Raw genomic sequence first — 144,179 nt, 5'->3', positions numbered from 1 at the left:
TTGGAAAACATTGATGTGGAGACAGACAGGCAATGAATAGAACTATGACTGCTTTTTGAAGAACTCCGGGCTCTTTCTGTATACACAACATGAGCAGAATGCAGTAAGATCCCTTTTTTTTTTTTTTTAAATTTTTTAAGGTGGATATACCAGTATAGAGTCATTTGCCCTTCCAGAGCATTAGTATCCTTACAGGAATAAGTGTAGACTTTCCTGGTGCTGATTTTGAAGGCTGTCACTCATGAAATACTGATGAAAATATTCTCATATCTGATTTTTCTACCCTCCCCCACTACTGCCCCAAGTTTTGTTAATTTTATAGCTAGAATGTATCAAGGTGTACAGTCTAGCCAAGAGATAACAGAGGATCATGGTGGTATCAAACATAGACTTTGAATAAAAAGATCTTGATTCGAATCTAGGATCTAACACTTATCAGCTGTGGGCTCTTGGTTATGTTAGTTACCTTCTCTAGACCTCAGTTTCCTCGTCAATGAAATGGGATAACATCAGTACCTACTATAGTGTCAATCAAAATAACAAGTATGAATTGCTTAACCTTTTACCTGGCATAGAATAAACACTTAATACATATTATTTTACTAAGATATTTTCTGGAGGAATGCAACTTCAACTCCCACAAGGACTTTCGATATATACCTTCTTGAGTAGATTTCCCCCCAGTTTAAGATGCAAACTTATGCTGTGCTGCTCTAGACTATAAAAAATGTAATATCTTCCTTTTTTGGTTTTTCTTTCTTTGTATATTTAGATACATAGGCCATACACACTTGTACATATTTTAAAGTATAGGCTGTATGTATATTATGGATTTTTTGATTGCTAGAGGAAATTCTATGACTTCACACAGCTTGAATTTATGAGACTGTTAAAGGATACATAGGAACAATCCTGGGATGATGAGAAAAAAAAAAAGAAAATTGGTCAAAAATCAACTCCTCAACGGAGTACACTACTGAAATTTGTATATGAAACTTGTTATTCTGTCTTCTTCCTGGAAAGCTTTACTTTTTCACCAAGGAAAATATTCTTCCTTAGTCTCCCTTATTAATGTAGTCCCTTGTTGCACACGTAGAGGTACAATAGTTTAATAAAACAAAGAGTGACTTGATGTTGGCAGCACTTGGTTGTTTGTGTTCACCTGTGACATTTACAAGTGAAGACATACAGAACCTTCTTTTGTTTCCTGGATAATCGCTCAGGTGTTAAATAAGAAGTTGATTCAATTTTAAATGGCATGATTTTCTCAAGCCTTGGAAAAGTAATTGATGGATTTTCTTCTTTTTTCCATAGCTCAGATATACACACTGCAAAGTCATGTCTAACTGTTTAATTTTACAAGACTGAAAATATTGGATTTAAAGCTTAGGTTTTAGTTGAGGTTTATTCTTGATGTCCAGCCCTGTCTAAACTTTCACAGGCAAATCGGAAATGAAACACAATTGAAACTAAACCAACCTTTTCTGCCTGCAAAGGGGCCTTAATATTTCATTTTGTGTTTTTCAGGCAGAATCTAATGAAAACGTGATTTTATGTATTTTCCTTGTGTCAATTATTCCCTGTACCCCTTCTAAACTGATCTGTGCATTCAACATGACGCTTCATTAAGGATCAAGCCAAGTAGTCTTTAAAAAGTACAGGGTTTTGGTGATAGACAGATGGTGGCTTTCATGATGTCAGGAAGTGTCAGATATTATGGTTGGCTGCGGAATGGTGGCTACTATCCAAACAGATTGGGAAACAGACAGAAAGAGCAAGAACACCATTTGTTTTATTTAGATACATTGTGAACAGAAGGAAGCAAGACAGAGCATACTTTTACACATCTTTTTTCCACTCCCTGTGAAAACAGTTTAAGATTTGTTATGTTATATTAGCCCTTTCATTATGCAAAAACATGTGAAAGCCAGAGATGCTGGTTAGAGAATGTGTCTCATTGTTATTTTCTATGAAGATTGTTTATTTTTATTTTTATGGAATGTGCTTCTTTGACAAAAGTTCCCTCTCTTTGGGAATATCAAGTGCTTGAAATAGAGAGTTGAGATGAAGCCCTTTAAAAGTGCTCTACTGTCAGGAGAGTATGAAGAGAGAATTGACTTCCTGACTCTGATAAGGAACTCTCAGAAAATACTGTCAAAAATTTCCAGTTCCTAATCTGAAGCTGCTTCTTCATGAAGTTCTATAAGGATATAATTCAAATTGGCAGCCAGAGGGCAGTATTGGCTCCAAATATGTTGGGTCTAGTTACGAGGATTAATAAATTCAGGACAAGACACCATTAATGTATCTATCAGTGGGAGTCATCTTGATCTTAATGTAAAAGAATATGCAAATTTTCTAGCTTATTCAACAGAGCAAATCCTTTAAAGTTTCTTTCTTGCTATTATTTACTTATATTCGTTTATTAGTTTTAGGTGGTTAGAATAGGAAAAAGGAGCCCAAAATGGCAGTGGCTAAAAGAAAAAGAAAGGAAAAAGTCCACGAAAATGAAAAAAAAGAAAATCTGAGAACCAGAGTGAGAATCTCAGGTGAAAAAAAAAAAACAAAACAGCCCTCTTGGCTAGCCCAATTTACATAGGGCAGGCTAGAGGGGTAGGAGACAAATGTATAAAAGAGAAAGACAAGATGGATTGCGGCCTTTCCTTTGGGGTCAGCCCGCCCTCACACCTCAGTTCAGTTCAGTCACTCAATCCTGTCTGACTCTTTGTAACCACATGGACTGCAGCATGTCAGGCTTCCCTGTCCATTGCCAACTCCCGGAGCTTGCTCAAACTCATGTCCAGAGAGTCGGTGATGCCATCCAACCATTTCATCCTCTGTTGTCCCTTTCTCCTCCTGCCTTCAATCTTTCCTAGCATTAGGGTCTTTTCCAGTGAGTCAGTTCTTCCCATCAGGTGGCCAAAGTATTGGAGTTAGCTTCAGCATCAGTCCTTCCAATGAATATTCAGAACTGATTTCCTTTAGGATGGACTGGTTGGATCTCCTTGCAGTCCAAGGGACTATCACGAGTGTTTTCCAACACCACAGTTCAAAAGCATCAGTTCATTGGTGCTCAGCATTCTTTATAGTCCAATTCTCAAATCCATACATGACTACTGGAGAAACCATAGCTTTGACTAGATGGACCTTTGTCAGCAAAGTAATGTCTCTGCTTTTTAATATGCTGTCTAGATTGGTCATAGCTTTTCTTCCAAGGAGCAAGCATCTTTTAATTTCCTGGCTGCAGTCACCATCTGCAGTGATTTTGGAGCCCAAGAAAATAAATTCTGTCAATTTCCATCATTTCCCCATCTATTTGCCATGAAGTGATGGGACTGGATGCCATAATCTTAGTTTTTTGAATGTTAAGTTTTTTAAGCCAGATTTTTTACTCTCCTCCTTCACTTTCATCAAGAGAAAAGCTCTTTAGTTCCTCTTCACTTCCTTTTTTAATGGTGGTGCCATCTGCATATCTGAGGTTATTAATATTTCTCCCAGCAATCTTGATTCTAGCTTATGCCTCATCCAGCCTGGCATTTTGCATGATGTACTCTGCATGTAAGTTAAATAAGCAGGATGACAATATACAGCCTTGATGTACTCCTTTCCCAAAGTTGAACCAGTCCATTTTTCCATGTCTGATTCTGTTGCTTCTTGACCTTCAAGAAGGTCATCTGGTATTCCCATCTCTTGGGAATCTGGTTTTCTCATTTGGTATTCCTATCTCTTGAAGAATTTTCCACAGTTTGTAATCCACACAGTCAAAGGCTTTGGCATAATCAATAAAGCAGAAATAGATGGTATTCTTCTACTTCCAGAAGTAGAAGCAAGTACTATCCTTTGCTTGCTAAAATAAAACTGAACTGTAACAGAGCTGTAACACTGGTCTGCCATTTCAAATTTTTGCTGTGATGAGATAGAACCGAGGAAATTACACACTCCCCCAACATCTCTGGTGCCATTTCTCAGATTAATCTGGCTGAAACAACCTCAGCTCAGCCCCTGAGAGGCAGAGGCCAAGCACAGCAGAAGCCCAACTCAGCAAAAGCTCCTGCAGTGGAAGTTGGATGTGAAGAAAACCCAGTGCAGTGGAAATTTCCAGCATGCTGGAAACTGGGACAGAAAAAATAAACTTAGCAGAAATCTCATGTGGCTAAGTCCCAGATTCTAAAAGACCTCTCGTTGGGATAGGAAGTTCTCACCCCTATGGCTGGAAGGACATATGGCTAACACAATCTTAATTCCTTTACAATCCCTTGTTTCTTGTTTCCTGAAACCCCCTGCAAACAGGTTAGCAGCAGTGGGTGCAATTGAGGGACTATGGCAGGGGCCATTCCTCAGTATGTCCCGAATGCTCCACTATCTATTGTGCCCTAGTAGCTATTGCCCAAGCGGGTGAGGGTTTTTCTGTCCTTAATTTCCTTTGTGCCAAGGATCAGGCCAATGAAAACTGTGAGCACAGGTCAGGTATTTAGCAGATTTTCCGGCAGGTTATGAAGGGGATTCCTTGGCACGTTTTTCCCACTGCTTTTTCCTCCCATCCTTCAGCTCCTCTCTCCATCTATGCCATCACTTACAAAGTATTGGGCAGGCCATGATCTTTCCATTTCTAAAAGTTGTGTTTAAAACTGTTCACCTAAAATGGGGTTTTAGGACCTAATGAAGCTCAGGTTTGTGAGGTCTCTTTGCAAAAAATTCAGTGAGAGACATAGCAATAGTTAAGAGGTAGATTTGTTTGGGTTCAGAAAGAAGCACACTTCAAGAGTGCGGGCCATCACAGAGGGTGAGTGCAGAGGCCATGGAAAGTGGTGTGGTTAGTTTTTGCGAGCTGGGTGATTTCATATGCTAATGAGTGGGAGGATCATTCCAACAATTGGGGAACCACCCCCTCCTTGGTCTTTTGATAGTGTCTTGGAACTGTCATGGCACGTCTGATTGTGTCTTTAGCTTGCAGATTGAGGATCAAGATTTAGTTGAATTTGACTTGTCTGCCATCTTGGACCCATTTAATTTTAATTGGTTTATGTTATGCTGCTGCTGCTAAGTCTCATCAGTTGTGTCGACTCTGTGCAACCCCATAGACAGCAGCCCACCAGGCTCCCCTGTCCCTGGACTTCTCCAGGCAAGAACACTGGAGTGGGTTGCCATTTCCTTCTCCAATGCATGAAAGTGAAAAGTGAAAGTGAAGTCGCTCAGTCGTGTCCGACTCCTAGTGACCCCATGGACTGCAGCCTACCAGGCTTCTCCATCCATGGGATTTTCCAGGCAAGAGGGTTTGTGTTATGCCCTTGGGCTATGTCATTCTTTTAAAAGCTGTGCCCTGCCTGCTCAGCTCCTGTTTCATGCTTTTTTCTTGAGCCTGGTTCGGGCCCGCAATGTTGCCTTTAGAATCTTCTGACGGTACAACCAAAAAATAGCTGGCCCTTGGGAGGGAGATACTGTATAATATTAAATCCCTCTAGATATTCAGGCCTTCATCTTCCATGTTTTCCACAACATGTGCAACAACAGCATCTCTCAGTGACCCAGCCAGCATGTGTGACAGGCACACAATGCCTGCTAGAAGTCCACCTGTTGGTGGCATCCCTTCAAGGGCAATTGGGTTTCCAGGGATAATGTTTGCCACTTTGGGAGTTAGTCCTGCAGGCCGTTGGGCCCAAACCCTTACCACCCTTCCCTTAAAGTTACAGACATACACCTGAATCAAATCTCCACTCCACTTTCATGAAACATCTGATCTGTTGCCTCTTATCAATTTGTTCTCAAGCTACTTACTAACTCCTACAACCAGGACCCTGCCCTCTTGTAGACAACATCATTCCACGCCACTTATTATTGAAACACTCTTAATGCCCCTAACAGGACCAGATAAGCCACTCCTTTGTCATTACTTCCGTTATTACCTAGAGTGGGTCTGTGACTATGAAATGTTTACCATTGGAAACACCCTAAACTGCTCTTAAGGAGGACGAGAGGAGGAATGGATGATTTACATTCCCTCAGAGCAATAAGAGGATAAGGCTTATGATGGTTTCATGAGCCTTATGACAGGTTCCCAGTCTCAGGGCACAGACTTGGATTGCTTTACATCATGATATCTATTCTTTTTGTCCATCTATATCTATCTGTCCACCCGCAGTGGACAAACTGGCAACGAGTTAAGATTACAACCCCTTCATCCTTGCCAGCACTAGTCATTCTGGAGACCTTGGGATGCCCAACTCCAGTTTGGGGATTTTAGGAGGTTGTCCTGCCTCGATCTGCCTAGGGATCCAGTCCCAAGGTAATTGTCATGCCTCAGCCTGCTCAGGGATCCACCAGCCTGGGGTCCAAGGAGGTCAACCTGCCTCGACCTGCCTAGGTATCCGGTCCCCGCAAGGTTGTCATGCCTCAACCTGCTCGGGGATCTGCCAGTCCAGGGGTCCCAGGAGATCGACATGCCTCGACCTTCCCAGGGACCCAATTCTTGGGAGGCTAACATGTCTCAACCTGCCAGGGAATTAGATCTCCAGGAAGTTGTCATGCCTCAACCTGCCAGGGGATCTGCACCCTGACCCGGGGACACCTGGCTCTCAGGTTGCAACAGTACTGGGTAGGATAAGCTTCAGAAAGAGTCACCTCTAAAGAAGTCCACCCATGGAAATAGAAGGCAGCCTATTAATTGTGGGACTGTGCCCAGTCTCAGCAGTTAACTCAAGAGCCCGATGAGAACCCCATTGCCTTTCTGGAAAGGCTAAAAGAGGCCCTCCAAAAGTTTACTAATCTGGACTTTAGACTCTTTCAAGGGACAGGTGATTTTAAAGGGCAAATTCCTGTCCCAATGTGCATCAGACATCAGGATAAAGTTGCAACAGCAGCAGGACCCTGCTGCCTCTTTAGATGAGATGGTCCAGACAGCCACCGATACATTTCATAACAGAGAACAGGAGAGGGAAGTCAAGGCCCAGCAAAGGGAGAAAAGGAAAGAGACAGGACATGCCCAGATGCTGGCCACCCTCTAGGGAACCCTTATGGCAAACTCTGAATCCTTAAAGGACAAGGCACAAGGCAAATGCCTAATCTGTAGACAGGCAGGACTTTGGGCCACAGAGTGTCCAAAGTGTGACAAGTCCCCTACAATGGCTTGCTACAAATGCCATCAGCTGGGACATCGGGCAACACTCTGCCCTCAGGATCCAAGAGGCTCAGGGTCAAGTGCCAAGCCTTCTCTAATGATGGTTCAACAGGACTGAAGCGACCTGCTTCAGCCAGCCCACCTGTCACAGATAACCATCATGGGGCTGGAGCCAAGGGTGCAACCAGATGTGGCAGGCAGGTCCAAGAATTTATTGGTTGACACAGGGGCTACCTACTCTGTCCTGACCTCCTATTCTGGAGCGTTCTCCTCCCACACCTGTACCATTTTGGGTGCTACAAGAGAAACAACTACAAAAAGATTCACCTGAGCACTTTGTTGCTGGGATGGACAGATACCTTCCCACCAGTTTCTGGTGGTCCCTGAGTGTCCTACTCCCTTATTGGGAAGAGGTCTTACCCTGCCTTTAAAATCTTGTAGCTATTGCAGTCCTGATAGAAGATGCTTTAAAACTCTCTTTTGAGGGCAAACTAGCTATTTTTACCACCCACCAAGTGGAACAACTCCTGAATGGGAAAGGCCTTTTATGGATGTCTGACCAAAGGATCCTCAGATATCAAGTCGTGCTGATGGAATATCCAGGCATGACTATATTCCCTTGTGAGGTTCCTAGCCCAGCTACCCTCCTGCTTACCCCCAAGGGCTCTCTCCCTGTTCACTCTTGCCTAGAAACAATCCCCAAGAGGGATTGTCAGAAGATCCTCTGACCAGTCCTGAGGCAATCTGGCACACTGATGGAAACAGCTTTGTCTTGGATGGAAAAAGAAGAGCTGGATATGCAGTAGTCTCCAATTTCAAGGTCATAGAGGCTAAATCTTTGCCACCAGGTACTTCAGTCCATTTGGCTGAGCTCATAGCCCTGACTCGAGCTTTAGAGCTGGGAAAAGGAAAAAGAGTAGCCATTTACACTGACTCCAAGTATGCCTTTCTGCTGCTACATGCACATGCTGCTATTTGAAAAGAAAGGGGCCACTTGACCACCCGAGGGTCCCCAATCAAATATGGTGATCAGATTCTTAGACTCTTGGAGGCAGTCCATCTGCCCACTGAGGTTTCAGTCTCCCACTGTAAAGGACACCAAAAAGGGAGCATGAAAGTGGCATGAGGGAACCAAGCAGCTGATCAGGCAGCTAGGAGAGCAGCATCATAGAACAATGACCTAATAGGGGTTGCCACCTTAGTTCCACAGACTAATTTGCCAGAAACTCCATATATTGAAGGTGAGATTCTTAAAGCTGAGAGTGAAGGCTTTCAAGAGGATCATATGGGTTGATTCCAAAAGGAGGGACTCCTTTTTCTCCCTGAGAACCTCCAGCGGAAGTTGGTTAACTCCTTACATGCCACCACTCATTTAGGGGAGAAGGCCCTCCAAAGATTACTAGAAAGGTCCTTTAGAGGAACAGGCTTCCAAATGATTACAAGGCAGGTGGTCTCCTCTCATCCCACTTGCCAATTAAACAACCCCCAAGGAACTCAAAGACCTCAGCTGGCCCAGCCCATCCAATGACATGGGACCTACTCAGGAGAGGACTGGCAGATGAACTTCACCCAGATGCCAGTTTCTCAAGGGTATCAATACTTATTAATTATGATAGATACATTCACAGGATGGATTGGAGGCTTTCCCACCCAGACTGAGAAGGCTGAGGAGGTGGTAAAAAAAAAAAAAAAACAAACAAAAAACTGCTCCATGAAATCATTCTGAGATTTGGTCTGCTCTGGTCATTACAAAGTGACAATGGGGCATCATTTACTTCTTTGGTCACCCAAGGGGTCTCAAAAGCATTGGGCATTACTTATTATCTCCATTGTGCCTGGAGGCCTCAGTCTTCAGGGAAAGTAGAAAGAGCCAACCAATTCTTAAAACCAGTGATAAAAAAGATAACCCAGGAGACCTCCCTGGGATGGAAGGACGCTTTACCAATAGCTCTCCTCCACACTCACATTGCCTCTAAGGAACAGGCTGGTCTTGGTCCTTATGAGATGCTACATGGGACACCTTTTGTTTATCTCAGTGACCTCTTCCTAGATCCAGAGGCTTAGACCCTCCAGTCTTATACCATGGCCATTGAACAATTCCAACAGGATAAACGCTTGTGGGCTATCAATCAGGACCCAAAAGATTCTAAGGAGTCACCACTATATGTGCCAGGGATTCAAGTCCTAATTAACATGTGGAAAGATGGGTCCCCAAAGGCTCAACTCCAGCCTGCATGGAAGGGCCCCTACACTGTAATACTTTCTCCCCCCACAGCAGTCAAGGTACCAGGATATGACTTCTGGATTCACTACTCACAAGTCAAGCCACAGAAGAAAACAGAAAAGGACATTCAATACACTTGTGAGCCCCTGGAGATCTCAGATACCTATTCAGGACTACAAATGAGTGCCATTCTAACGAACACCCCCAAAATCAAGTTTCTGGGGGTAAGATTTCTTAGGATACCTCTAAAGAACTGACACAGCTTGGCAGGAGTTGTACTCCAAAATAGGCAGGAGATAGATCTCCTGATCCCCGAGCAAGGAGGAACTTGAGCCATCTTAAATGAGGCATGTTGTTTCTGGGTAAATACCTCCTGCTAAGTTAAAAAAAAAAAAAAAAAGTCTCACAGTCCTCAAGAAGAACATTCAGATCCTACCAGATTTCAAAGAATGAGCTGGAGAGTTCTCAGGGTGGCTACAGTCTCTCTTTGGGGGTTCCTTCTCCTGGGCAGGGGAGATTTGGAGTTGGCTTATGCCCCTACTAATCCCTGTTATCACCATACTGATGCTGCTTAGGATTGCTCCATATTATCAATTGCCTAAAGCATTTTGTCTCTGCCCAGGTCAACAAGCTACAACATGCAGCGACAGTTCAATAAAGATATATAAAACTTCACCAGACCATGAAAAATATCACTCACCCTTAGATAGACACCACTATAAGGACTCTGAGGCTTGAGACTAGCAAGAGGAGGAGGCCCAATACCCCTCACCATCCCAGTTCAGCAGGAAGTAGCCAGAGAGACCTGGGCCACCCCTATTCCCAAAGAATTGGGCCTCTGATCTCTTGAGGGGGAAATGTTAAGTAGTTAGAATAGGAAAAAGGAGTCCAAAATGGTGGTGGCTAAAAGACAAATAAAGGGAAAAGCCCACAAAAATGGAACAAACGAAAATCTGAGGACCAGAGTGAGAACCTCAGGTGAAACAAACAGCCCTCGTATCTAGCCCAATTTACATAAGGCAAGCTGGGGGGCTGGGGGGATGTGGGGGGAGGAAACTAACATATAAAAGGAGGAAGCCAAGATGGATTGAAGCCTCTCCTTTGGTGTCAGCCCACCCTCCTGCCTTGAGGGTAGTGCTATCCTTTTGCTTGCCAAATAAAACTGAGCTATAACACCGAGATACAATACTGGCCCATCCGTTACTTCAAATAATTGCTATGGCCAGAGAGAACCAAGGAAATTACAAACTCCCCCAACATTAGCATAGTAGTTTTATCTCCCATCCCTTGGGAAATAACCCAAATCTCAGCATTCTTGACAGATGAGAGAACCAGTGTCACTGCTCCACAGCTGTGTCCCCAAATCATGGTAGATGTATTGGACACTTGGTCCCTAATGTAACCACTCACAGTTGAATATGAAGAGCCATATTGAAATCCTAAATAAGGAAGGATATATGTTACCCAAAGAAACTGACTATCTCAGGTTATGTTGAATCCAAGGATTTGGGACCTGGAAGGACTCTGAAAAACTATCCTATGCTAATGGTTTTCACTCTGTGCTTCATGTAGCCCTGAAGTTTCACAGAGGTGCTTTAGAGACTCCTGTAGAAGGTAAATGAGAGGTCAGGCCTCCAGCCTCCTATCTCTGCTTAATCTAAACGGCTGGGTAAATGAGGAGCCTTTCCAGCCTAGGGACAAACAGGCTGGAACCTTGGCTTAAGAGACAAACATTCCTTTAATAGAAAGTGTAAAGCATTTAACTCAGGCTGAGAGTTGGGCCTTTTAATTGATCCCTAAGTTCGAACAGGAGTCAAATTCTGGAAAGAGTTATGGGATAGCTATCATAAGGTTAAAGGAACTCATGGGCATCCCCCTTTTTTTTCACTCCCCTCACCCCCACCATGATTTGAGTCCTGATGTGACCAAAACACCCCGAGGATTTAAAGAGGTAGGAGGCCCTAAAAATAAGAAATCTGAACCATTTCCCCCAGGATCCCTCATTCCTATCTCCTCCCCACCCCCACCCCCCTGAAAAAAATCATTGCACATATACTTCAGCCAACAATGTCTAAAGCAGTGGAGGCATATCTTTTGGAAATGAACTAATCCACAGCAGTATAAGACATACTGTGATTTATTTTTAATTGGGAAGTTTTGAAATCACAATATACATACTGAATAATATTAATAGTTAATGGTTGTAGGTTATCTTTTCATAAAAAAGCAAAGCAAAACTCCCAAATGCGTTCTTTTATCTGTTGAAGCTAGCACAAATATCACACTAAAGAGAGGAAATATTAAAATACCTGGTGAGTGGAAAGGCCATCCATAGGTTGTAGGTGAGGACTGGAGCAGACAGAGGAGTTTATATAGACCCTTATGATGAAGGCATCTCTGACTCTAGAGTAAGAGAGTGAATCTCATATAATTTCTATGAAGTTTTGGTTGATGCCATAAATTTTATTGCCTTAAATGAAATTAATCCTTGTTCTACCTTGGCAAGTATCTGAGCCACTTGACAGGTTTAAATTATGTTTCTCCAGAGCGTCATTTTAATATCAGCCACGGTTAGGACTTATCGACTGTTGAAAGAACTCTTGTAAGGAGAAATGTAACATTAGAATATTTGCTGAAGCCATTAATTTATATCATGGAATTAAAATATCTGGGAGTCATCTTAAATCTCACTTGGACTTTCAGAGGTAGCACACATTGAATCTATATTAAAGTGTGGCCTATCAGAAGAGAAAGCATTTGATATATTATTTATTGCTCAAATGTTATTTTGTTATTAAGTTCAAGAGAACTATATGAGAGCTGTGTGTAAATTAAGATGCCACTTCTTAGTGTATAATTTCTTACTTGTAAAGAAACTGGGGTTTTCTACATGTAATTTTTAAATGAATTTAAAAATTATTTTTATAGAAGGTTATTTGCTAACTAATACCCACCCCCCCGCACCCCCCAACCAGAATATATTGAGTGCTTTAAACAGACTGAGCTCATTTTAAGTTGATTTTGACAAGAGGGAAAATTCATTACTTTGCGAAAGTGGACAAAATTACTTGCCCATGTTGGTTGGTGTTAGATTGCTGGTTAAACCCAGAGGTGCAAACTCCTGCCCCAGGATGATTTTGTCAAGATTATATGGTTAATTCTGTATGTTAACATTCAGACTTCAATAAATATAATCAAACTTACTAGTTTAAAACAACATTTTAAAACATGTGCTCTGGAATTATATATAACCTTTGTCAGTTCAGTTCAGTCACTCAGTCGTGTCTGACCCTTTGCAACCCCCAGGGATTGCAACATGCCAGGCCTCCCTGTCTATCACCAACTCCTGGAATTTACTCAAACTCATATCCATGGAGTCAGTGATGCCATCCAACCATCTCATCCTCTGTCATCCGTTTTTCCTTCCTCCTTCAAACTTTCTGAGCATCAAGGTCTTTTCAGATGAGTAAGTTCTTTGCATCATTGGCCAAAGTATTGGAGTTTCAGCTTCAGCATCAGTCCTTCCATTAAATATTCAGGCCTGATTTCCTTTGGGATGGACTGGTTGGATCTCCTTGCTGTGCAAGGGACTCAAGAGTCTTCTTCAACATCATAGTTCAAAAGCATCAATTCTTCAGCGTTCAGCTTTCCTTATAGTCCAACTCTCACATCCATACATGACTACTGGAAAAATCATAGCTTTGACTAGATGGACGTTTGTTGGCAAAGTATGTCTCTGCTTTTTAATAAGCAATCTAGGTTGGTCATAATTTTTCTTCCAAGGAGCAAGTGTCTTTTAATTTCCTGGCCACAGTCACCATCTGCAGTGATTTTGGAGTCCCCCAAAATAAAGTCTCTCACTGTTTCCACTGTTTCCCCATCTATTTGCCATGAAGTGATGGGACTGAATGCCATGATCTTAGTCTTCTGAATGTGGAGTTTTAAGCCAGATTTTTCACTTTCCTCTTTCACTTTCATCAAGAGGCTCTTTAATTCTTCTTCACTTTCTGCCATAAGGATAGTGTCATCTGTGTATCTAAGGTTACTGATATCTCTCCCAGCAATCTTGATTCCAGCTTTATCCAGCTCAGCGTTTCTCATGATGTACTCTGCATAGAAGTTAAATAAGCAGGGTGACAATATACAGCCTTGACATACTCCTTTCCTGATTTGGAACCAGTCTGTTGTCCCATGTCCAGTTCTAACTGTTGCTTCCTGACCTGCATATAGGTTTCTCAAGAGGCAGGTCAGGTGGTCTGGTATTCCCATCTCTTTCAGAATTTTCCACAGTTTCTTGTGATCCACACAGTCAAAGGTTTTAGCATAGTCAATAAAGAAGAAATAAATGTTTTTCTGAAACTCTCTTGCTTTTTTGATGATCCAGCAGATGTTGGTAATTTGATATCTGGTTCCTCTGCCTTACTAAATCCAGATTGAACATCTGGCAGTTCATGTTTATGCGCTGTTGAAGCCTGGCTTGGAGAATTTTGAGCATTACTTTGCTAGCATGTGAGATGATCACAATTGTGCAGTAGTTCGAGCATTCTTTGGCATTGCCTTTCTTTGGGATTAGAGTGACCCAAAATGGGATTAGAATGACCCAAAATGTTACTGATCATTTCCAGTCCTGTGGCCACTGCTGAGTTTTTCAAATTTGCTAGGATATTGAGTGTAGCACTTTCACAGCATCATATTTTAGGATTTGAAATAGCTCAACTGGAATTCCATCATTTCCACTAACTTTGTTTGTAGTGATGCTTCATAAGGCCCACTTGACTTGACATTCCAGGATGTCTGGTTCTAGGTGAGTGATCACACCATTGTGATTATCTGGCTCATGAAGATCTTTTTTGTACAGTTCTGTGTATTCTTGCCACCTCTTCTTAATATCTTCTGCTTCTGTTAGATCCATACTATTTCTCTCTTTTTTTTGTGCCTATCTTTGCATGAAATATTCCCTTGGTATCTCTAATTTCGTGAAGTGATCTCTAGTCTTTCCCATTCTATTATTTTCCTCTATTTCTTTGCACTGATCACCGAGGAAGGCTTTCTTATCTCTCCTTGCTATTCTTTGGAACTCTGCATTCAGATATCTTTCATTTTCTCCTTTGCTTTTCACTTCTCTTCTTTTCATAGCTCTTTGTAAGGCCTCCTTAGACAACCATTTTGCTTTTTTGCATTTCTTTTTCTTAGGAGTGGTCTTGCTCTCTGTCTCATGTGCAATGTCTTGAACCTCCGTCCATAGTTCAGAGATTCTGTCAATCAGTCTAGTCCCTTAAATCTATTTCTCACTTCCACTGTGTAATCATGAGGGGTTTGATTTCAGTTCAGTTCAGTTCAGTCACTCAGTTGAGTCTGACTCTTTGCAACCCCATGAATCGCAGCAAGCCAGGCCTCCCTGTCCATCACCAACTCCCAGAGTTCACTTAGACTCACGTCCATCGAGTCAGTGATGCCATCCAGCCATCTCATCCTCTGTCGTCCCCTTATCCTCCTGCCCTCAAACCCTCCCAGCATCAGAGTCTTTTCCAATGAGTCAACTCTTTGCATGAGGTGGCCAAAGTACTGGAGTTTCAGCTTTAGTATCATTCCCTCCAAAGAAATCCGAGGGCTGATCTCCTTCAGAATGGACTGGTTGGATCTCCTTGCAGTCCAAGGGACTCTCAAGAGTCTTCTCCAACACCACACTTCAAAAGCATCAATTCTTCGGTGCTCAGCTTTCTTCACAGTCCAATTCTCACATCCATACACGACCACTGGAAAAAACCATAGCCTTGACTAGACAGACCTTTGTTGGAAAGTAATGTCTCTGCTTTTCAATATGTTCTCTAGGTTGGCCATAACTTTTCTTCCAAGGAGTAAGTGTCTTTTAATTTCATGGCTGCAATCACCATCTGCAGGGATTTTGGAGCCCCTCAAAATAAAGTCTGACACTGTTTCCCCATCTATTTCCCATGAAGTGATGGGACTGGATGCCATGACCTTCGTTTTCTGAATGTTGAGCTTTAAGCCAACCTTTTCACTCTCCTCTTTCACTTTCATCAAGAAGATTTTTGGTTCCTCTTCACTTTCTGCCATAAAGGTGGTGTCATCTGCATATCTGAGGTTATTGATATTTCTCCCAGCAATTTTGATTCCAGCTTGTGCTTCATCTAGCCCAGCGTTTCTCATGATGTACTCTGCATATAAGTTAAATAACCAGAGTGACAATATTCAGCCTTGATGGACTCCTTTTCCAATTTGGCACCAGTCTGTTGTTCCATGTCCAGTTCTAACTGTTGCTTCCTGACCTGCATATAGTTTTCTCAAGAGGCAGGTCAGGTGGTCTGGTATTCCCATCTCTTTCAGAATTTTCCACACTTTAATGTCATTCACACAGTCAAAGGCTTTGGCATAGTCAATAAAGTAGAAATAGATGTTTTTCTGGAACTCTCTTGCTTTTTCCATGATCCAGCGTGGTTTAGTGGTTTCCCCCACTTTCTTCAATTTAAGTCTGAATTTGGCAATCATGAGTTCATGATCTGAGCCACAGTCAGCTCCTGGTCTTGTTTCTGCTGACTGTATAGAGCTTCTCTATCTTTGGCTGCAAAGAATATAATCAATCTATTTTGGTATTGACTGGTGATGTCCATGTGTAGAGTCTCCTCTTGTGTTGTTGTACGAGGTTGTTTGCTATGACCAGTGCATTTTCTTGGCAAAACTCTATTAGTCTTTGTCCTGCTTCATTCTTTACTCCAAGGCCAAATTTGCCTGTTACTCCAGGTGTTTCTTGACTTCCAACTTTTGCATTCCAGTCCCCTATAATGAAAAGAACAATTTTTTTGAGTGTTAGTTCTAAAAGGTATTGTAGATATTCATAGAACTGTTCAACTTCAGCTTCTTCAGCATTACTGGTCGGGGCATAGACTTGGATTACCATGATATTGAATGGTTTGCCTTGTAAGCAAGCAAAGATCATACTGTCGTTTTTGAGATTGTATCCAAGCCCTACATTTTTGACTCTTTTGTTGACTATGATGGCTACTCCATTTCTTCTAAGGGATTCCCACCCACAGTAGTAGATGTAATGGTCATCTGAGTTCTATATAGTGTTCTTGTTTTATTTTTATGACACCAACTTCTTCTTGAAGTGCTTGTAATCAATTATAGAATTTTTACCTAGTCAGGGAGAAAGGGAGAATTATAAATGTTGAGGGTCTCAATTCTGGATCCCCTAGTTCATGGTAGGGAGAGCTGAACCACTGTCAGTTGGGAAGAAGGGGGAAAAAAATCTGTGAAGGTCCTTTACATAAAGATAGTGTACAGAGATGGCATATTAATTCTCAGAGGGAGAAGAAAAAATTCTTCATTCTTGCCTATTCAAAATAGCCTGAATTGATATTTTAACACATTTCCTTATAGTCTGTTTCTTTTTTTTTGACAGATTTTCTTTAATTATATCATATACAATCTCTATGTTGAAATTTAAACAGTTGATATCCTTGAGTAGTGTGATTAGTGCTAATTTTTTATGATCTTCATTGTAATTTCTCCATTTCTCCATATGCACTTTTCTCATGACTTTAAATTTCTTTTATAATCAGAAGAAACTGCTTTAATGGCTGAGTAATACTCCATTGTGTATATGTACCACAGCTTCCTTATCCATTCGTCTGCTGATGGACATATAGGCTGCTTCCATATCCTGGCTATTATAAACAGTGCTGTGATGAACATTGAGGTACACGTGTCTCTTTCAATTTTGGTTTCCTCGGTGTGTATGCCCAGCAGTGGGATTGCTGGGTCATAAGGCAGTTCTATTTGCAGTTTTTTAAGGAATCTCCACACTGTTCTCCATAGTGGCTGTACTAGTTTGCATTCCCACCAACAGTGTAAGAGGATTCCCTTTTCTCCACACCCTCTCCAGCATTTATTGCTTGTAGACTTTTGGATCGCAGCTATTTTGACTGGTGTGAAATGCTACCTCATTGTGGTCTTGATTTGCATTTCTCTGATAATGAGAGAAACTGCTTTAAAAAACAAAAATAAGAAAGTTAACATGGCAGAAGTTTCTAGGTAATTTTGAGTACCAGAAAGGAGAAAACATGGGACTATTTGGGATATAGAGACTCTTGGTAGGAAGATGGGGAAGATGAAGTACAAACTGTAACCTGCTTCTGATTAAGAGCTCCTGTGATGTTAGTAGGATCCATCTTCCTTGCCTATCTTTGGGTTGGCTCCCTTTCAGACTCTATGGAGAAAAGTTATAGATTCAACTTCATAGAATCACAATACACATTCCACAGAAGAATCTTTTCCCCAAGTAACTCAGAATGCAATCATGACATCTGTTGACACTGACTGACTTGATTAGAGGTGTGTGCCCTGCCCTTTCCATGAAACAATCATTGTAGACAGGAAAGGATTAAATAGGCAAACTGGTTTTGTTTATTTTGTGTATTCACCTCCTGGATCCTAGGATCCATGTTCTTTCATCTGAAGAACATGGTTGAGATGGAATGAAGAGTTGACCCAAATCAAAGTTAAGGTAGCCTTCCCATAAGAAGAGGGAATGGATGCTGGAAATAAAAATACACAATTGCTACTAGAGCCTTTGTGACAACACGCTCATATATGTTTTCCCATCTTATCTGCATACTATGTTGTGCCTTCACATACCTTCTGTCACTTCTCATCATTCATAAAGTTTCAAATACTTAGCTGACTTCTTGGTTCATCTCTCCTATCTCTTCTCTTTTCACTATACCTCTTAGGGAATTTGATCCCCTTGGAGTACTTTAATGAACATATGTGTTCAGATATTTACTAAGACTTTATTTCTATCCCAGCCTTTTCTCCTCAGCATGAGGCCTTTGCACCCACATATCTAACAAACATTTCTACTTGGATGTCCCCTAAAACTTCACTCTCTCCAAAGGGAAAGGTTTATTTACTTCTTTGAAGTTTTCCTTTTCACCTTCTCTTAGGGAATGTCATCTCCTACTTCCATTATTTTGTAATAATCTTAATGCTTCCCCTTTCCCCCTGCCACTGTCATCTCTTGACTGCATTGGAAGACTGGTTTTCAGACAACAGTGCTGAGACTGAGCACCACCATGATCCATCATTCCCTCTGGTCACATTTAATTTTCTAAAATCTGACCATGTCAGCTCTACACTTTAAACTCAGATGACCCCGCCATTTCCTTTAGGATAAGCCCTCCTGATGTTTACATTGGATGATTAAGCTCTTTGTTTTTATTCACTCTTTGCAACCTCATGGACTACAGCATGCCAGGCTTTCCTGCGCTTCACTTCATTATCTCCAGTTGATTTAAAGTCATGTCCGTTAGGTTGATAATGCCATCCAGCCATCTCATCCACTGTCGTCCCCTTCTCCTCCTGCCCTGAATCTTTCCTAGCATCAGGGTTTTTTCCAGTAATTCAACTCTTCACATCAGGTGCCCAAAGTATTGGAGCTTCAGTATAAGTCCTTCCAATGAATATTCAAGGTTGTTTTCCTTTAGGATTGACTGGTTCCTTCTTGTTATCCAAGGGATGTTCAGAGTCTTCTCTAGCACCAGAGTCCAAAAGCATCAATTTTTGGTGCTCAGCCTTCTTTATGGTCCAAATTTCACATCCATGCATAACTACTGGAAAAGCCATAGATTTGACTATACAGACCTTTGTTGGCAAAGTAATGTCTTTGCTTTTAACATGCTGTCTAGGTTTGTCATCGCTTTTCTTCCAAGGAGCAAGCATCTTTTAATTTAGTGGCTGCCATCACCATCTTCAGTGATTTTGGAGCCCAAGAAAATGAAGTCTGTCACTGTTTCCACTTTTCCCCATCTCAGTTCAGTTCAGTTCAGTACAGTTGCTCAGTTGTGTCTGACTCTGCGACCCCATGAATCGCAGCATGCCAGGCCTCCCTGTCCATCACCAACTCCTGCAGTTCACTCAGACTCACATACATTGAGTCGGTGATGCCATCCAGCCACCTCATCCTCTGTTGTCCCCTTCTCCTCTTGCCCCCAACCCCTCCCAGCATCAGAGTCTTTTCCAATGAGTCAACTCTTCGCATGAGGTGGCCAAAGTACTGGAGTTTCAGCTTTAGCATCATTCCTTCTAAAGAACACCCAGGACTGATCTCCTTCAGGATGGTCTGGTTGGATGTCCTTGCAGTCCAAGGGACTCTCAAGAGTCTTCTCCAACACCACACTTCAAAAGCATCAATTCTTCAGCACTCAGCTTTCTTCACAGTCCAACTGTCACATCCATACATGACCTCTGGAAAAACCATAGCCTTGACTAGACGGACCTTTGTTGGCAAAGTAATGTCTCTGCTTTTGGATATGCTATCTAGGTTGGTCATAACTTTCCTTCCAAGGAGTAAGCACCTTTTAATTTCATGGCTGCAATCACCATCTGCAGTGATTTTGGAGCCCCCAAAAATAAAGTCTGACACTGTTTCCCCATCTGTTTGCCATGAAGTGATGGGACTGGGTGCCATGACCTTCGTTTTCTGAATGTTGAGCTTTAAGCCAACTTTTTCACTCTCCTCTTTCACTTTCATCCAGAGGCATTTAATTCCTCTTCACTTTCTGCCATAAGAGTGGCGTCATCTGCATATCTGAGGTGATTGATATTTCTCCCAGCAATCTTGGTTCCAGCTTGTACTTCCCATGAAATGATGGGACCAGATGCCATGGTTTTCATTTTTGAATGCTGAGTTTATAGGCAGGGTTTTATCCTCTTTCACCTTCATCAACAGGCTCTACTTCACTTTCTGCCATCAAATTCGTATCATTTGCCTATTTGAGGTTGCTGATATTTCTCCTGGCAATCTTGATTCTAGCTTGTGCTTCTTCTAGTCCTAGTCTGGCATTTCGTATGATGTACTCTGCATATGTTAAATAAGCAGGTGACAATATACAGCCTTGATATACTTCTTTCCTGATTTTGAATCAGTTTGTTGTTCCATGTTCAGTTCTAATGATTGCTTCTTGTCCTGTGTACACGTTTCTCAAGAAGCCAGTAAGGTGGTCTGGTATTCCCATCTCTTTAAGAATATTCCGTAGTTTGTTGTGATCCACACAGTCAAAGGCTTAATTGTAGTCAATGAAGCAGAAGTAGATTTTTTTTAATTCCCTTGCTCTTTCTATGATCTAGTATATGTTGGCAGTTTGATCTCTTATTCCTCTGCCTTTTCTAAATTCAGCTTTACATCTGGAAGTTCTCAGTTCACATACTGCTGAAGCCTAGCTTGAAGGATTTTGAGCATAATCTTGCTAGCATGTGAAATGAGTGCAATTGTACAGTAATTTGAACATTCTTTGGCATTGTATTTCTTTGAGATTGAAATGAAAACTGACCTTTTCCAGTCTTGTGTCCACTGCTGAGATTTCAAACTTTGCTGACATATTGAGTGAACACTTAACAGCATCTTCTGTTATGATTTGAAAGGGCTTAGCTGGAATTCCATCACCTCCACTAGCTTTGTTTGTAGTGATGCTTCCTAAGGCCCACTTGACTTCATCTTCCAGGATGTCTGGCTCTAGGTGAGTGATGACACCATCATGGTTATCACCTCCTCCTGTGCAATGTTATGAACTTCCATCCACAGGTCTTCAGGCACTCTTTCTATCAGATCTAATCCTTTGAATCCTTTTGTCACTTCCACTGCATAATCTTAAGGAATTTGATTTAGGTCATACCTGAATGGTCTAGTGGTTTTCCCTACTTTCTTCAACTTGAGTCTGAATTTGGCAATAAGGAGCTGATGGTCTGAGCCACAGTCGGCTGCAGGTCTTTCTTTTCACTGACTGTGCAGAGCTTCTCCTTCTTCACTTCCAAAGAATGTAATCAATCTGATTTTGGTATTGGCCATGTTGTGATGTCCATATATAGAGTCATTACTTATGTTTTTGGAAGAGGGTGTTTGCTATGACCAGTGTGTTCTCTCGGCAAAACACTGTTAGCCTTTGCCCTGCTTCAATTGGCCTCCGGGGCCAAACTTGCCTGTTACTCCAGGTATCTCTTGACTTCCTACTTTTGCATTCTGGTCCCCTATGATGAAAACGGCATCTTGTTTTGGTGTTAGTTCTAGGAGGTCTTGTAGCTCTTCACAGAATCATTCAACTTCATCTTCTCTGTCATTAGCGATTGGAGCATAGTCTTGGATTATTTAGATATGGTTTGCCTTGGATACACACAGAGATCATTTGGTCATTTTTGAGACTGCAACCAAGTACTGCATTTTTGACCCTTTTGTTGGCTATGAGGGCTACTCCATTCCTTTTAAGTGATTCTTACCCACAATAGATATAACGGTCATCTGAATTAAATTCACCCATTCCCGAACACTTTAGTTCACTGATTTCTAAAATGCTGACGTTCGCTCTTGCCATCTCCTGTTAGACCACTTCCAATTTACCTTGATTCATGGACCTAACATTCCAGGTTCCTATGCAATATTATTTTTTATATCATCGGATTTTACTTTCATCACCAGATACAACCACACCTGGACATTGTTTCCACTTCAGCTCAGCCTCTTCATTCTTTCTGTAACTATTTCTCAACTTTTCCTCAGTAGTATATTGGGCACCTACCAACATGGGGGCTCATCTTTCAGTGTCATATCTTTTTTTGCTTTTTCATATTGTTCATGGGTTTCTCAAGACAAGAATGCTGAAGTGGTTTGCCATTCCCTTTTCCAGTGGACCACATTTTGTCAGCCCTTAACTAGCAGGGACATGCCCTTCAGCTGCTCCATGTGGCTGGATGACATTCTTGGAGCCCTAATGGTCCCACTGCTGGTTCTTGTTGAGTGTGTTAACCATCACAGGCCATAGGATGTCAGTCAACATGCGGCCTGGGGTTGAGGCAAAGGCCCTGCTGAAGTGGCTGGGAAGGGGGTCTGAGGAAGGCTGGAACCAATGTTGTAGGATGCCCAGGAGTGAAAGGCAGCCTGACTCCCTGCTGGTTCTGGTCGCCTTGGGGCCATTCCACTGCCATTGCCAAACTTTGGCCCCAGCCTTTCCTCTCCTCTGACTCTGCGCTGGGAATTGGGGGTGCTGGTCACTACACTGCTCCTGCCTCCATCTTCACTGTGATCTCTGCAAGGCTGCTTCCCAGGCCACCAATGCCTCTTCAGGTTGCTGCTGCCATATTATTTTCTTGGAGCCCAAGAAAATAAGCTGTTAGCTACTCTTAATTCTCTAGCCACATCTCTCATCACCCAGGCCCTGAATTATTGGGTCAAACTGTGACAGCTTACAGTGGCTTGAATGTGTTGCTTTTTCCTTTAATCGTCTCCAGGTATTTGCATATTTTATAACCACTACTTGCAGATCCACTTTTTAGCCCAATTTTGTTGTTTGAAGGTCATTTTATATGGATAAACTTTTCTAATCCCCACCTATTGTTGTTGTTGTTCAGTCGCTCAGTCGTGACCGACTCTTTGTGACCCCATGGGCTGCAGGCTTCCCTGTCCTTCATCATCTCCCAGAACTTGCTCAAACTCATGTCCATTGAGTCATTAATGCAATACAACCATCTTATCCTCTGTTGTCCCCTTCTCCTCCTGCTTACAATCTTTCCCAGCATCAGGGTCTTTCCATGAGTTGGCTCTTTGTACCAGGTGGCTAAAGTATTGCAGCTTCAGCCCCAGCATCAGTTCCTCCAATGAATATTCAGTGTTAATTTCCTTTAGAATTGACTGGTTTGATCTCCTTGCTGTTCAAGGGACTCTCAAGAGTCTTCTCCAACACCACAGTTCAAAAGCATCAATTTTTCAGCACTCAGACTTCTTTATGGTCCAGCTCTCACCTCTATACATACCTACTGGAGAAACCATAGCTTTGACTAGGTGGACTTTTGTTGACAAAGTAATATCTCTGTTTTTTAATATGCTGTCTACGTTGGTCATAGCTTTTCTTCCAAGGAGCAAGGATCTTTTAATTTCATGGCTGCAGTCAACATCTGCAGTGATTTTGGAGCCCCCAAAATAAAGTCTGCCACTGTTTCAATTGTTTCCCCATCAATTTGCCATGAAGTGAGGAGCCACCCCGTGCCTGAGGCCAGGGGCAGCGGCCTGGAGGAGCAACCCACGTCCAAGGAGTGGTGGCTGTGCTGGCGCAGGAGGGCCTGAGGATCTGTCCCACGTTGAAGGTCAGGAAGGGTGGCGGTGAGGAGATACACTTTGTCCAAGGTAAGGAGCAGCGGCTGCGCTTTGCTGGAGCAGCCGTGAAGAGATACCTCACGCCCAAGGTAAGAGAAACTCAAGTAAGATGGTAAGTGTTGCAAGAGGGCATCAGAGGGCAGACACACTGAAACCATACTCACAGAAAACTAGTCAATCTAATCACACTAGGACCACAGCCTTGTCTAACTCAGTGAAACCAAGCCATGCCTTCAGGGCAACCCAAAACGGGTGGGTCATGGTGGAGAGGTCTGACAGAGTGTGGTCCACTGGAGAAGGGAATGGCAAACTACTTCAGTATTCTTGCCTTGAGAACCCCATGAACAGTATGAAAAGGCAAGATAATAGGATACTGAACAAGGAACTCCTCAGGTCAGTAGGTGCCCAATATGCTACTGGAGATCAGTGGAGAAATAACTCCAGAAAGAATGAAGGGATGGAGCCAAAGCAAAAACAATACCCAGCTGTGGATGTGAATGGCGATAGAAACAAGGTCTGATGCTGTAAAGAGCAATATTGCACAGGAACCTGGAATGTCAGGTCCATGAATCAAGGCAAATTGGAAGTGGTCAAACAAGGGATGGCAAGAGTGAATGATGACATTCTAGGAATCAGTGAACTAAAATGGCCTGGAATGGGGGAATTTAACTCAGATGACCATTATATTTACTACTGAGGGCAGGAATCCCTCAGAAGAAATGGAGTAGCCATCCGAAATGCAGTACTTGGATGCAATCTCAAAAATGACAGAATGATCTCTGTTCGTTTCCAAGGCAAACCATTCAATATCACAGTAATCCAAGTCTATGCCCCAACCAGTAATGCTGACGAAGCTGAAGTTGAAAGGTTCTATGAAGACCTACAAGACCTTTTAGAACTAACACCCAAAAAAGATGTCCTTTTCATTATAGGGGGCTGGAATGCAAAAGTAGGAAGCCAAGAAACACCTGGAGTAACAGGCGAATTTGACCTTGGAATGCGGAATGAAGCAGGGCAAAGACTAATAGAGTTTTGCCAAGAAAATGCACTGGTCATAGCAAACACCCTCTTCCAACAACACAAGAGAAGACTCTACACATGGACATCACCAGATGGTCAACACCAAAATCAGATTGATTATATTCTTTGCAGCCAGAGATGGAGAAGCTCTATATAGTCTACAAAAACAAGACTGGGAGCTGACTGTGGCTCATATCATGGACTCCTTATTGCCAAATTCAGATTTAAATTGAAGAAAGTAGGGAAAACTGCTAGACCATTCAGGTATGACCTAAATAAAATCCTTTATACAGTGGAAGTGAGAAATAGATTTAAAGGCCTAGATCTGGTAGATGGAGTGCCTGATGAACTATGGAATGAGGTTCATGACATTGTACAGGAGACAGGGATCAAGACCATCCCCATGGAAAATAAATGCAAAAAAGCAAAGTGGCTGTCTGGGGAGGGTTTACAAATAGCTGTGAAAAGAAGAGAAGTGAAAAACAAATGAGAAAAGGAAAGATATAAGCATCTTAAAGCAGAGTTCCAAAGAAAAGCAAGGAGAGATAAGAAAGCCTTCCTCAGCAAACAATGCAAAGAAATAGAGGAAAATAACAGAATGGGAAAGACTAGAGATCTCTTCAAGAAAATTAGAGATACCAAGGGAATATTTCATGCAAAGATGGGCTCAATAAAGGACAGAAATGGTATGGACCTAACAGAAGAAGAAGATATTAGGAAGAGGTGGTGAGAATACACAGAAGAACTGTACAGAAAGGATCTTCATGACCCAGATAATCACGATGGTGTGATCACTCATCTAGAGCCAGACATCCTGGAATGTGAAGTCAACTGGGCCTTAGAAAGCATCACTACGAACAAAGCTAGTGGAGGTGATGGAATTCCAGTGGAGCTATTTCAAATCCTGAAAGATGATGCTGTGAAAGTCCTGCACTCAATATGCCAACAAATTTGGAAAACTCAGCAGTGGCCACAGGACTGGAAAAGGTCAGTTTTCATTCCAATTCCAGAGACAGGCAATGCCAAAGAATGCTCAAACTACCGCACAATTGCACTCATCTCACACACTAGTAAAGTAATGCTCAAAATTCTCCAAGCCAGGCTTTAACAATATGTGAACCATGAACTTTCGGATGTTCAAGCTGGTTTTAGAAAAGGCAGAGGAACCAGAGATCAAATTGCCAACATCCGCTGGATCATGGAAAAAGCAAGAGAGTTCCAGAGAAACATCTATTTCTGCTTTATTGACTATGCCACAGCCTTTGACTGTGTGGATCACAAGAAACTGTGGAAAATTCTGAAAGAGATGGGAATACCAGACCACCTGACCTGCCTCTTGAGAAATCTGTATGTAAGTCAGGAAGCAACAGTTAGAACTGGACATGGAACAACAGACTGGTTCCAAATAGGAAAAGGAGTACATCAAGGCTGTATATTGTCACCCTGCTTATTTAACTTATATGCAGAGTACATCATGAGAAAGGCTGGGCTGGATGAAGCACAAGCTAGAATCAAGACTGCCAGGAGAAATATCAGTAACCTCAGATATTCAGTTGACACCACCCTTATGGCAGAAAGTGAAGAGGAACTAAAAAGCCTCTTGATGAAAGTGAAAGAGGAGAGTGAAAAAGTTGGCTTAAAGCTCAACATTCAGAAAACGAAGATCATGGCATCCGGTCCCATCACTTCATGGGAAATAGATGGGGAAACAGTGTCAGACTTTATTTTTTGGGGCTCCCAAATCCCTGCAGATGGTGACTGCAGCCATGAAATTAAAAGACGCTTACTCCTTGGATGAAAAGTTATGACCAACCTAGATAGCATGTTGAAAAGCAGAGACATTACTTTGCCGACTAAGGTCCATGTAGTCAAGACTATGGTTTTTCCAGTGGTCATGTATGGATGTGAGAGTTGGACTGTGAAGAAGGCTGAGCACCGAAGAATTGATGCTTTTGAAGTGTGGTGTTGGAGAAGACTCTTGAGAGTCCCTTGGACTGCAAGGAGATCCAATGAGTCCATTCTGAAGGAGATCAGCCCTGGGATTTCTTTGGAGGGAATGATGCTAAAGCTGAAACTCCAGTACTTGGCCACCTCATGCGAAGTGTTGACTCATTGTAAAAGACTGATAGTGGGAGGGATTGGGGGCAGGAGGAGCAGGGGATGACAGAGGATGAGATAGCTGGATGGCATCACTGACTCGATGGGCATGAGTCTGAGTGAACTCCGGGAGTTGGTGTTGGACAGGGAGGCTTGGCGTGCTGCAATTCATGGTGTCATAAAGAATCATACATGACTGAGCGACTGAACTTAACTGAACTGATGAGACCAAATGGCACGGTCTTCATTTTTTGCTTTTTTATCCTCTTTCACCTTCAAGAGGCTTCTCCTGTCAATCCCCTCTTATGGAGGACTGCATTACATATTTCTATCACTGGATACCAGCCGTAGTAGAGTTTTGCAGTTTGTTTTGAGATTCCTTTATCACTTGACTATTTTTCCCAGCAGACTAAAAATCTCTTAAGGGTAGGAGCTGTATATGCCTTATTAGTCATATATTTCTAGCCCCTTGACAGTGACTGCTACTTATTGTCTCCCCAAATAAAGTTTATTTAGTGAGTGAAAGCTGTTGTTACCCATGTTACAAATGACTCTCATAGCTACAGAGAAGTTGTGGCTTCGAGTTCAATCAGTGACTTACTATGAATGTGGCTATAGGCAAGTATTGTATTATATTATATTATATATATTATTTATTTTTGGTTTAACATCCTTTGTGTGGTAAGTCGCTTTAGTCAAGTCTGACTCTCTGTGACTCTATGAACCCTGGCCACAAGGGTCCTCTGTCCATGGGATTCTCCAGGCAAGAATACTGGAGTGGGTTGCTATGCCCTACCCCAGGGGATTTTCCCAACCCAGGGATTGAACCGCAGTCTCTTACATCTTCTTCATTGGCAGGTGGGTTCTTTACCACTAGCACCACCTGAGAAGCTCTAAAAGCCTTAAAGGCTTTTAATTGTACTTTGCATAACTCAGTTCTTTCTTTTTAAGAAAACCACTTGTTAACATTTAATGAATTTTCCACCATATGGCTTCAGTCTACCAGGACTCAAGCCCTTCCCACGCACTCAATCTTCTCCTCAGCTCTTCTGCTGAAGAAGTTGGCCTTCAGGATGACAGGCTGCTTTGGAATCTTGAATACTGGAGTGGGTTGCCATTTCCTACTCCACCTTTCCCCAGAAATTTGTATTAACCCAATCCACTACATCTTGGAGCCAGGGAAGGCATGTTTGACCTGGGTGCTTCTGGGGGCTGATCGCCCTCGCCAGTGCAAGACGAGCAGATTCTTTGTGGGGTCTAGCACACCAGGACAAGAGCTGTCAGGATGTGACTCTAGCGTTGGGTGTGTGCATGCGTGCTCTGTCACTTCCGTCATGTCTGACGTTTTGCAACCCCATGAACTGCAGCCCAGCATGCTTCTCTGTCCATGGGATTCTCCAGGCAGGAATACTGGAGTGGGTTGCCATGCCCTCCTCCAGGGGATCTTCCTGACCCAGGGATCAAATCCATGTCTCTTGTGTCTCCTGCATTGGCAAGCAGGTTCTTGATCACTAGCTTGGGAAGTCCTAGTCTTGGGTAGGAAAGTTAGCTTTCTAGTCAGACTATTAAATTTCTCTGCATATTTTTGGAACAAAATCAATCAGAATGGTCCTGCTAAAGAGGGCTGTGTTCCTTTATCTTCAGGAGTTTCTTGGCATCAAATGAGATAAGTTTTAAAAAATTTTTTCAAGTACCTATATAACATCAGCTCAATAATGACAGATTGATTAGGTTTCATCTCTGAAGGGAGTTGATGGCCTAACACGAGGGCAGGAATTATTACCTTCAGGTGGTCATTAATCCCCATGAAATATCCATCCCTACAGTAATTGCTCTTATAAATTGAAAAGTGGAAATATATTTATGCAAGGCTGAAGATTTCTGTTTTCTGCCATTTCAGTTGTATGTTTAAGACATTTCTAGAGACTTAATGTTCTGCACTTAGGCTTCTCAGATTGCTTAATATAGGTTTCCACACTCAGCTTATGTGGTGGATAAGATTTCCTACTTCATCATTTCTAACCCTATGATCAAAGCAACAATCAAAATCCATTTCATGTGAATGCTATTCTGAGGGACATTTGTACATTTTCTGGGAACCAATCTTCCTTATTATAGCATGGTTCACTTTAAATTTCTGGTTGCCTGTTTGTAAATCATGGTTTGTTTGTTTGCTTGTTTTTTAAGATTTTTTTTTTCTTCAGAAGACAAAGCTATATACTGAGAGCAAAGAATACTCATATTCCAAACTGAGCATCTACTTGCAAGTTTGAAGAGTGGTTTGTTTTAAAATTACTACTTTTATTTGCTATGAAGGTGAATGTGATTTATTTATATAAGTATATATTTCTATATATGGAAATGAACAGGTACATGTTTGATGACTTAAATTATCAGAGTTTCTATAGAGTTGTTATCAGGTTTGCTTTCTCATGTAATGGGAGATAACCGAAGATTGTGTTTTAACTTATTTTTTAGCCAATTAGATTCTTGTGTCTGACCCCACTTGTGATCAGTAGCAAACTTTGGTGACATAGCTGGCCATGTGATGTGGTGTATAAGAGAAAACTCACTCTACGGCTGAGTGATTGGATAATTAGCTTGGTCACATTTAAGGTAAGTTCTAAGCAACTCAGCCAACATTCTTTGATCATGGAATGTGAGGAATGTGATGACCCGTGGAAAAGACAGTCTGTCTTTGGAAGTGGCCTCCATTTGACAGGAAAGCACATTTCCTACAGGTATCTTTCTCAGCCTTTATGCTGAGTAGAAGTGTGAATAGAGTTAGTGAATCTGGTATGCAGTTGATCATTGTCTCTTAGGAAATGAACATAAACCAAGTTGATCCACTTTTATTTCATATCTAATAGGCTTTTTAAAATTGGAGTATAGTTTTACAATGTGGGGTTATATATTATATATATTCCCGCCCTCTTGAATCTCCATCCCACCCATCTAGGTCGCCACAGAGCACCAAACAGCTCCCTATATTATATAGCAGTTTCCCATTAGTTATCCTTTTTACACATGGAGGTATATACATGGCAATCTGAATCTCCCAATTCATCCCACCCTCCCCTTCCCCCATTACGTCCACTCTATGTCTGCGTCTCTATTTCTGCTTTGCAAATAAGTTCACCTATAGCTTTTTTCTAGATTCCACATATATGTGTTGATATATGATACTTGTTTTTCTTTTTCTGACTTCACTCTGTACGTCCATCTCTAGGTCCACAATTCCATTCCCTTTTATGGCTGAATAATATTCTATTGCGTATATGTTCCACATCTTCTTTATCCATTCATCTGTCGATGGACATTTAGGTTGCTTCCATATCCTGGCTGTTGCAAATTGTGCTGCAATGAACATTGGAGTACATGTGTCTTTCTGAAGTATGGTTTTCTCAGAATATGTGCCTGGTAGTGGATTCCTGGGTCATATGGTAGCTCTATTTTTAGTTTTGTAAGGCACTTCCCTACTGTTCTCCATAGTGATTATATCCATTTACATTCCAACCAACAGTGCAAGAAGGTTCCCGTGTCACCACACCCTCTCCAGCTCTCCAGTAATTATTGTTTGCAGATTTTTTTGATGGCCATTTTGACTGGCGCAAAGTGATGCATAATTGTCTTGATTTTCCTTTATCTAATAATTAGCCACATTGAACACCTTTTCATGTTCCTCTTGGCCATCTAAATGTCTTCTTTGGAGGAATGTCTATTTAAGACTTGAGAAAAATATGCAGATTTCTAGATTTTCCTGACTGCAGCCATGAAATTAAAAGATGCTGACTCCTTGGAAGAAAAATTATGACCAACCTAGATAGCATATTGAAAAGCAGAGACATTACTTTGCCAACAAAGGTCCGTCTAGTCAAGGCTATGGTTTTTCCAGTGGTCATGTATGGATGTGAGAGTTGGACTGTGAAGAAGGCTGAGCACCGAAAAATTGATGCTTTTGAACTGTGGTGCTAGAGAAGACTCTTGAGAGTCCCTTGGACTGCAAGGAGATCCAACCAGTCCATTCTGAAGGAGATCAGCCCTGGGATTTCTTTGGAGGGAATGATGCTGAAGCTGAAACTCCAGTACTTTGGCCACCTCATGTGAAGAGTTGACTCATTGGAACAGACTCTGATGCTGGGAGGGATTGGGGGCAGGAGGAGAAGGGGATGACAGGGGATGAGATGGCTGGATGGCATCACTGACTCGATGGATGTGAGTCTGAGTGAACTGCAGGAGTTGGTGATGGACAGGGAGGCCTGGCGTGCTGCAATTCATGGGGTCGCAAAGAGTTGGACGTGACTGAGCAACTGAACTGAACTGAAAATATGTATTTTAATTACACAGCCTTGCCTTTGCCCATGCTATTATCACTAAGGCAACTCAATTGACTTATGAACAGGATGAATTATTGCCCCTTTGCCATCAAGCCAGCCATGATGACATGGGACACAATCATTCATTATTTCTTACTGTGCATCAAAATCACTTATATGAAAACCATTCTCCTTTATATTTTGTTTTTGTACAGGTTTCAATTTGTATAGTGAATGTACTGAAAGTGTTTTAGGTTTCAGCTTTCAAAGTCTATTATATAGTTTTTTTATATTCTTAAAAGCTACTAGGGAAACTATATACATGTTTTAAAATATCAGTGATAATGGTAAGAAGAAAATTTAGAATAGTTCTAGGTATGGAGTCAGTCAGCTTGTGTTTGAATTTTGACTTTGCCAGAGTTCAGTTACTTGATCTACTTGATTTCATATAGATCACATATTTTTCTAGGATTCAGGTTCTCAGAAATAACAATAGTCTCAGAGGTTATCAATGAGTATGAACTCTTTGTAAAAGTCCTTAGCATAGTGTTTGGCTTCTGGTAGGTGGGCAAGAAACAAATCTTTTAAAATTAATAAAATAAAAATAATAATTCACAAATTAAATAGATGTTATTTGAAAAGACCAAAGCAAGAAAACACATATATTGAAGATTGATCTACAGATGAAGTTACTGTTAGTTAATCAGAAATAATGGAGTTCTAAAGAGTCTAATTTCAAATTAAGATCAGCTACACTGAATTCCAGAGATTTTTATCCCATCCTTCTTCCTAAGTTAGTGATTGCCTTAAAATACGTTTTTGTATCACAGTAAGGATAGGATTAGAACTTTAAATACCCTTGATGAGTTGGAAAAAATAAACTGCCTGATGACAAGCTGAATTTTTTGACAACAGACTTCTTTGTACAGCAGACACTCTATAGGGAAGATACAAGCTTTATAAATAGCAAAGCGTATGGTATTCTTTCTATTAGTTGACATAATGGTTTTGAAATGTTATGAAGGGCATTGCAGAATGATACAAAGTAAATAAAGAACTGATAAGAATTTGTAATTCTAAATCATCAGTTCTTGTATCACTTCTATGTATTAATTCATTTAACAAATATTGAGAACATACAGAATGTCAGACAAATAGCTAGGTTCAGTTCAGTTCAGTCGCTCAGTCATGTCTGACTCTGTGACTCCACGGACCACAGCACGCCAGGCCTCCCTGTCCAGTACCAACCCCCGGAGTTCACCCAAACTCATCTCCATTGAGTCAGTGATGCCATCCAACCATCTCCTCCTCTGTCGTCCCCTTCTCCTCCCGCCTTCAATCTTTCGAAGCATCAGGGTCTTTTCAAATGAGTCAGCTCTTCACATCAGGTGGCCAAAGTATTGGAGTTTCAGCTTCAACATCAGTCCTTCCAATGAACACTCAGGACTAATCTTTAGGATGGACTGGTTGGATCTCCTTGCAGTTCAAGGGACTCTCAAGAGTCTTCTCCAACACCACAGTTCAATGGGAATGCAAAAGCCTAGACAGCAATCAGTTTCCTGCCTTTACAGAGCCATGATCCAATGAAAAATATAGCTATTAAATACATTTTACATATGTAGTCAGTTTTATGGAAGGAAAATCGAAAGAACTAACAGAAAGAAGCCAAGGACTTCGGAGTATAGTGCGACATCTAAAGAAAGAGGAATTAACAATGTTAGTGATGTGCATATGTGTACACGAATGTGCATGTGTATTTGTGTGGGGGGAGGGGATTTAGAGAGAGAGAGGGACAGAGGGTGAGAGAAGGGTGACATAGAGAGGGTAAACATAACTGGAGGTCTGGCAATGAGCGCATGTGTCTGTGGTCTGCTTGGAGGGGAAGAGAATGGGGACTAGAGAGGAGATGAAGCTAAGAAGTAATCACAGGCCAATCTCGGGGCATATTTTAAGCCTTCGAAAGCATTAAAAATATGTATTTCATATTTTCAGAGAAGTCGTTGAAGCATTTGAAACAGGAAAGTAATGTGATCAGATTGCTTGCTGTTCAACTCAGTTTTGACAACTCTGTGGCTTCTTAAAGTAGTATCTTCTTTGCATCCACATAAATAACAACTGGAATGTGGCACCCAGAGAAGATTAAACAATGAAGTAGTACAAGTTATTTAATAAGTTAAAATACTTGCCTTTGTTCTTTTAGCTTTCTAAGAAACTGGAAGGAGGAAAGATCATAATATTCTAGGAGAGTGCTTCTCAAGCTATCTGTGGTTTGAGAAGTTTCTAGTTCTCAAACTAACTAGTTTCTTTTCCCAATTTGATGAAATGCAATAAAGATGCATTACTATAAAATAAACAATATGTATACAATGCAAGCCTGAATTGTATTTATTTATTTTTATTTGAAGGGTAATTTGCTTTACAGAATTTTGTTGTTTTCTGCCAAGTATAATCAGAACAGACATAACAGAGAGAGACAACAAAGAGTCACAGACTGCTATACACTGCTCTTTGAAAGTGTCTATAAGAGTGATTAAAATTTCTGTACTTATCTCACACAGATTAATCTAAAAGCAACACAGAAGCCACAGTTTGGGAGAATTCTGCTTCAGAAATACTCTATGTACTGATACAGAGGTCAAAAATTTGTTCTCCAAATTTTTTAGGGGTAAGAAAAATGGAACAAAATTGAGTTCAGCAAGAAGGATATGGATACCATATAGAGAGATATGGAACTAAAAAACGAAACAAAAAAACTAAACTCTTTGCCTTTGTAGATTTCTTATTATCAAGGAATATTAAATTCCTTTCTATGGATACAAAACGACTTTGGTGTCATTTTGCCTGTCACACAACCCACCCAACCCAGGAGCATTACATTGATATTTTTGCAGACGGCAAGAACCAGTAAGTTTGACTTTTATAATTTTCAGAACCTTATGTTATAGTGATCAGGTTGGAAAGTCTAGTATTACTCAGTGTATGCCTGTGTTCTGCATCCTGAGAAACATAGCATGAAAAACGTGTGATTGACTTGTTCAATTTATTAATATGTTTTCTTTTAATGTTATATAATAGATAAAGTAGGGAGGAGCTTTTCAAACATGCAGCTAAATAGATATATGGATGCCAGTAGGCTTTTATAAAGTTAATTAAATGGACATATGGATACCAATGGATGCTGTGCTGTGCTTAGTCGCTCAGTTGTATCTGACTCTTTGCGACCCCATGGATTGTAGCCCCCTAGGCTCCTCTGTCCATGAGGTTTCCCAGGCAAGATTACTGGAGTGGGTTGCCTTACCCTCCTCCAGGGGATCTTCTAACTGTATTTTAGAAATTAATACAGTTTCCCAAATTCATATCAGTTCCATCAAGGCAGTATTCTTAAACTGGCCTTCCCAGGTTTGCTTTATTTCTTCTTTCGTTGAAACTGTTCGCTATCATTAGAATTGAATGATAATCAACTGGTTGTAATCAACTAGTATTAATTATAATAATAACATTAATGAAAATAATTGTGATTTATTATCTATTATGGGCTGGTCACTTTACAATTTTTATTTAATTAATTCAGCAACTGAGAGGTATGCCCATTTTTCAGATGATAAAATGAAGGTAACTTCCCTAAAATTATGTAGCATTTATGTGTCAGTGTAAGAACTCAAGCCCAGACACTTCTGCTGCAGTATTCTCTAATAACAGTATTCTCTAGTATTCTCGAATATTCTCTAGTATTAGTATTAGGCAGAAAGACTTCTGCCTTTCTTAGACTTCTGCCTTGATGCCCAAATCTTATATTGGTGCCTACCTGTATTTCAACCCTTTATCTTTAAAGAACAGAAAAATGCATAACTTCTCCTCCAGGTCTTTATTTCTCTGTGTTGTGCTTTCCACAAAGAATCAGTCTATTACACTATGTTATAGAACTGATGAACTAGGCTTCTTTAAATCTGAGAGTGTATTTTTTAAGGTTGTAGCCCAATTCAGATCTATTTTTGAGAGAAGGTGAGATAAATCTTAAGTATATCAATTTTATTTTATCATTGAAAGAATACATTATAAGTAAAATTGATGTGTTCTGGTTTTTCTATAGCGGAGTATTAGAGACAAGTACTTTAAAAAACTGTTGGTTAAATCCTATTTTCCTTAATATCATAAATTTGCATGAATACTTGCATTCTCTACCTTGTATTTGGTGAGCTTTGGCCATTTTAAATTAATGAATTTCTCAACCACTTAGAGAGGAGATTTAAAACCAAGTTTACTCTCAAGATGTAACTTGAGACTGAGTTATACCACTGTTTTATTATTCTTAATGGCACTGAGTCAATCCACAGATATTTCATCCTGCAATTTTCTAGTGTTATGAAAATGCATAATGTTAATCATTGTAGTACTTTATAATCTGACCATAAACCAATGTTTATAGTCAGTTAATCATTGTATTACTTTGCTTTAGGTAATTTAGTACATTACCATAATGTAGCAGTCTACTTAATATAAATTTTAAAGTGAAGACAATAAAGTTGTATAGGATTAATATATTATGCATCCTAACCTGAAATTCTAAAATGCAGCTGAAGTTTGGACAGAGTTCACAGATGTTCTGTGACTTTGGTTTCTTCCACTTTGGCTGGGGAAAGGGTGAAAACTTAATGAAAAGCACACAAGTAAATGATTTTCTACCTCCAATTATTTATGCCACCCTTTCACAGCCTTCTTCATTTGGCAAGAATAGGTTTGGATATACTCAGGCCAGGAATCAACAACTACTCATTTTGAAAAAGTGAATTCCAATGAAGGGAAACCTATCCCATGCTTAAAAAGAAAATCAGTAAGTTTGGGAGTAGTTGGTATTAACTTCATTGAAGTGAGACCATGCTTGTCTTATAAATGACCTTAAAGAATATTTTCTGAGCACTTTAAATTAACTCAATCATTTTTGGAATTGGATACTACCTTTGTTTTGAAAACAAACATTTATTGAGTGGCTCCTATATCCCAGGTACAATGTTCAGTGCTTTCTTTTACATCATCATTGGCCTGATGGAGAGACTGCATTCTTGGGACACAAAACTTGGAAATTTTATATTAATGCCAAATTGTTGTGTTAGATGGGATTTTGTTGTTGTTATTGGAGTATAGTTGCTTTACAATGTTGTGTGAATTTCTGCTAAACAGAAAATTGAATCAGCAATATTTATACATAAACACCTTCCGTTTTGGATTTCCTTCTAACTTAGGTCACCACAGAGCATTGAATAGAGTTCTCTGCGCTGTACAGTAAGTTCTCATTAGTTCAGTTCAGTTCAGTCACTCAGTCATGTCCGACTCGTTGCGACCCCATCAACTGCAGGACCCCAGGCCGCCCTGTCCATCACCAACTCCTGGAGCTTGTTCAAACTCATGCCTATCGAGTTGATGAAGCCATCCAACCATCTCATCCTCTGTTGTTACCTTCTCTTCCTGCCTTCAATCTTTCCCAGAATCAGGGTCTTTTCCAGTGAATCATTTCTTCACATCAGGTGGCCAAAATGTTGGAGTTTCTTCTTCAGGATCAGTCCTTTCAATGAATATTCAGGACTGATTTCCTTTAGGATGGACTGGTTTCATCCCCTTGCTGTCCAAGGAACTTTCAAGTGTCTTCTCCAACAGTAGGTTCTCATTAGTTATCTATTTTATGCATAGTTGTGTATATATGTCACTGCCAATCACCCAATCCCTACTTCCCCCATGCCCTAATGGTATCCATTTGTTCTCTGTATCTGTGTCTCTATTCCTGCTTCACAAATAAGTTCATCTATAGCATTTTCCTAGATTCCATATATGTATTTTAATATACAAATCTGTTTTTCTCTTTCTGACTTCACTCTGTATGATAGTCTCTAGGTCATTCACATCTCTTTAAATGTCAGAATTTCAATTCTTTTTATGACTGAGCAGTATTCCACTGTGTATATGTACCATATCTTTTTTATTCATTCCTCTACTGATATACATTTAGGTTGCTTCTATGTTCTGAAGCAGTGAGCATAGCGCTGCAGTGAACATTTTTTAATTATGGTTTTCTCTAGTCAAATACCCAGGAGTGGGATTACTGGATCATATGGTAGTTCTATTTTTAGTTTATAAGGCACCTCAATACTATTCTACTTTTTCAATGAGTTCCAGAAAACATCTATTTCTGTTTTATTGTCTATGCCAAAGACTTTGATTATGTGAATCACAATAAACAGTGGAAAATTCTGAAAGAGATGGGAATACCAGACCACCTAACCTGCCTCTTGAGAAACCTGTATGAAGGCCAAGAAGTAATAGTTAGAACTGGCCATGGAACAACAGACTGGTTCCAAATAGGAAAAGGAGTACGTCAAGGCTGTATATTGTCACCCTGCTTATTTAACTTATCTGCAGAGTACATCATGAGAAATGCTGGACTGGAAGAAACATAAGCTGGAATCAAGATTGCCAGGAGAAATATCAACAACCTCAGATATGCAGATGACACCACTCTTACGCAGAAAGTGAAGAGGAACTAAAAAGCCTCTTGATGAAAGTGAAAGAGGAAAGTGAAAAAGTTGGCTTAAAGCTCAACATTCAGAAAACTAAGACCATGGCATCCGGTCCCATCACTTCACGGGAAATAGATGGGGAAACAGTGGAAACAGTGTCAGACTTTATTTTTTTGGGCTCCCAAATCACTGCAGATGGTGACTGCAGCCATGAAATTAAGAGAAGCTTACTCCTTGGAAGGAAAGTTACGACCAACCTAAACTGCTTATTAAAAAGCAGAGACATTACTTTGTCAACAAGGGTCTGTCTAGTCAAAGCTATGGTTTTTCCAGTAGCTATCTATGGATGTGAGAGTTGGACTATAAAGAAAGCTGAGTGCTGAAGAATTGATGCTTTTAAACTGTGGTGTTGGAAAGACTCTTGAGAGTCTCTTGGACTGCAAGGAGATCCAACCAGTCTATCCTAAAGGAGATCAGTGCTGGGTGTTCATTGGAAGGACTGATGCTGAAGCAGAAACTCCAATACTTTGGCCACTTGATGTGAAGAGCTGACTCATTTGAAAAAATCCTGATACTGGGAAAGATTGAGGGCAGGAGGAGAAGGGGATGACGGAGGATGAGATGGTTGGATGGCATCACCAACTCAATGGACGTGAGTTTGGGTAAACTCTGGAAGTTAGTGGTGGACAGGGAGGCCTGGCGTGCTGTGGTTCATGGGGTTACAAAGATTCAGACACGACTGAGTGACTGAACTGAACTGAACTGAACTGATACTATTCTACTTAGTAGTTATATTAATTTACATTCCCACCAGCAGTGTAAGTGGAGAAGGAAATGGCAACCCACTCCAGTATTCTTGCCTGGAGAATCCCAGAGACAGAGGAGCCTAGTGGGCTGCCGTCCATGGGATTGCACAGAGTCGGACACGACTGAAGCGACTTAGCAGCAGCAGCAGTAGCAGCAGTGTAAGAGGGTTCCCTTTTCTCCACGCCTGCTCCAGTGTTTATTGTTTGTAGATTTTATGATGATGGCCATTCTGATCAGTGTGAGATGATGACTAATTGTAATTTTCATTCCTCTAATAATTAGTGATGCTGAGTATCTTTTCATGTGTTTGTTGACCATCTGTTTGTCTTCTTTGGAGAAATGTCTCTTTAGGGCTACTGCCCATTTTAATTTTTTAATTTTTTTTTTATATTGAGCTGTATGAGCTGTTTGTATATTTCAGAGATTAATCCTTTGTCAGTTGCTTTATTAGCAAATATTTTCTCCTATTCTGAGGGTTGTTTTTTTCACTTTGTCTGTGGTTTCCTTTATTGTGCAAAAGCTTTTTAAGTTTAGTTAATTCCCATTCTCACTAATCTAGGAGGTGGGTCAAAAATGATCTTGTGATTTATGTCAAAGAGTATGCTGCTTGTGTTCCCCTCTAAGAGTTTTATCGTGTCTGACCTTACTTTTTGGTCTTTAATCCACTTTAAATTTATTTTTGTGTATGGTGTTAGTGAGTGTTCTAAATTCATTCTTTTATATGTAGCTGTCTAGTTGTCCCAGCACCACTTACTGAAGAGACTGTCATTTCTCCTCTTTTAGATTGGATGCCCATATGTGTATGGGTTTATTGGGTTTATCTCTGGGTTTTTAAAATCCTATTCCATCGATCTGTATTTCTGTATTTGTGCTAGCACAACACTGTCTTGATTACTGTAGCCCTGTAGTATAGTCTGAAGTCAAGGAGCCCAATTTCTCTAGTTCTGATTTTTTTTTTTTTTGCTCAAAACTGCTTTGCTGTTTCAGGTCTTTTGTGTTTCCATACAAACAGTAAACGTTTTTGTTCTAGTTCTGTGAAAAATGCTATTTGTAATTTAATAGGAATTGCATTGAATCTGTAGATTGCTTTGGGTAGTATAGTCATTTTTATAATATTGATTTTCCAAATCCAAATACATTGTATATCTCTCCATCTGTTTATGTTGTCTTTCATTTCTTTCATCAGTATATTATAGTTTTCCAATTACAGGTGTTTTGCCTCCTTAGGTAGGTTTATTCCTATTTTATTTTATTTTATTTTATTTTGTTACAGTGGTAAATGGGATAGTTTCCTTAATCCTTTTTTTGATATTTCATTGTTAGTATATAGAAATGCAAGAGATTTCTGTGTGTTAATTTTGTATCCTGTTACTAAATTCATTGATTAGCTTTCTGGTGGTATTTTTAGGATTTTCTATGTATAGTATCATGTCATCTATAAACAGTGACAAAGTTTTATTTTTCCTTTGCCAGTTTGGATTCCTTTTGTTTCTTTTTTCTTCCCTGATTGCTTTGGCTAGGACTTTCAAAAGTACTTTGAGTAATAGTAGTGAGAGTGGGCAACTGTGTCTTAATCCTGATTTTAGAGTAAATTCTTTCAAATTTTCACCTTTGAGAATAATGTGTTGTAGATTTTATATATATGACCTTCATTATGTTGATGCAGGTTCCCTCTTTGCCCACTTTATAGACAGCTTTTATCATAAATGGGTGTTGGATTTTGTCAGAAGCTTTTTCTATATCTATTGAGATGATCATATGGTTTTTATTCTTCACTTTCTTAATAGAGTATATCACATCAATTGCTTTCCATATATTGGAGAATACTTGCATCCCTAGGATCAATTCCACTTGGTCAGGGTATATGATCCCTTTACTGTGTTGTTGGATTCAGTTTGCTAGTATTATTATGTTGAGGATTTTTGCATCTGTGTTCATCAGTGATATTGGCCTGTACTTTTTGTATTGTGTGTATTATATTTCAGCTGGTTTTGGTATAAAGGTGGTGGTAGCCTCATAGTATGAATTTGTGAGTGCTCCTTCTGTGATTTTTCTAAGAATTTGAAAAAGGTAGGTGTTAGCTTTTCTTTTGGAGAAGGCAATGGCACCCCCACTCCAATACTCTTGCCTGGAAAATCCCATGGATGGAGGAGGCTGGTGGGCTACAGTCCATGGGGTTGCTAAGAGTAGGACACGACTGAACGACTTCACTTTCACTTTTCACTTTCATGCATTAGAGAAGGAAATGGCAACCCACTCCAGTGTTCTTGCCTGGAGAATCCCAGGGACAGGGGTGCCTGGTGGGCTGCCGTCTATGGGGTCGCAAAGAGTCGGACACGACTGAAACAACTTAGCAACAGCAACAGCAGCAGATCTTCTTTAAATGTTTGATAGAATTTGCCTGTGAAGCCATTTGGTCCTGGACTTCTGTTTGTTGGAAGATTTTGAATCACAGTTTCAATTTCATTACTTCTTATTTGTCTGTTCATATTGTCTATTTCTTCCTGACTCAGTCTTGGAAGGTTGTTCCTTTCTAAGTAGTTGTCCATTTCTTCCAGGTTGTTCGTTTTATTGGCCTGTAGTTGCTTACAGTAGTCTACTGCCCTGGTGGCTCAGATGGTAAAGAATCTGCCTGCAGTGCAAGAGACCCAGGTTCAATCTCTGGGTTGGGAAGATCCCCCATAGAAGGAAATGGCAACCCACTCCAGTATTTTTGCCTGGAGAATAGCGTGGACAGAGGAGCTGGATGGGCTACAGTCCATGGTGTCACAGAGTCTTGCATGACTGACTGACACTTTCACTTTCATGATTCTTTGAATTTCTGTGGTGTCAGTTATAAATTATTTTTCATTTCTAATTTTATTGATTTGAGTCCTGTTCTTTTATTTTCTTGAGTCTGGCTAACGATTTATCAATTTTTTTAAATCTTCTCATATAACCAAAAAGCTTCTAGATATCAGACTTAATTTTAACAAAAAAGGTGTATAAGGAAAACTAAGGCTTCCCTGGTGGCTCTTCCCAGTGGTAAAGAATCTGCCTGCCAATGCAGAGGTCACAGATTCCATCCCTGGGTGGGAAGATCTGCTGGAAAAGGAAATGGCAACCCACTTCAGTATTCTTGCCTTGGAAATCCCATGGACAGCGAAGCCTGGTGGGCTGTAGTCCACAGGGTCACATAGACAACAACATGAAGAGGATTATCTGGGAATTCCTCTATGATGACTGGCATTAAGTACTTCACTTGGATTTTTTAAAAAATGTTTTTCACTGTCTTTAAGTGATTGATTCCCTTCAGGATTATTATTCTTGAAGAGACATTTAGAATCTTAATAATTTATGTGTATTTGTTTTATTATGTGAACTATATTGTAACCATTTTATGAAAGAATTTGTATCTTGTATCTTTTTCCTTACTCTTTAGTCCCTACCAGGGTATATGGACTATTGGAGATTGAAACATTAATTTAAAAATCTAGTTTTTAAGAGGTTTTTTTTTCCTATGAATGTTCTTATAATGAATGGTTGGACTTAGAGGAAAATAAATGAAACAAAAACTTTTTAAGCAATGATGGGAATAGCATGGAAGCTAATCCAGTGTTTCCTAAATTTACTGCATATCAGAATCACTGTGTGATTTTTACATATTGCAAAGCCAAGACCACGCCCCAGACAATTAAATGATGCGTCTAGCAGGTGGATGCGGAGTGAAACTCAGTACTTTTTCAAATTTCCCAGGGATTGCAAAGAGCAAAAAGGTTTGGGAACCAACTGAGCTCTTTTATCATATATAATGGATGTCACTTTAAAGCTTGGCTTTACTCTGCTTAAAATAAATCCTTCTCAGTTTAAATATTTTCATATAATAATTTTGTACAAGTATATACCTAACAACTATTGAGCAGATGTTATATATGTACTTTGTGTCTTATGAGTGACTGTAATGGGGCTGGCTTATAAGACACAAATAGCTCTCACTGTACTTTAGAAAACAAAAGACAAATAAAAGCAGTATTAGGAAAAAGATGAAAAGAATCTCTGAAAAGAATCACAATATTTAATGTTTGCAGTAATGACATACTTCACCATTACATTTTCAACTATTAGTTTTGATTGCTAGTGCCTTTAGAAGAAGCTTATTGTGAATATTCAGAAAAGTAAAATTAGTAAAGAAGTTTAGCTTTTTTCTTTGTCGTATTTTTTTTTATAGTGTTTTAGTTAACAGAAGTATATGCAGACTTAATAACAGTTTTATTAATTAAAAGCTATAATGACAGCAACACCTGTCACATAACTGAGCAATTGTTTTATTTTCATAGATTATCCCCATTCTTGGAATTGACTATGGTATTCCTATCTTGTATTGAAAAGGAAATGAGCATTCAGGGAGACTAAGCAATTTATATAAGTGATAAGTGCAAAGCTGGGACAACTAGAAAGCATATGTTATTGGACTTATTTCATTCTGTTTCTTATCACAATAACTAAGTTTGTGAGGACTTCCTCCAAATTTACACTATTTTTTCCAATATGTCTGCCATTTATCAGCAGAGTAAGATGATGGAATTCAAAGAGGAATTATTTCCTGGCCTGAATGTAGTCATGTTAAAGGCAGGTAAGTGTGTGTGTATTTGTGTGCTTCCTTGAGTGTGCAAATTTTGTCCAGTTTTACACATATAAGGGTGAGATAAAAACAAAAATTGCTTGCTGGTGGGGATTAAAGCTGCTGAGCTTTTGTAAATTGGCTCATTCCTGTGTTTGCTGCAACCAGTCTGGTGCTTTGTGTCACACTTCCCTGCCATATGCAGGCACATTGGCTCTTTTCCTAGGGAAATTGTTTATTTTAAAACACACTCAGAAGACACTATTGGCTAAACAGTGGTTGTCCCCGTTTTTTTTTTTTTTTCCCCATAAGGAACTTAATATTTTGTTTAATTGTTGTACAGGTCTAATGGCTTCTTGTGTTCAAGAGACAAAAATCCAACTCACACTAGCTCAAGCCAAAATAGCAACAGGAAAAACAAAACTCAACAGCCAGTACAGGTTTCTTAGAAGGTTGCTGAAGTACCTCAGACAATGAAGGAAAGCCTGTAAGAATGGCACTGCATTGGGGATTTTAGGAATAGATAAGCAGTCTGCATCTACTCTTGGATTTCTGCTTTTTAGGTATGTTTCTCTGTGTGTTCACCTCATTCTTTTCTATTCCTTCAAGTACAGAAGTATGTGTATTCACCATTTTTTTCCCCCGATCCAAATGGAAAAATATGCCAGGGAATGTCTCTGCTTGTCATAGGGAACCCAAGTTCCCTGCTCTCTCCAGAATGTGTCACTGTGGCCAACCCTCAGTTGCTTGTCTAATTTCCAGAGTTCTAGCATTGGTACCCTCCGCTCGACTCCACAGATGGAGCAGAAAGAGAGCTGAGCCTGAATGGAAAGGGAGGAGTTTGTTCTAGACCAGGAAGAAGAAAAAAAAGTGCCTGGTGGACTAAAGCAACAGGTGACAATTACACAGGTATTCTTTGATTCCTTGGTTTTAACTTACTTTCTGCATTACTTGGTAGATAAGTAATAGATTTAGTTAAAGGTGGATGCCTTACCTACTAGTTGAAAGCTGATTGAATTCATAGTTATATTATTAAAAACATAGTAAAACTGCAAGTAATTAGGGTGTCTACCTGTCATTTTGGTTTTGAGTGATAGATAAAAGTATAATATTTTGAATTAGAATTGAGGTTAAGATAAAGCCACTCACTGTTATTGAAACTAATTCTCTGAGTGTCATATGTCTCACTAGTTAAATGGGAGAATATAGTATCTATGAGGTAGCGTTTTACATGGATTCAATAAGACAGTTTATAAAAGCTTTTAGTCAAGAATTGCCACACAGTAAATACTTAATGAATGTTAATAGAGAAGACAGCTAACCAAGTATAATGATAACAACAAAAAGAACTCTGTAGTTAATCATAAGTTGACGATCAGAGTGAAATCATGTATTAACATACTCACATCAAGCCTCATTTTATAATATATATGTGTGCATATATATTTATATAATATATGTGTATATGTTTGTATATATATTCAGTATACCCGTTTCAAAGATGAACAGATTATTTTAATTCTGTATGAACAAGGCATGTAGAATTTCATTATTATTAATGTCAGCTCTGTTTTGATGTTTTCCATGTCACTGGCAAGAACTTGAACCTTTATAGTTTTTATGTTTTAATCTTGCCATTAAAATTCTATTCCACATCTGTACATATTCATGGAAATCCCAAACCTATGTTCCTAAACTAGCCCTTCATAAAGAATATTCTGTAAAAATATGTATGGCAAAAACCCCTACAATATTGTAAAGTAATTAGCCTCCAATTAAAATAAATAAATTAATTTTAAAAATAAAAAATAGTTTTGTTTTAAAAAAACTATAAAAACCTAAATATTATAAAACTTTTAACAATATATTTATATTTTCTCAGATTCTTGCATAATTTAAAGCACTTTTGTAAATGCATGAAATATATGGAAAATAGTATGGAAATATATGGAAAAGTAAAAAATGGCCTGTCCAGTGAAAAAGGAGTATTTGAAGAATTAGTTTCACTGTTCAGAATCCATTCAACGAGGTGTATCAGAGTGAAGAATTAGTGCCTTTGTTAAAATGTTCCTACTTAAGAGAACAAAAGCTTACATATTTTAAAAGAGAATGACACCTTATTTTGCAATACACAAAATTGTTTTTATTTTTAAGAAAAATAATATAATTGTTGACCACCAGATGGCTCCCATATTTTTAAAAATTCAGCAGAAAGTGTGGAAATTCTATTCAAAATATAGAAACATAGATTTAAAAGGAAAGAAGCTAAAGATAGTGAGATAACCTGTGAACATCATAAGCATACAAAAATAATTGATGTTCCATAACTTTTGGAAATTTCTTTCTCCCTTAAAAAAAAAGTATGATCTATATGTGAACAGCATGATACAATGTATTCCTACCTTTCAGGTGTTTACTCCACTTTTGGAAAATAACCATGCTCTTAGTATTTTAAGATGGAAGAATAAATATTGTGTAGGATAAAAATTTCTCAAAATGTCAGTGCTAGAATGGCTTTAGTATTTTCCTATTATGTTTTAAGGAACACAAACGGTATGTCTCACAGTTAATATAGGGACAAATCCTAATGCTTTTGTGCTCACAGATTTTTGTCCTGAGACTATATATTATTGACAGGGCATCTTTAATGACACCTTCTCTTTATATAAGTATCATTCTACAGGACATTTAACACTAATGTCACATTACAAATCATTCTCCATAAAAGCGAAATTATTTTGACCCATGTCAAAAATGGAGCCAATAGGTGATGAGAGATGTATTACGCATCACAGCTCAACTGAGGACATTGCTGTTCCCACAGTGTTTTATACTAGTCTTAATATGTAAGCTATTAAGATAAAAGACTGTGTACTTGTCACTCTGACAGCTTTTATAAAGGCTAAGCTGTCCAATCTGTCTTTCATTAAAAGCTTTGTGTAGTTTTGTGATTTGCAGTCACTGAGCCGTTGTGCTTTCAGAGCATACAATTCTATTTTGAGAGAATTTTTTTTTTATCAATAAAATAGGCATATGCTTCAGTGAGTCATCCTCACAGAGCAGGCTCTCAAGGAGTTGACCTGCACTTCTGCCCCACTCCTGAATTTTCCCTACCTTGTCTTGTTAACACAAAGCTTGCCCCTGTGCTGCTCACCGCGGAAAAACCAGAAATGTAGCTACAAGGTCTCCTTAGCCCATATGGTTTTATTTGTGTTCTGCTGGCACAGTTATAGTCATACAGTAACCAACATAAATTTTTAGTTTTATTATCACCTCTAAAAAGAGACAGAAATGTGAAAATTGAAGCCAGAAGGTTTGTATCACAGGATTAATTAGGCAGGGCCAACTGGAGTCTCACTCCTCCTGGCAGTGAGTGCCTCAAAAAGGTGCCTGCCTTCAATTACAGAGCGCACAAAGCAATTAAAAACCCTGTTTCTTTTTCCTGAGGTGTTACTTGTTACTTGATAAATCTCTTTTTTAAAATTCTCTGGGGAGTTGAACTGGCTTGAGGTGCAATCTACCAGGGTAGATATTCATGAAAAATTGATTTAGCTCTAGCCTAACTGCAATAGGTTTAAAATAAACCTGAAAGGAATGAACAGTGTGTTTCTTGGCTGACATTTTATTGGCCATTTTTTTTTTAAATGCACAAAAGACTAGATAATTAAGAATTGAGACGTTATGGATCTCTACCAGCAGATATGAATCGAATTGGTCAGCCATCCCAGGCATTTTCTCCTAAGTCACGCTATACATTGGATGAACCTTTTTTCACAGGGTGATTTGTACAGTTCTGTGGGCCAAAATGCGGTGTGCATAAGTCAGAATTAAGTGCCTGCCTCCCAGAACCCACATCCCCTTTCTAATAGAGAATCAGCTCTGTATGAAATTATATCTTTCTACCTGACTTATGCCTCAGTCCACTGGGACTGGAAACTTGAGTCTGATGTTCTCTTCTTCCAAAAGGAACTTGTCTTGCATTTTCAATGTTAGGTGCAGAATTAGGATAATAATGTAATTCTCAAAAATAGCCATAAATATTCAGAAGTAAGCTTCAGTTGTCTTCTGTACAGCTCATTTTGTGGACTGGGATTTTACCACTGGTACATAAATCACCTAGCTAACCCTTTCGTCTGAAATATAAATAATTTAAAATATGCAATAAGTACAGGGTATAACTGGTTGAGAGAACATTGCTCTATCAAGACATATGGGCTTAAGCTTTATCAGTGATCTCATACTTCCTGTTGAAAGAGAAGAAAAATATTTTTTAAATCAATAGGCTAAAAATCATGATTGTAAATACAGGCATAAGACTCTACTTTCACTTAAAAAGCATGTTATGTATAATTTAATAAAACAACAAAGACAGACTTCAGTTTATGTTATTTTTATACTTTGTGTTTCTAAATTAAAAATGTGATTTATTTGAGAATGATAATGATAAAAATATTTTATCTTCTCACTTTTTCTGGCATTTTCTTTCTTCCTCTTATGTTTGAATATAATGTAAAGTTTAGGTAAATCTTTAAAAAGGCTTATTTAATGCCAAGATAGTAAAAATATGTTATAAGTGATTATAATCAGAAAGAAATTTTCATTTTTTTAGTGAAGATAAACTGACAAAATGACTTTTGAAATCTAGATTCCAGTCACTAGAAATTAATTCTGACAAATTCTATTGAGCTTATATCATAGCTTATCTATCCATTGATCTGTCTTTCCATTTCTTATGAAAACCTTGGTAATTTTTTTCATTACCTGCCAGATTTGATACAGTATGTTTTTCCTACTTTGTCTTCTGACTTAATGGGTCTATATATTTATTAGGGTTTCCCAGGTGATACATCTATAAAGAATCTGCCTGCCAATGCAGGAGACACAGGAGATGTGGGTTCCATCCCTGGGTTGGGAAGATTCCCTGGAGTAGGAAATGGCAACCCACTCCAGTATTGTTGCCTGGGAACTCCCAAGGACAGAGGAGTGAGTGAGCTATAGTCCATGGGATCACAAACAGTCAGACACAATGGAGTGACTCAATATGCACACATGTAAATGTTTATTCGAAGAAAATGCCAGAAAATTTTAGAAAATTTGAAAACATTTGAAAAAAATATAAAATTTCAAATTTTAAAAAGTTTGAAAAGGTGCTGGAAAACATTTGCTATTTCCTTGTATTTTTATTTTAGGACTGGCTTAAAACTTTCTGCAATAGATACCTAATAGAAACATGATCTGTTTTGCTATTTGTCTTAGGAAAACTACTTTGTCTTTTAAGTGAGGCAGTCTGAAGAATGCAGTCTGTGACATGGTAATAATGTTTCTATTGGAACATTGGCCATGTGTATGCCTTTGGTAAATTGGCTAATTGTGGGTCTAAGATTCTCTTACAACCTTTGTCTTCTCCTTTGGCTATCTACTGTTTACTGCTTTTCTTAAAGTTTCCCAGTGTAGTAGGCTGGATTCTCAAATAGGTCCATGATTCCTGTCTTCTGGAATCCAAGTGGTTGTGGAACCCACTCTTGAATGTAGGTGGGACCTCTTAGTGTGATGAACTTCACTCCCATGATTAGACTATGCATTAAGGCAAAAGTGAAGGGATTTTGTGATACAATTAAGGTTCACAAACAATTGATTTAAATTCATCAAAAGGGAGATGATCCTGGACTGGCCTGATTTAATCAGGTGAATACTTTAAAGGGGGAACTAGAGGCCAGAGACTTGAAGCACCACAGACTCTCCCCTTTTGCCACCCTGAAGATGCAAGGTACTATGAATCCATTCAGTTCAGTTCAGTTCAGTTCAGTCACTCAGTCGTGTCCAACTCTTTGCGACCCCATGAATCACAGCTCGCCGGGCCTCCCTGTCCATCACCATCTCCCGGAGTTCACAGACTCACGTCCATCAAGTCCGTGATGCCATCCAGCCATCTCATCTTCGGTCGTCTCCTTCTCCTCCTGCCCTCAATCCCTCCTAGCATCAGGGTCTTTTCCAATGAGTCAACTTTTTGCATGAGGTGGCCAAAGCACTGGAGTTTCAGCTTTAGCATCATTCCTTCCAAAGAAATCCCAGGGTTAATCTCCTTCAGAATGGACTGCTTGGATCTCCTTGCAGTCCAAGGGACTCTCAAGAGTCTTCTCCAACACCACAGTTCAAAAGCATCAATTCTTCAGTGCTCACCCTTCTTCACAGTCCAACTCTAAAATCCATACATGACCGCAGGAAAAACAATAGCCTTGACTAGACGGACCTTAGTCAGCAAAGTAATGTCTCTGCTTTTGAATATACTATCTAGGTTGGTCATAATTTTTCATCCAAGGAGTGAGCGTCTTTTAATTTCATGGCTGCAGTCACCATCTGCAGTGATTTGGGAGCTCCAAAAAATAAAGTCTGACACTGTTTCCACTGTTTCCCCATTTATTTCCCATGAAGTGATGAGACCAGATGCCATGATCTTCGTTTTCTGAATGTTAAGCTTTAAGCCAGCGTTTTCGCTCTCCTCTTTCACTTTCATCAAGAGGCTTTTCAGCTCCTCTTCACTTTCTGCCATAAGGGTGGTGTCATCTGCGTATCTGAGGTTATTGATATTTCTCTTGGCAATCTTGATTCCAGCTTGTGTTTCATCCAGTCCAGCATTTCTCATGATGTACTCTGCCTATAACTTAAATAAGCAGGGTGACAATATATAGCCTTGACGTACTCCTTTTCCTATTTGGAACCAGTCTATTGTTCCATGTCCAGTTCTAACTGTTGCTTCCTGACCTACATACAGATTTCTCAAGAGGCAGGTTAGGTGGTCTGGTATTCCCATCTCTTGAAGAATTTTCCACAGTTTCTTGTGATCCACACAGTCAAAGGCTTTGGCATAGTCAATAAAGCAGAAAGAGATGTTTTTCAGGAACTCTCTTGCTTTTTCCATGATCCAGGAGATGTTGGCAATTTGATCTCTGGTTCCTCTGCCTTTTCTAAATCCAGCTTGAACATCAGGGAGTTCACGGTTCACGTATTGCTGAACCCTGGCTTGGAGAATTTTGACCATTACTTTACTAGCATGTGAGATGAGTGCAATTGTGTGGTAGTTTGAGCATTCTTTGGCATTGCCTTTCTTTGGGATTGGAATGAAAACTGACCTTTTCCAGTCCTGTGGCCACTGCTGAGTTTTCCAAATGTGCTGGCATATTGAGTGCAGCACTTTCACAGCATCATCTTTCAGGATTTGAAACAGCTCAACTGGAATTCTATCACCTCCACTAGCTTTGTTCGTAGTGATGCTTTCCAAGGCCCACTTGACTTCACATTCCAAGATGTCTGGCTCTAGATGAGTGATCACATCATCATGATTATCTGGGTTGTGAAGATCTTTTTTGTACAGTTCTTCCATGTATTCTTGCCACCTCTTCTTAATATCTTCTGCTTCTGTTAGGTCCATACCATTTCTGTTCTTTATCAAGCCCATCTCTGCATGAAATGTTCCCTTGGTATCTCTAATTTTCTTGAAGAGATCTCTACTCTTTCCCATTCTGTTCTTTTCCTCTATTTCTTTGCATTGATCACTGAAGAAGGCTTTCTTATCTCTTCTTGCTATTCTTTGGGACTCTGCATTCAGATGCTTATATCTTTCTTTTTCTCCTTGGCTTTTCACTTCTCTTCTTTTCACAGCTATTTGTAAGGCCTCCCCAGACAGCCATTTTGCTTTTTGGCATTTAGTTTCCAAGGGGATGGTCTTGATCCCTGTCTCCTGTACAATGTCACGAACCTCATTCCATAGTTCATCAGGCACTCTATCTATCAGATCTAGGCCTTTAAAGCTATTTCTCACTTCCACTGTATAATCATAAGGGGTTTGATTGAGGTCATACCTGAATGGTCTAGCAGTTTTCCCTACTTTCTCCAATTTGAGTCTGAATTTGGTAATAAGGAGTTCATGATCTGAGCCACAGTCAGCTCCTGGTCTTGTTTTTGTTGACTGTATAGAGCTTCTCTATCTTTGGCTGCAGAGAATATAATCAGTCTGATTTCGGTGTTGACCATCTGGTGATGTCCATGTGTAGAGTCTTCTCTTTTGTTGTTGGAAGAGGGTGTTTGCTATGACCAGTGCATTTTCTTGGCAAAACTCTATTAGTCTTTGCCCTGCTTCATTCCACATTCCAAGGCCAAATTTGCCTGTTACTCCAGGTGTTTCTTGACTTCCTACTTTTGCATTCCAGTCCCCTATAATGAAAAGGACATCTTTTTGGGATGTTAGTTCTAAAGGGTCTTGTAGGTCTTCATAGAACCATTCAACTTCAGTTTCTTCAGCATTGCTAGTTGGGGCATAGATTTGGGTTACTGTGATATTGAATGTTTTGCCTTGGAGATGAACAGAGATCATTCTGTCGTTTTTGAGACTGCATCCAAGCACTGCATTTCGGACTCTTTTGTTGACCATGATGGCTACTCCATTTCTTCTGAGGAATTCCTGCCAGCATTAGTAGCTATAATGGTCATCTGAGTTAAATTCACCCATTCCAATCCTTTTAGTTCTCTGATTCCTAGAATGTCGACATTCACCCTTGACATCTCTTGTTTGACCACTTCCTATTTGCCTTGATCATGGACCTGACATTCCAGGTTCCCATGCAATATTGCTCTTTACAGCATCGGATCTTGCTTCTATCACCGGTCACATCCACAACTGGGTATTGTTTTTGCTTTGGCTCCATCCCTTCATTCTTTCTGGAGTTATTTCTCCACTGATCTCCAGTAGCATATTGGGCACCTCCTGACCTGGAGAGTTCCTCTTTCAGTGTCCTATCATTTTGCCTTTTCATACTGTTCATGTTCTGACAGAATGTGGTCCACTGGAGAAGGGAATGGCAGGCCACTTCAGTGTTCTTGCCTTGAGAACCCCATGAACAGTATGAATCCATTAGCTACAAGGAAATGAATTATGTCAACTACCATTTAAACTTCAAAGAGGCTGTTAAGCTTTAGATATGATTCAGGCCATGTGAATGTTCTCACATTCACATGTGAAAACATGTCTACTCTTGTTTTCAGTCTTATGAAACCCTGAACAATTTACGCAGTTAAATTGTTCCTTGACCCGTTCCCCCCTTGACCCCTAGTGGAAACTAGGATAAAATAAATTTCATTACATAGAATCGATAGCTAATACACTCAACATCCAACATTTACAATTCATGTCTTAGATACCTATTTCCTAAATTTTACTCAGAAAATTAACTCCTTAACACCTTGATTGGTGTTAACACCACACTGAGTAACTGAACAAAAAAACCGATAGTTTGTAACTGGCTAGAAACAGTTAACTAGGTTTCTCAAAGGCTCTTCTAATACCGACTTCTCAAAGGCTTCTTTAATCTCAAAGAAGAATTAATATAAGTATGTTCCAAACCTCCAAGTTATCATAATTTTCCATGTGGCAACTTAAGAAAATAATGTTCTAAGGATTCCTCTTTAGAAAAGAAATTCTGGGTTAATTCATCATCCTAGTTTACAAATCATTACCCTTTTCTTTTCTAAATTAGAAATCTGTTACTAGCACCTACTGAATAAATTAATTCATTATTGTTTTAATGGTTATTGGAAGTATACAGCATTGAAAACAATAATGTTTTGACCAGAAGAAATGCATTTCTCTCAATGGAGATTTTAATGTATTTCAAAACAATGAGTCCATCTACTCAAGTTGTTAAAATTAAAAAATATAATGATAATTGAAATTTTGTATTCTGGTTACACTCTTGCTAAAGCTAAATACAGATGAACCCTTGACCTGTCATTTGGATTCCTAAAGTAGGTGTCCACATATGGTGAAATATATAGGTTATAGACTTTGTTCCCCAAATTTTAATCATGGCATTTCTTTTAAATAAAATGTTTAGAAAGGAAAAGTAAATGTTGCCAGGGAAGATTTTTCTTCTTTTCAGCACAGGGCTATTTTTTAAGCCTGTCTGCCTCTTGCCTAATAAAGTTCCCAGAGACTCAATTTGCTGTTCCCACTGGGCCATTTGACATCACTGCCCCAGAATATATGTGAATACTTTCTACATCCTTTTCTTCTTTTTTACTGCTTCATTTTATTTCTTCATTTTTACTGAAAACTAGCATATAAGCCTGACTGGTTGGAAAAATAAAATGAGTGAAAGTGGGCACTGATTAATGATGTTTAACTGAATTAATTTAAATAGTATGCCTTTAATTAAATCTTGTTAATTTTCTTCATAACTTTAAGTAACCATTGTAGTGTTATAGAGTCATTTATAGAAATCTAAGGCCACTTTGCTTCTCAGTACCTTCCTTGTTGTATGGCATTTGTATGAGAAAAATAAATGCTTAAAACCTTCTAGAAAGTTTCTTGTAAACTCAAAATACTTGAGAGTTTATTTATATTTTAAAGCATTGCTGAACTTTATCTAAAAGATAAAGTTGTACAACAATTCCAGTCTGCTGGATACTCTTTTCCCTTAGATTCTTAATGATCTGCTATTGTGTTCAGATACAGCAACAGTCATTTCCCTCTGCATTCCCTGAAAGCCATAATGAATTGAAACCTATATTTCTTCTTACATGCCTATGTTATGATTTTATTGTCATAGAGCAGAGGGGACTTCTTAAATAAAGAAAGTGAAATTGAACTTTGTGATAACTCTAATTCAGGATTTCTCAAATCTGTCACCAACTTGCCAGTTGAGAATTATGGCTCTAATTATATAACTTCTACAATTTGGAAGTTGGACGGCTTCGGTTTAAAAATGTTTTTTGTTCTATAGTTGACCTACCATACTGTATTAGTTTCAGATATACAGCAAAGTGAATCAGTTATACATACACATACACACTTTTTTAGATTCTTTTTCCATATAGGCCATTACAAAGTATTGACCTATAAAGTGGATCTTTATTAGTTATTTATTTTATATATAGTAGTGATACAGATCAATCCCAAACTCCCAAATATCCCCCCAGTTCTCATACTGGAAACCATAGTTTTGTTTTCTACATATGTAACTCTATTTCTGTTTTGTAAATAAGTTCATTTGTACCGTTTTTCTTAGATTCCACTTAGTATAAGTGGTATCTTGTGATACTTGGTTTCTCTGTCTGACTCACTTCACTGAATATAACAATCTCTAGGTCCATCCATATTGCTACGAATGGCCTTATTTCATTCCTTTTTATGGCAGAGTAATGTTCCATTGTATATATGTACCACATCTTCTTTTTCTGATCTAATGGACATTTAATGGTTGCACCCATGTCTTGGCTGTTGTAAATAATGCCACAGTGAACATTGGGTTGCAAGTATTTTTCCAAATTATGGTTTTCTCCAGATACATGCCCAACAGTGGGATTGCTGGATCACATGGTAGTTCTATATTTGGGAACCTTTAAGGAGATTTCCTTAAGGAACCTTCATATTGTTCTCCATAATGGTTGTACCAATTTACAGTCCACCGGCAGTGTAGGAGGGTTTCCTTTATAACACGACCTCTCTAGCAGTTACTGTTTGTAGCTTTCTGCTGATGGCCATTCTGATCTGTATAAGGTGATACCTCATTGTAGTTTTGATTTGCACTTCTCTAATAATTAGTGATGTTTGAGCCTCTTTTCACGTTGTTGGTACCATTTTAATTTGAAGGCGGATAATATTTTAAAATTTCTGCTCATTATTGGTGATTTGGTGCTCAGTTCAGTTCAGTCGCTCAGTCGTGTCCGACTCTTTGTGACCCCATGATCGCAGCATGCCAGGCCTCCCTGTCCATCACCAACTCTTGGAGTTCACACAGACTCACATCCATCGAGTCAGTGATGCCACCCAGCCATCTCATCCTCAGTCATCCCCTTCTCCTCCTGCCCCCAATCCCTCCCAGCATCAGAGTCTTTTCCAATGAGTCAACTCTTCACATGAGGTGGCCAAAGTACTGGAGTTTCAGCTTTAGCATCATTCCTTCCAAAGAAATCCCAGGGCTGATCTCCTTCAGAATGGACTGCTTGGATCTCCTTGCAGTCCAAGGGACTCTCAAGAGTCTTCTCCAACACCACAGTTCAAAAGCATCAATTCTTCGGCACTCAGCCTTCTTCACAGGCCAACTCTCACATCCATAGATGACCACAGGAAAAACCATAGCCTTGAGTAGACGGGCCTTAGTCAGCAAAGTAATGTCTCTGCTTTTGAATGTACTATCTAGGTTGGTCATAACTTTTCTTCCAAGGAGTAAGCGTCTTTTAATTTCATGGCTGAAGTCACCATCTGCAGTTATTTGGGAGCCTAAAAAAATAAAGTCTGACACTGTTTTCACTGTTTCCTCATCTATTTCCCATGAAGTGATGGGACTGGATGCCATGATCTCTGTTTTCTGAATGTTGAGCTTTAGGCCAACTCTTTCACTCTCCTCTTTCACTTTCATCAAGAGGCTTTTTAGCTCCTCTTCACTTTCTGTCATAATGGTGGTGTCATCTGCATATCTGAGGTTATTGATATTTCTCCTGGCAATCTTGATTCCAGCTTGTGTTTCTTTCAGTCCAGCGTTTCTCATGATGTACTCTGCATATAAGTTAAATAAGCAGGGTGACAATATACAGCCTTGACATACTCCATTTCCTATTTGGAAGTAAACCAAATGGTGTTTTTAGTATTCCAATTGTGCTTATTTGCTTTTAATTGCTTTTATTGCTTTTAATCGATCCATGTTAACAATTAGGACACAAAACTGGAATCTTCTAGTACTTAGTGAAAGGTGTTCAACTATTGTGACTCAGTTCAATTCAGTTCAGTCACTCAGTCGTATCTGACTCTTTGCGACCCCATGGACTATTGCATACCAGGCCTTCTTGTCCATCACCAATTGCCAGAGTTTACTCAAACTAATGCCCATTGAGTCTGTGATGCCATCCAACTATCTCATCCTCTGGCAAGGATACACAGAAGAAGTGTACAAAAAAGATCTTCATGACTCAGATCATCATGATGGTGTGATCACTCACGTAGAACCAGACATCCTGGAATGTGAAGTCAAGTGGGCCTTAGGAAGCATCACTACAAACAAAGCTAGTGGAGGTGATGGAATTCCAGTTGAGCTATTTCAAATCCTAAAAGATGATGCTGTGAAAGTGCTGCTCTCAATATGCCAGCAAATTTGGAAAACTCAGCTGTGGCCACAAGACTGGAAAAGGTCAGTTGCATGATAGCATTATGGCACATAATTTTTGATGCATGTAGTTTTATAGCTTTGAAAACATCTACAATTATTATCAAAATATTGAGAATGCTTAGAAAGAGTGATGTTTGGCTGGACTTGAGCCAGCACAGAGGCATATTCTGGAAACTCATTGAGCTTATGGAAACTTCCTGTTTAGGGGAACTAGAAATCAATGAAAGGATATTTGATTGTTTGAAAGAATTCCGTTGCCCATGTTCCTTTTGCTTACTTTTCTTCACTGAAGCAGGTGGAATGAGTAGTTGATGCTTTGTTGTTGCTCAGTCCCTAAGCCATGTCCAACACTTTGCTACCCCATGGACTCTAGCATGCAAGGCTTCCCTGTCCATCACCGTCTCCCGAAGCTTGCTGAACACATACCCATTGAGTAAGTGATGCCATCCAACCGTCTCATCCCCTGTCATCCTCTTCTCCTGCCTTCAATCTTTCTCAGCATCAGGGTCTTTTTCAGTGAGCTAGTTCTTCACATCAGGTGATCAAAGTATTGGAGTTTCAGCTTCAAGATCAGTCCTTTCAGTAAATATACAAGGTTGATTTCCTTCAGGATTGACTGATTTGATCTCCATGCAGTCCAAGGGAATCTCAAGAGTCTTCTCCAACACCACAGTTCAATAGGCTCAATTTTTTGGCCCTCAGCCTTCATTATGGTCCAGCTTTCACATTCATACATGGCTACTGGAAAACCATAGCTTTGACTAGAGGGAAATTTGTTGGCAAAGTAACATTTTTGCTTTTTAATATGCTGTCTGGGTTTGTCATAGCTTTTCTTCCAAGGAGCAAGCGTCTTTTAATTTCATGACTGCAGTCACCATCTGCAGCGATTTTAGAACCCAAGAAAATAAAAGTCTGTCACTATTTCCATTGTTTCCCCATATATTTGCCATGAAGTGATGGGACTGGATGTGATGATCATTTTTTGAATGTTGAGTTTTAAGCCAGCTTTTTTCATTCTTCTCTTTCACCTTCATCAAGAGACTCCTTGCTTTCTTCCATAAGAGTGGTGTTATCTGCTTATCTAAAGTTATTGATATGTCTCGTGGCAACCTTGATTCCATCTTGTGCTTCATCCTGCCCTGAATTTCACATGTGGTACTTTATATATATGTAAAATAAGCAGGGTGACAATATACAGCCTTGATGTACTCCTTTCCCAATTTGGAACCAGTCTGTTCTTCCATGTCCAGTTCTAACTATTGCTTCTTACCTGCTATGGCCTGCATACAGGTTGCTCAGGAGGCAGGTAAGGTGGTCTAGTACTCCCATCTCTTTAAGAATCTTCCATAGTTTGTTCTGATATACACAGTCAAAGGCATTAGCATAGTCAATGAAACAGAAGTAGATATTTTTCTGGAATTCTCTTGCTTTTTCTATGATCCAGTGGATGTTGGCTATTTGGTCTCTGTTTCCTCTGCCTTTTCTAAATCCAGCTTGACATCTGGGAGTTCTCAGTTCGTGTACTGTCTAGCTTGGAGGATTTTGAGCATAACCTTGCTAGCATGTGAAATGAGTGCAATTATATAGTAGTTTGAATATGAAAACTGACCTTTTCCAGTCCTGTGGACACTGCTGAGTTTTCCAAATTTGCTGGCATATTGAGTGCAGCACTTTCATAGCGTCATCTTCCAGGATTTGAAATAGCTCAACTGGAATTCCATCGCCTCCACTAGCTTTGTTTGTAGTGATGCTTCCTAAGGCCTGCTTGACTTCGCACTCCAGAATGTCTGTCTCTATGTGATTGATCACACCATTGTGGTTATCTGGGTCATTGAGATCTTTTTTGTATAGTTCTTCTGTGTATTCCTGCCACCTCTTCTTAATATCTTCTGTTTCTGTTAGGTCCATACCATTTCTGTCCATATTTGAGCCCATCTATACATGAAATATTCCCTTGATAACTCTAACTTTCTTGAAGAGATCACTAGCCTTTCCCATTCTATTATTTTCCTCTATTTCTTTGCATTGTTCACTTAGGAAGGCTTTCTTATCTCTCCTTGCTATTCTTTGGAACTCTGCATTCAGATGGGTATATCCTTTCTTTTCTCCTTTTCCTTTCATTCTCTTTTTTTCTCAGCTATTTGTAATGATTCCTCAGACAATTATTTTACCTTTTTCCATTTCTTTTTCTTGGATAAGTTTTTGATCACTGTCTTTTGTACAATGTTACAAACCTCTGTCCACAGTTCTTCAGGCACTCTGCATACGTAATGTGTAAGTTGTTGCTTGCATATTATGCAAAAATTCTGCTCTGGTTTGTGCTTTTGTCTCATAAGATTATCTTAGAAACAAATAACCCTATATGGTCTTGCTAACGGATCTTAGAGTTTTACTTATGCCACGGTTCATGGTGTCCTGAAAATGGCAAGTTCCAAGTTCTGGAAAAGGGAAGAGAACAGGAGGAAAATTCCCTGTTTGGCTAATTTCCTGTATGGCTAATTTCCTGAGAAAATGAGTCGGTAAAGAAAATTCAGTTTAAGGGAAGAAGTGTAAATTAGGCAGTCAGAAAAAGGGTGTGTGTGCATGCTTAGCTGCTCATTCGTGTCTGGCTCTTTTGCAACCCCACAGACAATAGCCTTACTGTCCATGGGAAGTGGCTGCCATTTTCTCCTTGAGGGGATCTTCCTGACCCAGGGATCAAACCTACATCTCCTACATTGCAGGCTATTCTTTACCACTGAGCCACCGGGGAAACCCATAGAATAAAGGTGGAATGTAGAAGAAAAAAAGCTGGATCAGTGGCCTTACTCACCCAGCTTTCCAAGTTCAAGCATTCAGATTTCCTCAGACTACAAGGATTGGGGAAGAATGGATGCTTAGCTCCAGGAAAATTTCTCCAGGAAAACTGCCTTCACCCTGAAGAATGACTTTCTGATTTTTAGTATAATATTATCTTTTACCTCACATCCTCAAAGTACTTTCCCCAAGATCCCTGCCCCTGGTAGTGAACCTGGATCAAGATAGCTTCTGGAATCAAGCCACGTGCTCTTCTCAGGAAATTCTATTCCAGCGTTGATCCCAAGTCACTGGTCTAGAATCTTCCCTTTCTTGTACCCTTTTTCAGTGTCATTGTTCTTTGCTATTCTTTAATATTGAGTATAGCAACTCATTCTATCAGACAGGTTTTCACATCTTTGAAACACCTAGAGGAAGAACCAAAGTACAAGCCATTCTATTCTCAGGAGTCTCTTCTTCTTCTATGTAAGTTTACAGATGAACAGACATACTTTGGGGAAGGGCATTATCTAACTCTAAGCACAATCTTATGTACCCACACTCTTGCTATGAAGGCTGTTAAGCAACAAATTTTTTATATTCTTTTTCATACCAGTAAGTAGACATTTTTCATATTTTGAATATTACTCCAGTAATTATTCCCCTCCAAAAGTATGGCCTACTCAAAAGGTAAATTTCACTGCTCGTCTTAGAGGAATGAACTTGCCTAAAATTTAAAAAGATAGTCTTTTGAGTTATACAATCTTAAGGTTAAATCTCCACTCTGGATTTCATTACATGATTTTTCACAAGGTCATTTGGATATGTCAGTGAATAATTTCATTTGGATCCGTGATACAACTAAGTTATTACAAATTCTACTTTGTAGCAAATGTTCTTTTTAGGATACTGTATGTTTGGACAGTGGACATAGATAGTGCCCAAATGGATGTTCTGTGATTTGAGGATCCTTTCTGGAAAGAGTAACATATTACTCACCTATATTTTTTTTCTTACCATGACATGTATTCTCTTTTGTTTTCTCATCAGCATTTTAAAGGTAATTTCAATCTTTATATGTTTTCTGTCTATGCATTTGCTGTTCATTCCACACCTAACTCTACCTCTAATAATCTGGCTTCTTCCCTGTCAGCTTGCAAAGATAGATTTTTAAAAATTTAATTTCTTTATATTTTAATGGAAGGACAATTGCTTTACAGAATTTTGTTGTTTTCTGTCAAACCTCAACATGAATCAGCCATAAGTATACATATACCCCCTCCCTTTTGAACCTCCCTCCCATTCCGTCCCCATCCCACCCGCTCTAGGTTGATACAGAGCCCTTGTTTGAGTTTCCTGAGCCATACGGCAAATTCCCATTGGCTATCTATTTTACATATGGAATGTAAGTTTCCATGTCACTCTTCCCATACATTCATCCTCTCCTCCCCTCTACCCATGTCCATAAGTCTATTCTCTCTGTCTGTTTCTCCATTGCTGCCCTGTGAATAAATTTTTCAGTACCATGTTTCTAGATTCTGTATATATGTGTTAGAATACAGTGTTTATCTTTCTCTTTCTGATTTACTTCATGCTGTATAATTGGCTCCAGTTTTATCCACCTCATTAGAACTGACTCAAATGTGTTCCTTTTTATGGCTGAGTAGTATTCCATTGTGTGCCACAGCTTATTTACTCATTCATCTGTTGATGGACATCTAGGTTGCTTTCATGTTCTAGCTGTTGTAAACAGTGCTGCAGTGAACAATGGGATACACGTGTCTTTTTCAATTTTGGTTTCCTTGGGGTGTATTGCAAAGCTATTTTTGCTAAGGTCACCTTTGACTTCCATGTCATTAAATGTAACAAGCAATTTTCAGTTGTGTCTTATTTGATCTCTCATTAGCACTGACCTCTTCCACTGGCTTACAGGTCATGGAAAGTCTCCTCTGCTCCCTTCTACCTTTATGAACATATTTCACAGGCTTTGTTACTGTCTTCTATTTTTCTGTCTGGAAATTTTGAAGTTTCCAGGATTCTATTCTAAACCTCCTTTCTTTCATGTGACGTACTTGTGTATTAAGCCACATCCACTGGCTATGCATTCCAGTATTCTAGCCTGGGGAATTCCATGGACTGTATAGTCCATGGGGTCGCAAAGAGTGGGGCAGGATTGAGCAACTTTCAGTTTCACTCTAGTGGCTTCATTACTTCTCACACAGCAAAGACTCCTATTTCAGTTACCTATTGTTGTATAATAAACCACTCCAAAATTTAATGGCTTACATCAACAATTTCATTTTTTCTCACTAGCCTTGGTGTTGACTGAGCTAATCTGCATGACTTTCTCACTTAATAGCATTGGCTTTGGCTATGTCATGTGTGGGCTCAATTGTGATCAGGACCCAAGATGGCTGGTATACATGGTTGGCATTTGCTGTTGACTGGAGTTCATCTGAGACTTTCAGAAATTGAACATCAGTAGGCTTCCCATACAGGTAGCTCGGGCTTTTGCACAGCATGGTGGCTGAATTCCAATTTGAAGAGTCAAAAATCCTAGAGGGAGGAAGTAGATGCTGTAATTCTCTTTATAAAGTATATCTGTGATTGGCACACTGTCATTTCCACTATAGTCTGTTTGTTAATCCATCACAGGACCAACTCAGATTCAAGTAGGAAGGGAATAAACTCCACATATTCATGGGGAGAATAATAAGAAGTGTTTGGCTCTCTTTATTCCAGACTCATATTACATAAATTCATTCTATGTGCAAAATACCCTCACCAATCCCAAAATCATCAAAGTCTCATCTCATCATGGCATCAGGCTCATAGTTCAGCATTTTATTATCTAAATCAGATCCTGGTAGAGATGAGGCTCTTCAGGCTCCTCTGGATATGAAGATCTGTAAACATCTGAGAGATGTTACCTGATTCCCACAAACTCAATGTGCGATGCTGAGACAAAGACTGTAGAATGGACATTTGGTTCAAAAAGCAGGGAAGCAAATAGCAGTCACGGGTCCATAGAAATCTTGAAATTTTAGCTGAGCATATGTTAGTTCCTTAAAGGGCTCCTTCTGGCTTTCTTGAATTGATTCTCCATGCCTCTTGGTTTTACTCTCTGGGCTCCCGTATCCTAAATCGGTCATCCTTGTCTGTAATAGTAGTCCTGTGTGTAGCTGACTGGCTTTTTCAGGCTGTGTCCTACTCACAAAAGGTTGGGGGTCTCAAAGGCCTGTTTTAATTTTGAATGATCATTTTTCCATTTAGTACAAGCTGGTATAATCTCTTAGAAACTTTGTGGACTTCCTGAGTATAAAAATAGAGTCCATTCTACTAGCCAATGGAGATGGAAATTTCTTTGAAAAAGGCCCCTTTCTACCTTGGACTGATAATTAGAACGCTTGGAGATCAGCCCTGGGATTTCTTTGGAAGGAATGATGCTAAAGCTGAAACTGCAGTACTTTGGCCACCTCATGCGAAGAGTTGACTCATTGGAAAAGACTCTGATGCTGGGAGGGATTGGGGGCAGGAGAAGGGGACGACCGAGGATGAGATGGCTGGATGGCGTCGCTGACTCGATTGACGTGAGTCTGAGTGAACTGCGGGAGTTGGTGATGGACAGGGAGGCTTGGCCTGCTGCGATTCATGGGGTCGCAGAGTCGGACAGGACTGAGTGACTGAACTGAACTGTCTAAAAGAAAGTTTCAATGAGGCACACTCTTAAATCTTTCTCAGTTTTTAACAAAGCATTTTATACTCACACACTTGAGATCTTAATTCTGATTGCATTTTTATTGGGTGTGTCTTGTGGATCAGACTAATTTTGAAGATAATTTTAATAATAATTACTGCCCAATTATTTATAATTTTTATTTTTTTGGCAAACATGAAAAGGGTTTGATGCAGACAACCAGTCCTAGTCCACAGTGACCTAGTGGCAACAGTTCTCTTGCTTAGAAAAAAACAAAATGAATTATAGGATTAAAATAGTCTATTTCTATAGGTGGATTTCTTTAAGAATATAGTTAAGCATTTTATTTATTTAGAGGATATTATTTAGAGATACACTCCCCTAGTCCTTCAGTCTTTAGTAACAAATCAATGGATGAAGTTTAAAGTATCTTATAATTGCCTAAAGTATGAAGCAGCATTTTTGAAATTTCTTCACATCTGCTGGTTTGGGAGGATATAATCAAATGAAATGATCTTCTATTTCTCCAACTGCTTGATCAGTTATTAATTTAAGCTAGAGCTATATTTTTATGACAATTACCATAGACTAACATTTGTAAACAAGATAATATTATCTATAACTTGATCAAAATTCAGTGTGCAAAGTGTTGACAAAATAACCTTAAGAAATATGACATTACTAATTATATTTGATAGCATTAGATTCTAAATGCTTTTAATCAACTCAGTAACATCAAAGTAAAAGTAAGCAGGTTAAATGGAAATTAGAATATATTTAATTGAAAGAACTTTTGAAGCTATAAATAAGATGAGCCCATGAGAAGGGGAAAATAAGTATATTGAGAGCTACTGAGATACTTTAGTTTTAGAGATTGCCTTCTAGAGTCATCTATTTTCCTTTCTGTTTAAGACAAGCTCTATAAGAAGTATTATATAATTGATTCAAGTGTCTAATATGTCTAATATGCTTTCTAATGCAATAGTTGATCTCAAGCTTTTATTCCTTAAAAACTTTGTTTTTCTTCTTTGGGTTTAGAAAGCACTTTGCATTTTTAAATTTATTTTAAATTAATTAAAAAAGATTATTGTGTATTGGGAGTGTAGTTGATTTATAATGCTGTGTTAGTTTCAAGTATACAACGCTGCTGCTGCTGCTAAGTCAGTACAGTGATTTAATTACACATATATATATTCCTTTTTAGAATTTTTCCATATTATTTTTAAATATTAAAAAATATTTTTAATTGGAAAATAATTCCTTTACAATGTTGTGTTGGCTTGCATTGTTTCCTCATCTATTTGCCATGAAGTGATGGGACCAGATGCCATGATCTGAGTTTTCTGAATGTTGAATTTTAAGCCAGCTTTTTTACTCTCCTCTTTTACTTTTATCAAGAGGCTCTTTAGTTCTTCTTCGCTTTCTGCCATAAGGATACTTTCATCTGCATATCTGAAGTTATTGATATTTCTCCTGGCAATCTTGATTCCAGCTTGTGCTTCATCCAGCATGCCATTTTGCATGATATACTCTGCATTTAGGTTAAATAAGCAGGGTGACAATAGCCTTGACATACTCCTTTCCCAATTTGGAACCAGTCCTTGATCCATGTCATTTCTAACTGTTGCTTCTTGACCTGCATACAGGTTTCTCAGGAGGCATATAAAGTGGTCTGGTGTTTCCATCTCTTGAAGAATTTTCCAGTTTGTTGTGATCCACACAGTCGAAGAATTTAGTGTAGTTAGTGAAGCACAAGTAGATATTTTTCTGGAATTCTTTTGCTTTTACTATGACCCAGTATATGTTGGCAATTTGGTCTCTGATTCCTCTGCTTTTTCAAAATCCAGCTTGTACATCTGGAAGTTCTCAGTTCATGTACTATTGAAGCCTGGCTTGGGGAATTTTGAGCATTACTTTACTAGCATGTGAGATGAGTGCAATTGTGTGGTAGTTTGAGCATTCTTTGGCATTGCCTTTCTTTGAGACTGGAATTAAAACTGACCTTTTCCAGTCCTGTGACCACTGCTGAGTTTTCCAAATTTTCTGGCACATTGAGTGCATCACTTTAACAGCATCATCTTTTCAGATTTGAGATAGCTCAGCTGCATCACCTCTGCTAGCTTTGCTCATAGTGATGCTTTCTAAGGCCCACTTGACTTCACATTCCAGGATGTCTGGCTCTAGGTGAGTGATCACACCATCGTGGTTATCTGCATCATTAAGGTCTTTTTTGTATTGTTCTTCTGTGTATTCTTTCCCCCTCTTCTTAATAGCTTCTGCTTCTGTTAGGTCCATACAATTTGTCTTTTTTTGTGCCCATCTTTGTATGAAATATTTCCTTAGTATCTCTAATTTTCTTCAAGAGATCTCTAGTTTCCTCTATTTTTTTTTGCATTGATCATTTAGGAAGGCTTTCTTATCTCTCCTTGTAGGAGAGATAAGGTTGTGTGGTTCTAAGAATTTATCTATTTCTTCTAGGTTATCCAATATGTGCATGTGTGCTAAGTCGCTTCACTCGTGTCTGAGTTTTTGTGACCTGTGGACTGAAGCCCGCCAGGCTCCTCTGTCCATGAGATTCTCCAGGCAAGGATACTGGAGTGACTTGCCATGCCCTCCTCCAGGACATATTCCTGATCCAAGGGTCCAACCCACATCTCTTATGTCCCCTGCATTGGCAGACGCGTTCTTTACCACTAGCACCACCTGGGAAGCCCAGGTTATCCAGTATATTGGCATATAATTGTTAAAAGTAACCCCTTATGATCTTTTGTATTTTTACAGTATCAGTTGTAATGTCTCCTCTTTTCATTTTTGTTGTTATATATCGAGTCTTTTTTTTTTTTTTTTTTTTTCCTGGTTAGTCTTGCTAGAGTATTGTGAATTTTGTTTTACAGGTAGTTTTTCAAATACTTAGGTTTTTTTTCCTATTTTTTTTCTCATTTATTTTATTTTTTCCACTCTAATTTTTGTTATTTCCTTCTCTCTGCTCACTTTGGACTAAGTTTGATCTTTATCTAGTTGCTTGAAATATAATTTTAGGTTGCTTCTTTGAGTTCTGTTTTCTTAATATTTGCATTTATCACTGTAAACTTCCCTCTAAAAACCAAATTTTCAGCAGTACAAAAATTTTGGTATGGTATGCATTCATATCATTAATTTTGAGATTTTTAAAATAACTTTTGATTTCTCCTTTGACTCATTGGTTATTTAAGAGTATATTATTTAATTTCTATATATTTGTACATTTCCCAACATTTTGCTTATTGTTCATATCTAGTTTCATACCGTTGTGGTTAGGAAATATCCTTGGTATGCCTTGTGTTCTTAAATTTATGAAGGCCTGGTTTCTGTCCTATCATATGTGTATTTCAGAAGATTGCATATTCTCCTTCTTTTGGATGGAATTGTCTATAAATGTATGTTGTACTAGGTACATGGACAACATTTCCTTGTTGATTTTCTGCCTTGTTGATTTATTTATTGCCAAAAGTGGGGTATCAAAATCCTCTTCTAGTATTGCTGTCTATTTTTCCTTTCAAATCTGTTTGCATTCCCTTAACATATTTATGTACTCCAATGTTGATCCTTGTGTTTTTAGGATTATATATCTTCTTGATGAATTGAGTTTCTTTATCATTTTCTATTGACTTATTTGTAGGTTAAAGTCTACTTTGTCTGATAAGTGTAGCTGTTCCCCATTTGGTTTGCACTTTCATGAAATATCTTTTTCCATCACTCTTTTTTTTTTTTTAATGCCAAAGTGTGTTTATTTTTTTCCTTTTTTTTAAATTTTATTTTTTTTACTTTACAATACTGTATTGGTTTTGCCATACATTGACATGAATCCACCACAGGTGTACATGAGTTCCCAACCCTGAACCTCCCTCCCACCACCCTCCCAATATCATCTCTCTGGGTCATCCCAGTGCACCAGCCCCAAGCATCCTGTATCCTGTATCAAACCTAGACTAGCGATTCGTTTCTGCCCACTTTCACCGCTACTGTTCAGCATAGTTCTAGAAGTTTTGGCCACAGCAATCAGAGCAAAAAAAGAAATAAAAGGAATCCAAATTGGAAAAGAAGAAGTAAAACTCTCACTGTTTGCAGATGACATGATCCTCTGCATAGAAAACCCTAAAGACTACTCCATCACTCTTAAGTGTCCTGAAAGTTGAAGTGAGCCTCTTGTAGACATGAGATAAGTGGGTCTTGGTTTTTTATCCATTTAAACATTCTGTGCCTTTTGATATGAATTCATCTATTAATATTTACATTTAGTGTTGTTATTGCTATGTATGGACTTACTGTTTTCTGTTTATTTTTATTTAAACTGTTTTTCTCTGTTTCTACCTACATTTGTAAATTGATGATTTTCCTTGCAGCTGTGCTTTCTTTCCCTTTCTTTCATCTCCTTTATTTTACTTTATTTTTTTTTGTGTATGTATCTACTCTAGATTTTTGCTTTACCATTAACTTGAGGCTTACATAAGATACTGAATAGGTCAAATGGTTCATTTTAGGCTGATAACAATTGTAACCATCTACAAAATTTCACCATTTTATTTCTGATCTTTTATATTTTTAATATTATTATTTACCTCTTTCCATATTTGTATACTTGTTAAAAAATACTATTATTGTTGTTCAGTTGCTAAGTTGTGACTGACTTTTTCTGACCCCATGAACTGCAACATGCCAGGCTTCCCTATCCTTCACCATCTCCCAGAGTTTGTCCAAATTCATGTCCATTGAATCAGTGATGCCATCCAACTATCTCATCCTCTACCTCCCCCTTCTCCTCTTGCCCTCAATTTTTCCTAGCATCAGGGTCTTTCCCAGTGATTCACCTCTTTATATCAGGTGGCCAAAGTACTGGAGCTTCAGCTTCAGCATCAGTCCTTTCAATGAATATTCAGGGTTGATTTCCTTTAGGACTGACTGCTTTGTTCTCTTTGCTGCCCAAGGGATTCTCAAGAGTTTTCCCCAGCTTCACAGCTCAAAAGCATGAATTTTTGGTGCTTAGCCTTCATTATGGTCCAACTCTCACAACCATACATGACTACTAGAAAAACTATAGCTTTGACTGTATGAACCTTTGTCAGCAAAGTGATGTCTCTACTTTTTAATATGCTGTCTAGGTTTGTTATAGCTTTCCTTCTAAGGAGAAAGAGTCTTTTTTTAAATACAAATTTATTTATTTTAATTGGAGGCTAATTACTTTACAATATTGTACTGGTTTTCCCATACATCAACATGAATCCTCTACAGGTATACACGTGTTCTGCATCCTGAAGCCCCCTCCCCCCTCCCTCCCCGTACCATCCCTCTGGGTCGCGTGGCTGCAGTCACTGTCTACAGTGATTTTGGAGCCTAAGAAAATAAAATCTGTCACCATTTCCACTTTTTCCCTATCTATTTGCCATAAAGGGATGGGACCAGATGCCATGATCCTCATTATCATACTATAAATAATTGTAGTATCTTATCTATAATTGTTTTTAATACTCTTTTTCTTTGACTATTGTACTACCGTTAGTGATTAACGTACCATCATCTAACAGAATTAGCTTTCTAAGTCTTGTGCTAAGTTGCTTTAGTCATGTCCAATTCTTTGCAACCCTATGGAGTGTAGCCCACCAGGCTCCTCTGTTTATGGGCTTCTCCAGGGAAGAATACTTGAGTGGGTTGCCATCTCCTTTTCCAGGGATCTTCCTAATTCTTAAGCTAAGGTTAAACACCACTAATCAGCGACACGAAATGTGGAAAAATATCCAACACTGTGGTAAATTCAATATATAGTAGTAAGACTCAGAAGGGCTTTCCAGGTGGCGATAGTGCTAAAGAACCTGATTGCCAATGCAGGAGAAGTAAGTCACAGGTTTGTTTGATCCTTGGGTCACTTTTATGTTTGATGACAGTGTCATTACAATGTGTCTTAGAGAAGGTCTTTTTACTTGAAGATAATGGGTGATCTTTTGTTTTTCAGTTGCTAAGCTCTGTCCAGCTCGTGCAACCCCACGGACTGCAGCATGTCAGACTTCTCTGGGTGATCTATTAGCTTTGTAAACTTAGATGTCCAGCTTTAAGCCACACTGGGGATGTTCTCAGCTATTATTTATTTAGATAAACTTTCTGCTCCTTTCCCCCTCTCTTCTCTTTCTAGAACTTCAGTTATCCAAATATTTGTGCATTTGATGATATCTTACAGATCATGTAGGCTGTCTTAACTCCTTTTCACTCTTTTTTTCTTTATTCTTCTCTGGCTCACTTCAAAGTTTGTATCCTCTGGTCAGTGATTCTGTCTTCTGTTTATTCTCTTCTATCATAAAAGAAAGAAAGGAAAATCACTCAGTCGTGTCTGATTCTTGGTGACCCTATGGACTGTAGCCTACCAGGTTCCTCTGTCCATGGGATTTTTCCAGGCAAAAATACTGGAGTGGGTTGCCATTTCCTTCTCTCGGAGATCTTCCTGACCCAGGGATTGAACCCAGGTCTCTTCTATCATAGATGTTCTATTGCATTTTTCATTTTTTAATGAATTCTTCACCTACAGGTTTTTTTGCTTCTTTTTTTGTAATTTCTATGTCTGTTAAATTTCTCATTTTGTTCATGAATTCTTTTCCTAATTTTGTTTACTTTCTATGTTTTCCTGAAGCATGTTTTCTTAAAAGAAGCTATTTTTGAATTATTTATCAGCTAAGTTGCCAAACTGCATGATTTTGAGTTTGGTTACTGGAGGGTTGTTATCATTTAGTGATAACAGATTTCCATGATTTTTCATGTTCCTTGGAGCTTTGCATTGCTGTTTTCACATTTGAAGCTGTGGACTCCTCACATCTTTAGTTCTTGTCTTCTTGTGGGAGATAGTCTTCATTTGTCCTGTTTCTACATGGTACTTGTATGGATACACCTTCTCCATAAATTTTGTGGCAGAATTTTTAAGCTTGTTTGTCCTCTCTGGTTCTCCCCAGTCTGGCTACTGTAAACCTTTCATTTTTGTTTCCTGGAAGGTGGTAATACAACTCAAGTTTATAGTTTCTCCTTTGCCCAAAGACCCTGGCCTGTTTTCTAAGCTAACTCCCTGTCTGCCAGAATTTGTTTCCACAGTGTCACTTGAAAGTATCCCCCAGGAGCTGGCCACAGAGTGGTGAGAGGTGTGGGTTTAGCGCTTGTGGCCCTGGGGTGTTTGCCATCCCAGTAGGGAGATCCCTAGTTAGGGATCTGCCAGAATCTCATGGGTGTAGTTCCTGTTTAATGCAGTAAACAGGAGCTATGTCCCTTTAATGGCCTTTGAAACTCTTTCCTGCTTATTTCTAGCTTTAACCCCTCCATCCAATACTGAGTGTCCCACCTCAGTACTTCAGTGCTTCTGAAGAGAAATGGATTTCTCCAGATGCATCTGGTACCACTGCATAGCCAGGCACTCATTCATGGCTGTTCTTTTCCCTTATGAGAGAGGTTATCACCCTGCATAGACACTCCATGCAATGTTGCTTTGGTGATGGCAGAGCAGGGAGGGTTGCTGGTAGAATTTTTATGATCTTCACTATGTCAAAATTTGTGGGGTTTTACCCTCCAATGGGGAGAAGGCAATGGCATCCCACTCCAGGACTCCTGGAAAATCCCATGGATGGAGGAGCGTGGTGGGCTGCTGTCCATGGGGTCGCTAAGAGTCTCACACGACTGAGCGACCTCACTTTCACTTTTTACTTTCATGCATTGGAGAAGGAAATGGAAACTCACTCCAGTGTTCTTGCCTGGAGAATTCCAGGGATGGGGGAGCCTGGTGGGCTGTTGTCTATGGGGTCGCACAGAGTCGGACACAACTGAAGCGACTTAGCAGCAGCAGCAGCATCCTGCTCCAATGGTGCGCTTGAATTTCCCTTTGGGAAGCTGAACTTCTGTTTCTTTCTTGTTTAGTTTTCTGTGCAGGCCACGTGGGATTGAGCAGTTGTGTTGGTCTGCTTTTTCAACAGCAGATATCAAGATCTGTCTGCCTATTGCCATTCGTACACCTGGGCAAGACTCTTTCTGAGTCCCTTGGCATGTGTTTCACACAGACATTTTAGTTTGTGGATGGATGTCTAATTCTTTATTGAATAGGGGGACAAATGGACAACTGTCTTATGCCACCTGATGCTGATACTGTGTTCCAAATATTGCTGATCTTAGTTACCAACAGTCACAAGTTTTCAGGCAAGGGATATGCATCATTCAGAATTCTAAATATAAAACCATTGATGGAAGTTCAAATGAGTGGATAATTATATGTAAAACTCAAAATATATACATAATATTAAAGCTCTTTGTCTAGAACTATCAGACATTCATGTAATTTATGATAAAATAATTATTAAAACATTTTGGGAAAATTAAAGAAATGTAGGCCATCTAGGTCCTTGTTGATTATTTTATATATAGTAAGTGTATATCTATTAATCAACCACAAGTTTGTTTTCTAACGTACCACTTTTTTATTTTTTAGAGGCAAAATGAGGATTTTTTTTTTCATTTATTTATTTGATGGCACTGTGTCTTAGTTGTGGAATGCTGGATCTTTAATTGCAGCATGCTGAATCTTCAGTTCCGGCATGTTGGATCTAGTTCCCTGAGGAGGGATTGAACCTGGGCCCCCTGCATTGGAAGTGCAGAGTCTTAGCCACTGGACCACTTTTTCTTAATCTAACAGCAAGAACACTTAGAGGAGAGTTTCAAAATACCAATCAGCAAGCCATGCTTTATCCCTTCCTAACCAGAAATATCAGCATGGGTTCTTTCACCCTCCTCACTCTTGTGCAGAAATTGACAAAAATGCACCATACTCATGGGGCTAAGAATGGCCACTCATGGAGTAGAAAAGGGTCAGATACACATTAGACTCCTAACTCTATCAAGAATTATTTTAAAAAGCATTGCTTCCTGTAGAATGTTTCCTATCATCAGTGATATGGGATATCAATCCCAGACAAACCCATATTGTGTACACACCCAAAAGTCTGTTGGAGTCAACAGACACAAGAATGCATGTGTATAAATTCCAAAGGATACACATACCCTTGACAATCAATCAATCAATGTCCTTGCCAGTGATATATAAATTATTTGGCATAAGAAAATGTTTTCTTTTTTGCAACATGTAACCTTAGCGTTAGATATTTTTATAAATTTTCTACACTGTACTCTCAACCCCATTCTTTATGCAGTCTAACATTTTAAAGAAATTGGATGAAGCTGCTGCTGCTGCTAAGTCACTTCAGCTGTGTCCGACTCTGTGCGACCCCATAGACGGCAGCCCACCAGGCTCCCTCGTCCCTGGGATGTTCCAGGCAAGAACACTGGAGTGGGTTGCCATTTCCTTCTCCAATGCATGAAAGTGAAAAGTGAAAGTGAAGCCTCTCAGTCACGTCTGACTCCTAGCGACCCCGTGGACCGCAGCCTACCAGGCTTCTCCGTCCATGGGACTTTCCAGGCAAGAGTACTGGAGTGGGTTGCCATTGCCTTCTCTGTGGATGAAGCTAGAATTCCCCAAATAACATATATTAACATCAATAACATCAGTGGAAAGTAAAACATATCCAAAGATTTGAAGAAACTAAGTCTATATTCAGCAATTTAAGACTGTGAGTCAGGCTTAAATCACAATTTTAGCCCACAAAACTTCAAAAACACTCATCAGTGCACCAGAACAAAGGAAAAGAGAAGTATGAAGATATTTTAAACCCAATTAATTTGGCCTCTGAACACTGTATACTGTTGTATGAGTGAGGTAAGGGACTGTGTCTTACTGCTTTTGTATTCCCAGCACCCAACACAATGCCTGGCAGACCGATGCACTCAGAACATTTGATGAATGGATGTATTAGGAGGCATAGGTCTTTCTTGCCCAAGGTTCCTTTTTGGAGGTTATTTAAAGAGAAAGAAACTAGTTTTTTTCTAGACCTCAAAGTTTATTATGAGCAAATTAGTTAATGGCTTTCCAAAGCTACTTTAGAAATATAGGATAATATTTCATGGAAGATTAATGTTTAAACTCTTTGGGAATAAGAATTATAGACATGGATAGTAAAAAGAAAAAGAAAAAATATCTGACCTGCAATAACTGAATACTTTGAGGTTTGGCTGACACAGTAACATTATTCTATTCCTTCTCAACCGGTTCAACCCTCTCTGCTCCTCTAGGTTGCTGGAGCAAATGCATCCTTGACCCAAAATGAAATGTTTCATCTACTAGTTTAAAGGCTGTTTAAAAAATAACGACTTTGCTTTTAGCAGTGCTCTCCTCTGAAATACTCTGCTGATTCACAAAGCTGTCTGAGAAATTCATGATGTCGCTGCAATATCAGCCTGAATGAGGATAAAGTACCCATTTGGAGATCAGAAAATTTACTTTATTGGCTAAAGGGCTACTCCCCTTTGGTATAAAGAGAGGCATTAGAAAATCTATTAAGGCTGAGTTATATTCTGCAGCCGCCATCTTTTTTTGTTGCAATTAGTATTTCATCTTAATTGTGCTGCTATATAATTTCTTATGAAAAGATACTCAGTGTGAACTCAGAACAAGGTTTTTTTTTTTTTTTTTTCCACTCTAATAGACTATTTGTCCATGGAACATTTTCCTACAATTCTCTGGGTTAAAAAGAAAGGTACGGGGACTTTTACTTTACATGGCCAAGGAACTTAGGGAATATCTGAAGTGTTTTCCTCTTATACCCTCTTCTCTTGCTACTCTGCTGCTCAAACAGGAAAATGGATATGTGTATCTTTTGGAATCAAGCTGTATTTTGGAATGCCTAGTGAATTGCAATCTGGTTGTCTCATTTTTGAGACCACCCTGTATAGATGATCACTGGAAGCATGTTTGTAGCTTATTTTATAAAATGAAGATATTTTCTTCTCTTAGAGAAAAAGCTCCAACTTTTTAAGGATATCTTCTATGTTTTTACCTTTCTTTACCTATCAGACACTTCTAAGGACTACTGTAGATAGCCTCTTCAATTTCTTCAATCACTGAGCAATTATTCAATGCTTACTATATGACAAGTTTTTGTTTGTTTGCTTTAGTTTTAAAGCTATGCTGGCTATAAGTAAAACATTCTTTGCCCTAAGAAACTCAGTAATCTGGGGAAGACAGTCATGTAAATAATTAACTTATTTGTTAGATTTGTTCTTTAATTGAAGTACAGTTAATTTACAATCTTGTGGCAATCTTTGCCATATAGCAGGGTGACTCAGTTATACACATTTATACATTCGTTTTCTATATTCTTTTCCATTATGATTTATCCCAGGAAATTGGGTATAGTTCCCTATGCTATACAGTAGGACCTTGTTGATTCATCCTAAATGCAGTTGTTTGCATCTACTAACTCCAGCTTCCCAAGCCCATCCTTCTCCTTCCACTCACTTACTCCCCCCTCAACCAACCTTGGCAACCACAAGTCTGATCTTTATATCTGGGAGTCTAAGATCAAGGAAGGCTTCACTGAAGCCCTAGAACTTAGAAGTGGGCCTTGAGCCTTGAGGGAAAAGACATTCCAGGCTGAAGGAGCAGTGTTAGCATAGGTGTAACATCATCAAAAGTCCAAGTAGCAATGTCTAGCCCTCTGTGGCTGAAGTGTAGAGTGACTGGTGACACAGAATACATGTTGGAACCAGGTTATTGAGGAATGAAAGTGTTAGTTACTCAGTCGGCTCTTTGTGACTCTGAACTATAGCCCTCCAGGTTCCTCTGTCAATGGAATTTTCCAGGCAAGAATACTGGCGTGTTGCCATTCCCTTCTCCAGGGCATCTTTCCAGCACAGGAATCATACCCAGGTCTCCTGGGCTGCAGGTGCATTCTTTACTATCTGAGCCACCAGGGAAGCCCCATTGAGAAATGAATGAATAATTAAAATGTTAAATGTTATTCATTAAGCAGTGAGGAATCATTGAAGATTTTTGGAGAGGAATAAAAAGATCTGACTGAAAAGTTTAGGAATGTAACCATACCTATGCAGAGGATAGATTGGAAAGTCCAAGACAGAAAACATGGGAGAAATGCTAGTTAGACATTTTAGTGGGAGAAAAGTATTTATCTTATTTTGAATTGCTTCCTTCACAGAGAAATAGTTTTGTTAATTCCAATATTTTATGACCAACATCCTAAATATTGGATGAGAGCAAGTTTTATTAATCAGTGGTCATGTATACCCTTGATATACTCCTGGGTCTGATCCCTGGAGTGGGATTCCCCTCCTCCAGCACATCTTCCTGACCCAGGGACTGAACCTGGGTCTCCTGCACTTCAGGCAGATTCTTTACCATCTGAGCCACCAGGGAAACCCTATGATATACTCAAGTCTTGTTATTGACTGAATTGCATCCCCCTCAAAATTCATATGTTGAACCCCTAAACCCCATGTGTCCTTAAGAGACGTAATTAGGGTTAAAACAAGATTTAAGAGTGGGGCCCTAATCCAATAGGACTGGTGTCCTTGTAAGAAGAGGAGACAGCAGAGATCTTTCTCTTTTGGAGGAACTGAGAAGAAGGTGACTGTCTACAAGGTAGGAAGAAAGGTCTCATCAGAAACCAACTCTGATGGCACCTTGACCTTGGATTCAGCCCTCCAGAACCGTGAGGAAACACATTTCTGTTAAGATACCCAAGCTGTGGTATTTTTCACGGGAGCCAGAGCAGATTAATAACAGACCTAGAAGTAAAGTCATCTTGTCCTCAAGTTCCACACTGCCTCTTTCTCTTTCGAGTTGATTGAATTTAGAGATAAAGGAGAGCAACTTTTTAAAAACAACACATTTTATTCCATCTTAAGTTCTTAAACTTTCTTCATGGTTATTCTGCTGAAAAACCACCTCTTGAATATAAAGGAGCACCAACAGACCTGTCAAGGAGGCCGTGGGTTTCCATCATGACCTCACTTAGGCCTGATGACTCTGGCTTCGACTACTGCACTATTCTGCTTTTCCTTTACACCTTGGATGCTCCTCCCTTGTCATCGGATTTTCGTCTTTCTTCTACCATATAAATGTTGTTTATATATTCTAAGATTCTGTCTTTAGCTTCTGCCCTATTTCCCCTACCTTTTAGCTAGGATAGTTCAATTGCTCCTAAGATGTCTCACAAAATTGTTTGTCTGGTTTTTTTACAACTGAAATTTTTTAAATCTATACACCTGCGTATCTTCAGGTTCCATGTCCGTGAATGGTCTCTGGATATTTCTAGTTAAGTGTCTTAATAGCAATGTGTTTCATTTGTGTAACTCTGTGTAATTGACAAAGCACCTTGATGTGTATTACGTGTATACTTGTTTTCAATCATATCAATACTTTTAAGGCATATGATATCAATTCTATTTTATGTTTAGGATGCTTACGCTCAAAGTGGTGAATTTTACAGGTCATCAGATGAATCAAATAAGCAAAAATCACTCAGATATCAAGCATCAAGATATTTAAATATGTATAAAACTTGTCTAAGCAAACCTAAAACTGCTCAAAAACACTTTTTACATCGAACTTCAAGTGTTAACCAACATTAGTTGCAAATGGTCTCCCCTTCTCAAATTTCTTAGTTATCAGTACTATCCTTTTCTTAATCAGCCTGTCATCAAGCCTAATACCTGAAACTCAGTATCTGTTGAAAGTATAGTGAAATGACTAAACAAATGGCTCTTAAAGTTGATTCTCAATTTAATGCCTCTGTGAAATCATATACAAAGTCATTTATCATTCTACATCCTTCATTCCTACTGCAATCACCCAGGATATTGGAAAGAACCCACAGAAGGATGAGCATAAAGAAACATGGACTTTTGAATCCATATTCAACTGGGAATTTCTTATTTTTGTTAAAACCAGTGAGAAATTATAAGGAATATTTAAAGATAAATGCATCTTCAAAATTATATAATAAAAATACGTCCTTGATATTTAGTTTTATACTGTTTTCTACTTACAAACCACATACTTATCATCCAGAATAGCAATAAGACTGGAAATGTGGTCTCTCAATATTATTACTGGTCTTTCTACCAATTATAGGTTTAAAATACAATGGCATAAAATATTATAAGTTAATACATTGCGTGATGTAGTTTTAGAGATTTAGGAAGTAATATTGGTGACTAGTGACAATATAAGGAAGATTAAACATTTCTTAATCAAAATAAATGTTTATTCTGGTCTGGAGACCATTTCTTATTTGATCATCCTTGGAAAATATAAAATGTCAGAGTCATTATTTTTTATTAACTGGATCTGGCATGAGCATAAATAGTAAATTGAACTATCTCTTTTTGGTGGTGGGCATTAAGAGAAAATCGGGCTGAAAAAAATTCAGACTTAAAATATATCCCATGTAGGTACTTGTAGATGGCTAAAATAAATTTTCAATAGAACTTCTATTTTATAAATGAATATATCATGTAATTTTGGTAAAATACAAATAACCTGTCTTGTCATACAAGGGGTAGTTTGTATGTCTGGCTCATCACAATTTTAATTGTAAATCTCAGGAAATGTAGAATATGACAATTAAGTTAGGAAGTGCTCAATGGATTGCAGAGTAGTAAATTTTATTAAATTTCTTCATAAAATAACATTGACAAATAATCTAATACAGAGCTGTTTGTGCATTACTAGATATTGCTGAAGGAACAAACGAGCAGCTCCAAATTCACCCAGAAGATGAGTTCTACTAGGTTGTTCTCAGTAATTTACAAATTGTTCTAAGATAGAATTTTAAAACTTATTTGTTTCTCTCTCCAAGCATGCACACTTTAAACTAAATAACATACCTAATAGTAAAAAACTACTATTTTATTATAGGAAATCAAATGTAAATCTGTCTTTAGAGACCATTAGCTTAGTAGTTTAATATGAATTAGAAAAGATATTTAAACGAAAGAAACCGAGAATGACTTGATGTAAGACACAAGCTGGAAGGCTTGGGGAGAAATAAATAAATTTCTTGGGATTTATCTTATTTTTCTTTAACTGGCATGATTTTTGGTGCTGTCAAAAAGCTCCAAACTATCTGTTTTATATGACTTTATATGCTCAATGATAATGATGGGACATGTAGTTTTATTCTTGCAACAGTCAACAAAGTTCCAGGTGAGCAGTGTCCAACTGCATCCTCACTAATATGAAGTATAGTATGTTCCATTCAATAATTCAGTCAATAATGAGTGTTCTGTGCTATGCATTTCTACACTTACATCATAACACTGTACAAAAAATGAACTAGACCAAAAGAGGTTTTGAGCACTCTGTTCAAAATCATCTCATATTAAATATCCATAAAGTAGAAAAAAAATCATTTTTAGATGATACTCTAATACTATTGATACAGTCATAATAATGCATTGACATTTATAAGACTCTGGGGTATGGATCACAGCTTTTAGAATGCTGTGGTGCTTACTTGTTACACAAATCTAGAAGCTGGAAAGAGTAAGTGCAAGTCCAGAATGCAACTGCACATCCACCATTCACATCAGACTCATTTTTTTATTATCATTTAAATGAGCACAGACATGATAATATGCGTTCCCACAGGAAGTATTTAAGCTATGACTCAAAAATGTGGATCACCACCCCAAAGGCCCCGACTAAACATACACTGAAATTTTTTCATTTTTCTTGAATTCACCTTAAAAGGATAAATTTTTGAAAGTCAGGAGAATTACAAGTGACGTTGCCTCTTCAGGATTTCTGCAGTAGTTCCTGACTCCAGTAGTCACTTGGGGCACTCAGTTACTAGAATCACTGTCGTTTATGTTTCAGTGTGCTATGCATCGTCTCAAATAGATGATAAGAGTTATCATGGACTAAATATTCGATTCTTTCCAAATTTCGTGTTTTGAAGCTACCCCCCAGTGTGATGATATTTAGAGCCGGGGCTCAAGGGCAGCAGAACATTATACCGCACATATGCCATGTTGGTATATTGGTGATTTCCATCTGTAGGCACTTGGAAAACAGCAAGCACAAGGAGAGGCTTTTCCTGAACTCCACATAACTGCCTAAAGATGGATCATCCAAAAGGAATTGTGCTGTGTGCTCGTGCTCAGTTGCTTCCGTCTTTTTGACTCTTTGTGACCCTATAGACTATAGCCCACCAGGTTCCTTTGTCCAGGGGAATTCTCCAGGCAAGAATAGTCTTGTGGGTTGCCATTTCCTCCTCCAGGGGATCTTTCAACCCAAGGATCAAACCCACATCTCTTATGTCTCATGCACTGGCAGGCAGATTCTTTATCACTGTTCCACCTGGCAAGTCCCATCTCTCCCCAGACCATCAACCAGAAGGCTGAATGTCCACACCACATGCTGACAAATTTTGCAACAAACTATCACACCTCCATCCATTCTTGCAAGGGCCTAGTCATCTTTCCTAATAACCATTCAAACCCACCTAAGACGGCTATACCTCCACTTCCCTATTGTCGTTCAGTCACTATGTTGTGTCCGACTCTATGTGACCCCATGGACTGCAGCATGTCAGGCTTCCCTGTCCTCCACTACCTCCTGGAGTTTGCTCAAACTCTGTCCAATTAATTCTGAATCCTAGGCCACCTTGGGGAGTAACTCATTTTTCTCCCATGTATACATGGGGCATACATGTTAATACACTTCTGTTTTTCTCTTGTTAACCTGTGTTTTCTCACAAGGGCCTCATCTAACAACTCAGAAGGATAGGGGAAAGATGGTTTCCCTCCCTTTGGTAAATGGGAGTTGGGCCTTTGGTAGGTGATGAGGTTTAGAGGAGGTAACAAGGGTGGGGCTCATGTGCCCTGAGGGGATCATTGCGCTAATAGAAGAGATGTCAGAAGACTTCATCCCTCCATCTCCACCCTCTGAGGGCACGTGAGAAGCTGGCTGCCTACAGGCAGGAAGAGGGCCTTCATCTGGGAACGGAATTGGCCAGCCCCTGACCTGGGACTTCTTGGCTTCCAGAAAGAACTGTGAGCAGTTCCTGTGCTTCTTGTTTTGGCAGCCGCAGGCTGACTTAAGACAAACATGATGTTTACTAATGAGCTTAATTATGGGTTTTGTGCTTTCCTTTCACCTGGGTCAGTGGTCCACTCTGTACCACAGTCTCCCCATGACAGACCCTCCTTCTAGCAGCAGGGCCTTTCCTCAGAGTACCTCATGTTGTTTAAAACTTTCAATGGGGATACAAGGAGCAATCATTTTAGAAGAAATCTCAGTCACCCAGACAAAATCGACTTAAACTAATCCCTCTGAATATATTAAATAATATTTCCTGTTGTTGTGTCATGTATTACAATCATGGAATGATGACTTGAAGAAGAGATGGAGGAGAATGAGTAGGGAAGGATGGCAGTGACATCAGAATTGGTCCTGTATGTTTTCAGTTCCTTTATAAGGTTAGTTTAAAATTTTCATTTAAGTTCACTGTTTAAAATTTGGATACTGTTACCCCTGAAAGTTGGGGTTTCCCAGTGGGTGATAGTGATAAAGAACCTGCCCGCAATGCAGGAGACACAGGTTAGATCCCTGGGTCAGGAAGAGCCCTTGGAGGGGAGGACATGGCAACCCACTCCAGTATTCTTGCCTGGAGAATCCCATGGACAGAGGAGCCTGGCGAGCCACAGTCCATGGGGTCACAAAGAGTCGGACACAACTGAAGCGACTTAACACGCGTGCACCCGTGAAAGTACTGATAAGAGTCTGAGACAACAGTTAAAAGCTATTCAGGTTAGGCTGTGGCCTCCCTTGGCAGTGATGAAATCAGATTTGGTGGGAGAAAGGGCTCCGAAATGAATTCTTTCAGGATTCCAGGGAAGGGATGCAGGGAGGTGGGAGGGTTGGGCTCTGACTGGGTTGGAGATAGGATGTTTGTTACTAGGTAGACATGGTGAATCTAAAGAAACCACATCTAAGAGCAGACCATTGTTGTCAAGTACAGGATTTATTAACTGGAGATTAGTCTCTGTTTACTGGCGAACTAGCATTTTTGCAGTGTAAAAAAACAAAGGACTTTGGAGGCAGATGGATTTGGGTTTAAATCTAAAATTGTCTTTTACTAACTTTCTGGTCACTAGCAAGCAAATCCTTGAAACTTTTAAATAAAGTTTCAGCTGTCTTGTCACCCAATGTGGGTAAATACCACATTTGCCAAATCATTGCTATAGGTGGATCATGTTTGTAAAACACCTGATGTCTGTCTGGTATCTATTAGGAAATCTTTACTGTATTATATTATATATTATGTATTTATATGCATGTTTCCGACATGGTGCTAGTGGTAAAGAATCCACCTGCCAATGCAGGAGATATATGAGATATGGATTTGATCCCAGAGTCAGGAAGATCCCCTGGAGGAGGAGAGCATGGCAACTCACTCCAGTATTCTTCCCTGAAGAATCCCATGGACAGAGGAGCCAGGCAGGCCACAGTCCAGATTATCTCAAAGAGTCAGACACAACTGAAGCGACTTAGCATACACGTGTATTTATATTACTGCTCTCACACAATTTTTTGAAAAAATTGGACATATCTTATGTGCATTGAATAAAATTTAGTTTAATAGTTTCTCTATATAGATAGTAGTTTTAACACTAAAAAAATAAATTTATTAAAAAAACTCATTAGCCTCCCACTCATGTTCATGATGACCTGATGGCCCAGCAATGGCCTCAGATCCTGCTACTCGGGAAGAAGATGCAGGATGAGCCATGGAGGGCCCAGGCATCCCAGGGAAGCCCAGTCCACCCTGATAACTTGAGGAAAACAGGGGGCATACTGGTAAGTGACTATAGGAATGGCGTGTGCATGGAATTTCGGTGAATGCCTCTGAGGGAAGCCAGCATTGAATTCCATCTTAAATGGATGAGGCTGCCATATCATTGAAGTGATTCTCTGGACATTCCTGGCCCAGAGTGCTGTGCTAACAGCCAGAGAGCTTCTGCAACCCAGAGGGAGAAAACCTGCAGGAGACTCACAAACGTTTTACTTTCTTAATGAGGCCGCGTGGCTCAGAAGAAAACATGGCATATTCTTGCATTTCTGCCTGACGACCACTGGTAATCACGAACATGCCTACACCAGACTGGATGACTGTAAATTGATACTGAAGCAACTTGGAGGAATCTTTCCCCAGACTAATCTCAGGGCAGAGTGAGGACAGAGATGAGTCTAATCATTCCTCACAGGAGCATTCCCTCTGGTGGATATTTCCACTGATGAGTTGCTTTTGATCAGCTGGCTAGAACAGGACAGTCATCAGAAGCCATGTGGTCAACACCATGTGATCATATTACTGTCACATAGTTACAGGCTGTAACCCAGCCCCAGCCAACTATTTTAAAAATGAGAGTTCTATGGGTATAAATTGAATGTGTAGAAGCCTATATCAAAACAGAAAAAAAAAAAAAGCCACCAACTTTATGGTCAGTCAAAAGTGTGTGGTTGGAGCTCAGCTCTGTGCTCTGTGACGATCTGTAGAAGTTGGATGGGGAGCGAGGTGGGATGCGGGTGAGGTGGGAGGAGACTCAAGAAGGAGGGGATATATGTATAGTTATGCTGATTCACTTTGTTGTATGGCAGAAATTGATGCAACATTGTAAATCAATTATCCTCTGATTAAAAATAAATTTTTAAAAAGAGACCTGTTTATAAAGGAAAGTGTTATACATTGTTTTTCCCAATAGTTGAAGATAGCCTCTTTCTTTCTTTCCTTCAATTCCAGACTGGCAGGATTCTTACCTAAATCTTATTCTAGTGGTAGATTATTATTATTATTATTATTATTATTATTATTTTGCAGAGGCGTGTGCGATCTTAGTTTCCTGACCAGGAATCGAACCTGCACCCCCCACAGTGAGAGTGCAGAGTCTTAGCCACTGGACCTCCAGGGAAGTCCCTCTAGCGGTAGATTTAAAAATAATACTGTTCCAGTGGTAGCGTTGGCTGGGAGGCAACAGAGACCATCTAGGATAGAGACCATCAAGATAAGAACTAACCAGAGATGGCAGGATGAGAGAGAAAAGACACACCAGGGAGATAGTTAGCATGTGAACTGCCAGACACTGGCATCCAGGAGCTTCAGTGGCATCACCTGTTGCATGGAGACGAGCTTGGACTGACTATACCATAATCATGGATGTCAACACAGACTCCCTGATAACCAAAAGTCCTAATTTGTGTTGCTTGCTAATTTCAAAGGGCTTAACAGTCAGCTGACAAAATTCCTGATGTTTTTAATGTTGCTCGTGTGACCTAGAACAAGAGAGCTCTAGAACATCACTGACCTGAATTCACTGTAAAGCAATCCAGTTTTCAGTTCACTTAAATTTTGTTCCTTTTATCCTCCCTTCTTTGAACCTATTAACAATCTGGTTTTTGCCATTTCTTGTAAGAATGACTCGAAAGGTCATTCATAGGATTTTATGGACATGGAGAAGAGTCACAGAGACGTTGGATGTACACTGCACTGTACACTGGACATACACTGGACTGTGTACTGGACACAAACTGGAGTATATATTTCACTATGCATTGGATGTACACTGGACATACACTGCGCTATACACTATACACTGGACTGTGTACTGATCATACAATGGCATGTACATTGCACTATACACTGGAGTGTACAGTGCACTGTACACTAGGCTGCATACTAGGTGTACACTGGTGTACACTGGGCTGTACAGTGTTCTGTACACTGTACATTGACCTGTGTAGGGAACAAACACTGGGATGTACACTGGACTGTGCTCTTGGACTGTACACTAGGTGTGTACTTGACTGTACACCAGATGCGCCCACATGTGTCCCAGATGTGCACTAGACCTGCATACCAGATTGTCCAGATTGCACTTGAACTGGACAGCAGATGTGCACTGGAGTGTATACTGGACTGTACACTATACATTGGACTGTACACTAGCATGTACACTAAACTGTGCACAATGTACACTGGATGTACACTACTGTAGACTGGGCTGTATATAATATCCATATACATTGGGTGTGCATTGGACTGTACACTGGACTGTACACAAAGTAAATTGGACTGTACACTGGATCTACAATAGACTGTACACAATGTACATTAGGTGTACACTACTGTATACTGGACTGTATACAATGCACATGTGTTTCATATGTGCTCCAGATGTGTACTGGAGTACATGCTGTACTGTGCAAAAACTGAAACAAGCACCAGCATTTCTTCTGTTTTTCCCTTGAGGTCTAGGTAAATACAATTAGTCAATTTTCAATTTCAAGATGCAAAAAAATTTAAAGATCAACTTGATTTCATTTTATAACAAGCAAAGTGTCACTGATTCTAAATTATATAATGTATAGCTCAAAGAGATGTGAATACCAGACCATCTACCTGTCTCCTGAGAAATCTGTATGTGGATCAAGAAGCAATAGGTAGAACCTTATATGGAACAATTGGTTCAAAATTGAGAAAAGAGTACAACAAGACTGCTTATTATCACCCTGTTTATTTAACTTATACACAGAGCACATCATGGAAAATGCCAAGCTGGATGATTTACAAGCTGGACTCAAGACTGGTGGGAGAAATATCAACAACCTCAGATATGCAGATGATATTAATCTAATGGTAGAAAGCAAAGAAAAACCAAAGAGCCCCTTGATGAAGGTGAAAGAGGAGTGTAAAAAACGGCTTAAAACTCAATATTAAAAAAAAAATGAAGATTATGTGTTCCGGCCCCATCAATTCATGGCAAATAGAAGGGGAAAATGTGGTAGCAGTGACAGATTTCCTCTTCGTGGGCTCTAAAATCATTGCAGATGGTGACTACAGCCATGAAATTAAAACATTCTTGCTCCTTGGAAGAAAAGCCTAAACAGCATAAACTTGGCATATTAACAATCAAAAAAATCACTGTGCCAACAAAGGTCCATATAGTCAAGGTCATGGTCTTCCCAGTAGTCACATACAGATGTTGAGAGTTGGACCATAAGGAAGGAAGAACACTAAAGAATTGATGCCTTGGACAGCAAGGAGATCAAACAGGTCAATCCTAAAGGAAATCAACTCTGAATATTCATTGGAAGGACTGATGCTGAAGCTGGAGCTACAATACTTTGGCCACCTGATGTGAAGAGCTGACTCATTGGAAAAGACCCGCATGTTGGGAAAGATCGAAGGCAGAAAGAGAAGAGAGTGACTGAGAAGGAGATGGTTGGGTGTCATCACTGATTCAATGGACACAAACTTGGGCAAACTCCAGAAGATGGTGAAGGACAGGGAGGCCTGGCATGCTACAGTCTATGGGATCACAAAGAGTTAGACATGACTTGGCAACAACAACTACAGAACACAACCAAAAGCCCCTCAACTGGACTTGGTATAAATATATGTGTTTCTAATCATAAAAATATATTTTCAAGGGGAAAATTTGGGGATAAACATTTGTAAAGAAGTTCTCATAATAGAGTTCAGATAAGTTCAGTCAATTCAGTTGCTCAGTCATGTCCTACTCTTTGTGACCTCATGAATAGCAGCATGCCAGGCCTCCCTGTCCATCACCAACTCCCGGAGTTTACACCAACTCATGTCCATCGAGTCAGTGATGCCATCCAGCTATCTCATCCTCTGTCGTCCCCTTCTCCTCCTGCCCCCAATCCCTCCCAGCATCAGAGTCTTTTCCAGTGTGTCAACTCTTCGCATCAGGTGGCTAAAGTATTGGAGTTTCAGCTTTAGCATCAGTCCTTCCAAAGAACACCCAGGACTGATCTCCTTTAGAATGGACTGGTTGGATCTCCTTGCAGTCCAAGGGACTCTCAAGAGTCTTCTCCAACACCACAGTTCAAAAGCATCAGTTCTTCTACATTCAGCTTTCTTCATAGTCCAACTTTCACATCCATACAGGACCACTGGAAAAACCATAGCCTTGACTAGATGGACCTTTGTTGGCAAAGTAATGTCTCTGCTTTTGAATATGCTGTCTAGGTTGGTCATAACTTTCCTTCCAAGGAGTAAGCATCTTTTAATTTCATGGCTACAATCACGATCTGCAGCGATTTTGGACCCCCCCAAAAATAAAGTCTGACACTGTTTCTACTGTTTCTCCATCTATTTCCCATGAAGTGATGGGGCCGGATGCCATGATCTTCATTTTCTGAATGTTGAGCTTTAAGCCAACTTTTTCACTCTTCTCTTTCACTTTCATCAAGAGGCTTTTCAGTTCCTCTTCACTTTCTTCCATAAGGGTGGTGTCATCTGCATGTCTGAGGTTATTGATATTTCTTCTGGCAATCTTGATTCCAGCTTGTGCTTCTTCCAGCCCAGAGTTTCTCATGATGTACTCTGCATATAAGTTAAATAAGCAGGGTGACAATATACAGCCTTGACGTACTCCTTTTTCTATTTGGAACCAGTGTGTTGTTCCATGTTCAGTTCTAACTGTTGCCTCCTGACCTGCATATAGGTTTCTCAAGAGGCAGGTCAGGTGGTCTGGTATTCCCATCACTTTCAGAATTTTCCAGTTCATTGTGATCCACACATTCAAAAGCTTTGGCATAGTCAATAAAGCACAAATAGATGTGTTTTGTTTTGTTTTTCTGGAACTCTCTTGCTTTTTCCATGATCCAATGGATGTTGGCAATTTGATCTCTGGTTACTCTGCCTTTTCTAAAACCAGCTTGAACATCTGGAAGTTCACAGTTCACGCATTGCTGAAGCCTGGCTTGGAGAATTTTGAGCATTACTTTACTAGCATGTGAGAGGAGTGCAATTGTGTGGTAGTTTGAGCATTCTTTGGCATTGCGTTTCTTTGGGATTGGAATGAAAACTGACCTTTTCCAGTCCTGTGGCCACTGCTGAGTTTTCCAAATTTGCTGGCATATTGAGTGCAGGACTTTCACAGCATCATCTTTCAGGATTTGAAATAGCTCAACTGGAATTCCATCACCTCCACTAGCTTTGTTCGTAGTGATCCTTTCCAAGGCCCACTTGAGTTCACATTCCAGGATGTCTGGCTCTGGGTGAGTGAACTCACCATCATGATTATCTGGGTCATGAAGATCTTTTTTGTACAGTTCTTCTTTGTATTCTTGCCACGTCTTCTTTGATGAAGGCAATGGCAACCCACTCCAGTACTCTTGCCTGAAAAATCCCATGGACGGAGGAGCTTGGTGGGCTGCAGTCCATGGGGTCACTAACAGTCGGACATGACTGAGTGACTTCACTTTCACTTTTCACTTTGATGCATTGGAGAAGGAAATGGCAACCCACTCCTGTGTTCTTGCCTTGAGAATCCCAGGGATGGGGTAGCCTGGTAGGCTGCCGTCTATGGGGTCGCACAGAGTTGGATACATCTGAAGCAACTTAGCAGCAGCAGCAGCAGCAGCACGTCTTCTTAATATATTCTGCAGATCCATACCGTTTCTGTCCTTTATCGAGCCCATCTTTGCATGAAATGTTCCCTTGGTATCTCTAATGTTCTTGAAGATCTCTTGTCTTTCCCATTCTTTTGTTTTCCTCTATTTCTTTGCATTGATCGCTGAGGAAGGCTTTCTTATCTCTCCTTGCTATTCTTTGGAGCTCTGCTTTCAGATATCTTTCCTTTTCTCTTTTGCTTTTTCCTTCTCTTCTTTTCACAGCTATTTGTAAGGCTTCCCCAGACAGCCATTTTGCTTTTATGCATACCCCATGTCCAAGGTAACAGATGCCCAAGTGAGATAGTAGGTGTTGTGAGAGGGCATCAGAGGGCAGACACACTGAAACCACAATCACAGAAAACTAGTTAATCTGATCACACAGACCACAGCCATGTCTAACTCAATGAAACTAAACCATGCCATGTGGGGCCACCCATGACGGGTGGGTCATTGTGGAGAAGTCTGACAGAATGTGGTCCACCAGAGAAGGGAATGGCAAACCACTTCAGTATCTTGCCTTGAGAACCCTGTGAACAGGATGAAAAGGCAAAATGATAGGATACTAAAAGATGAACTCCCCCAGGTCGGTAGGTGCCCAATATGCTACTGGAGATCAGTGGAGAAATAACTCCAGAAAGAATGAAGGGATGAAGCCAAAGCAAAAACAATACCCAGCTATGGATGTGACTGGTGATAGAAGCAAAGTCCAATGCTGTAAAGAGCAATATTGCATAGGAACCTGGAATGTCAGGTCCATGAATCAAGGCAAATTGGAAGTGGTCAAACAGGAGATGGCAAGAGTGAATGTCGACATTCTAGGAATCAGCAAACTAAAATGTACTGGAATGGGTGAATTTAACTCAGATGACCATTATATCTACTACTGCAGGCAGGAATCCTTTAGAAGAAATGGAGTAGCCATCATGGTCGACAAAAGAGTCCAAAATGCAGTACTTGGATGCAATCTCAAAAACAACAGAATGATCTCTGTTTGTTTCCAAGGCAAACCATTCAATATCACAGTAATCCAAGCCTATGCCCCAACCAGTAACACTGAAGAAGCTGAAGTTGAACGGTTGTATGAAGACCTACAAGACCTTTTAGAACTAACACCCAAAAAAGATGTCCTTTTCATTATAGGGGACTGGAATGCAAAAGTAGGAAGTCAAGAAACACCTGGGGGTAACAGGCAAATTTGGCCTTGGAATGTGGAATGAAGCAGGGCAAAGGCTAACAAAGTTTTGCCAAGAGAACGCACTGGTCATAGCAAACACTCTCTTCCAATAACACAAGAGAAGACTCTACACGTGGACATCACCAGATGGTCAACACTGAAATCTGATTATATTCTTTACAGCCAAAGATGGAGAAGCTCTATACAGTCAGCAAAAACAAGACTGGGAGCTGAATGTGACTCAGATCATGAACTCCTTTTGCCAAATTCAAACTTATATTGAAAAAGTAGGGAAAACCACTAGACCATTCAGGTATGACCTAAATCAAATCCCTTATGATTATACAGTGGAAGTGAGAGATAGATTTAAGGGACTTGATCTGATAGACAGAGTGCCTCATGAACTATGGACAGAGGTTTGTGACATTGTATAGGAGACAGGGATCAAGATCATCCCTATAATAGAGTTCAGGGAACATTTAAAAAAAAATACAAAACGTTTTTCTATTCTCTTTACTCATTTATGACGTATTTTAAAAAAGTTTTTCTTGGGCCTAATCAAAAGAGTAAATTCCATTAAAAAAATCATTCCACTTACCTTTTTATGGGGTTGAGGAATAGTCATCTAGATTTCAAAGTATGATCTTCAGAACCAAACTTTCATTACTTTTACCTCATAGAGATAAAAGAGCCCTAAACCCAGACTGTGGGATTTATCATGATTTTCCTGATGGCCAATTCTTAACCACTCTGAACTCAGTTTCCCTAACTCTGAAAGGGTATTTACCACCCTTTTAGGCAGGACATAAAGATTAATTAGTTAAGATTGTGAAGTGCTTTAAGCATGAAATGTTGTATGAGATAATAGGATAAATATTAATAATATCCTGTTAGAAGTACACAGGCAGTCATGGTAAGGTAACCAGGAAAAAATAAATTGCAGTGCTTGGTATTAGATTGGAAATCACTAATGGAATGAAAGTTGTTCATACTGGGAGCAGTGTTGCGTCATGTATAATGTAATATCAGGTCATTTTCAATTGTTTTAATTGCCATGAGCAACTGATCTTTAGAGCTTTTTCCTGACAAGCTCTTGCATGAGCTTAATGATCATAAAATGGTGCCAAAGACCAGCATTATCCCCTATTGAACATTAAATGGTATCGACCCCCTTTACTGCGTCCGTCACTCAGCAGACTCCTTAAAGTAATTCACAGCACAATTAACATTAATTAACTTACAGAAACCCCTCCAAACTCTGCTATTTTCAGATCCCAGACACTGAAGAAAGTAAAGAGGCAACTAACAAAAAGTTATGAATCTTCTTGTGAAAGTCATCAATTAGTGTAAGTAAAAGATTCCTAAATTTTTATAACTCTCATTTATCACTTGCTACTCCTGGTAAGTTTATCCTGTGTAAAGGTATCTTTAAAATCGTTCAGGACTAAAAGAATCATCCATCTCTCTAGTCACATTCACTTTATATCTGAGAGTAGCAGCTTCCAAATTTATGTCAGAGTAAATCAGAATCACAAGTGACTACTACTGCATGTGAGAGAAATGCAAAACAAGTACCTCTCAGGTGTGCAAGGAAAGAACCTGCCCTTTTCTTCTAATCTCCATTTCTAGAGAATTTTCCTGAAGGAATTGTGTTTCTGCTTTAAGTTTCTGGGACTAATACAGGGTTTCTCTAGAATGTCTGAAAAAACAAGAAGCTATTGCTAATTAGATACATGACTTTTTATACATATAATCCATTTATCTGTCCTTATAAATCTATAAAAATAAATATTCTGATAATCTTTAACTTGGTACCAATATATTTGCTTTTCCCAGCCACCTGAAAGTAACTACACAATAGTGTTAGAACTGGTGCTCCAGTCCAGTTCAAATACTTTTAAACCTGAAACTAATATACCCTTGGGTAGCTGTGCGGGCGCAGAAGGGCCAAGAGGAGCTACTCCATGTTCAACATCAGGAGGGGTGGCAGTGAGGAGATACCCCTTGTCCAAGGTCAGAAGCAGCGGCTGTGCTTTGCTGGAGCAGAGTGAAGAGATACCCCACGTCCAGGGTAAGAGAAACCCAAGTAAGACAGTAGGTGTTGCAAGAGAGTATCAGAGGGCAGACACATCGAAACCATAATCACAGAAAACTAGTCAATCTGATCACACAGACCACAGCCTGGTCTAACTCAGTGAAACCAAGCCATGCCCTGTGGCACCACACAAGAGGGGCGGGTCATGGTGGAGAGGTCTGACAGAATGTGGTCTACCGGAAAGGGAGTGGCAAACCACTTCAGTATTCTTGCCTTGAGAAACCCATGAACAGTATGAAAAGGCAAAATAATAGTATACTGAAAGAGGAACTTCTCAGGTCGGTAGGTGCCCAATATGCTACTGGAGATCAGTGGAGAAATAACTCCAGAAAGAATGAAGGGATGGAGTCAAAGCAAAAACAATACCCAGTTGTGGATGCAACATTGATAGAAGCAAGGTCCAATGCTGTAAAGAGCAATATTGCATAGGAACCTGGAATGTCAGGTCCATGAATCAAGGCAAATTGAAAGTGGTCAAACAGGAGACGGCAAGAGTGAATGTCGACATTCTAGAAATCAGTGAACTAAAATGGCCTGGTACGGGGGAATTTAACTCAGATGACCATTATATCTACTACTGTGGGCAGGAATCCCTTAGAAGAAATGGAGTAGCAATCATGGTCAACGAAAGAGTTTGAAATGCAGTACTTGGATGCAATCTCAAAAACGACAGATGATCTCTGTTTGTTTCCAAGGCAAACCATTCAATATCACAGTAATCCAAGCCTATGCCCCAACCAGTAAGGCTGAAAAAGCTGAAGTTGAACGGTTTTATGAAGACCTACAAGACCTTTTAGAACTAACACCCAAAAAAGTTGTCCTCATTATCAGAGTCTGGAATGCAAAAGTAGGAAGTCAAGAAACACCTGGAGTAACAAGCATTTTTGGCCTTGGAATATGAAATGAAGCAGGGCGAAGGCTAATAAAGTTTTGCCAAGAGAACACACTGATCATAGCAAACACCCTCTTCCAACAATACAAGAGAAGACTCTACACATGGACATCACCAGATGGTCAACACCGAAATCAGATTGATTATACTCTTTCCAGCCAAAGATGGAGAAGCTCTACACAGTCAGCAAAAACAAGACCAGGAGCTGACTGTAGCTCAGATCATGAGCTCCTTATTGCCAAATTCAGACTTAAATTGAAGAAAGTAGGGAAAACCACTAGACCATTCAGGTATGACCTAAATCAAATCCCTTATGATTATACAGTGGAAGTGAGAAATAGATGTAAGGGGCTAGATCTGATAGATTGAGGGCCTGATGAACTATGGACAGAGGTTCATAACGTTGTACAGGAGATAGGGATCAAGACCATCCCCATTGAAAAGAAATGCAAAAAAGCAAAATGGCTGTCTGAGGAGGCCTTACAAATAGCTGTGAAAAGAAGAGAAGCGAAAAACAAAGGAGAAAAGGAAAGATATAAGCATCTGAAAGCAGAGTTCCAAAGAATAGCAAGGAGAGATAAGAAAGCCTTCCTCAGCAAACAATGCAAAGAAATAGAGGAAAACAACAGAATGGGAAAGACTAGAGATCTCTTCAAGAAAATTAGAGATACCAAGGGAATATTTCATGCAAAGATGGGCTTGATAAAGGACAGAAATGGTATGGACCTAACAGAAGCAGAAGATATTAAGAAGAGGTGGCAAGAATACACAGAAGAACTGTAAAAAAAAAGATCTTCAAGCCCAGATAATCACGATGGTTTGATCACTCACCAAGAGCCAGACATCCTGGAATGTGAAGTCAAGTGGGCCTTAGAAAGCATCACTACGAACAAAGCTAGTGGAGGTGATGGAATTCCAGTTGAGCTGTTTCAAATCCTGAAAGATGATGCTGTGAAAGTGTTGCACTCAATATGCCAGCACATTTGGAAAACTCAGCGGTGGCCACAGGACTGGAATAGGTCAGTTTTCATTCCAATCCCAAAGAAAGGCAATGCCAAAGAATGCTCAAACTACCACACAATTACACTCATCTCACATGCTAGTAAAGTAATGCTCAAAATTCTCCAAGCCAGGCTTCAGCAATACGTGAACTGTGAACTTCTAGATGTTCAAGTTGGTTTTAGAAAAGACAGAGGAACCAGAGATCAAATTGCCAACATCCTCTGGATCATGGAAAAAGCAAGAGAGTTCCAGAAAAACATCTATTTCTGCTTTATTGACTATGCCAAAGCCTTTGACTGTGTGGATCACAAGAAACTGTGGAAAATCCTGAGAGAGATGCGAATACCAGACCACCTGACCTGCCTCTTGAGAAACGTATATGCAGATCAGGAAGCAACAGTTAGAAGTGGACATGGAACAACAGACTGGTTCCAAAGAGGAAAAGAAGTATGTCAAGGCTGTATATTGTCACCCTGCCTATTTAACTACTATGCAGAGTACATCATGAGAAACGCTGGGCTGGAAGAAGCACAAGCTGGAGTCAAGATTGCCAGGAGAAATATCAATAACCTCAGATATGCAGATGACACCACCCTTATGGCAGAAAGTGAAGAGGAACTAAAAAGCCTGTTGATGAAAGTGAAAGAGGAGAGTGAAAAAGTTGGCTTAAAGCTCAACATTCAGAAAACAAAGATCATGGCATCTTGTCCCATCACTTCATGGGAAATAGATGGGGAAACATTGGAAACAGTGTAAGACTTTATTTTTGGGGGGTCCAAAATCACTGCAGATGGTGACTGCAGCCATGAAATTAAAAGACGCTTACTCCTTGGAAGAAAAGTTATGACCAACCTAGACAGTATATTGAAAAGCAGAAACATTACTTTGCCAACAAAGGTCCGTCTAGTCAAGGCTATGGTTTTTCCTGTGGTTCTGTATGGATGTGAGAGTTGGACTGTGAAGAAAGCTGATTGCTAAAGAATTAATGCTTTTGAAGTGTGGTGTTGTATAAGACTCTTGAGAGTCCCTTGGACTGCAAAAAGATCCAACCAGTCCATTCTATAGGAGATCAGTCCTGGGTGTTCTTTGGAAGGAGTGATGCTAAAGCTGAAACTCCTGTACTTTGGCCATCTGATGCGAAGAGTTGACTCATTGGAAAGACTCTGATGCTTGGAGGGATTAGGGGCAGAAGGAGAAGGGGACGACAGAAGATGAGATGTCTGGATGGCATCACTGACTCGATGGATGTGAGTTTGGGTGAACTCCGGGAGTTGGTGATGGACAGGGAGGCCTGGTGTGCTGCAATTCATGGGGTCGCAAAGAGTTGGACACAACTGAGCGACTGAACTGAACTGAACTGAACCTAATATACCCTTTTCTTTATGAAGGTAGAAAAGCTGAATTTTCACTGTACCCAAAGCATGAGATTAACTACATCTGGAAGGAGGATGCAAAATAGATCACAGTGCACTAACCTTTAAAGGGAAAGCAAGCTTTGTTTTTTATTTTCACTTTTTGCTAGGTAAGAGCCTGAGGGGAAAAGAACTGTAAACAACAGGTATATCTAAGTTTACTGCCAACCTCATCAGCTGGCTAAAACCATCCACTCAAAGGTCTTGTTCCTCTAAGATTTGAAAGATTGAAAGAAAGTAGCTCCTTATTCTGTAGGAGAAGGGGAAACAGAGGATGAGATAGTTAGAGAGCATCACTTGGGGGCTTCTCACATGGCACTAGCAGTAAAGAACCTGCCTGCCAATAGGAGATGTGAGACTTGGATTTGATCCCTGGGTTAGAGAAGATCCCCCTGTGGAGGGCATGGCAATCCAGTATTCTTGCCTGGAGAATCCCATAGACAGAGGAGCCTGGTGGGCTACAGTCCATAGGGTTACAAAGAGTCAGGCATGAGTGGTGACTGAACAACAACATTCTATATATTACAGTCATAAGCTACCAGGAAATTTAGAATGATGCAAACTTCTTTTCATAGAATTCACATGGCATTTCCATGGTATTTCTCTCATACCCCTTAGACCTGTAGGTTCTAAATACCTTTCAACAGGATCATATAAAAATAAACTTCCTTTATTATTTTATGGGATCTGCCTGAAAGCAACAGTGTCAAATCCATGGCCATTTTCTTCTTTCAAGGATACTTGAGATTTAAAAATAGATATTTCTAGTCTATCTCACTCACAGAAACTGCTTATTTATTTTAGGATACTTGTTCTCCCTCAAATAATTTAGACTACCCCTCTTCTTTTTTAATTTCATAGACACAGAAATGTCTTTTAGAAAAAATTTCCTTGAAAGACTGTGGCTGCAGACTGGCAGGCCAGCATGAAGTCTGCTGCACTGGAAATTTGGTAATAGTAAAATCTACATTGTAAATTTCTAAGAAGCATTAAGACTTCCGGTTTCTAGTTCCACACGTAAGGAGTGGGGAGGTCAATGCTTTGTCCTACCAGTAAGATAAAAGATGACCAGAGTGAAAAAATTCAACTCTTTTTTTGGATCCATAAGAGAGAGTAGGACACAGGGCAAACTGCTGCCATCAAGATTGAAGGATCAGGTGAATACTGTATTTGAGGCTCACAGAACAGATACTAACAAGTGGAAAACTCCCTGGGAACCAGTGCCAGTGAAGGAAAACCTGAACGGCAACTGATAACATGCTGGAGGGACACCTAGTCATAGATGGCTCTGCAAAGTATTATGAGATTGACCTCCAGGAGTTTAACCGGATTCTCTTAATACATATCAGAGAGAAAGCATTCATGCTTCCAGCAGGTGAAAGGAAACAAGAACTATTTGAAATTTTCCAGAACAAGGCCTACCCTCCAGAGAAGTTAATGAGTTAACCAGAGCTTGACCTCCTTGGTTATTTTCAGACTAATGGACCAGGGAGAAAGAGAATACCCAACTCTGTCCTTCCACTTAAGAGAAGACAGGTACCTAATTCCAGCCTACACTATCACATTGAAATGGGTAGGAGAAAAACCTGAGAAATCCTTGTGAGGTTTACAGTTCAGAATACAGGGTCACTACAGGAGTTCTCAGAAATCACAGGGCAATAGACTGCTGCCCCTCTCCTCACCCTCACACTTTACCATTACTTTACTGAAGCTGTGTTTGTGCTATCAGTTCCTTTAACCCAGTACAGCATATGCAAACCAAACCTCCAGGAGATAACACCTCATATCATTTAGAAAGTCTACGATTCTTTTTAAAGAAATTCTTATAGCCCTTAAAGAAAACAGCTGGAAGTTTCTTTAAAAAAAAAAAAAATCAACAATTGAATTACCATATAATCGAGCAATTCCACTTCAGGTTATTTATCCCAAGAAAACAAAAATTCTACTTTGATAAGATATATATATATATATGTATATATATATATATATATATTCATCACAGTGTTATTTACATATTCATCACAGTGTTATTTACAATAGTCAAGACATGGGAACAACTTAAATGTGTATTGATAGATGAATGGTTAAAGAAGCTGTGGTGTATATATGTTATAGTATTATTCAGCTATAAAAATAGAATGAAATCTTGCCATTTCAGACAACATAGATGGACCTTGAGGGCATTAGCTAAGTGAAATAAGTCAGAAAATGAAATACCTTATGATCTCACTTATATATGAAATGTAGCAAAGAAACAAACAAAACCCCAAACTTAGAGCTCATAGATATAAAGAGCAGAAGTGGTGGGTGGGAGAAATGGGTGAAAAGAAGTCAAAAGGTACACATTTCTTGTTATAAAATAAGTTATAGGGGTTTAATGTACAGCATGGTGACTATGATTAATAATACTGTATTGCATAATTGAAAGTACTTAAGAGTCAATTTTGGAAGTTCTCGTCTTAAGGAGAAAAAGCATTATGTGATTTATATTAACTTGACTAATTGTGGTGATAATTTTGCAATATATAAAAATAGTAAATTATTGTGTTGTACACCTGAAACGAAGATACTGTTATGTCAATTATCCCTTGATTAAGAAAAAAAAGAAACTAAAGAACTACGTTTTCAGCGATCCTGAAAATGTTATTGAAATAGAGTGTATACTTTAGTTTTCCCATTTTTTATCACCTAATGATGTTTGACCACTGCTGTAAGCAATTATGAAGGTCATATTTCTCTTCTTAGAGAAGAATCCTCTGTTGGCTCATCAGTGTATATCTAAGCAGAATAAATCATTGATTCCACTGATTTACAAATGTACCCAACCTCAAGTTTTCAAATGTGAAAGAAAGAAAAATTTGCTGTTCTTGCTGTTATTGAAATGTGCTCCATTATAAATAATTTCTCGTCCTAAATTCTAGCTATCATAAGACACTGACAGCATTTGTCTGGAAAATACAGAGGACTAAATACCTAAGGCAGATGAGTTGAAATGAAAATAAACAACTCACAAAAAATGTGCATAAGCATTTTTCTGAATTCAGATAGAAAATGTTAATAAGGCAAAAAATTATATAATGTGTAAAGACTTTCTATGAGTAATATGTCTTCTGTAGAGTTTAGTTTTATTAGTATCACTAATTCATATGAATTTCCTTTATGCAAGTTCTTACATTCTCATCTTGGATTCTAGTCCAGTTTCCATATGAAGTTCAAATATTGCAACAGTCTCAATTCTCCTCTGATGTTTTGTGTGTATCATTTACAAAATGTCATTGGGCATAGGGGTTTATTTATTAGTCTACATTCTTCCTAAATTTTCCTATCCTGACTGCAGGGTTTCTTCAAAAGCAAATACTGTATTTCTTTAATACAAATACTGAAATTATTGCTTTCTCCTGCTATGCCCTTTGATTTCTCATATATAAGTTTGCCTGTCTTTCCTCAAAATAGCTAAACCTCATGAAAACAACAGTTATGGCACTCATATTCATTATTTTGTCTCCGAGGCCACCAAAAAGGAAATAATTCAAAAATATTTTGAACAAAAAAATAAATTAATAAAATATACTATGTGGACATTTATGAAAAGAAAACCAGAGTAGCTATATTATTATAACTACAGACAGGGCAGACTTGAAAGCAAAGAAATTTATTATGGATAAACAAGAGCATCACATAATGATAAAGGGTCAGTTCTTCAAGACATAATAATCCTTAATGTATATGTTTCTAACAAGAGAGCATCAAAATACATGAGGCAAAAAAATGAGAAACAGATGTTTCCACTACCTAGTTTGAGGTTTCAATATCTCTGTGTCAGAAAGGACTGATCCAGCAGGCAGAAAACCAGTATGGATATAGTTGAATTCAACAACAGTAATAATCACTTGGATATTAGCTACTTCTATCTCATAACAGAATATACACTCTCCTCAAGCACACATAAAACACTCACCAAGACAAATCACAAAACATTTTAACAAATTTAAAATAGTAGAAATTATATGATTTTTTTTTTTGAGACTAGAATGGAATTAAACTAGAAGTCAGTAACAGAGATAACTGGGAAATTCCCAAATATGTGATGTTCTCCATAACACAAGACTCAAAGAGAAAATCTCAGGGAAACAAAAAAATATTCTAAAGGAAAATACAACTTATAAAAATTCATAGAGTGATGTGAAAGCAGAGATTAGAGGGGAATTTATAGCATTAACTGCTTATACCAAAGAAGAAGAAAGATCTGCAATCAAAAGTGTCTAACTTTGGAAACTAGAAAAGAGCAAATTAAATACAAAATAAGTAGAAGAAAAGAAATAAGATTTAAAGCAGAAATCAACAAAATTGAAACCAGGAAATCAATAGAGAAAGTGAACAAAGCCTAAAGCTTGTTCTTTGAAAAGGATGATAAAATTTATAAGCTTCTACCCAGGTTAAGTGTGAAAAAAGAAGAGAGGACACAAATTACTCATACAGAATTGAAAGAAGACGTCACTACAGACCCCAAAGACAGTAAGTGGATAATACAGGAGTACAATGCACAACTCTTTGCCTACAAAGTTGCCAGAAATGGACCAGTTCCTTGAAAAATATGATATGTCAAAATGTCTGCAAGATGAAATAAACAACCTGAATAGGCCTACATCTATTAAAGAGACTGTATCAGTAATTAATAATTAATAACCTTCCACAGCATAGAGCACCAGATACATTCACTGGTGAACTCTACTAAATATTTAAGAAATTATACCAATTCTCTTTTCGAGGACAGAAGCAGAAGGAATAGCTCAAAACTCATTCTATGAAGCCAGAATTACAGTAATGCCAAAACCAGGATAAGACAATACAAGAAAAAAAATTACAGGTCAGTATCTCTCATTAACATGGATGTGCTGCTGCTGCTGCTAAGTCGCTTCAGTCGTGTCCAACTCTGTGTAACCCCATAGACAGCAGCCCACCAGGCTCCTCCTTTCCTGGGATTCTCCAGGCAAGAGCACTGGAGTGGGTTGCCATTTCCTTCTCCAATGCATAAAAGTGAAAAGTGAAAGTAAAGTCGCTCAGTCATGTTTGACTACTAGCGACCCCATGGACTGCAGCCTACCAGGCTCCTCCGTCCATGGGATTTTCCAGGCAAGAGTACTGGAGCGGGTTGCCATTGCCTTCTCCAAACATAGATGTAGGCACCCTCAAGAAACATTAGCTAATCAAATCTAATAATATACAAAAAGAATGATATACCATGACCAAATAGGGTTTGTTCCAGGCCTGCAAGGCTGGGTTCAGCATTCAAAAATCAGTTAATGTAATCCATCAACATTAACAGACCAAACAGAAAAACCATATGATCGTCCGAATAGATGCAGGAAAAGAATTTGACAAAATCCACCGGCTATTATGATAACAAAACAAACAACCTCTCAACAAGATAGGGATAAAAGGGAACTTCCTCAACTTGGTAAGAAATCTGCAAAAAATTTATAGCTAACTTTATTTTTAATAGTGAGAAACTCAATGCTTTTCCACTAAGATCAGATACAGGAAATGATGTCCCTCTTGTTCCTTTTCAGTATCATACTGGAAGTCCTAGCTAATGTAATAAAATAAGAAAGGAAGTAAAAGGCATACAAATTGGTAATAAAAAGTAAAACTTTGTTTACAGATGACATGATCATTCATGTAGAAAATCTAAAAGAATCAACAACACTGACAAAATCCTAGAACTAATAAGCAATTATAACAAAGTTGCAGGATAGATTAATGTGGAAAAGTCAATCCCTTTCTATGTACCAGCAATGGATAAGTGAAATTTGAAATTAAAAACAATACCATTTTCACTAGGATGCCCATGAAATTTTTAGTTATAAATCTAACAAAATATAATCAAGATCAGTATGAAGAAAACTATAAAACTCAGATGAAAGAAAAATCACATCAATAAATATTCCATATTCATGAGTAGGAAGATGCAAAATTGTCAACATGTCAGTACTTCCCAACTTGATCTATAGATCTGAGGAAATCTCATTCAAAATCCTAATAACAATGTGGTATTGGTGAAAGAATAGACAAATAGATCAATGGAACAACAGAGATCCATGAAATAGGCTCATATAAATATAAGCACCAACTCTTTGATACAGGGTAAGATAGTCTTTTTAACAAAAAACTGTTGGAACAACTGGACACCTGCATGTAAAAAAAGGAATCTACACATGAACCTTACACCCTTCACAAAAATTAACTCGAAATGTATCATAGGCCTAAATATAAAATACAAATTAAACAACTCCTAGAAGAAATAATGGAGAAAATCTAAATAACTGTGTTTGGTGATGACTTTTCAGATACAGCACCAAGGATACAATACATGAAAGAAATGCTTGATATACTGTGCTTTATCAAAATTTAAAAACTCCTGTTTTAAAACAGATGCTATCAAATGAATAAGAAAAGTGAGAGACAAAGACAGCATTTATAAAATGTACAATTGATAAAGGACTGTTATTGAAAATACACATATAACTCAGCAATAAAAAATAAAAAATGAGCCAAAGACCTTAATGGACACCTTACTAAAGAAGATATATGAATGATGTGCATAGGAAAAGATGTTCTGTATCATATGCCATCTAGAAAATCCACATAAAAGCAGCAGTGAGATATCTCTCCTCTTCTAGGAGAATGACCAAAACCCAGAACACTGATAACATTGAATGGTGGCAAGGATGTAGAACAACTGAAACTCTTATTAATTGCTAGCCGGAATGCAAAATGGTATAGCACTTTAGAAGATAGTTTGATAGCTTTTTATAGAACAAAACATATCAATGCTTTTACCATATGATCTGTCAATCATGCTTCATGGTGTTGACACAAAGGAATTGAAAGCGTATGTTTGCACAAAACAGATGGATATTTAAAGTGACTTATCCATCATTGCCAAAACCTGGAAGCAACCAAAATATCTTTCAGTAGGTGAATGGATACACAAATTGTGGAACAGGCTGACAATGAAATAAAATTTAATGTTAAATAAAAATAGATTATCAAATAAGTCATGAAACAGCATGGAGGAAATGTAGATACATATTATTAAGTAAAAAAAAAAAAAACAATGTGAAAAGGCTACATACTATATGATTCCAAGTGTGTGATATTCTTGATATTCTCTCTACCTTTGGAGAGAATAAAAAGATCAAGGTTTGCCAGGAATTGAATAGGTAGAGCACAAAGGAATTTTAGGGTAGTGAAAATCCTCTCTTCGATACTAGAATAGTGGGAACATGTCATTATACACTTGTATAAAGCCATAGAATGTATAAAACCAAGAGTGAACCCAACTTAAAATATGGACTTTGTGATTATGATGCATCAGTGTACAAGTTGAAGATGTATCTTTATTTAGCAAAGAACAATTAATATAACTGGGCAAATGTGCCAAGTAAAATAGTAATATGCAGGTCAGGAAGCAACAGTTAGAACTGGACATGGAACAACAGACTGGTTCCAAATAGGAAAAGGAATACTTCAAGGCTGTATATTGTCACCCTGCTTATTTAATTTATATGCAGAGTACATCATGAGAAACGCTGGGCTGGAAGAAGCACAAGCTGGAATCAAGATTGCTGGGAGAAATATCAATAACCTCAGATATGCAGATGACACCACCCTTATGGCAGAAAGTGAAGAGGAACTAAAAAGCCTCTTAATGAAAGTGGAAGAGGAGAGAGAAAAAGTTGGCTTAAAGCTCAACATTCAGAAAACAAAGATCATGGCATCTGGTCCCATCACTTCATGGGAAATAGATGGGGAAACAGTGGAAACAGTGTCAGACTTTATTTTGGGGGTCCAAAATCACTGCAGATGGTGACTGCAGCCATGAAATTAAAAGATGCTTACTCCTTGGAAGGAAAGTTATGACCAATCTAGATAGCATATTGAAAAGCAGAGACATTACTCTGTCAACAAATGTCCGTCTAGTCAAGGCCATGGTTTTTCCAGTGGTCATGTATGGATGTGAAAGTTGGACTGTGAAGAAAGCTGAGCGTTGAAGAATTGATGCTTTTGAACTGTTGTATTGGAGAAGACTCTTGAGAGTCCCTTGGGCTGCAAGGAGATCCAATGAGTCCATTCTGAAGGAGATCGGCCATGGGTGTTCTTTGGAAGGACTGATGCTAAAGCTGAAATTCCAGTACTTTGGCCACCTGATACGAAGAGTTGACTCATTGGAAAAGACCCTGATGCTGGGAGGGATTGAGGGCAGGAGGAGAAGGGGATGACAGAGGATGAGATGGCTAGATGGCATCACTGACTCGACGTACATGAGTTTGAGTGAACTGCGGGAGTTGGTGAAGGACAGGGAGGCCTGGCGTGCTGCAATTCATGGGGTCGTAAAGAATCGGTCACGACTGAGCAACTGAACTGAACTGAACTGAAAATAGTAATAATGCTAGAAAATAAGGGAAAGTTAATGGAAATTTACAGATTCATGTGGAACAAACAAGTTACAAGGTAAACTTAATAGAATACATTCCTGGATAGGGATACTCAGAATGGTAAGAATTTGACTTAGGTATATTTTGTTTTATAAACTCAATACAATATAAGTGGGTATTTTTGATACCACCTCACAGTCTGGGTAAATTTATTTAAAAGTTAAAATGTATACTGACCACCAACATATTTTTGAAAAAGATTAATTTATAAATTAATTTTTTAGCCTGATGAAACTTCATTAGATATAAAAACATTCTAAACATGTAGTAATTAAAGCAGTACATTTTGGAAAATAAAGAAGCAAAAGATCAATAACCAAAAAATGCATGACCCAGAAATATTCTCTTATAGGTGGGATTTCATTTATGCTGATGGTGCTATTTTAAGTCAGGGTAGATAGGATGGGGTATTCAGTTAATGCCTTGGGGATGACTAGAAATTTTATTACCGAGCACAGGATAAAGTAGGCAACACTGTGGTAGAAAATTAACCCAAATATCTTAGAGATTGTAATAAACTCTGTTGAGACTGAGCATAGATCTGCTTTACTAATGTTGCACTCATTCCCCAGCTGTTGTTAGTATTGGCCTCTATCAGCTCTCTACTGAAGATGAAGTGCACCTTGAGTGGTAAACCCTTTGGTATCATTAATGGATCAGCTAACTGCACTTTGCTCTGTTTTACCTCTTTCTCCTGCCCTTCTCTTCCTTTATGCCCTTTCAGGCTTTATAACAGAGCATTCACTTAATAATCACTTGTAAAAGAATCCCCATTATAGGCTCTGAGTCTCAAGAACCTGACTTACCTAAGATGACCTAATAAAGCAAAAAATTATTTCTCATTTACATAAAGTACCATGTTATTTGTTAGAGGTTCGGTTCTACTTGTTGCCTCTGGGATTCAGGCTTCCACCATCTTGAATGATACTATTAAATATCTCAGCATATGACTTAAAAGTTCCTGTATAGAGGAAAATAAAATACACAGGGAAATTATACCTAGTCTTCAGTAACAGGGGCCAGAAATGACACATGTCCCTTCTGATCATAGTCTCTTAGTCAAAGTTAATTTGTGGAGAATGGAAAGTATAGGAGAGCACAGGAAATAGTTAATGACTATAGATTAGAAAATTGGATTTCATGAAACTGTTTATATAAAATATAATCAGAAATGAAAAGTTATCCTATGTTCATGGATTGGAATAATTAAGATTGTTACAATATCCATACTATTTAAAGCTATAATGTTTACAGACTCAAAGCAATCTCTATCAAGATTCAAATGGCACTTTTTACAGAAACATGAAAAACAATACTCAAATTTATATGTAATCACAAAAGAACCTGAATAGGCAAATCAATCTTGAGAAAGAAGTATAAAGCTGAAGAAATCACACTTCATGATTTCAAGCTGTAGTATAAAGCTATAGCAATCAGATAGTGTGGTGTTTGTTCCTAATATTCCTGCACTGCATCTAACTTCTCACTGTTGAGAATGATGTTAGCTATGGGGTTTGTCATATATGACCTTCATTATGTTAAGGTAAGTTCCCACTATTCCCACCTTCCGAAGAGTTCATAAAGTGAGTTCTTTACCATAAATTGGAGCTGAATTTTGTCAAAAGCTTTTTCTGCATCTTTTTTATGATCATGTGATTTTTATTCTTCAATTTATTAATGTGGTATATCACACAGATTCACTTGTAGATACTGAACTATTCTTTAATCACTGGGATAAATCTACATGATCATAGTGTATGATCTTTTTAATACATTATTTAATTTGGTTTGCCAATATTTTGTTGAAGGTTTTTGCATTTATGTTTATCAGTGATATTGGCTTATAATTTCCCCTTTTTTGGGTAATATTTTTGTCTGATTTTGATATCAGAGTGCCCAATCTCACCAATTTTATTCAAAATGATATTACAAGCCTTGTCACAGCAGGCAGATAAGAAAAGGAATCAGAATTGGAAAAGTAAAACTGTCACTGTTGGCAGATGCTGTGATACTATACGTCAAAAATCCTAAAGATAGCACCTACTAGAGTGCTTCCGTGAATTCAGAGATATTACAGAATACAAAATTAACATACAGAAGTATGTTACATTTCTATACACTAAAAATGAACTATCAGAAAGAGAAATCAATATGGAAAGATCTCTCATGTTCTTGGATAAAAAGGCAATATAGTTAAAATGGCCATATTACACAAGACAATCTACATTTTAATGTTATCCCTATCAAATTATACATATTTTTCATCGAACTAGCAGAAATAATCCTAAAATTTATATCAAATGACAAAAGGCTCAGAATTGCCAAAGCAATTTGAAGGGAAAAGAACAAAACATAACCCTGCCAGACTTAAGACCATGCTACAAAACTAAAGATTTCAAAACAGCATGGTACTGGCACAAAAACAGACTTATAGATCAATGAATAGGATAGAGAGCTCAGAAATAAACCCACATATCTGTAGTCAATTAATCTTCAGCAAAGGAGGGAAGAATATACAATGGAGTCAGTCTTTTCAGCAAATGGTGGTGAGAAAGCTGAATAGTAACATGTAAATCAAAAAAGTTAGAACACTCCCTCATACCATAGACAAAACTAAACTCAAAATAGCTTAAAGACTTAAATATAATACATGACACCATAAAATTCCTAGATGAGAACATAGGCAAAACACTTTCGGACATAAATCATAGCAATATTTAGTCTCCCGAGGCAAAAGAAATGCAAAAAGGAACAAATAGGACCTACTCACACTTATCAGGAATGTGCAAGTCAAAACCACAATGAAATATTGCACTTGACAGAACAACTAGTATCCAAAAGATCACCAGTAACAGGTGTTGACAAGAATGTGGAGAGATGGGAACTCTGTGCATTGCTGGTGGGAATGTAAATTGGTGCAACCAATACGGAAAATAGTATTGAGATTCCTAAAAAATAAAAATAGTGCTACCCTGTGATACATCAGTGCTACTCCTAGTTATTTTTCTGGGATGCCGGGGGGTGGGGGGGACTGATTAGAAAGACACATGCACTCCCAGATGCCGCAAGTGGTAAAGGAAACATGCTTGCCAATACAAGAGATGTAAGAGACATGGGCTCTATCCCTGGGTTGGGAAGAGTTCCTGGAGGAGGGCATGCAACCCACTCCTGAATTCTTGCCTGGACAATCCACATGGACAGAGGAGCCTGGGGGTCTAGAGTCCATAGGGTCACACAAAGTCGGACATGACTGAAGCGACTTAGCATGTATTCATGCACATGTTCATTTTGGGCATGGGTGACTTAGTGGTAAAGAATCGGCCTGCCAATGCAGAAGAAGTGGGCTCAATCCCTGGGTCAGGAAGATCCACTGGAGAAGGAAATGGCAACCCTCTCCAGTGTTCTGGCGTGGAAAATCCCATGGACAGGGGAGCCTGTTGGGCTACAGTCCATGGGGTCACAAGAGCCAGACATAATTTAGTGAACAAACAACAAAGTGTTGACTTTAGCATTATTTGTAATAACCAAAATACAGAAACATTCTAAGTGCTCACTGATGAATAAATGGATAAAGAAGATGTTATATATATATATAAATATATATATTCAATATAATATTACTCAGCCATAAAAAAATGAAGTTATGCCATTTGCCACAACATGGGTAGACCAGATGGTATTATGCTAAGTGAAATGTCAGGCAAAAAAAAAAAAAAAAAAAAAAAAAACTCACACAGTATGATTTCACTCATATATGTAATCTAAGTAAACAAAACACATGGACAAACATTACAAAATATAAACAGAGTTATAGATAGAACAAATGGGCATTTGCCAAAGGGAAAAGGGATAAAAGGAGGAAAGAAATAGGTGAGGGAGATTAAGATGTACAAATTTCTGGTGGAAAAAAAAAATGTCACTAATGTTAAAGAACTAAATGTCATTAATACTTAGTACATCCTTAATTGGGTTAAAGATTTAATAAGCATGGCCCCACCCACCAGAGCAAGGTTCAGTTTTCCCCACAGTTAGTCCCTTTCATCAGGAAGCCTCCATAAGCCTCTTATCCTCATTCATCAGAGGGCAGGAAGAACACCACAATCACAGAAAAATAACCAAACATGGATCACAGTCTTGTCTAACTCAATGACACTATGAGGCATGCTTTGTAGGGCCAACAAAGATGGACCAGTCATGGTGGAGAGTTCAACAAGATGTAGTCCACTGGAGAAGGGAATGGCAAATCGGTTCAGCATTCTTGCCTTGAGAATCCCATGAACAGAATGAAAAGGCAAAAAGATAGGACACTGAAAGACGAACTTCCCAGGTCAGTAGGTGCCCAATATGCTACTGGAGAAGAGCAGAGAAATAACTCCAGAAGGAATGAAGAGGTTGAGCCGAAGTGGAAACAATGCCCAGTTGTGGATGAGTCTCATGGTGAAAGTAAAGTCTGATGCTGTAAAGAACAATATTGCATAGGAACTTGGATAATTAGATCCATGAACCAAGGTAAATTGGAAGTGGTCAAACAGGAGATGGCAAGAGTTAACATTGACATTCTAGGAATCAGTGAACTAAAATGGACCAGAGTGGGCTAATTTAATTCAGATGACCAATACATCTACTACTTTGAGCAAGAATCCCTTAGAATAAATGGAGTAGCCCTCACAGTCAACAAAAGAGTCTGAAATGCAATACTTGAGGGCAGTCTCAAAAATGACAGAATGATCTCTGTTCATTTCCAAGGCAAACTATTCAATATCACAGTAATCCAAGTCTGTGCCCCAACCACTAATGCTGAAGAAACTGAAGGTTCTATGAAGACCTACAAGACCTTCTAGAACTAACACCAAAAAAAAAGATGTCCTTCTCATCATAGGAGACTGGAATGCAAAAATGGGAATTCAAGAGATACCTGGAATAGCAGGCAAGTTGGTCCTTGGAGCACAAAATGAAGCAGGGCAGAGGCTAACAGAGGTTTGCCAAGAGAACACACTGGTCATAGGAAACACTCTCTTCCAACAACACAAGAGACAACTCTACATATGGACATCACCAGATGGTCAACACAGAAATCAGATTGATTATAGTCTTTGCAGCTGAAGATGGAGAAGCTCTATACAGTCAGCAAAAACAACAGCAGAAGCTTACTGTGATTCAGATCATGAACTCCTTACTGCAAAACTCAGACTTAAAATGAAGAAAGTTGGGAAAACCACTAGGCCATTCAAGTACAGGATAAATCAAATCCCTTAAATTTGTACAGTGGAAGTGGCAAGTATGTTCAAGGAATTAGATCTGACAGAGTGCCTAAAGAACTATGGACGGAGGTTTGTAACACTGTGTGGGAAGTCATGATCAAAACCGTCCCCAAGAAAAAGAAATGCAAAATGGCAAAATGATTGCCTGAGGAGGGCTTATAAACACCTGAGATAAGAAGAGACGTGAAACACAAAGGAGAAAAGATAAATTAATCTGAATGCAGAGTTCCAAAGAATAGCAAGGAGAGATAAGAAAGACTTCCTAAGTGATCAATGCAAAGAAATAAAGGAAAACAATAAAATGGGAAATACTAGTGATCTCTTCAAGAAAATTAGAGATATCAAAGGAACATTTCATGCATAGATGGGCACAATAAAGGAAAGAAATGGTATGGACCTAACAGAAGCAGAAGATATTAAGAAGAGATGGCAAGAATACATAGAACTATACCAAGAGATCTTAATGACCCAGATAACCACGATGGTGTGATCACTCACCTAGAGCCAGACATCCTGGAATGTGAAGTCAAGTGGGACTTAGAAAGCATGATTATGAACAAAGCTAGTTCAGGTGATGCAATCCAGCTGAGCTATCTCAAATCCTGAAAGATGATGCTGTGAAAGTGCTGCACTCAATATGCCAGCAAATTTGGAAAGCTCAGCAGTGGTCACAGGACTGGAAAAAGTCAGTTTTCATTCCAATCCCAAAGAAAAGCAATGCCAAAGAATGTTAAAACTACTGCAAAATTGCACTCATCTCACATGCTAGCAAAATAATGTTCAAAATTCTCCAAGCCAGGCTTCAACAGTATGTGAACTGAGAACTTGCAGATACTCAAGTAGGATTTAGAAAAGGCAGAGGAACCAGAGATTATATTGCCAACAACCGGTGGATCCATTGAATCACAGAAAAAGCATGAAAATTCCAGAAAAACAACTACTTCTGCTTCATTGACTATGCTAAAGCCTTTGACTGTGTGGAGCACAACAAACTGGAAAATTCTTCAAAAGGTAGGAATACCAGACCATCTTACCTGCCTCCTGAGAAACCTGTATACAGGTCAAGAAGCAATAGTTAGAACCGGACATGGAACAATGGACACTGATTCTAAATTGGGAAAGTAGTGCAACAGCACTGTATATTGTCACTCTGCTTGTTTAATTTATGTGCAGACTGCATCATGCAAAATGCCGGGCTGGATGAAGCACAGGCTGGAATCAAGATTGCCAGGAGAAATATCAATAACCTCAGATATGCAGATGACACCACCCTAATGGCAGAAAGCAAAGAGGAACTAAAGAGCCTGTTGATGAAGGTGAAAGAGGAGAGTGAAAAAAAAAAAAAAAAAACAAAAACCAAACTGGCTTAAAACTCAACATTCAAAAAGTGAAGATCATGGCATCCAGTCCCATCACTTCATGGCAAATAGATGGGGAAGCAATGGAAACAGTGACAGCCTTTATTTTCTTGGACTTCAAAATCACTGCAGATGGTGGCTGCAGTCATGATATTAAAAGACGTTTGCTTCTTGGAAGGAAAGCTATGACAAACCTAGACAGCATATTAAAAAACAGAGACATTAGTTTGCAAACAAAGGTCTGATTAGTCAAAGCTATGGTTTTTCCCACTCGTCATGTATGGATGTGAGAGTAGGACTATTAAGAAGGCTGAGCACCAAAGAATTGATGCTTTTGAACTGTGGTGTTGGAGAAGAATCCTGCGAGTCTTGGACTGCAAGGAGATAAAACCAGTCAATCCTAAAGGAAATCAATCCTGAATATTCATTGGAAGGGCTGATACTAAAGCTGAAACTCCAATACTTTAGCCCCCTGATGCGAAGAGCCAATCATTAGAAAAGACCCTGATGCTGGAAAAGATTGAAGGCAAGAGGAGAAGGGGATGACAAAAGAGGAGTTGGTTGGATGGCATCAATGTAATGAATGTGAATTTGAGCAAGCTCCAGGAGATGTTGAAGGACATGGAATCCTGTTGTGTTGCAGTCCATGGGGTCGCACAGAGATGGACACGACTGAGGGACTGAACAAGAACAATGAATTGTGCAGTATAGGGAATGTAATTAGTAACTATACAGTATCTTTGTATGATGACATATCTTAACTAGACTTATGGTGATCTGTTAGAAATATATAGCAATATTGATTCCCTACAAAGTGTAATGGAAACTAATAGTGTTTTAAGTAATTTATACTTAAAAAGCAAACAAACATACTCACAGACAAAGAGATCATATTTGTACTTACTAGAGGTGAGAAGGCTGTGAATAGGGGAGGGGAAAACTGAATAAAAGTTGTCAACAGATATAAACTTTTAGTTACGTTTAAGTATTAGGGATATAATGTACAATATCAAAAGTATAATTATCACTGCTATCTGGTATATTTGAAAATTGCTTAGAGGGAAAATCCTAGAAGTTCCCACCATAAGCAAAATAGTCATGTTTTGTGAGTATTAATATATAAGATGGTGGATGTTAACTAGACTTAGTGTGGTAATCACCTTATGATGTATGCAAATAAAATCATTATGTTTAAACTTATGAAGTGCTGTATGTCAATTATATCTCAATAAAACAGGAAGAAACAACCCAGTAGGATGGTGGCATGAAAACAAACACATAAACCAATGTAATAGAATCAAGAGCTGTGAAATAATTGCATGCAATATATTGTTGTTCAGTTGTGTCTGACTTTTTGCGACCCCCACCATGGGCTGCAGCACACCAGGCTTCTCTGTTGCCCTCCATCTCCCAGAGCTTGCTCAAACTAATGTACACTGAGTCAGTGATGCCATCCAAACACCTCCTCTTCTGTCATCCTCTTTTCCTACTGCCTTCAATCTTTCCCAGCATCAGGATCTTTTCTAATGAGTTGGCTCTTTGCATCAGGTGGCCAGAGTATTGGAGCTTCATCTTCAGCATCAGTCCTTCCAATGAATATTCAGGACTGATTTCCTTTAGAACTGACTAGTTTGATCTCTTTAAAGTCCAAGGGACTCTCAAGAGTCTCCAACACCACAGTTCAAAAGCATCAATTTATTGCCCAGCTCTCACCTTCATACATGACTACTGGAAAAACCATAGCTTTGACTAGACAGACCTTTGTCAGCAATGACAGGTTTGTCATAGCTTTTCTTCCAAGGAGCAAGTGCCTTTTAATTTCATGGCTTCAGTCACCATCCACAGAGATTATGGAGCCCAAGAATATAAAGTCTGTCACTGTTTCCATTGTTTCCCCAGCTATTTGCCATGAATGGGACCAGATGCCATGATCTTAGTTTTTTGAATGTTGAGTTTTAAGCCAGTTTTTTCATTCTCCTCTTTCATCTTCATCAACGGGCTGTTTAATTCCTCTTTGCTTTCTGTCATTAGCATGGTGTAATCTGGTCAACTAATATTTGATCAGGGAGCCAAAATAAGTCAACGGTGATAAGATAATCTCTTTAATAAATGATGGTGGGAAAAACTGGATATTCACATGAAAAATAATGCAGCTAGAACTCTATATTATACCACTAAAAAAAGCTAACTCAGAATAGATTAAAGATATAAATATAAGATATGAACCCATAACAATTCTTGAAGAAAACTTCAGGGAATAATTCTTTGATGTGCACATTGGCAATGAGTTTTTTGGATATGGCATCTAAACCACATTCAACAACAACAAAAAATTAACAAAAGGGACCACATCAAACTAAACAGTCTTCTGCACAACAAAAGACATGATCAAAGTGAAAAGATGACCTATGCAATAGTAAAAATATTTGCAAATCACATCTGATAAGGGAATAACATCTGAAACATATAAATACCTAACAAACTCAATAGTAAAAACAAAACAATGCAATAAAAATTTTGGCAAAGGACTTGAATAGACATTTTACAAAGATGACATACAGATGGCCAATAGTTAAATTCAAAGGTACTCAACCTCACTAATCATTCAGTTCAGTTCAGTTCAGTCATTCAGTCGTGTCCAACTCTTTGTGACCCCATGAATTGCAGCACACCAGGCCTCCCTGTCCATCACCAGCTCCCGCAGTTCACTCAGATTTACATCCATCGAGTCAGTGATGCCATCCAGCCATCTCATCCTTGGTCATCCCCTTCTCCTCCTGCCCTCAATCCCTCCCAGCATCAAAGATTTTTTCCAATGAGTCAACTCTTCGCATGAGGTGGCCAAAGTACTGGAGTTTCAGCTTTAACATCATTCCTTCCAAAGAAATCCCAGGGCTGATCTCCTTTAGAATGGACTGGTTGGATCTCCTTGCAGTCCAAGGGACTTTCAAGAGTCTTCTCCAACACCACAGTTCAAAAGCATCAATTCTTTGGCGCTCAGCCTTCTTCACAGTCCAACTCTCACATCCATACATGACCACAGGAAAAACCATAGCCTTGACTAGATGGACCTTAATTGGCAAAGTAATATCTCTGCTTTTGAATATGCTATCTAGGTTGGTCATAACTTTTTTTCCAAGGAGTAAGTGTCTTTTAATTTCATGGCTGCAGTCACCATCTGCAGTGATTTTGGAGCCCTAAAAAATAAAGTCTGACAGATGCAAATTAAAATGACAGGATACCACCATATGCCTGTTAGAATGGCTACCATCATAAAGACAGTTCATAAAATCTGGAGCTGCTGCTGCTAAGTCACTTCAGTCGTGTCCGACTCTGTGTGACCACATGGACTGCAGCCCACCAGGCTCCCCCATCCCTGGGATTCTCCAGGCAAGAGTACTGGAGAGGATGTGGAAAAAAAAAGAGATCTCTTGTGCATTGTTGATGGGACCTTGAAATAGTAAAGCCACTGCGGAAAACAGTATGGAGGTTTCTCCAAAAATCAAAAATATGACTACTATATGATCCAACAATTCCTCTTCTCAGTACATATCCAAAAGAAAACCAGTATGTAGAAGGATCTATGTAGCTGTGTCTGGAGGTTGCTAGCAATCCTTGGCATTCTTTGGTCTGTAGCTGCATCATTCTAATTGGTTTGTAATTTCTGTCACATGGCCTTCTTCCCTTTGTGTGTATCTGAAAAGTATTTCTTTTTTCAGGAGAGATTATAATCAGTCCATCTAGGGTTCACTGTAATATGGTACGACCTCATTCTATATTGAGTACATCTACAAAGACCGTATTTCCAAAGACAGTCATAGTCACAGGTGCCAAAACCTATTTTGGCAGGGGGATAGAATTCTGCCATGTAAAGATGCATTTGGGTAGTCCTTGAGCCAAAGTCTCCAGTTTGAAGTCCTGGGTCTCCTGAGCACAGATCTGCCTGAGTGTCCCTATTGTGTCTAGCCTTTGGCACTAAGGTGCCCATGGTAAACCTGACCTCTGTGCCAACCTGATGACGAGTTTCAGATGACAGCAATTGGGCTTTTGGTCACTTACATACCCAGCAAATGTAACATTTTCATGACCACCACATATACCTTTCTGTAAAATTGTTTGCTTTCAAATATCTGCAAATTATTGTAAAAAATGTCAGAAACTTTATTTTCAACAAGTTTCTTTAAAGGTATCTGCAAACTTAATTGGTGCATCAATTGGCAGGTGCAAGTTAATTATATGGGTACTTAATTGCTAATTTCTTATGCAAATCAATATTTGAACTTTTAATTCTCAATTGAACATGCATCAAAATGGGATTTTAACTGCTCAAAGTAACTGCAAAATTTGTAAGTGTATTTTTGTGCCTCCATATAAGTTTGCTCTGATACTGTCAATATGGTCTCTGATTTTGAAGCATAACACTTGGAACACCATTTGATAGGTTAAATATATTAACAAAACTTTCCCTTAATTCTAGAAATATAAACATCTAGACAGGGTGCAAAAATATGTTTACTTCTTTAAAAATTATAATACTCTCCATTACGTTAAAACTCTCAAGCTAATAGCTAGCAGGTGAACATTAAAACCACATTTAAAAATACATTATATGTATGTATATATTATATGTATATGAAAATATATAAATTATATATGATATGAAATATTGCTAATCTAGCTAATATATTTTTGCCAAAAGTATACATATATGTGAAAATTTATATGTATTCTGTCATTTACAGATAAGTACGAGTCATAATACATTCTATTTTGGAACTGTGGTAGTTATCTAGGATAGTGCTCAAGATTTTTGCCAGTGGTAGACATACATCTCAGGTGTTAAACACTAGTGTATCCACTGCTATGAAGGGATTTTGCAGATGTAATTAATGTCCCAAATCAATTGAACTTAAGATAGGGAGTTTATCTTAATCCTTTGGGATTTAAATCTGAACCTAGAGATCAGAGGTGGGAGAAGTCAGAAATTCAAAGGATGAGAATGATTTGACACAATATTGTTGTCTAGCAATTGCAGGAGCTGATTTCTGGAAGCCAACAGTGTCCCCTACTCCTCAGCTGACAGACAAGGAAGCAAGGACTCAGTACTGTTGTCATAGGAATTGTAATCAACAAAAATGAGCCTTGGAAGTTATTTCCCCAACTCCTCCAAGGAAGGCTATGATAGCTGACTTACGAAAACCTTAAGCAGAAAATCTAGTACTGAAAAGACAGACTTTTGACCTACAGAATCATGAGCTAATAAATGGACATTGTTTTAAGCTGCTTACTTTGTGCCATTTGTTACATAGCAATAGAAAACTTAAATAGCATCTTATTTTTTAACACAATAATAAAGCATTTGTGTTTTTTACTTCAGGTCATATACTTTATACATATATTATGTTAGTAGTTTTATAACATCTTTCACAAGTTTCAATGAGGTTTTTTCTTATCGCGTTTTTTAAGTGAAATTGCTGAATAGAGGTATTTGTATAAAAATTTAAGTTTTTCTATGGAATTTCCAAAATTGATCCAAGAAATTTTTTGACACTTTATCAGAAGAATTGAACATGTTCATTTCTGTTTTCTACTTGTCAACAGTTTGACACATAATGTTTTCTGTCTGATAGCTGAAAATGGTGTTCCTTTTCCTTGGTTTATATTTCTTTGATTAAATATAGTTTATGCATATGCAAGCTATGTAATTTCTTATTTTGTGTCTTACTAATTTATTTCAGCTGTTCATTTTCTACTCATGTGATTAATTTTTAAAATGTGTTTGTAAAGCTGTTTATCCCTTAGGAGTGATATTTTCTTTTTCTCTGTCACACATGCTGGAAATATTTGAGTTTGTAATTTTGCTTTGACATTTATTCTGGTATTTTTTGTTTTTATCATGAGAACATTTAAACCAATTTCTAGTGAATAAACTATATCAGTCTTTCCTATAAGACTTTAGCCTTTGGAACTCTTCCTTTTCATAATTTAGCTTAAAAATGTTTTATACCAGATTTCTTGCAAAAAAAATTTTTTTTTACAAGATTTCTAGCTTATATTATGCCTCAATATACTTAGTTTCACCAACTGCAGATGAAAATACATGTATGTCCAAGAGTTAAAATAACTGTTATGGTCTTAGAAGATAATTTTTTAAAAACTGATAAGAATTTTCATCTTTACAATCTGTTATGCTTGCAAGAGTAACTTTGTGGTTGGTAAAAGTCTTTTTTGTTGTTGTTCTTTTAAGACATTTTTTTTTTTTAAATCACAGAAGCAAACCAGTTGATGGGTAGGACTTTCTTACAGACAGAATACAGAAAAAAATTTTAAATATGCATTTTGTGTTAAATCAGCTCATTATAAAAAATCAGAGCTTGCCAATTACTCTCATGTTACCCTCCTCCAAAATAACTATTTGAATCCAGTAATACATAAAATGAGTAATATATAACAAGTCTAGTCTATTTCAGAAATGTAAGGTTGGTTTAATATTTGAAAATAAATCAATGTGATCCACTACACTTACAGAATAAAGGAGAAAACTCATAAACAGAAAATCACTTGATAAATTTTAACTGACCTTTAAGATAAAAATTCTTAAGCAAACTAGAAAAAAAAGGAAATACTTTTAACCCAAAAATGTAGCTACAAAATTCTATAGAAAACACCATACTTAAAAGTAAATTTTGAAAAAGTTTCCCCTGATTCTGGGAACAATAAAATTATACCCTTTCTCCACTTCTATTCAGCATTGTATTAGTGTCATTGCTAGTACTATGAAAGAAAAATGTTTAAAAAATGTAAGGGCTGAAAAGGAACAAAGCAATCATCATTATTCAGAGATAAATTGATTGTATAGTAGAAAGTACAAAAGAAGCTATACACAAAATCTTAAAACTGATCAATAGAAATCATTTCATATTTATATCCAAGCTACAAACAGGTAGAAAATTTAAAAAGTAAAGTAACAGCAGAAATATTAAACCTTCAAAAAATTTAGTAGGAGATTCACAAGAACTCTATAAAATATGTTGAGAAAAATTAAAGATTATACAAATTAACGTCAGAATATACAATTTTCATGGATTGTCAGCTCAGTATTGAAAAGATGTCAACATATAAACCAATCCTTAGCTTCAATGTGATCCTGATAAAAAATTTAGAAGGCTTTATTTTGGGGATTAGCAAGGTGTTTTAAATTTTATATAGAGATGAAAAGCATAAATAAAATCATGAAGAAGAAAAAGAAAGGCGGAGAATATATAATGTCAGCTATCAAAGTTCACTATGAAGCTATAAGGATAGAGGAAATGCAGGACAGCACAAGATTAGACAAACAGATCAATGAAAAAGATGTAGAGTCACACTTAAATCATCTGTTATTTGAGAAAAAAGTGAGAGAAAAACTGGTCTGTTTAGTAATTGCTTCTCTATCAGTAGGCATAAACAAACTAATTACTACCTCAAACCATGAACAAAAATCAATTTTAGATGGAAATGTAAAGTTGAAAGATAAAAACAATGAAGTGTTTAGAAGAAAACATAAGATATTGAACGTTGAATTTGGAAGCATCTTTTCAAAACAAAAACCAATAGCTAGATCCATAAAGAAAAAAACTGACAAGTGGGACTGTATTAAAATATAAACTTTTGTTTATCATGGCTTTACTAAAAGAGTAAAAAAACATGCTTCAGAGTTGAGGGGCAGTATTGCTAAACGTATAGTTGAAAACTCACACATGGAAAATGTACAGAATTTTATAAAATAATAAAAAAAGAAAATTCATTAGAGTTGGCCTGTTCAAATCCAAGATACTTGAGCTGGCATTCCATAAAAGGAAGTACTCAAAAAACCAATAAACAAGGAAAGGTGTTCAACTTTGTCATCAAGATAATGCATACTAAAATCACAATTGGAGTACACATCTGAAAAATAAGTTTTTCCTTGTTTTTAAATAGTTCTATTGCTGTTGATTCAATAGGCAGAACTTCTGCTTCTAGAACTAGCTGCAGTGCTTTCTAAGGAAATTTTCTAAATCTTCAAGGTTGGTTTATATAAGTTTCTAAATTCATAGTAATAACTGTTTTGTAAGGTGTTTTAAAGATGGTAGGTGTTGCAAGAGGGCATCAGAGGGCAGACACAGTGAAACCATACTCACAGAAAACTAGTCAATCTAATCACACTAGGACCACAGCTTTGTCTAACTCAATGAAACTAAGCCATGCCCTCAGGGCAACCCAAGATGGGCAAGTCATGGTGGAGAGGTCTGACAGAATGTGGTCCACTGGAGAAGGGAATGGCAAACCACTTCAATATTCTTGCCTTGAGAACCCCATGACCAATATGAAAAGGCAAAATGATAGGACACTGAAAGAGGAACTCCCCAGGTCAGTAGGTGCCCAATATGCTACTGAAGATCAGTGGAGAATAACTCCAGAAAGAATGAAGGGATGGAGCCAAAGCAAAAACAATATGAGATGGCTTGGTAGCATCACTGACTCGATGGACGTGAATCTGAGTGAGCTCTGCGATTTATGGGTCGCAAAGAGTTGAACACAACTGAGCGACTGAACTGACTGAACGACTGAACTGACGGTGTTTTAAGAAAAGATCTAATTTGGGGTATGAGTAATAAATAATCTTGGTTTCTTGCCTATTTTCCCTGTTTGAATAACTTACATAGGTACCCTATTTAGAACACTTTTTTTCAGCATTTGCATGTAATTTCATGTTCTTGTTTTTGTAGGACATACAAACATTGCTTCAATGTGTTGTATTCCATTGTTTGGAATGAATAAAATGTAGTGCTCCATGAAAACAACAAAAATAAACCCACTTCTTCTATTCCAATTTAGATTACTTTTCTTTCTTTTCCTAGTCTGGTTATTGTGACTAGAACTTCCAGTAGTGTGTTGAATAAAAGTGGCAAGAGTGGGCATCCTTGTCTTGTTTCTGATCTTAGAAGAAATGTTTTCAGCTTTTCACTATTCAGTATAACGTTAGCTGTGTGTTTGTCATGTGTAATCTTTATTATATTAAGGCATAGTCTCTCTATGTTCACCTTATGGACTGTTGGGTTTTTTTTAATCATAAATGGATGTTGAATTTGTCAAAAGATTATCTAGTGAGATAATCATGTGGTTTCTGTTCTTCAATTATTAATGTGGTGTATCAGACTAACTGATTTGCAGATAAGATGTTCAGACTACTTGAGGCAATCTACTGAATCAAGGAAATCTCTACCAAAATAGCAATGGATTTTTCACATAAGTAGAACAAATAATTTTAAAATGTGTCTGAAAGCACAAAAGATCCTAAATAGCTAAAACAATCTTCAGAAAGAAGACCTGAATTGGAAGAATCTCACTCCTTGACTTCATACTGTACTATAAAGCTATAGTCATCTAAACAGTGTGATACCAGGACAAATACAAACACATAGCGCAATGTTACATAATAGAGAGTCCAGAAACAAATCCAGGTACTTGTAGTCAATTAATCTATGACAAAGGAGGCAAAGATATACAAGGGAGAAAATTAATCTCATCAATAAATCATGCTGGATTAATTGGACAGCTACATGTATCAATGAAAGAATGAAAGTAGAACATTCTGTGGTCTCATATACAAAAATAAACCCAAAGTGAGTTAAAGACCTTAATATAAGACCAGAAACCACAAAATTCTTAGTGGAAAACATAGGCAGAACATTCTTAGCAATATTTATTTGAATCTGTCTCCTAAAGCAAAGAAAATAAAAGCAAAATAAACCAACGGGACTTAATTAAACTGAAAAGTATTTACAAAACAAAGGAAACTACTGACAAAATGAAAAGAAAACCAACTGAATGGGAGAAAATGTGAATGACATATCTGACAAGTGATTAATACTCAAAATATAGAAATAGCTCATACAACACAAAATCCAGAAAACAAGTCATGTGATCTAAAAATGGGCAGAAGACCTGGGTAGATATTTTTCCAAAGAGGACATGCAAATGGCCAATGGGCAAATGAAAAGATGTTCAACATTACTAATCATTAGGGAAATATACATCAAAACCACAATGAGGTATCACCTCAGATCTGTCAGAATGGCTGTCATCAAAAAGAACACAAATAAAAGATGTTGGCAAAGATGTGGGAAAAAAGGGAATCTGTATACTGTTAGTGGGAATGTAAGCTGGTGCAGCCACTATGGAAAACAAGATGGTTTTCTCAAAAAATTAAAAGTAGAATTACCATATGACCCAGCAATTCCACTTTGGAATATATATCTTAAAAAAAAAAAAAAAAAGCCCACTAGTTAAAAAAATGTCTTACTCTTGAATGTTCATCAGTTCAGTTCAGTTCAGTCACTCAGTTGTGTCCGACTCTTTGCGCCCCATGAATCACAGCACGCCAAGCCTCCCTGTCCATCACCAACTCCTGGAGTTCACTCAGACTCACATCCATCGAGTCAGTGATGGCATCCAGCCATCTCATCCTCTGTCGTCCCCTTCTCCTCCTGTCTCCAATCCCTCCCAACATCAGAGTCTTTTCCAATGAGTCAACTCTTTGCATGAGGTGGCCAAGGTACTGGAGTTTCAGCTTTAGCATCATTCCTTCCAAAGAACACCCAGGGCTGATCTCCTTTAGAATGGACTGGTTGGATCTCCTTGCAGTCCAAGGGGCTCTCAAGAGTCTTCTCTAACACCACAGTTCAAAAGCATCAATTCTTCAGTACTCAGCTTTCTTTATAGGCCAACTCTCACATCCATACATGACTGTTCTGTGGGTGTGGAGAGGGAAGGGGGAGGGGTACTCTAGGGGAAAGGGACTAAGAGGTACAAATTATTATGTATAATATATATTGTATGACTCAGGGAATATAGCCAATATTTTATAATAACTACAAATAGAATATAACCTTTAAAACTGTAAGTCACTATTTGTACATCTGTAACTGGGAGAAGACTCTTGAGAGTCCCCTGGACTGCAAGGAGATCCAACCAGTCCATGCTAAAGGAATTCAGTCCTGGGTGTTCATTGGAAGGACTGATGCTAAAGCTGAAACTCCAGTACTCTGGCCATGTCATGTGAAGAGTTGACTCATTGGAAAAGACCCTGATGCTGGGAGGGATTGGGGGCAGGAGGAGAAGGGGAGGACGGGATGAGATGGCTGGATGGCATCACTGACTCGATGCACATGAGTTTGGGTAAACTCCAGGAGCTGGTGATGGACAGGGAGACCTGGATGCTGTGATTCATGGGGTCGCAAAGAGTTGGACACAACTGAACTGAACTGAACTTATACATTCACTATACTTCAAGAAAAAAAAAAAAGATTCAGCTATAAAAGTACCAGAATGTATAAAATTAAGAAACCAGCTATAGGAGAAAATAATCCAAAATAAGGGGATATATGTATAACTGATTCTTTTTGCTGCTGTACACTTGAAACTAACAGCATTATAAATCAACAATACTCCAATAAAAAATGAAAAAGAAAAGCTAGGAAGATACCAATTATAGACTCTTATGCATTGGTAAGTTTAAACTGGTGTGGCCACTTAAAAACGGACAGTGTTTGCAAAACCAAGCATACACAAACCCTCTGACCTTGGTTTTTTCCTAGATATAGTATTACTTGTTATAATGTAAGCTGAAACACTTAACATATCAACAATAGAAATGAATAAATTGTGGCATATGTATCTGATGGAATATATAGTATATTTACACCAAATAGGACTCAACAAGGTAATGTTTAGTGAAAAAAGCCAGAGACAAAAGAGTGCCTTTTATATAAACCTATTTATGTGAAGTTAAAAAAATAGACTAATGAGGTTAAAAGTCAAGGTACTATAATACTATCATTTCTGAGGTGGTGATACTTGGGAGAGGATGTGAGTCTTTTTGAGTGCTGGTAATTTTACATTTCTTGATACAGCTTCTGTGTTTTCAGATGTGTTTGCCTGGTGAAAATTCACTGAGATAAGTACTTATAATATGTGTGATGTTCTGTATGTCTGTAATCAATAGAAAATACTTTACATTTTCTTGTTCTTAGGTAAATTCATCCAAGAAAGGTATCATTATAGTATCTGTATGCTTCAGGTATGAATATTAATGTAAACATAAGAAAAGGAACTTTCAGCATTTATTCAAGCAGAAATTCTAAGTCTACTGAGAGTAACACAAGGTGAGGGAGTACTTAGAGTATGTTCGTGTGTGTGTTGGGGAGGTGGCCATATAGCACAGTGGTCTTCATGCTGTGAAGGGGCTATATGTGACACCTCAGGGAACCCTAAAAACATTTGAGGTTTTAGAGCAAGTGAAATTCTTCTATTGTACACTTTGAAGCATGATCTATTTAGGATGCTTGGTCTACATAAGCCTAAATAATCTGAGTTATATTTGATTATATGTCAATCAAGTAGATATGTTTGTTTTTGAATAACTAACCTAATTGAAAGAGTGAAACAGTGCCATTTACAGCAAAGTAGATGGACCTAGAATTTATCATATTAAGTGAAGTAAGTCAGAGAATGACAACTATCATATGACACTGCTTATATGGGGAATCTAAGGAAAAAACAATATAATGAACTTATTTACAACACAGAAATAAACTCACAGATGTAGAAAACAAATTTATGGTTACCAAAGGGGATAGTGGGGAGAGAAGAGGAGAGATAAATTAGGAGTTTGGGATTAACATCTCTCAAACTCTACTACTATAGATATTACTATATACACTCTACTACTATATACACTATTTATGCACACTATATAAAACAGGTAAGCAAAAAGGACCTAATGCATAGCACAAGTGACTAACTCAATATCTTGTAATAATCTGTAATGGAAAATAATCTTTTTCGTTACATATATAACTGAATCACTTTGCTGTGCAACTGAAACTAACACAACATTGTAAGTTAACTACATTTCAATAAAAAAGGATAGAGATGAACATACTGTCTATGTTTTACACATTTATATTTGGATAGAATGTAAAAATAGAAGGAAATATGGTTTATTGGGGGATTTCCCATGTGGCACTAGTGGTAAAGAATCTGCCTGCCAATGCAGGAGAGGTAAGAGATGTGAGTTCAGTCCTTGGGTTGGGAAGATCCCTTGGAGTAGGAAATGGCAACCTAGTCCAGTATTCTTTCCTGGAAAATCCCAGGGACAGAGGAGCCTGGTGGGCTATATAGTCCACAGTGTTGCAAAGAGTAGGGCACAACTGAAGCAACTTAGCATGCATAGTTCATTGGAACAGCATGGGATTATAAGAATTGGCTCCTAGCTCTAGTTCTGTTAGAGGTGAGTGCAGCTTGTCTATATGTCAAAAGACTAATTTTCAATAAGATAATCTGTGGGTCCATTTCAGAGCTCCTGTGCTGACTGAGATATACAGAGACCCACCCTTTAACAAGGGTAATAAGTTTAAACACAGGTTTACATTTAAGCATTCACTGTGGGAGATAATACTAAAATAATTAATACTCATTTGACTGATTATAATGCGATAATTACATAGGAAAAACTCTTTAGCTGACATATGATATTATTTTCAGGTAAATTAATTGATTCACAATTCTAATATGATTGATTGTTTTAAAGCTAAGCTAAAGATAATATAATAGAACTGTTCTCTAAATTTAGATGCAATCTATTTCTAGTTACATTACCTTAAAATAGAATACCATTGGGTGAAATTCTAACTTTGCAGGCACACTTAAAAATATTCAGAAGAGGCAAAACCTTTGAAAGAGTAAGGAATCATATCAGAAAGTTAAGCATTATCTAGGCTGTTTGTTTAATCTTGCTTTATTCAAAAATATTTTAAGGTTTTTATTAGGAAAAGGTAAATATGGTAAATGGACAAAATGTAAATTGGGAAAAGTTTATCTTTTGTATCACATATATTTTTATTGAAAATTTATACATTTCAAATTAGAAGTTCTTTTTTTTTTAAATAAATACTTGATTAACAAATTATCAGAAGGCCTAAGAGCATGATGTCAATAAACATTAGTCAGCATATTTGAGGGCAAACACTTTTACTCAGGCAGAACACTGGGTTGAATAGAATTTTTTCCTTTTTGATTTATAATTGCTTATGTTCTTCAACTTCTTTTGTCTTTTGATAGTGTAAACATACTAAATAGAAAAATGAATGTGATGACACTGCAAATTAAATGCGAGGCTTCCAGGGTAGGGGAGGTTGGGCTGGTGGAGGCCTTCTTGTTTGTGCACCGCCCTCATGGTATTTCCGCTCAGTCTCTGAAATAAATTTTAGTTTGTTTTAACTAGGAGAGCATTTCCTGAGCTTCTATGTTCTTAATCATTACTTTATGTAAAACACTTGAAATATACGATGTACCAGTCTTAACCCATGCATTTCTGATGAGAATGCCTCTCCCTGGCATGTGGCCAAGGCCTCTGCCAGGGGACCTGACAACACTGTCCCAGCCCCAAGAGATCAAGGCTAGAGGCAAGGTCAAGGCTAGATCAAGCCTGGATCATAGCTAATCCTAGGACTTTAGAGTGTCACCAAAGAAGCATTTTCTTTCACGGTGGAGTTGGATCTGGGAATCTGTGAGGGCCTGTTGCAGGCATTAGAGACCATGAAAAAGCAAGAAAAGGGAGAATAACTTCTAAAAATATTTTCCCTCATATTTTATTTCTAAAGTCTTTCCCCAAACAATTTCTAGATTTCTTACAGCCATGTTTTTCTGATAATTCTGCTTATGGCCTTCTAGGAAGGTCACCAGGGATAAGCCAGCTTCAGCTTTGTTAGAGAAGTTCATGGAGAGATATCTCTGTCTTCATGGAGATCATATATTGCAGTTTTCTACCTGGTACATCTGTTGGACCTACTGAAAAGGGCACCTAGATCATGACCTCGAAGCACCTTGCCTCCAGCCTTAATGCTTTTCTGTTGCATTGTGATGCCCAAGTCGCGAAATCTCCCAATGACCACCAGGGAGCCGATATCCGATGCAAAAGCAAGAGAGTTTTTATTACCAAGCTCGAGCTGGGGCTCCCACCCTTACCAACGCAGCAGCTAAGGAGAGGAGCCCTGAACTCTGGGTTACATTGCTTATATAGGGTATTCTTGCATGAAAAATTCTAAAAACAGGAGTTTCCGGGTTGGGAGACGTCTAATTCGTTACCTTCTGTGGAAGGGTTAGGTGTTGGGTTCTGATTGGTTTTCATTTCCCGGGGTGGCCACGGGTTCTGATTGGTTCCCATTTCCCGGGCTTAATTTGAATTTCCCAGGCAGGTCATAAGTCCTGAATGTAAAGTCAGGAGATCCTAATCTGGGATCTGATTGGCTCGCAGGTGGTGGGGAGAGGTCAGGGGATTTCCAAAGACTCTTTCCTCAGAACTCTAAAACGGAGTCTTTTTTTTAAATTTTTTTTATTTTTTGGCAATATGGAGTGGCTTAGGCTCTTCAGCATCAACCTTCAGGCTTCACGTAGGTGAGTAATGTTATTGACTCAGGGCCACATGCTGCATCTTTATGACTCATGGTAAAGAAAATGACACCTCACCTCACACTGGCCAGAATAGCCATCAGTAAAAAGTCTACAAACACAAATGCTGGAGACACAGTTGCTAGAAATGTAAGTTGGTACAGCCACTATGGGAAATAGTGTGGAGGTTCCTCAGAAAACTAAAAATAAAATTACTATATGATCCAGCATTCCCACTCTTGGGCATATATGCAGACAAAACTATAATTCAAAAACATACATGCACCCCTATGTTCATACCAGCACTGTTCACAATAGCCAAGGCATGGAAATAACCTAAATGTCCTTCAACAGATGAATGGATAAAGATATACAATGTAATACTACTTAGCTATCAAAAGGAATGAAATAATGCCATTTGAAGCAGCATGGATGCAACTAGAGATTATCATACTAAGAGAAGTAAGTCAGACAGAAAAAGAGAAATATCATATGATATCGCTTGTATGTGAAATGTAAAATATGGCACAAATAAACCTATCTACAAAACAGAAACAAACTCTCAGACATAGAGATCAGACTCATGGTTGCCAAGAGGGTAGAGGGAGAGAAAGAAGGATGAACTGGGAATTTGGGCTTGGTAGATGCAAACTATTACATTTAGATGGATAAACAACAAGGTCCTACTGTATAGCACGGGGAACTGACTATATCCAATCTCCTAGGGTAAACCACAATGGAAAAGAATATTACAGAAAAGAATGTATAAAACTCAGCCACTCTGATGTACAGCAAAGATTGACACAATACTATAAATCAACTATCCTTTAATTAAAAATGGAAAATAAAAAGAAAATCTGCTTTCAGGGAATGTTGCCTCCATAGCCCAAAGGGGCCAGGTAACACACTGGAGAATTTTGGGGAAGTTAACAGCTCTGTGATGACTTTGATCAATGAAAGCCCAGTGTGGAAATGTTCCTGGAATAAATACTCCCATCCCTAACAGGACATTGTAAGAAATAGTCTTTCCATACCACCTCACCATAGACATGAGAAGATTGTGATGGAGCAACCCACTCAAGGAGCGGACCACAGTTTCCAAAGACTTCATTTTGTTTTTGTTTTATCTCATTGCTATTTTTATCTTTGTGTCACAGAGATTACTACTTCCCAATAAAATATCAGCATGTGAATTTTGTCTCAGGCTCAATTTTTTGAGGAGAACCTGATCTAAGACACTAGCTGTATATATCGTGAAGACAAAAACAATCATATCCAAAATGTATTTTTAGTTTCTTTAAGTCACATTTTGCACCTCCATATCTATTAACAATAATTGTGAGAGTTATAGTTTCCTTAAGTACAAATACTTTTCTCAAGTGTCACTCTTCACAGAAAAACATAAAGAAATATAACCCTAATAGCATTATCCTCTCTCTTTACTTTGGACATTCACTTCTATACTTCAAATTAGAAGCAGAAGGTAAGTATTGGAAATGAGGTTGAGTCTGGAGACACTGATACTAATATAGAAAAGTCATGGAATTTTAGAAATCAAATTCATTCTTGCACATGCAATGCGATTACCAAGGTATTTCTGTCTGCAGTGTGGGTTTCCTGAAGTGTAGATATGTAGAGAAACTAAGAAACTTTCAGAGATGAGAGGTCCAGGTAGCTAAAGTGAGTAAATGGTAGAAGAGTTGTAAAAACAATAAGAGACTAAAAGTAAGGGGAAAATAGAAGTGGAAAAAAAAAACTACTGCAATGCCACGGGAATTAAGATCCTTAAAGATGTATGTGAAAATGTCAGCTGGGCAAGAAAGTGGAAGTGTGGTACAAGCAAATGTAGGAAACGAGGTTTGCTGCTTTTGTGAGCTAGATTAGATCTTTCAGAGATGACAGTTATATCTATAACCAAGAAACATCCTTCCTTACTATTTATAAGTAAGCTGTTACCAACTCTCAAAACATCCACACTGTGCAATATATCTACAACTCGCAGTTAGCTCTAGATTATTTTTATACCTACAGTCGAAGTGTTTTTTAAATCTCAAAATTATTTTCAACACTCTCCCTTCTCTCCCCTAATTTCCCCCTGCGTACTATGCCTTCATTTCCTGTCCCTTAAAGATTACCATTCTTCATGAAGCGTATAAAGAAGGTGGTGATGGGGTTTCAAAGAAGCAAAAAGTTGCTTCTGGGAGTCAGTCTGATGTTGTGAGTGAATGATGGTGTCATGTAAGAATTTTCTGACTGCAGGTTTTGGGAGGCCTTTGCTAATGCATTTTTAGGGGCTCCCACAGAAAGAGTCACTAGAACTCAATGAGATCTTGAAAAAAACATTTTTGTCCTATGAGGCTGCCTAATGAAGTGAACATAATCAGTAGGTTATTTGTTGTTGTTTAGTCGCTCAGTCATGTTTGACTCTGCGACCCTGTGATGCCATCCAACCATCTTGTCCTCTGTCATCCCCTGCTCCTCTAGTCTTCAATCTTTCCCAGCATCAGGGTCTTTTCCATTGAGTCAGCTCTTCGCATCAGCTGGCCAAAGTATTGGAGCTTCAGCTTCAGCATTAGTCCTTCCAATGAATATTCAGGATTAATTTCTTTTAGGATTGACTGATTTGATCTCCTTGCAGTCCAAGGGACTCTCAAGAGTCTTCTCCAACACCAGTTTAAAGCATCAATTCTTCAGTGTTCAGCCTTCTCTATGGTCCAAGTCACATCCATACATGACTCCTGAAAAATCATAGCTTTGACTATATACGGACCTTTGCTGGCAAAGTAATGTCTCAGCTTTTTAAAAGCTGTATAGGTTTGTCATAGATTTCCTTCCAAGGAGCAAGTGTCTTTTAATTTCATGCCTGCAGTCACCATCTGCAGTGATTTTGCAGCCCAAGAAAATGAAGTCTGTCACTGATTCTATTGTTTCCCCATCTATTTGCCATGAAGTACTGGGACCGGATAACATAATCTTAGTTTTGTGAATGTTGAGTTTAAATCCAGCTTTTTCACTCTTCTCCTTCAACTTCATCAAGAAGTTATTTAGTTCCTCTTTGCTTTTTGCCATAAGGGTGGTATCATCAGCATATCTGAGGTTATTGTTATTTCTCCCTGCAATCTTGATTCTCACTTGTGTTTTATCCAGCTTGGCTTTCTCATGATGTACTCTGCATATAAGTTAAATAAACAGGGTGATAATATACAGCCTTAAATATTCCTTTATCATTTAGAACCAGCCCATTATTCCATGTCCAGTTCTAACTATTGCTTCTTGACCTGCATACAGATTTCACAGGAGGAAGGTAAGGTGGTCTGGTATTCTCATCTCTTTAACAATTTTCCACAGTTATGATTCACAGTCAAAGGCTTTAGTGTAGTCAATGAAGCAAAAGTAGATGTTTTTCTGGAATTCTCTTGCTTTTTCTATGACCCAACAGATGTTGTCATTTTGATTTTTGTTTCCTCTGCCTTTTGTAAATCCAGCTTGACCATCTGAAAGTTTTCAGTTCATGTACTGTTGAAGCCTAGCTTGGAGGATTTTGAGAATTACTTTGCTAGCATGTGAAATGACTGCAATTGTGTGGTTATTTGAAAATTATTTGGGATTGGCATGAAAACTGACCTTTTCCAGTCCTGTGGCCACAGCTGAGTCTTCCAAATTTGTTGACATATTGAGTGCAGCACTTTAACAGCATCATTTTTAGGATTCCAAATAGCTCAGATATAATTGCATCACCTCCATGAGCTTTATTCATAGAGATGCTTTCTAAGGCCCACTTGGCTTTGCACTGCAGGATGTCTGGCTCTACATGAGTGATCATACCATCATGGTTATCCAGGTCTTTAAGATCTTTTTTTTTTTTTTTTTGTATAGTTCTTCTATGTATTCTTGCTACCTCTTCTTAATATCTTCTGCTTCTGTTAGGTCCATACTGTTTCTGTAATTACTGTGCCCATCTTTGCATGAAATGTACCCTTGGTATCTCTGATTTTCTTGAAGAGCTCTCTAGTCTTTTCCATTCTGTTGTTTTCCTCTATTTCTTTGCAATGATCACTTAGGAATACTTTCTTATCTCTCCTTGCTATTCTTTGGAACTCTGCATTCAAATGGGTATATCTTTCCTTTTCTCCTTGCTTTTCACTTCTTTTCTTATCTCAGCTGTTTGTAAGCCCTCCTTGGACAATCATTTTGCCTTTTTTCATTTTTTCTTGGGATGGTTTTGATCACTAATTCCTGTACAATGTTAGGAACCTCTATCCATAGTTCTTTAGGCACTCTGTCTATCAGATCTAATACTTTGAATCTATTCAAGGGTCATGGTGGAGAGTTCTGACAAAACATGGTCTGCTGGAGAAGGGAATGGCAAGCCAATTCAGCATTCTTGCCTTAAGAAGCCCATAAGCAGTATGAAAGGCAAAATGATATGACACTGAAAGATGAAATCACCAGGTCAATAGGTGTCCAATATTCTACTCAAGAAGAGCAAAGGAATAGCCCCATAAGAAATGAAGTGATTGCATCAAAGAGGAAAAAACACCCAGCCATAGATGTGTCTGATGGTGAAAGTAAAGTCCAATGTTGTAAAGAACATTGCATAGGAACCTGGAACATTAGGTCCATGAATCAAGGTAAATTGGAAGTGGTCAAACAGGAGATGGTAAGAGTGAACATTGACATTTTAGGAATCAGTGAACTAAAATGGACCAGAATGGGCTAATTTAATTCAGATACCATTATATCTACTGCTATTGGCAAGAATCCCTTAGAAGAAATGGAGTAGCCCTCATAGTCAACAAAAATGTCCAAAATGCAGTACTTGGGGGAAATCTCAAAAATGACAAAATAATCATCTTTCCAGTGACCATTCAGTATCACAGTAATCCAAATCTAGGCCCCAACCTCTAATGCCAAAGAAGCTGAAGTTGAATAGTTCTATTAAGACCTACAAGACCTTCTAGAACTAACACCAAATAAAGATGTCCTTTTCATCATAGGGGACTGGAATGCAAAAGTAGGAAGTCAAGAGATACCTGCAGTAACAGGCAAGTTTGGCCTTGGAGTACAGAATAAAAATAAAGCAGGGCAGAGGCTATCAGAGTTTTGCCAAGAGAACACACTGGTCATGGCAAACACCCTCTTACAACAACACAAGAGAAGACTCTACACATAGAAATCACCAGATGGTCAATACCAAAATCAGATTGATTATATTCTTTGCAGCTGAAGATGAAGAAGTTCTACACAGTCAGCAAAAACAAGACTGGGAGCTGACTGTGGCACAGATCATGAACCCCTTATTGCCAAATTCAGACTTAAATTGAAGAAAGTAGGGGAAAATGCATTCAGGTATGACCTAAATCAAATCCCTTACAATTATATAGTGGAAATGATGAATAGATTTAAGGGATTAGATCTGATTGAGTGCCTGAAGAACTATGGACAGAAGTTCGTAACGTTGTACAGGAGACAGTGATCAAAATCATCCCCTAGAAAATGAAGATTATTACCCACGGATTAAAAGTCAGCTTATAGTCACTATGAAACACTAATCTTGTCATATAAAAGTTGGCAGTTTTCATGGGCAACGTATGTTTAGGGATGTTTCAAAGAGTCAGACTATTAGAGTGAAAGCTCAAATTGGTTTTATTAAATGTAGGTCAGAAAGCAACAGTTAGAACTGGATATGGAGCAACAGACTGGTTCCAAATAGGAAAAGGAGTACGTCAAGGCTATATATTGTCACCCTGCTTTTTAAACTTATATGCAGAGTGCATCATGAGAAACACTGGGCTGGAAGAAGCACTAGCTGGAATCAAGATTGCCAGGAGAAATATCAATAACCTCAGATATGCAGATGACACCACCTTTATGGCAGAAAGTGAAGAGGAACTAAAAAGCCTCTTGATGAAAGTGAAAGAGGAGAGTGAAAAAGTTGGCTTAAAGCTCAACATTTAGAAAACTAAGATCATGGCATCTGGTCCCACCACTTCATGGCAAATAGATGGAGAAACAGTGGAAACAGTGTCAGACTTTATTTTTTGGGGCTCCCAAATCACTGAAGATGATGATTGCAACCATGAAATTAAAAGATGCTTACTCCTTGGAAGAAAAGTTATGACCAACCTCGACAGCATATTCAACAGCAGAGACATTTCTACTTTGCCAACAAAGGTCTGTCTAGTCAAGGCTATGGTTTTTCCTGTGGTCATGTATGGATGTGAGAGTTGGACTGTGAAGAAAGCTGAATGTAGAAGAATTGATGCTTTTGAACTGTGGTGTTGGAGAAGACTCTTGAGAGTCCCTTGGACTACAAGGAGATCCAACCAGTCCATTCTACAGGAGATCAGTCCTGGGTGTTCATTGGAAGGACTGATGCTAAAGTTGAAACTCCAGTACTTTGGCCACCTCATGAGAAGAGTTGACTCATTGGAAAAGACTCTGATGCTGGGAGGGATTGGGGACAGGAGGAGAAGGGGATGACATAGGATGAGATGGCTGGATCGCATCACTGACTCGATGGACCTGAATTGAGTGACAGGAGTTGGTGATGGACAGGGAGGCCTGGTATGCTGCAATTCATGGGGTCGCAAAGAGTCAGACACAACTGAGTGACTGAACTGAACTGAGGATTTATTGAACATTTTGGGTTTAATATTTCAAGTTGAACTTGAGCTTTTGTTACACTGGGCTCAGAATAATGTCTTTCTCTTTTTCAAGAGTAATATTTTAATAGCTTATTAAAAAACAATTTGCCCAATCAATTTCAACGTTATTGACTTAGAGTCTCAAGTAGGTCTTTTAAAATACTGAGATATGCTTGACAGTTAGTCACATGTGAACTACATTTCTGTCATAATACATATAGCATTAAAATTTCAGATTTAAAAAAAAATGATAGAAAACTATGTCAATTGCATTCTCTTTGGAATTCATGTTAAGATTCAGGCTATATCCAAACATTCTTGGTTTATATCATTAAAACTTGTATAGTGAAGACATTGCTTTGTGGAATGGGTCGTTGAAATGAGCACTTTGCAAGTATTTGAGACATAGTTGGTTTCTAAGTATTTAACCAAGTTCAATGGCATTTTTTTTTCAATTGACACATCAGATACCCAACTGAGCTTAGTTTTCTAAGAAGTCGTCTTTTGATCTTTAAAAAAAAAATTTCTAAAACCCCTTGGAGACATCCCATTTAGAAGGTATGCAGAAAAGTGTGAAGGCATGATGATATGGAAGTTGTAATGATTAGAAAATAAAGAAAAATGAAATTAATTCAGTTTCTTCCCTCTGTATCCTTTTATACCACACTGCTATTTTGGGTGACATTATAATCAAGGATGCAATATTTATAGAACGATGCTACTCTAATGATAACATATTACAAAAAACCTTGGCAACAATCTAAGACACAGCAGGGGTGCTGGAAGAGAGCTATTTTTGTAATGTTTAAAATTATACTAAATTAAAAAAAATCCCTGCTGGGCTTCAAGCTTTAAATAGCCTGGTGTGGTGTAACTGATCAGAGCATTAAATTCTGATAATTTTTCACATGGAAAGGAGCACATGTTGACAAATATTTATGTATGAAAAGCATTTTAGGCTATTTCTATGAAATTCAATATCTAAAGTCATTTTTTCAATGGATTCTAGTCTAAAAATAGAAGACTATCACATGGAAACTCAATATTAAACTAATTCAAAATATTAGACTTCTGGAAAGCATAAACAACAATATACACACATATAATATATCTAGAGCTACATTTATTGTCTTGGGATATTCTTACAAAACATCTTAGATTAGACTGGTACTTTCTGTCTTTCTAATCTCCTTTTATTTGTAAAAGCTTTGTTGGGATATAGTTCACCTACTGTGCAATTAACCTGTTTAAGTGAACAATTCAATGATTTTTTTGAAAGGAAAAAGATTCATGTAATTGTTACCACAGCCAATGCAGAGTACTTTCATTATTTTTAAAAGAAACCCCAGATCTTTTAGCTATTGCCCATTATCTTCTAGCTCATACACTAGTCCTAAGCAATTGCTAATTTATGTTTCTATGGATTTCCCAATTTGAAGTTTCATATGAATGGAATAATATGATATGTAGTCTTATGTGACTGATTTCTTCCACACAACATGTTTTCAAGGTTCATCCACGTTGTAGCATGTATCAGTACTTCATTTCTTTTTAGGGCTGAAGAATATTCCCTTTATGGATATACCATATTTTATTGATCCAGTCATCATTTCATAAACATTTTCCCATAGCTATTGACTATTAATATTATGAATAGTGTGACTATGACCATTAATGTATGGTTTTTGTGTGTGTGTAAACACAAGTTTTCACTTCTGTTCAGCCTTACTCTCTTCTTGAAGTCTAAGCTTTGTGAAAAGAGAATATCTCATTCTATTTGAAAGTTTTGTGTCTGAAAACTAAAACTCTGTCATCTTATGTAAATATTCTACTATAAGATTATTATCAACAAGTAGATATTTAAACCTTATTTGCTAGAGTTTCATAATATTTGTTCTTATTTTTGTTCCCTCCTGATTGATGCTTTTGAACTGTGGTGTTGGAGAAGACTCTTGAGAGTCCCTTGGACTACAAGGAGATTGAACCAGTCCATCCTAAAGGAGATCAGCTCTGGGTGTTCATTGGAAGGACTGATGTTGAAGCTGAAACTCCAATACTTTGGCCACCTCATGGGAAGAGTTGACTCATTGGAAAAGACTCGGATGCTGGGAGGGATTGGAGGCAGGAGGAGAAGGGGACGACAGAGGATGAGATGGCTGGATGGCATCATGGACTCGATGGACATGAGTTTAGGTAAACTCTGGGAGTTGGTGATGGACAGGGAGGCCTGGCGTGCTGCGATTCATGGGGTCGCAAAGAGTCGGACACGACTGAGTGACTGAACTGAACTGAATTGAAATGAATCTCCAAATGGCTTCTGCTGCTGTTGCTAAGTCGCTTTAGTCGTGTTCGACTCTGTGTGACCCCATAGACGGCAGCCCACCAGACTCCTCCATCCCTGGGATTCTCCAGGCAAGAACACTGGAGTGGGTTGCCATTTCCTTCTCCAGTGCACGAAAGTGAAAAGTGAAAGTGAAGTCACTCAGTCGTGCCCGACTCTAGTGACCCCATGGACTGCAGCCCACCAGGCTCCTCTGTCCATGGGATTTTCCAGTCAAAAGTACTGGAGTGGGGTGCCATTGCCAATGGCTTGCAGCATTCCAAATGACAAGGCCAACTTCTCTTGGTAAAATTTTCTATCCTTTTCTGTATATATTAATTCTGTCCATAGAATTAATCTCTCACCCTTTCCAAAGGAATCTCAGGATATGAAGGAAAGGGGAAAATATTCCAAAACAAAAGCTTTGATATTTGATATTTAGGTCTGTATAAGTCAGTTCCATTAACCTTTGGATTTCAGTATTGAGAGGTTCAATGTAAACTTGAAAATAGTCATGGATTATTGTTTTAGTGATACCTATTGCCCAGTTAGGTATCTTCCCTGGTGGCTCAGATGGTAAAGCGTCTGCCTACAGTGCAGGAAACCTGGGTTCAATCCCTGGGTTGGGAAAATCTCTTGGGGAAAGGAATGGCAACCAACTCCAGAATTCTTGCCTGGAAAATACCATGGACGGAGGAGCCTGGTAGGCTACATTCCAAGGGGTCACAAAGAGTCGGACACGACTGAGCGACTTCACTTTCTTTTCACTTAATGCCCAGTTAGGGCATACGTAACGCTCAGAGTACGGGTGGCTGTGATGGACCGCAGAGTGAGGCAGAGAGGAGCTACCCCATGATTGAGGTCAGGGGCAGCAGCCGAAAGGAGTTATCCCATATCTGAGGTCAGGGGAGGCAGGCGAGAGTGCCAGGCTGTGACAGCGCAGGAGCAGCCAAAAGGAGCTACCCCTGCTCGTGGCCAGGGGCAGCAGCCAGGCTGAGTGACCCCACATAGAAGGAGTGGTGGCTGTGCAGGCGCCGGAGGGCCTAGAGGAGCTATACCACCTTAAAGGTTGGGAGGGGCAGCGGTAAGGAGATACCCCTTGTCCAAGGTAAGGAGCAGAAGCTGTGCTTTACTGGAGCAGCAGTGAAGAGATAACCCATATCCAAGGTAGGTAAGAGAAACCCAGGTAAGAGGGTAGGTGTTGCAAGAGGACAGACACACTGAAACCATAATCACAGAAAACTAGTCAATCTAATCACACTAGGACCACAGCCTTGTCTAACTCAGTGAAACTAAGCCATGCCCTGTGGGGTCACCCAAGACGGGCGGGCATGGTGGAGTGGTCTGATACAACGTGGTCCACTGGATAAGGGAAAGGCAAACCACTTCAGTATTCCTGCCTTGAGAACCGCATAAACAGTATGAAAAGGCAAAATGATAGGATACTAAAAGATGAACTCCCCAGGTCAGTAGGTGCCCAATATGCTACTGGAGATCAGTGGAGAAATAACTGCAGAAAGAATGAAGGGATGGAGCCAAAGCAAAAACAACACCCAGTTGTGGATGTGACTGGTGATAGAAGCAAGGTCCGATGCTGTAAAGAGCAATATTACATAGGAACCTGGAATGTCAGATCCATGAATCAAGGCAAATTCGAAGTGGTCAAACAGGAGATGGCAAGAGTGAACGTCGACATTCTAGGAATCAGCAAACCAAAATGGACTGGAATGGGTGAATTTAACTCAGATGACCATTATATCTACTGCTGCGGGCAGGACTCCCTTAGAAGAAATGGAGTAGCCATCATGGTCAACAAAAGAGTCTGAAATGCAGTACTTGGATGCAATCTCAAAAACAACAGAATGATCACTGTTCATTTCCAAGGCAAGTCATTCAATATCACAGTAATCCAAGTCTACGCCCCAACCAGTAACACTGAAGAAGCTGAAGTTGAATGGTTCTATGAAGACCTATAAGACCTTCTAGAAATAGCACCCAAAAAAAGATGTCCTTTTCACTATAGGGGACTGGAATGCAAAAGTAGGAAGTCAAGAAACACCTGGAGTAACAGGCAAATTTGACCTTGGAATGCGGAATGAAGCAGGGCAAAGACTAATACAGTTTTGCCAAGAAAATGCACTGGTCATAGCAAACACCATCTTCCAACAACATAAGAGAAGACTCTACACATGGACATCACCAGATGGTCAACACCAAAATCAGATTGATTATATTCTTTGCAGCCAAAGATGGAGAAGCTCTATACAGTCAACAAAAACAAGACCAGGAGCTGACTGTGGCTCAGATCATTAACTCCTTATTACCACATTCAGACTTAAATTGAAGAAAGTAGGGGAAACCACTAGACTATTTAGGTATGACCTAAATCAAATCTCTTATGATTATACAGTGGAAGTGAAATAGATTTAAGGGCCTAGATCTGATAAATAGAGTGCCTGATGAACTATGGACCAAGGTTCATGACATTGTACAGGAGACAGGGATCAAGACCATCCCCATGGAAAAGAAATGCAAAAAAGCAAAATGGCTGTCTGAGGAGGCCTTACAAATAGCTGTGAAAAGAAGAGAAGCAAAAAACAAAGGAGAAAAGGAGAAATATAAGCATCTGAATACAGATTTCCAAAGAATAGCAAGGTGAGATAAGAAAAACTTCTTCAGTGATTAATGCAAAGAAATAGAGGAAAACAACAGAATGGGAAAGACTAGAGATCTCTTCAAGAAAATTGGAGATACCATGGGAACATTTCATGCAAAGATGGGCTCGATAAAGGACAGAAATTGTATGGACCTAACAGATGCAGAAGATAAGAAGAGGTGGCAAGAATACACAGAAGAACTATACAAAAAAGATCTTCATGACCCAGATAATCACGATGATGTGATCACTCACCTAGAGCCAGACGTGCTGAAATGTGAAGTCAAGTGGGCCTTAGAAAGCATCACTATGAACAAAGCTAGTGGAGGTGATTGAAGTCCAATTGAGCTATTTCAAATCCTGAAAGATGATGCTGTGAAAGTGCTGCACTCAATATGCCAGCAAATTTGGAAAACTCAGCAGTGGCCCCAGGACTGGAAAAGGTGTTTTCATTCCAATTCCAAAGAAAGTCAATGCCAAAGAACGCTCAAACTACCACACAATTGCACTCATCTCACATGCTAGTAAAGTAATGCTCAAAATTCTCCAAGCCATGCGTGAACCGTGAACTTCCAGATGTCCAAGCTGGTTTTAGAAAAGGCAGAGGAACCAGAGATCAAACTGCCAACATCCGCTGGATCATGGAAAAAGCAAGAGAGTTCGAGAAAAACATCTCTTTCTGCTTTATTGACTATGCCAAAGCCTTTGACTGTGTGGATCACAATAAACTGTGGAAAATTCTGTAAGAGATTGGAATACCAGACCACCTGACCTGCCTCCTGCAAAACCTATATGCAGGTTAGGAAGCAACAGTTAGAACTGGACATGGAACAACAGACTGGTTCCAAATAGGAAAAGAAGTATGTCAAGGCTGTATTTGTCACCCTGCTTATTTAACTATACGTAGAGTAAATCATGAGAAACGCTGGATTGGAAGAAGCACAATCTGGAATCAAGATTGCCGGGAGAAATGTCAGTAACCTGAGATATGCAGATGACACCACCCTTATGGCAGAAAGTGAAGAGGAACTAAAAATCCTCTTGATGAAAGTGAAAGAGGAGAGTGAAAAATTTGGCTTAAAGCTCAACATTCAGAAAATGAAGATCATGGCATCTGGTCCCATCACTTCATGGCAAATAGACGGGGAAAAGTGGAAACAGTGTCAGACTTTATTTTGGGGGGTTCCAAAATCACTGCAGATGGTGACTGCAGCCATGAAATTAAAAGATGCTTACTCCTTGGAAGGAAAGTTATGACCAACCTATATAGCATATTTAAAAGCAGAGACATTACTTTGCCAACAAAATTCTGTCTAGTCAAGGCTGTGGTTTTTCCTGTGGTCATGTATGGAAGTGAGAGTTGGACTGTGAAGAAAGCTGAATGCCAAACAAGTGATGCTTTTGAACTGTGGTGTTCGAAAAGACTCTTGAGAGTCACTTGGATGGCAAGGAGATCCAACCAGTCCATTCTGAAGGAGATCAGCCCTGGGATTTCTTTGGAGGGAATGATGCTGAAGTTGAAACTCCAGTACTTTGGCCACCTCATGCGAAGAGATGACTCATTGGAACAGACTCTGATGCTGGGAGGGACTGGGGGCAGGAGGAGAAGGGGACGACAGAGGATGAGATGGCTGGATGGCATCACTAACTCTCTGGACGTGAGTCTGAGTGAACTCCGGGAGTTGGTGATGGACAGGGAGGCCTGGCGTGCTGCGATTCATGGGGTCGCAAAGAGTCGGTCATGAGTGAGCGACTGTACTGAACTGAGCGATGCCCAGTTTAAAACATATTTAGCAAAATGTTTCATTCCTCTACATAGTTTTGTCATTACATGTGTATATGAATCTTAACATTAAAGACTCTTTATAATAAATGTGTCAAATGTTCAAAGAAAATATAAATTTTTTGTTTAAATTCAAGGCCAGAATTTTGTCCTTTATATGTAATTGGCATTACTTAACATACTCGAAGTTATAATTACAATCCTTTCCTGAGCAAGATAATCTTAAATATAACTAGTGACTTTGACCATAGCAGCAGAAGAAACTTAAAACAAACGAAAGAAAAATGCAAAGAAAACGTATACAGTCAGTAAAATCAAACTCTAATGGGGTAGATATGATGGAGGTGGGAGTGATGGGTGAGATTATTTAGTTTATTCTTATAATTTATATTTTTTAACACATATTTTGTGTTACTTATTGGAAAAAAGGCACAGAATATTCTCTTTTCAATATTCTTGTTTCAATAAAGCAATAATAATAGTATAAAAAGCAACCAGTCTCAAAAAATAGAATTATTAACCTTAGAAACTAAGAAAACAGCCATATTTTTTAGTTTTTATTATAAATTTGGGGTTCTGAATAGATACTTTACCAGCCTCATTTGTTTCATTTTCCAAATAATTATTATATATATTTTGTATAAAACAGTGTATAGAATAATATTAATAAAATATATAAGAAATGACTACATATATCCTAAGTATGTATGTTAAACTTAACACCTAAATTTCTTCTGTTTTCTCCATGCTCACTTCTCAAAATTATTTGTGTAATAATAAGTGAAGAGTGGGGAACAGGATGCAGTAACATACATATTTAGAATCCTCTGCAAGGGAGACAACCTAAACCCTGGCTTTTTCTGTGTGAAAAACATTAATTTATTTTGGAAAGAACTGCTGGCTGTTGTTGCCACACACACACACAGACACAGACACAGACACACACACACACACACATACACACAGAGTTTTGAATATATCTCACTGAAAACCATATTTATATTTTCACTGAACAGAGAAGTTCTTAAATCACTGAATAAACTATTGATTATTTCACAAAGTCAGTTTAGATACCACAAAGACTAAACTTTGCATAATTCTTCTAAGTTCTAGGTAATATTTTTGTATATTTTATATTGAGCAAACTGTTCACACACACACACACATATATATTCTATACTAAACTTCATTTAATATTGGAAACCACCTGGCTTTTCCATTTCATAGATATTTGATGTGAATCACAAGTTTTTAGATAAGAGTATTATAAATGAATGGATTATGATGATGGTGGCACCCACTCAGTAAACTTATTGAAATCAATGAGCCATACATTTGAAATGGTTCAATGTTATCTGAGTAAAATATACCTCAACAGAGTTACTTTAAGAAATCAAATTTGAAGAAATTATAATAATATCTCACATTTGTATACTGTTTACCACTTGCCAGGCTCTGTGGTAAATGATCTTCATGGTTTGTCTTATTAATTACTCAAGATGATCTATAAAGTGTGTACCATTAGTATTTTTCAGTGAGGAAATTAATAGGCAGAAAGTTTATGCATATTATGCAGTATGATACAAATACTCAATGCTACTACTAAAAATGTATATCCTTCCTAAACATATGATCACAGTGCATAGAAACTATTCAAACTACATTAGAATATTTCAGTGCAGGTCAAAGAAAAGTAATATGCTGGCTGTTTTTAACAACATTTTAGGTAACTGATTATACAATACTTATGATTCCATCACCAGACTAACCTCTGGACCTTCCAGTATGTGATAGAAAATTTTCCTTCATTTAAAAAGGCAATCAGTGCAATATGTTTCTTTTGTAATTCTGGGATATGGATAAGCTAATTAAGATATCCATTTTGGTGGTTCTATGTATATCATTTGTCTTTAAATAAAGTGTACAAATATTTTTAAAAAGAAATTTAAGCTGATGAGTCTGTAACTGATTTTAAATTGTCCTAACTGGTGCTGCACAGTTTGTATAAATGTGGAAACGCTTACTTGGATTGAATGGGAAAAGATATTCTGTAATTTTTGTTAATTTATATATGAAGTGTTTAGTGGATCTAATAAAAATTAGGTATTGGCATTTACAGCAGGCATTAATTAAATAATTTATTTATGTAATGAGTAATTATCCTAAAAATGCCTTTAGAAGAGTTGACTTTATCACTCCCCTCTTTGGGAAAAGAAGAGGAAAAGGTCAAATATATTGTAAATAACAAAGCTTTGATCTTCATCAACTAGAGCTGGTATACACTAGTACTCTGATTTTCCTTTATTGCCTCAAATTATTATTATCTTACTAGTTTCCATGTAATAGGATGAAAGTAAAAGTTCCAAGGATGGTATTCTTTAGAAAATACTAAACTTTGCCAACATTTATTAGCCCTTGAGACACATGGTCCTCACTTCTAAAATATAACTGCAAATAACTATCTGACAGATTTGTATCGAAGTTAAGTAAACAATTTGCTGAGTCACTCAGTCGTGTTGGACTGTTTGTGATCCCATGGATTGTAGCACACCCATCTTCTCTATCCATGGGATTTTTCCAGGCAAGAATACTGGAGTGGGCTACCATTTCCTCTTCCAGGGGATCTTCTCGACCCAGGGATTGAAGCTGCATCTCCTGCATTTACTGCATTGGCAAGCAGATTCTTTATCCACTGAGCCACCTGGGAAGCCCAAGGAAACAATAAGAATTACCAAAAACAGTGCTAAAATTATGGTAGATGCTCATTTATACTTAATAATGATGACAATAGATTGGAATATATTTGCATCCATAGTAATGGGTGCATCTTGTGTGTGTTCAGGTGAGGCTATTTGCTCTTGAAACTTTAGCTAATCCTTAAAAGATAAGATTTTAGTTTCTAAAATCTTTTTGCAGTTGTACCAATGGTGTTTTTGGTTCTGGCTTCTTTTTTAAACAGTGATACATCTCTAAGGAAAGACTAATATAAAAATTTCATTTTCACATTTGAAATTCCTCACACATTGTAGAGTTAAAAATCAAATTTGAAATGTGAGATGGGTGAACATTAAGGATAAAGAGAATGAAGAAAGAAAGATACCCTCTTTCCAAGAGGAGGACACAGACTGACTCCAATACATTGGAAATTAGGCAGACAACATGTGCTCACTGTCTTTTTCTTCACAGTAGGGTGGGTTCATCTGCCAGTTCCTATTTGTTCACTTATTAAATAATACACAGTGTCTGTAAAAGGTTATAAACAGAAAGAGAGAACAAGGTGAAAGTCACTGACATTCTTCTTGAGCTGATATAATATGACCTGATGTTACATGAAATGGTGAAGTGATGCAAGAAGAGAAGATTCTAAAACAATGTCAACCTTCAGAAGGACATGCACTTCTTATCCATTTATAGAGAATGAGGATGAAGGATAACATGTTGCTGGCATGAAGCTGGGTTCTGCTCTTGACCAGATGTGTGTGACCTTTGGCAAGTTATTTAACTTGTGCAAGCCTCACTCAGTTCTTCATCATTAAAGCAGCAACATATCAATCTTATAGGGTGGTTGTAAGATCTCATTCACTCATTCACTAGATATTTATTCTTCATCTCTCAAGTACCAGGCTCTGTGTTAATTATTCTGGGGATAATTTAGTATATAAGAAATAAACAGAATGTATGTTCTTATGAGTTTTTATCAAGGATGGAATTTAGTATTTAATACATATATAGTGAAATACATACTGCTTCCCTAGTGGCCCAGATGATAAAGAATTTACCTGTAATATTGATGACCTGGGTTCGATCCCTGGGGAAATCCCCTGGAGAAGAAAATGGCAATCCACTCTGGTTTCGTTGCCTGGAGAATTCCATGGACAGAGGAGCCTGATAGACCACAGTCTGTGGGGTCGCAAAGAGTTGGACATGACTGAGTGACTAACAGCAAATATATACTATAATTTATATAGCATTTGAGAAAATGTATCAATATTGAGGATAATTACAGAATGTTATAAATTCCAGGAAGGAAATATGAGAGGGAGAGATAAGCTGTAATAGGGTTGTTAGCATCAACCTCTAAGGAGAGGTGACTTTTGAACCAAGATTGGGAAGATAGAGCCAAGATTTGAAAGATGGTAGCCATGAAGATCTTGGCAAAGAAATCTGCAGGCACAAGAGCCTGCACGTGGAGTGTCCTAGTGGCTGGAAAAGGCTTTCTGGGTCAGAGGAAAGAAAATTTGGCCTTTAAGTATGGAAACCTGAAAGCATGTGGCTTTCTGTATATCAGAATTGCTATAGACCTCTGGTTACTATGTGTTTCTTTTTATAAAAAGAATAATTTATTTTAATTGGAGGCTAATTACTTCACAATATTGTAGTGTTTTTTTGCCATACGTTGACATGAATCAGCCATGGGTGTACATGTGTTCCACATCCTGAACCCCCCTCCCACCTCCCTCCCCATCCCATCCCTCTGGGTCATCCCAGTGCACCAGCCCTGAGCACCCTGTCTCATGCATCGAACATGGACTGGCAATCTGTTTCACATATGATAATATACTATGTGTTCCTTATTCCTTCCACTTTTGAACAGAGTGTTACTGAAGTTGTATTATCTCTTTATTGCATGCTGGGTGCTTGAGAGTTAGCTCACTTGTCTTTTAACCCCACAGGTCTCTAGATCAAGAGGACCCACTATGAGCATCTATACTTGTGGATCCTCATCCACATTCAGACCTGATTCAATCCTGGTGTCATAATTGGATACAAGTGATTAGAAGCAGTGTTAGAAGGAGAGAATGCATTTTGTAAGTAGGAAAGATGCAAACATGCAAACATCTGTGGTCCAAAGGCAGATAGATTTTTTTTAATAGCCATAATAATTCCTGCTATGCCCCTTTCTGACTTTACCATTCTTATAAAACTTTAGAGCCTATTTCCTCTGCTTTTGAATTACGTCTGACATCCTGACTTGTTTTAATGGAGAGAAGGTTGCAGAAGTGACTGAGGCTGCCTTGGATGTTGGTCTCTTCGAAGATGAGAGTCCACATGGAAATGAAGTGGAGGATGCAAGTAAAACAAGAGGTGGAGAGACAGAGAGAGACAAAGGGAAGGAGAAGAGAAAACCTCCAGCTACTGGCCATCTGAGAAATCCCACTTATAGCACCAAATATGTGAGTGAGGTCATCTGGTATCCACTCACCATAGTTGAGCTGTCAGATGACTACAGTTTCATAAATGATTTCAGAAAAGACTGGCAGCAAAACTGCCCAGATCTGAACATGAGAAGTATGAAAATGTCATTTTAGCCATTATGTTCTGAGGCTTCTTACTCAGTAACAGATAAATTTTAAAATTCAGTTGATGGCTGAATTTAGTAAAAGTCCAAGAAATGATACTACATTAAGGCTTATCAGAACCCTTAATTACGTCAAAAACATTTTTTTTCAAACTTCAGAAGTGTCTAAAAACATATGAAATGCTCATTATGTAAACTTCAAGTTGTAAGACTAAAGACTGATTTAATGGTCATCTGACCAATGAATTTTATAGCTATTTTATAGAAATTATAAGAAGAAGAAATATTAACACTTTAGGGAAGAAATAACATCTTAATTATATTATTGAACATTGAATTACATAACACTATATGACTGGTACTATTTTACATGCCTTAGGTAAATAGATTAAGTTATTAAACCTATTGAAACTCTATAAAGTACCTAATATAATCCCTCTAAGAAGTTGACTGAGAGCTTAGGAAATGTGTCCAAATTTACATGGCTAATAAGTGAAGGAGTCATGTGTCTAAGCCAGAGGGCCTAATGTCAGAGTCTGGGTCTTTCCCCCAAACTCTGCTAAGTTATATTAGATTTTATAACCAACACTATCAAGTGCAGTAAAAGTGCAGCTTAAAATGAAGTCAGTTGGTATCACTACTCTCACTAAATTCCATGGATCTAAACTTTGCCTTAAAATAGAGGCAGGTATCTAGTGTGATATATACTCTCATCATACATTATTTGAGGCTTTTGACAGTGACACAAAAATTGCTTTGACAGATTGACAGCAAAGATTCATTTTGCTGATAGTCTACTTAAATATTTAAACTGGAAGACTATCATGGCCTGGATTAAAATATGAGCAAAGAATTTTGAGTAAGGGATTTGGAAGCATTTATAAATGGAAACAAAGGATTTAATATCAGATGCAGTTGCAAGAAAAGACTGTTTTTTTGTTTCTTGTTTCCAGTGGCAAATTGCACCTGAGAAGTCTACTTACCATCCTTAACATATTTCATAACTGGAATCTCATTAGATTATCACTACGTCATTATTAGAATCTCAGGCCCTTAAAAATACATTTGCCTATTTTCTCAACTCTGCTAATCTTAAATGTTTGCTCCCTCTTTAGGGAACAGAATGATTTGTATAATTTAATGAAATAGTTCATTTCTTGATGCTTTAGTAAAGTAACGATATAGTATCCTTTAACTGTCAGCAGAATACGTACCAGCTATGCATCAAAAAACCGTTGGTTTATTACAATTAGGGGCTTCCCTGATAGCACAGTTGGTAAAGAGTCCACCTGCGATGCAGGAGACCCGGGTTCAATTCCTGGGTTGGGAAGATCCCCCGGAGAAGGGATAGCCTACCCACTCCAATATTCTTGGGCTTTCCTTGTGACTCAATTGGTAAAGAATCTACCTGCGATATGGAAGACCTGAGTTCGATCCCTGGGT

The sequence above is a fragment of the Capricornis sumatraensis genome, chromosome 5 (genome assembly GCF_032405125.1).
Source record: "Capricornis sumatraensis isolate serow.1 chromosome 5, serow.2, whole genome shotgun sequence".
Lineage (NCBI taxonomy): Eukaryota > Metazoa > Chordata > Mammalia > Artiodactyla > Bovidae > Capricornis > Capricornis sumatraensis.
The sequence above is the reverse complement of the archived record's forward strand: the minus strand, read 5'-3'. Positions refer to the sequence as shown.